A 121,896-nucleotide genomic window follows, 5' to 3' on the forward strand; every position below is an offset into this window, starting at 1 on the left:
TCAGGTGGTAATGTGAACAATGGGGAACAGCTCAAATACAGATGAAGCTTCACTCGCTCACCCATCCCTCACCTCCTGCTCTGCAGCCTGGTTCCTAACAGACCATGGATTGGTATTGGGGTTTGCAGACACCTGCTCTACAGGAAAAGTATCATTTCCCTATATTTAGTGAAAGAAAAGTGAGACTTAAACTCAGACCCTGGTTCTCTGACTCCATGTCTACTCTCTGACCATTAGAAGGATAGCTCACATACTAGAAAGGCTTTTAAAATAGAATTCTCAGGATGTATCATAGAACTTCTGATTCTAGCATTTCTGGGCCACCAAGAGATTCCAACAATGAGCCAGGCTTGGGAGTCAATTCATTGCACCTGTTGCCACCAGCCTACTGTAACCTCTATCTGTGGCGTGCTCCACCCTTGAAATGAACCTTAAATCATTTTTGAAATCGACAGTGTCTTACAGATTCATGAGGCATAATTTTGCTCGGAGGAGTTCCACGCATCAGTCTGCTTATATGATGAACATCTTACACATTCTGGACTGTGTGTTATTCTCATTCTCTCTTTTCCTCTGTCTTTTTACCCAGACCTCAAATCTGAACAGCAGCTGGTTAATACCAGTAGTCTTGGAATGAGAATTTTTCTCTATAGGCTTGGAAGACCTACATAAGGACAAGAATCATTACCATAAAGTCATAACCCTATGGACATCAAGTTTCCATTAATGTGTTGGGGAAAAAATATTAATAAGATGCAAGCATGTTCTTCTATAGTCACTAGCACAAAAATATAAGTAATTGTATTGCACAAATAGATCAAACTTTAAACTAGTTATTCTAAGATGAATCTTTCTACTAAAATTAACCATGAATATTTTCCATAACTTTAAAATAAACTTTTTTTGTCATTATATTCCAACTGAAAACAAGAAGCAAACAAAATCATTAATTCTTTCCACTGAAACCTTCTAGGTGCTTAGCAGTTTGAAGTCAAGTGTCAATTTGTTTTCATGAAGATTGAGATACATAAGATAGCTTCAATTAGTTTTGCTTCTGGTACACTACATCAAATGTAGTTTTAAAACTTTCAGAAGTTTTAGAGGAATAGTGAGTAAATCTTCAAATGATGAATTTTTTAAAAGGAGAATAAAACAACTAGATAGCTATTTTACCAAACATGGTAGGGACCATAATTTTTTCCTCACCCATACAAGGGATAGAAATGAGGTATGAAGACAAGCCAGCAATCCTCTGAATCAATTAAGGATTTACTGGAAGACACAAAAGACCCAGGATGTGTGACCAGACACTGCACTGGACACAGAAGTGCCTCACGATGCTGAATTAATGCGCTTGCCATGCTTCCCCTTCTTAGTCAATGCTATCAGTTATGCTTTCCCTACAAGTCAGTAAAATAATTTAAAAACTGATGCTTTAAAGTCCAAAGTAAAGGAGATCCAAAGAAGGAATCTTGCTTCTGTCTGGTTATGTTATCTGTTAGAGCTAAACAGTAAATGGATCTGGTCCTTGGTTGATCAAGTCATCACAAAAAAGTCCTGAGCTGCATATAGTTGATACTGGAGTAAGTCCAAAGAAGGAAGAGAGGTCTGCTTCTGAGATGGCACCCCAAGAAGGCACTAGTTCAGGAAAGAACTTTAAAAGCCAGGAAATGAATCAGAATGGTTTCAAATGGTGGCAGTCCATAACACATCACAAATCAGGAGGACCAGGCAGATGGGAAACCAGAAGAATACACTCCACTTTGGAAAATGCCCATTATAAATTTGATTTAGGCCAGATAGGCTGCTGGGGCAGGTTAATTTCCATAAAGTAAGACATACTTTACTCTCTTTATTTTGTTGTGTTTCTTTAACAGAGAAATCGTGTTTTTCTAAATTCTGATCTACTGTCTGGTATTGTGCCCCTTGTAAACTTCAAAATACTGGCTAAGAGGAAGATATCAAGGTGTAACATAAACTATATCTTTTTTTAAGGATGGAAATTCAGCATATGAGCCAATATTGAATTTCTGACAATTTTCATTCACATAGTCAACTAATGCATTTTTAATTAAGACAAAGCAGGAAGGTGCTAGTGCTAAAACTTTGAGCATTTTAGCAAATGGCTACAGCTCTGACATTTAGTAATACGAATTTAAAAGGAATAAGACATTTTCTAGTTCTCCATTGATCATATTACCCAGAGAAAAGTATGAGATGAAAATCTCAGAAATAAAAGACCAGTTACCTGTTTATTCCTTAGAGAGTCAAACAAAATGAGAATGCTTCTAATTTGTTTTGCCTTGACAAAATCCATGGACTTTGTTGTTTAGTCACTAAGTTGTGTCTGACTCTTTGTGACCCCATGGACTGCAGCACACTAGGCTTCCCTGTCCTTCACTATCTTCCTGAGTTTGCTCAAACTCATGGCCACTGAGACAGTGAAGCCACCAACTATGTCATCCTCTGTCATCCCTTTCTCCTCCTGCCCTCAATCTTTCCCAGCATCAGGGTCTTCTCCAATGAGTTGGCTCTTCCCATCAGGTGGCCAGTTGGGCTTTATACCTTGTCAAAAGATTGTCCTCTTTAGACAATCTAGAGGTAGATTGTCCTCTACCAAGTTGACAACTTGGTAGATGGTTTTATAAATCCTCTGTTTATAATTTGAAATTGGAATAAGGCATTTCAGAATTCTCAACTTATTTTATAGATCATAAAATTAGTATCTAGTGACCTGCTTAAGTTTTATCTGCAAATTAGTAGTTAGAATAATCAAATCCTCAACTTAAATAGTATCTCCTTACACCATAAATTTTCTTAGTTAAAAAGATACATTTATTACTTTATCTGTTGCAGTTTCTCTCCTGCAGGGTACACGCTTTCAAACTTTCACTGGTGTTGGGGGAGTGGGGACAGAGGATGCCCAACTTTGCTTCATAGAGCCTTCGGAAGGGGCATTTGTACATAGAAAAACATTCCATTGAGATATATATGAAAAACAAACCAAATCAAGTCATGACATTGAGAAGTTTATTATGTTTCTCTTTGCTTAACATTTATAGTCACTGATAAAATAATATTTCTAAAATATACGTTTGAAAGCCAAAAATGTGTTTACTTCTCCTATAACAAAAAGATGGGGAAACCTGGAAAGTTGCTTTCTGTGTGTGTTTGGGATGTGTTTAATTTCTAACTCCTTTAGTTTTCCTTTATAGTTTAATTTTGCTGTTTAATACTGAGTTATATAAAGCTGTCAGAATAGGCATATATCTTCACAAACAACTATCCTTATTTTATGGATTAAGACACTGAAGCTCCCAAAACACAAATAACTTGCCATGAACATCATTACCTTAAATTCAACAGTGCCACTGATATTCATTGTTCAAATATTATAAGTAAACTACTTATTGAAGGGTTTTCATGTAATATAAAATAAACAGCAAAGGAAAATTCTGTCTCCAATTAATGATTTTTTTAAGTTAAAATACAATTCCTGATTTAATATATTCTGTTTCCTTGAGGTTGAAAACAATGTGCCTATGTGTTCAGGGTCAAACCCAAATCTCCATTAGAAATTAATAAATTTTCATATAAATCATAAAGAAAACTTGAAAACTTTTCACCTCCCATATATAAATAGCAAAGATTTTTGTATGAAGTAAAAAAGATACAGGTATCTTTCTTCTCTTTTCTCTCTAGTCATTAACTTTTCCTTTTTCCAAATATAAGTACTTTTAAAATTATATTTATTACTTTACTTTTTTTGTATAGAATCCAAAAAATATTGAATCAGTACCTGCGAATGCTGGTGCAACAGCAACTTCTTATTAGAGTGATCATTCTTAACAACAATTACACAATCGGATATGGTCTAGGCAAGTCTTTCGATTGTCAGTTTTAATATAACACACTCTTACTCAGGAAGTTAGCAAGAATGGATATTTCCATCCAGGTGTGAGGTGTACAGCACGATCACTTCCTGAGAGAGGGCTTAAAGCCCATCCTTTCCAGGTGTTTAGTATATTTTTGGCAGTCTTTTCTATTTACTTCTTCCACAGGGGACAGCAGAATTCCAAGCTCTTCAGTTACAATATTCAAAATAGATCTTCTCATTGTTTGGGGAAAAATATTGTGATTTTTAAAAAAACTACTTCCAAAAGTTAGAATGTTTATTCAGAGCCCAGTGTGAATCACAGGGAAGCTTTCTGTGGACAAAGTGATTCTAACAATCTAACTTGGTTAGTAGGTCACTGAGACTATTTTTCCCTTCCTTTAAGCTAATATTTCCAGGGGGTGAGAGGGCTGGGGAATACTCTAACCAAATATCAACAGGGCTTCCCTGGTGGCTCAGATGGTAAAAAATATGCCTGCAATGTGGGAGACCTGGGTTCAATCCAGGATCGGGAAGATCCCTTGGAAAAGGAACCGGCAACCCACTCGAGTACACTTGCCTACAGAATCCAATGGACAGTGGAACCTGGTGGGCAGCAGTCCATGGGGTCTCAGAGAGTGGGACGTGACTGAGCAACTGACACACATACACACACACACACACACAAATATCAACATGATCAGTTTTTCTAAAGTTTTTGAGAACTAACTAGAAAAAAGTGAAAAGTCTGTGATACTACATTTTACAGCTTAAAAAGAAGTTGTGGCTTTGCCCATCTCTCTCAGGTGTGCTGGCAATGGTAGTGTGACTGTGCTTTTTCTCCAGTCCTGTGTCCTTTAACTTACTTTCTATACTGTGCCCACTTATAATAATATACACATTTAGTCCCTGCTTTTAATATTTTTACTTTTTTGGGTGCGGAATATGAAATAAAAAAAGGATAGCTTTATTGCTTTGCCAGGCAAAGGGAAACACACTGGACTTCTATGTCTATAGTCTCCTCTTTTATTTTATCATAATAATGGTAAAATAATTCATTTTTCCCTATTGTTCCATGTTTCTCTGTACTTTATAGCACTGAGACTTGTGTGCAGTAAGGTTTTCTATTTACAAACTCCATTATGAACAACTCACCTTGTTTTTCCATTTCAGTGATTATCACCTTCCACTTTAAGAACTCACTATGAATTAAAACTCCCGTGCTTCTCTCACTTTCAATTAAAAGATAAAACTATTTATTTAACAAGGGAGGAAAAGGCAGGTAAACGTGGTAGAAATCGCACTGGACCTGACAAGCGACCAGGATCATGAGTTGGTACAATAATTCCTGAGTCCAGGATCCAACTCATTCATTCAGATACTATTCATAAAAGTGTTTCTAGATCTCAGATTCTGTGCCCAATACTGAAATAATATAGAGCACAAAACATTCATTTTCTCAGTCCTAACACAATCTGGTGAGGAAGATAAGAAGTAACCAAATAATCACACAAATTAAAAATATTATTACAAATGTAGGCAAAACTTGACTGCATCTGAAAGGTTAATATGTGCATCAGATATACTAGAGGAAGTGATATCTGACCCAAGATATGAATAGGTTGGACACGCAGAGCAGAGAACACTGGTCTGGGCAGAGTAAAGTCTTTAAAGAAAGGCCCTGAAGTTATGGTTTTTCCTGTGGTCATGTATGGATGTGAGAGTTGGACTGTGAAGAAAGCTAAGTGCCAAAGAATTAACGCTTTTGAACTGTGGTGTTGGAGAAGACTCTTGAGAGTCTCTTGGACTGCAAGGAGATCCAACCAGTCCATCCTAAATGAAATCAGTCCCGAATATCCCCTGAAAGGACTGATGCTGAAGCTGAAACTCTGATACTTTGGCCATCTGATGTGAAGAACTGACTCATTGGAAAAGACCCTGATGCTGGGAAAGATTGAGAGTGGGAGGAGAAGTGGACGACAGAGGATGAGATGGTTGGATGGCATCACTGATTCAATCAACATGAGTTTGAGTAAACTCTGGGAGTTGGTGATGGACAGGGAAGCCTGGCATACTGCAGTCTATGGGGTCGCAAAGAGTAGGACATGACTGGGTGACTGAACTGAACTGAAGCAGCAGAGTACTTTAAAATGGAACTTTAGGTCCTTAGGTAAGGAGAAGACAGTATCAGATATGATAGAAAGAGGCCAGATCCTGCAGAATCTAGGAGGACTCGTTAGAAATTTTGGTCTCAAAGTTAATAGCAATGTTAAAAAATAAATAAATAGGATTGATGGTATTGGATTTGCATTAAAAAAATTATTGTACCAAATCTGTGGAGTATGGATTCAGTTCAGTTCAGTCGCTCAGTTGTGTCCGACTCTTTGCAACCCCATGAATCGCAGCATGCCTGGCCTCCTTGTCCATCACCAACTCCCGGAGTACACTCAGACTCACGTCCATCGAGTTGGTGATGCCATCCAGCCATCTCATCCTCTGTCATCCCCTCCTCCTCCTGCCTCCAATCCCTCCCAGCATCAGAGTCTTTTCCAATGAGTCAACTCTTCACATGAGGTGGCCAAAGTACTGGAATTTCAGCTTTAGCATCAGACCTTCCAAAGAACACCCAGGACTGGTCTCCTTTAAGATGGACTGGTTGGATCTCCTTGCAGTCCAAGGGACTCTCAAGAGTCTTCTCCAACACCACAGTTCAAAAGCATCAATTCTTCAGTGCTCAGCTTTCTTCACAGTCCAACTCTCACATCCATACATGACTACTGGAAAAACCATAGCCTTGACTAGATGGACCTTTGTTGGCAAAGTAATGTCTCTGCTTGTCAATATGCTATCTGGGTTGGGCATAACTTTCCTTCCAAAGAGTAAGTGTGTTTTAATTTCATGGCTGCAATCACCATCTGCGGTGATTTTGGAGCCAAAAAAAAATAAAGTCTGACATTGTTTCCACTGTTTCCCCATCTATTTCCCATGAAGTGATGGGACCAGATGCCATGATCTTCGTTTTCTGAATGTTGAGCTTTAAGCAAACTTTTTCACTCTCCTCTTTCACTTTCATCAAGAGGCTTTTTAGTTCCTCTTCACTTTCTGCCATAAGGGTGGTGTCATCTGCATATCTGAGGTTATTGATATTTCTCCCGGCAATCCTGATTCCAGCTTGTGTTTCTTCCAGTCCAGCGTTTCTCATGATGTACTCTGCATATAAGTTAAATAAGCAGGGTGACAATATACAGCCTTGACGTACTCCTTTTCCTATTTGGAACCAGTCTGTTGTTCCATGCCCAGTTCTAACTGTTGCTAGATTAGAAAGGTATAAAAGCACAACCAGGGAAGAGAACTTTACAGGAATCTGGAATGTAGATTATGGTCATTTGGACCAGAGTGATGTTTAGTAGGAGAGAGAAAAGTAAATGGATTCAAATACACTTTATTTGAGGAGTGAAATGAACCAAATTTTATGATGAATTGGATACAGCAGATGAGAGTATCCTCAGGGACCTACAGGTTCAGGGCTTGCAGACACCATTGACTGAAATGGGCCATGTCTGCAGGGAGGGTGAGGAGTCTGGTTTTACATTACTATGTTTGGTGTATCTTTGATCAACAGCTTGGAAACTGAGGTTTATACTGCTCACTTTCCATACCTTTAAAATGAGAGACTGAGTAAATCACTTCTAAGATTCTCTTTCAACTATATACTTTGATTTTATTCTGTCACCTTTAAATGTTTTTTAATACTGATTTTTATTTGCTTTTTAATTTATTTTTCCTTATTTTTTACTTGTATTTATATTTATTTTTATGTTACTTTTCTTTTGTTTTTGTTGTTATTTATGAATTCACTGGATCTCTTCCCATGGACTAGGGCTGGGGATGTTGGGATGATTCTAGCACATTAAATTTATTGTGCACTTTACTGCTATTATTATTACATCAGCTCCACCTCAGGTCATCAGGCACTAGATCCTGGAGGTTGGGGACCCCTGTTTTAGAAGGAAAGATCTTTGGTGTTCAAATTGTCAACTTATAATTTATTGCTTTTGGCCCTAAACTGAATACAGTATCCAATCCCCTATTCAGTTCCTCTGTCAGTTGTTCTTAAACATTTTTACAGCTCTCTTTTCCATCAGGGGAGGATGGTGCAGCGGTAACAAAGGACTGGTAAGAACAAAATGCCATTAGAAATGTAGAAAAACAGTAAATACACAAAAAAGATCATAAAAGGGAATTCTATGGTCAAGTCTGCAAATGTATTAAATAGAGCATACATTTCAGCAAGTGTAAAGTGCAATTAGCTCAAGGCAATATTACATATGCTGTGATAACACAGGGTCCTTCCTGACAACGGCAGTAATTCCAACTACCTTCATGGGCTTGTTAAAAGTAGGATTTGGTTTCTGGGGGATCTTCCCTGGTGGCTCAGACAGTAAAGCGTCTGCCTATAATGTGGGTAGACCCGGGCTCAATCCCTGGGTTGGGAAGATCCCTGGAGACAGAAATGACAACCCACTCCAGTGCTCTTACCTGGAAAATCCCATGGATGGAGGAGCCTGGCAGGCTACAGTCCATGGGGTCACAAAGAGTCAGACACAACTGAGCAACTTCACTTTCCTTCTTTCCTGGTTATTGCGGAAGGCAGCCTCTAAGATACCCCAATGATCTCCATCTCTTGGCATTCACATCCTGGATTGAAAGCTGGTCTTTCTGGATTGCACTCCATCCTTAACCCCACACCTAACTAAAAGCCAGAAGTACATCAGAAAACTATTACTTACAGCATATGCAAACCAGACCTTTCACTCTGCAGTTGTTCTCTGTCTGAAAGATTCAACTGTCAGTAGGAATGCAAACTTCAGTTATGAACCCAAACTTTTGAATTTCCTACACAAGAAAAATTGTATGCTGTAAATATACCTCCATTTTTTTTTTCATGAGATTATCATTCACCCCCACATCAACTATGTATCACCACTTGATCTCTGAAAAAATCTTAGGAAGATAGAAATGACACATTAACATGGAAATCACACTTTGACGCTCCTGTGACATGCCAATTGTTTCATATAACCCTCACAATAAAAAAACTTTATAAAGGACACTAGCCCACTCATGTAGAAACTAGGCTATTTAGAGAAGCTAAACACATTACTAAAGGTCTTATCTAGAGTCAAGCTTCAGTACATCTGATTCTGATCCTGCCCTTTTTCCATGGTCCTTATTCCCATGTCTTAGAGACATGATTGAAGAAGCAGTCCCCAACCTCCCCAAGAGACGATACTCAATATCATCAGCTATCATAAATGCTGTTTCCTCACAGGGCCAGTAGCAGATTTCCTTGCAGCTTTCAGAGCTGGGGATGTTTCTTGTTTTGGAATTCTTCAAAAAATAAATAAATAAAAGAGATCCTTCAAAGAATGTCTCCAGGGGTACAGAATGGCATTTCTGTGTGCCCTTGTCAATTTCTTCTCTCTGCCTCTCCTTCACATTCACTCTTTCTCGTTCTTCCTTCCCCTTTTCTCCTCTTCCTTTCTGCTTCTCCTATTGCCAGATGTGCATTCCTCTCATATTACTGAAATCTTCACATTCTGTTCTCTTTTATTCTCACTTCCTCCATTAACTCCAGCAACTCTTCTATCTCTAGACTTCTATAGTGTGTGGAGAAACACTCCTTAAGCCCTTTCTCCTTCTCAAGCATGCCATATGATCTCTTTATGATGCTGGTGTTCACCTTCAGTGTGAAGGAGGAACTCTCCCAGCAGTCACCCAAATAGACTTTCAGCTTCCATCCTCTTAGTTAACGATGGCATTCCTAGTGGAAATCTTGTCTCCTGGGGCACAGCTGTTAACAACTTGTTTGGCTAACTGTGCACTAGAAAATCAAATACATCCATTGCCTTCTATTTAAGCTGATCTGAACAGGACTTCATCTTAATCTTCCACAAGGAGATGGAGGGGTGGGGTTGATACGGTTATTTTTCAATTTAGGCTCCATATTCCTAAAGAGGAAAGAACCCCTGCTCAGCCTGTTAAGCTGCATATTAATTCTTCAACTCATCCCTTCTGAGAAAATAACACAGTCCTCTCAGGTGAGTGACTCTCAAGCAAGGAAACTGGCCTGTGAGCCGATGTGCCATTGCTTTCTGCTGCCATACTATCGATTGTAAAAGCAGACCTGGCTACATAGTCAAAAATTCTTTACCCTTTATTCTAGGGTTCGCTGTAACACGCGCACGCATGCTCAGCCACTTCAGTCGTGTCTGACTCTTTGTGACCCCATGGACCGCAGCCCACCAGGCTCCTCTGTCCATAGGACTCTCTAGGCAAGAATACTGGAGTGGGTTGCCATACCCTCCTCCAGAGGATCTTCCCAACCCAGGGATTAAATCCAAGTCTCCTACATTGCAGGGGGATTCTTTACCACTGAGCCACTAGGAAAACCCTTTCGTTGTAGCATACTTCTTAAATATTTGTTAAGCGAAGAAATAATAAAAGAGAAAATTAATAAATGTGAGTTATCTCAATGTACCCATGAAAGATAAAAGCAATTTTTTTCAGCCAAACATTTGATGGACTTTAGGAGTCCCCATAACTTCCCAATCAATCTCTCACTTCCAAAGGGGCAAGGGGAGGGGGTGGGAGAGGGTGTTGGAGAAGTAGAGTTAACTAAGACATTTTTCAAAGTTAAGAAGCAATATCAAAGATCCCAGAAACTTAATATTCACTGAGATAATTAACACAATGTAGAAAGGACCCTGATTCCGTGCAACATCAATATCCATGCACACTCTTCCTTCAGCTGATATTCATTAAGCGTTGCTATAGAACAGACATTGTGCTAAGCCCTAGGTCTAGCAAAGCCTGACCTACTCACTACTGCAGTGGGGTTGGGGAGGCAGGCATTAATCAAATGCACCATCGTTATAAGCTAAAATAAGCATTCTGGACAAAGGCACTTAATGTCCTAGAGGGACAAACACAAAAGAAACAGGTCTGTTCCTTGTTTTGTTTTTTTTTTTTTCAATATAATTGCTGAATGTAGAAAATCAATTGGAGGAAACCCAAGTAATTCATCATTGTGCAAGGTAACTGACTTTTTAATATTAGATTAATAAAAATATACACAGAAGAAACCTCATCTTGTGTGCACTTATCTGGAACTTTGAAAAATAAATTTTATATTCTATATAAGAAAACATATAAGCTGGGTAACACCCAGGCAGTTACTCTACACTCAAGGTACTTTTGATGTTTCACTGTGTATTTATTTTCGTGCATGTTTTAACTGGAGTGGGGGCTGAGTGGGTGGGAGGCAAGTACCCCTTGTTAAACCTGCTATAGTCGTGTGCTCTATAAAACTTCAGGATATGGTAACAGTGGAACTACATTCAGCTGCTTGTTATGTCAGAATCAATGTATTAGTTCAACAACATGGATCTCTAATAGGAACCACAACACAAAATATACTTTTTTATAACAGATTCCTCTAGTTATTTCCAGAAAATAACACTGATTTAAGAAATTCAACTAATAGACATGACATCAACATGTTAAAATTAGAATAGTATGGGGAAAAGATACCTTTTTATTGAAAGTGACTTCTTTCCATGTTTATATATTTTTTCTTTTTTTAAATTTATTTATTTTAGTTGGAGGCTAATTACTTTACAATATTGTAGTGGGTTTTGCCATTATATATTTTTATTTTCTCTAAATATTTAATTATCCTTTCATTATTCTGCTACAATCTTTTCTCAAATTATTTGAAACACCACTATTTGCTTACCACTCCCTATACAGTCTACCGTTTCTAGCATTATAGTATTTACTTCTTTCCCTTACATTTTGACTTTTTCTACTTCACAAAATGAGAACTAGAAAGTCTCTCACTACAAATGTCATTAAAGTTTATAGCAGTGAGAGAAAGAATGCTTAATCAAATCATAATTATTTTCCACCTATCAAATTATAAATTTGAAAAGCTCCTATTAGACTAACCGTACACCTATAAGTATGCATTATTCTATGTTGAATTCAGAGACACATAAGTTCATTGGATAGTTTCACAAAAAAGATACTATATGATTTAATGTATATTCACATGTAAGTTTTTTGCTCAAACTATTAACATATCAAAAAGGAACTGTCGGCTCCTTAAATTCATTCACACCCAAAGAAATTCATGAACACTACAAAACTAGTTTCCATGCAGTACTAAACTAAAAGAGACAGAATACATTCTACTTCCAAAAGCTTTTAAGGTGGATATTTTCTATAAACTAGAATCAGACTGTAGTTCATAAGCAGACTTTATGGCTCAGAATTCTCAATATGCTATGAGAAACATCTGCAGAAAACCTTTTTTTTTTTTTTTAATTGTGGCAAGTAAACAGAAAACAGCCACAAGGGAAAACATGCCCTATAAAACCTTATTTTTATTAGCTGAATCTTTGGTATCAAAAGGAAATTACATCAATTACTATAATATTTAAAGCAATGAAATGCCTTTCCCGTAGTATTATTTTCATATGGAAATCTGGAAAACAACATTTTAAAATATGGAATGCAATTTTGAAAGATATTTTAAAACACTTATCAGCAAAACTAGTGTCCACCATTTTGGATTAAGAATAATGTAAAACATCTGCATATGTTTTAGTATCACCCAACATTGTTAGTTAGTGTTGCTACAGCCGACCCAGCAACTTAGGAATCAAACGCTTCCTAAGAGACTGGAGTGGGGGCAGTGTGGGGCTAAGCATTATATTATATTCCATCTAAATATTATAGCATAGTCATTGCCAACTCCACTTATTTTCCACTTTCTGAAAATTAAATTCCTTCTGAATAACTGAGTATAAGAACTGACTTCATTAATATTTTTACAGAGGGCTATGCTTTTTTAACTTTTTCTAAATTAAAATCTTCCAGTATTTAATTTATAAAGAAGAAGGAAGGCCTCTACTTTAAAAAGCATAGGGAGCATGATGTCATGAAAGAAAGGAAAGCTTGAAAGCAGAGGCAAGAGGCACCCCTCGCTTTCCATTGCCAATTGTTTCTCGGATCTGCTATGTGACCTTGAGAAGTCAACTAACAACTCAAAGCCTCCCTTGTCTGTGAAGCAAATACAAAGTTACAGTTACCAGCTGTTTCCAGGGTCCATGAGTCTGGGTGGGATCTTCCCATGTCACACGCATGCACGTCAGCTGGGCTTGGCTGAGCCTGTATGGGACCAAAAGGCATGCGCTCTGTTACAAAGCCTCCGCCGTGGCCAACACCACACAGGCGGCACCAGGCTGCAGAAGGTCCAGGGAGGCATCGTTCCTCTTACCGACACACCAAGTCTGCAACTACATATGGAGCAAGGCCTCCGTTAGAGGCCTGAAACTAGCTGAACAGCTAGCTCCTTCATGTGAGGAAATAAGAAAAGCGGCACATCCGCAGATAGGTAGGAGCGGCTGAGACAGTCTCGCGATAAACATGCTCCATAGGAGACCCACAATCGCGGAGAATCTCAGAAACTCTCCATCTTGAAATATCCTAATGGAAAAATATCCATTGAATTTACTTCTTTTCCACAAATACTGCCAGAAATATGTCGAAACTCTGTATGTATAATATTGAAGGAACTTCTTTCACAAAAGGCTTATTATATGACAAAAGTTAAGGTCAGAACAGACTTCCTACCATGTCCATCAGATCCATGACTTGTATTCCCAGGTGCCTTTTGCCCTCTAGTTTGGCATCTCCTTTCTAAGAAGCCATTCAACTCGTTTTTCTCCTCACTCTGGTACCTGGAATCAGTCCTTGTTGGTCTTTCCATTCTCAGTTCAGCATGCTTCTTTTTTAGGAAAAACAGGCTTCAATCCTGACCTTTTGCTGTCCGGCCTTAAATCATGGCCTGGGTACAGGCAGAGCCAAATTTCCCACAGGGTGGTTTGGCAACACGATGCTGCTGTATGGTAAGCAACACCCAAACTGAGTAGTTTAAAATAATAGTCACTTTATTTGCTCAAGATTTCTTGAGTAAGCTGGGCAATTCTTCTGGTCTGTGCAAGCTTGACTGATCCCTGTGGTCACTCAGTTGTGTCCGACCCTTTGTGACCCTATGAACTGTAGCCCGCCAGTCTCCTCTGTCCATGGGATTCTCCAGGTAGGAATACTGGAGTGGGTTGCCATGCCCTTCTCCAGGGGATCTTCCAACACAGGGACTAAACCTGGGTCTCCTGCATTGCAGGCAGATTCTTTACCATATGAGACACCAGAGAAGCCCTAGAAGGTAGCTCACCTGGGGCTAATGATCTTGGATGGCCTCCTTCATAACTAGTTAGGCCTAGTGGGCTTCATTTCTGGGAGGACAGACAACTAATCTCTGCTTCATGTAGTTTCCTATCCTCCAGGAGGCTAGTTCTGGTTTCTCGAGTTTCTGACAAATGGAAACAGAACAGGCAAGTCCCCAAGTACAAGCCCTTTTTAAACCTCCATTTATATTAATTGTGCTTAGGCCCCTTTGAACATAGCAAGTCACATAGTGAAGCCCAGATTCAAGGAGGGGAATAGTGATTCCTTCTCCTGATGGGAGGACCTTTGCAAAGAGCAGCATACAGAGAGATAGGAAGAATTTATAACCAGTTTGCACAAAAGGCTGAGCCTAAAAATAGAAGCCAATATATCACAAATATTAGAGGGAAGGTGAAATTTTTGATACTGGAAATTTCAAAAAGGCATTAAAGTTATTATTATGGAAAAATCAGTACTAAGTTGGATTTTCTTATGATGATATAGGATCCTGATGTCTTAAATTATATGTGGAACAAAAGCGGGCACTTCTTCTCCTTACTTAGAGTCTTAATCCATTTGGGCTGCTATAGCAAAATACCACAGACTGGGCAGCTTCATTTCTCACAGTTTTGGAGGCTAGGAATTCAAGATCGAAGTGCCAGCATAGTTGTGTTCTCCTGAAGACCTTCTTCTTAGTTCCTATCAAAGACAAAAAATATGCGCCGTCTAAATGTTGAGAGTTATATTTTATTCAGTGGGAATTTTTAGGACTTCAAGTCTGGGAGACAGCATCTTAAGTAACCCTAAAAGAACTGCTACCAGGAGTCAAGGGGAGGAGCCAGGTTATATAGAAGTTTTCAACAAGGGGCAGGTAGTATGAACATTGATTATTATTGATTAGAGAAAACCAAATATCACAAGTTAAGGAATTCAGCACTTTTCTATGTGTGGGAAGATGCAAGCGTTTGGGTTCACAGAAAGCATTCCTTCGATATGCATCTCTGCTCTCTGGGTCCAGTATCCTGTGTTTGTCACATCCTGAGTTTCCCCTGCTGCTGCTGCTGCTGCTGCTAAGTCACTTCAGTTGTGTCCAACTCTGTGTGACCCCATAGGTGGCAGCCCACCAGGCTTCCCAGTCCCTGGGATTCTCCAGGCAAGAACACTGGAGTGGGTTGCCATTTCCTTCTCCAATGCATGAAAGTGAAAAGTGAAAGTGAAGTTGCTCAGTTGTGTCCGACTCTCAGTGACCTCAAGGATTGCAGCCTTCCAGGCTCCTCCATCCATGGGATTTTCCGGGCAACAGTACTGGAGTGGGGTGCCATTGCCTTCTCTGTGAGTTTCCCCAGGACTCACCATAGTGAGTGACTGCAGTCTGATGGCTGCTAGATGGCAGATATTCTTTCTTTCCTGAATTCCCTTCAGTTCAGTTCAGTTGCTCAGTCGTGTCTGACTCTTTGAGACCCCAAGAATCACAGCACGCCAGGCCTCCCTGTCCATCACCATCTCCTGGAGTTTACCCAAACTCAGATCCATCGAGTTAGTGATGCCATCCAGCCATCTCATCCTCTGTCATCCCCTTCTCCTCCTGCCCCCAGTCCCTCCCAGCATCAAGGTCTTTTCCAATGAGTCAACTCTTCGCATGAGGTGGCCAAAGTACTGGAGTTTCAGCCTCAGCATCAGTCCTTCGACAGAACACCCAGGACTGGTCTCCTTTAGGATGGACTGGTTAGATCTCCTTGCAGTCCAAGGGATTCTCAAGAGTCTTCTCCAACACCACAGTTCAAAAACATCAATTCTTCGGTGCTCAGCTTTCTTCACAGTCCAACTCTCACATCCATACCTGACTACTGGAAAAACCATACTTGACTAGATGGACCTTTGTTGGCAAAGCAATGTCTCTGCTTTTTAATATGCTATCTATGTTGGTCATAACTTTCCTTCAAAGGAGTGAGCATCTTTTAATTTCATGGCTGAATTCCCTTAGGACTCACCAACTCACCATCCATGGTGGTTGCAACTGCTGATGGTTGTGGCATCCTTTGTTTACTGATGTGACAGGAAATATTCCATTTCTTACTATCCAGTGCCTCTTCGCTGTGTCCTTACATAGTGGAAACAGGGATCTCTCTGGAAACTCTTTTATAAGACATTGCTCCCCACGAAGTTTCCACCTTCATGACTTAAGCACCTCCCAAAAGCCCCACCTACTAATACCATCACCTTTGACAGGTTAGGATTTCAACAAATACATTTTGCGGAGATACATTCAGATCATAGCACTTAGAAACTCTAGGGATCTACTTTCAGACCTCCTTTTCTTTGTTTGCATCCATAGTTGATACAGTTTTAGAAGAAGCAGTTTCAGAGATAAACCTGAAACTAAACAGCACATCCTCATTTTACGATGCCAGTAATATTGATATAGATTTAAGATATAGTCTCATCATGCTAGATTCAGAAACCCTAGCTCTGCTGTATTATTTCATCCAAATGTGAGCAGATTAGCAATTTATGTGTTATTTACACTAACCAAAGCTATCAGAAAATGACTAAAAACTCAAAAATACTAGTTTATTTTTTGAATGTATTATTATAGTTTCAGTAGCCAAACGGGCTGCATTTGCTAGTGAAGGTAACTGCTTTCTAATTCCTTATAGTTTAAATAGTAATAAAAGGTCAAACAGTAAGAAATCAATCAAGGCAAATAGATACGATGATTCTTAGGAGATATTGCATCCAGACATAGATAGAAGCTGAGAGTGTCTAGGCTTTAAAATGAAGGGGAAACCTACATCTCTCATGTTTTCACTATTAAATTTGGCTTTATCCTTCTGGCGTGAGCTTATCACATGTAGATGACAATTACATCAGAGCCTGCTTTACACTGATTGCATTTTAGACTTGAGAAAGGTACGGAAGAGGAGCTTCAAAATCATTAAAAGAATTACTAAACAGCAGAAAATCTCTGCTGAGACTGAATAGCATAAAATCAAACAATACTCAACAGCATGGAAACCAAAGTAAATAAAATAATGCTGAATTTACCTAAGTTGGGATATGTTTGCTCCCATATAAAGTCTCTGTGTGTGTGTGTGTGTGTGTGTGTGTGTGTGTGCGAGCGCGCGCGCACAGGGCCCCTGTTTTAGACTCTCATAGGACTATACATATCATCTTCAAAGCACTCATTACAATTGTAACTAATTCAGTTAAGTTCAGTCGCTCAGTCGTGTCCAACTCTTTGCGACCCCATGAATTGCAGCACGCCAGGCCTCCCTGTCCATCACCAACTCCCGGAGTTCACTCAAACTCACGTCCATTGAGTCGGTGATGCCATCCAGCCATCTCATCCTCTGTCGTCCCCTTCTCCTCCTGCCCCTAATCCCTCCCAGCATCAGAGTCTTTTCCAATGAGTCAACTCTTCGCGTGAGGTGGCCAAAGTATTGGAGTTTCAGCTTTAGCTTCATTCCTTCCAAAGAACGCCCAGAACTGACCTCCTTTAGGATGGACTGGTTGGATCTCCTTGCAGTCCAAGGGACTCTCAAGAGTCTTCTCCAACACCACAGTTCAAAAGCATCAACTCTTTGGCACTCAGCTTTCTTGACAGTCCAACTCTCACATCCATACATAACTACTGGAAAAACCATAGCCTTGACTAGACGGACCTTTGTTGGCAAAGTAATGTCTCTGCTTTTCTATATGCTATCTAGGTTGGTCGGAGAAGGCAATGGCACCCCACTCCAGTACTCTTGCCTGGCAAATCCCATGAATGGAGGAGCCTGGTAGGCTGCAGTCCATGGGGTCGCTAGGAGTCGGACATGACTGAGTGACTTCACTTTCACTTTTCACTTTCATGCATTGGAGAAGGAAATAGCAACCCACTCCAGTGTTCTTGCCTGGAGAATCCCAGGGACGGGGGAGCCTGGTGGGCTGCCCTCTCTGGGGTAGAACAGAGTCAGACACAACTGAAGCTACTTAGCAGCAGTTAGGCTGGTCATAACCCTCCTTCCAAGGAGTAAGCGTCTTTTAATTTCATGGCTGCAATCACCATCTGCAGTGATTTGGGAGCCCCAAAAAATAAAGTCTGACACTGTTTCCACTGTTTCCCCGTCTATTTCCCATGAAGTGATGGGACCAGATGCCATGATCTTCGTTTTCTGAATGTTGAGCTTTAAGCCAACTTTTTCACTCTCCACTTTCACTTTCATCAAGAGGCTTTTTAGTTCGTCTTCACTTTCTGCCATAAGGGTGGTGTCATCTGCATATCTGAGGTTATTGATATTTCTCCCGGCAATCTTGATTCCAGCTTGTGCTTCTTCCAGCCCAGTGTTTCTCATGATGTACTCTGCATATAAGTTAAATAAACAGGGTGGCAATATACAGCCTTGATGCACTCCTTTTCTTATTTGGAACCAGTCTGTTATTCCATGTCCAGTTCTAACTGTTGCTTCCTGTCTTGCATATAGGTTTCTCAAGAGGCAGGTCAGGTGGTCTGGTATTCCCATCTCTTTCAGAGTTTTCCACAGTTTATTGTGATCCAAAGTAAAAGGCTTTGGCATAGTCAATAAAGCAGAAATAGATCTTTTTCTGGAACTCTCTTGCTTTTTCCATGATCCAGTGGATGTTGGCAATTTGGTCTCTGGTTCCTCTGCCTTTTCTAAAACCAGCTTGAACATCTGTAAGTTCACGGTTCACATATTGCTGAAGCCTGGCTTGCAGAATTTTGAGCATTACTTTACTAGCGTGTGAGATGAATGCAATTGTACGGTAGTTTGAGCACTCTTAGTTACCCATTATCAATTCTCCCAGTAAACTGCAATCTCCATGAAAGCATGGACAATACGTGTCTTATGCCCTGTTGTATATATTTCCAATGACTGAGCAATACAGGACCCTCGACAGGGGATAGTTGAAGGAATTGAAAGGCAGGAGGAAGGACAAAACAAAGATGTAAAACAAGCACCTTAAAAATTGATTAACAAGATGTGAGCGGAGTGAAGGAATACATAGTAGAGGAGCCTGGTCACACATGTTAAGAAAGGAAATGATCATCCACTGAAATAATTATAACAAAAATATATTGGGTAGGAATAAGAGTAGAAGTAGGGCATGACCAAAGACTTCTCATTTTGAGGGATTAGGGGACCCAAAGTGAAAGTAAGCCTAAGGGTGGTTATCGTGGAGGCAGGAAACAGATTGGGCAGTTGAAGTGTCTGATAAATTAAAAAGCCAGAAACAGTACTGTAGACCTAACAAGAGGGGCACCACCCCAGCTCCCACCCTGTAAAGAACCTGCTCTCTGGCTCTCTTCCAGTTCCGTTCCTTCCCAGAAGGCAGGAAATCTACTCAGAGTCCACACCCTCTTTTAGATCACATGTGGAATATACAGGACCACAAAATTCCATGCAAAGATCCCTCTACAGATCTGTTATCCTGAGAGTGGGCAGCACAACAAGAGTATGCTTCCTGGATCAAGGTGGGAATAAGACAATTTAGCAGGATACAGTTTGGTCCTGTGTGGTCTGGAGGGTCTGCACACCAAGTATCTAAGGCCTTCTGGTGCAGGAGCTGGGACAGAAAGAGAAAGACATGAGCAAGAACTTGGGACCCCTGAACCACCAACTAATGATAGGGAACTCTGACAAGTTCAGGAATTCTAAATAGGCTTCCAGATCATTCTGAGGTAAATATACATTCCAGCTCTCAAGTGATATCTTTGAGACTTCCCTGGTGGCCCAGTGGTTAAGACATTGTGCTTTCAATGCAGAGGGAAGAGGTTCCATACCTGGTTGGGGAACTAAGATCCTACATGCCATGTGGCATGGCCGAAAAAAAAGGAATCAAATGATATCTCTGTTTCCCAGGTACATTCTCTTTTCTTCCTATAATAAGAGAATGCAGGATTTCTAGGGCACAAGCAAGTTAGACACCAGCTAAACTGAAGAAGTCAGAGATTTCAAGCCAAAGGAATTCATTGTATAGAGGAGAGTAGAAGCTATTTTATTTAATATTCTATTAGCATGAGATATGGAGAAGAAAATGGCAACCCACGCCAGTATTCTTGCCTGGAGAATCCCATGGACAGAGGAGCCTGGTGGGCTACAGTCCATGGGGTCACAAAGAGTTGGACATGACAGAGCACACAGCTAGAACTGGACATGGAACGACAGACTGGTTCCAAATAGGAAAAGGAGTCCGTCAAGGCTGTGTATTGTCACCCTGCCGATTTAACTTATATGCAGAGTACATCATAAGAAACACTGGACTGGAAGAAGCATAAGCTGGAATCAAGATTGCCGGGAGAAATGTTAATAACCTCAGATATGCAGATGACACCACCCTTATGACAGAAAGTGAAGAAGAACTAAAAAGCCCCTTGATGAAAGTGAAAGAGGAGAGTGACAAAGTCTGCTTAAAGCTCAACATTCAGAAAACGAAGATCACGGCATCTGGTCCCATCACTTCATGAAAAATAGATGGGGAAACAGTGGAAACAGTGTCAGACTTTATTTTTCTGGGCTCCAAAATCACTGCAGATGGTGACTGCAGCCATGAAATTAAAAGACGCTTACTCCTTTTTCATTCCAATCCCAAAGAAAGGCAATGCCAAAGAATGCTCAAACTACCGCACAATTGCACTCATCTCACACGCTAGTAAAGTTATGCTCAAAATTCTCCAAGCCAGGCTTCAGCAATACGTGAACCGTGAACTTCCTGATGTTCAAGCTGGTTTTAGAAAAGGCAGAGGAACCAGAGATCAAATTGCCAACATCCGCTGGATCATGGAAAAGGCAAGAAAGTTCCAGAAAAAGATCTATTTCTGCTTTATTGACTATGCCAAAGCCTTTTACTTTGGATCACAATAAACTGTGGAAAATTCTGAAAGAGATGGGAATACCAGACCACCTGACCTGCCTCTTGAGAAATCTGTATGCAGGCCAGGAAGCAACAGTTAGAACTGGACATGGAACAACAGACTGGTTCCAAATAGGAAAAGGAGTACGTCAAGGCTATATATTGTCACCCTGTTTATTTAACTTCTATGCAGAGTACATCATGAGAAACGCTGGACTGAAAGAAACACAAGCTGGAATCAAGATTGCCGGGAGAAATATCAATAACCTCAGATATGCAGATGACACCACACTTATGGCAGAAAGTGAAGAGGAACTAAAAAGCCTCTTGATGAAAGTGAAAGAGGAGAGTGAAAAAGTTGGCTTAAAGCTCAACATTCAGAAAATGAAGATCATGGCATCTGGTGCCATCACTTCATGGGAAATAGATGGGGAAACAATAGAAACAGACTTTCTTTTTTTGGGCTCCAGAATCACCACAGATGGTGACTGCAGCCGTGAAATTAAAAGACGCTTATTCCTTGGAAGAAAAGTTATGAGCAACCTAGACAGTATATTCAAAAGCAGAGACATTACTTTGCCGACTAAGGTCCATCTAGTCAAGGCTATGGTTTTTTCAGTGGTCATGTATGGATGTGAGGGTTGGACTGTGAAGAACGCTGAGTGTCGAAGAATTGATGCTTTTGAACTGTGGTGTTGGAGAAGACTCTTGAGAGTCACTTGGACTGCAAGGAGATCCAACCAGTCCATTCTGAAGGAGATAACCCTGGGATTTCTTTGGAAGGACTGATGCTAAAGCTGAATCTCCAGTACTTTGGCCACCTGATGGGAAGAGTTGACTCATTGGAAAAGATTCTGATGCTGGGAGGGATTGGGGGCAGGAGGAGAAGGGGACGACAGAGGATGAGATGGCTGGATGGCATCACCAACATGAGTTTGAGTGAACTCTGGGAGTTGGTGATGGACAGGGAGGCCTGGCGTGCTGCAATTTTTGAGTCGCAAAGAGTCGGACACGACTGAGCGACTGAAATGAACTGAACTGAGCACACAGCACCGCATGACATAAATATTGAATATTCAGGTATGACACACAGATATCCAGTTTCAGTCTTGAGACCAGCTGTGTAATGTTAGGGGTGAGCTTAGCCAAGATGCTTACCTTATGCTAGAAGGCTATGATTTTGCAATGATCTTTCACTACGGGTTGATCTTGGCTCGTTGTGGATTTGTTAGTATCCATATCTACTCTTACTTTTACGTGGAAAGTTAACCAGATTGTTCCGCAACCACTCCCTTAGGCTTAGAGTTCCACCCACTTTTTTCAGATGAATACCGAGTCATTCCTTTTTCAGGAGTCTACAGAGACAAAGGGTTTTTCTGAAGTCAGAAAAGTAAAGAAAACTGGGGCGAGATGAAGGACCTATATGGTGCTTGAAGCTTTTAAAACACTTTTATGTTTTATCATCTCAATTTTGTTTTTAGAACCACACTGTACAAGTATATGTGTGAGTGCTCAGTAACTCTGTCATTTCTGACTCTTTTGTGACTCTGTGGACTGTAGCTTGCCAGGCTCCTCTGTCCATGGGACTTCTCAGGCAAAATACTGTACCAGGTGTCCATTTCCTCCTCCAGGGGACCTTTCCAACCCATGTCTCCTGCCCAGGCAGGCAGATTCTTTACCACTGAGCCACCTGGGAAGCCATGTGCAAGTAGATGGGAAGGTATTCTTTTCTTTCTTGACTGCTGAAAAAATTGAGAGCTTGCGCCATGGTGGATAGCAGACCTAGAACTTGAATCTAGTCTTCAAGTAAGGAATCTATTTTTCAATTAAGTAAAGAAGTAACATATTTACAAATGTTGAGGATATATTTTAATGACATAAGATATGAAAACCTACAACGAATAACTATATATAAATTCACTGTGAGAAGATGACGTAGAATTTTGAAAAGACAAATTCTACTCTTCAGCTTCTGTTTCGAAATCTTTTTGACTTCATCAGTTTAGCTGGTTCTAACAGATGAAGGCCTAGAAATCCTATATGTTTATTAAGGAGAGAGAAAAGGAATATAAAGATGAAATATAGGATGTCATTTTAAGGCTAGAATTCTTCTTACTCTTAATTTTTACTTGATGTCACTGAAGCTCAGAAAAGTTAAATGAATTACCCTTAATCACAGAGAGACGGAAGAATTTGACCCTGAAACCCCATCTGATTCAGAACTCTGAGGCTTCCCTTCTCTCTCCATCCTTTGGATTATAAATAGTGGTCACATGACTCTTTCATCACAAGGGAAGTGGGCTTCCCCTGTAGCTCAGTCGGTAAAGAATCTGCCTGCAGTGCAGGAAACCCGGATTCAATCCCTGGGTTGAGAAGATCCCCTGGAGAAGGAAATGGCAACCCACTCCAGTATCCGTGCCTGGAAAATCTCATGGACTGAGGACAGAGGAGCCTGGTGGGCTGCAGTCCTTTGGGTCACAAAGATTCAGGCACAACTGAGTGACTAACACTTACTGACTCTTTCATCAGTAAACCTTTTTTATTCTACTGAATTATTTTCTTAAGATAAATGTCAAAGAATGCTATTACTAATCTAATGGGTCGTGATATTTGTATGGCTTGTGATACAGTATTGCAGTATCTATTGTCATACTGTTTTTTAGGGATATGTTAGACCAATGCTCTCAGCAGAGTACCTATTCCACTCCAATCTTAATTAATATTACATATCATATGTGATTCTTTTTACTAATAGGTATGAAAATGTATAATAATTTGGTTTACTTTATATTTCCTTCATTGCAAAAAAGATTATTAATTTTGCATTTTTTTGATTTCTACTTGCATTAATTGTTTGCCCAAATTCTTACATACTTATTATTGGTGGTCAAGATATTTTTCTTATAAATTCAAATAAACTCTTTATATGAAAGGCACTTGATCTCTTTTCTTACTATCATGCTCAGTCACTTCAGTCATGTCTGACTCTTTGCAACCCCATGGACTGTAGCCCCTCCACCAGGCTCCTTTGTCCATGGGATTATCCTGGCAAGAATACTGCAATGGGTTGCCATTTCCTTCTCCAGGGGATCTTTTCAACCCGGGGATCTTTTCAACCCAGGGATCAAACCTGTATCTTCTGAGGCTCAAGCCTGCATTGGCAAGCAGATTCTTTACCACATGAGCCACCTGGGAAGCCCCATTTCTTACTATCGTACTAGAAATATTTTACCAGTTTATCTTCATTTCAAGGTTTAGCCTTAGTAACTAATTTTCATACAGTTAAAATTTATATATGTTACATTGAACAAGCGTAACAAAGTTCTTATGACTTTATTTCTAAGTGTTTCTTTAAATTCTATGAGCCTGATGTCTCTTGCACACAGATTTCCTCACTCCCAAATAACAAATAATCTTGTGGTCACTGTATATCACAAAAGTGAGTGAAGTCGCTCAGTCGTGTCCAACTCTTTGCGACTCCCATGGATTATAGCCTACAAGACTCCTCTGTCCATGTGATTTTCCAGGCAAAAGTACTGGATTGGGTTGCCATTTCCTTCTGCAGGGGATCTTCCCAACCCAGGGGTCGAACCCAGGTCTCCAGCATTGCAGGCAGACACTTTGCCATCTGAGCCACTTGGGAAGCCAATATATCACAAAAGCTGATCTTAATTCAGAATTAGGATGCTCAATCATATATAATTAGGAAAACTCTGAACTTCATCATATAACAAATATTTTGTCCCTTCCCCAGATCAGTCTTACTTCAGTCTAGAAACCTAGAGTGTTTTCTAGTTCTCTGTTCCCTGCCTAGTCTTTCCACTTCTCCCACCCTAGCTTGTTAACTTCAGATTCTACTCCTCTAGGATCAGTGTGCAGGAAGGAAGAACAGAGAAGGGAGTCAGGTAAGTTCTAGAATGAACCCTGTGCTGCATCTAGGCTTAACAGGTGTTCAGGGTGACTTTTCCTCATATGGACCCCCTACAGTGTCTTCTCTGCATTTCTCTTGACATAGGAACAGGCATCTATTCTAAACAGGCCTATTCTAAAGAGGCACCCTCTCAGAATGGACAGCTACCATTTGATTCTCTTTATGGTGGTCTGCCTGAGCTTGCAGGAGACCTTTCTGAACACAACTGAGATAATTCCAGGCCTGCTTCTTTTCACAGGTAGCCCACATCTGGTTCCCGGGGAACTCGCAAGCATCCTTTGCCCCAACAATCTCTGGGAGAACTGGCCAGAGTTTTTTCTTCCTTTGCTATTCATTGACAGCCAGTCCTGATGCTTTCTGAAGCAACATCTAAATAGCAGACCACAGAACCTCAGAGTCAGTATGTCCCACCTTAGAACCATGTAGGCAGGTTAGGTGTTTTCAGGGCACACCAACTACTTTATGAAAATATGTCTTCACAAATCCTCTTCAATCTCCATACACTCTGACCCTTTATTGCCTTGGCATGGGTAAGAATTTTCAGAGTTGCCAAACTGGTTTTTAATAATCTCCTTTGAGAACTGGTATCTTGTTCTGGCATACCTCTTTGGAAAATCACAGCTTGAATCTTGGCACCTCTATTAAAACTTCTGATTTAATACTCTGTTAAAAGTATTTCATAATCAATCATTTACCACTGAAATTTTTGTATCAATTAAATACGAAAAATAGAATAGTTCCCCCATATATCTGATATATAGTTAATTAAATTTTCTGTTGGAGTTCCTTTCACTTAAATTTTTAAGCTCTCCAACTTCAACTGGATGTGTTTTTCCCTTGGTGTGTGCTAATTATTCTTTTTTTTTTTTTTACTATGGTTATGTAATTATCCAGGTATGTTTATCTCTCTGTGCTTAATCCTTTCTTCCATTTTGAAAAGTTTATTTTCATATATGTATCCATTTTTGGCCTCTCCTTGCTTTCATTAATCGGCATTTAATATTTATTGTATAATAATATGTGCTATTATCTGGTTAGTCTGGGTCTTCCCATTACTCTTCTTTTTGAGATTATCTCATGTTGAGGTTTTGATTGAATGACATTAAATTTAGAAATAATTTATAATTTAGGAATACTTATCATAGTAAGAGCAAATTAAAACAAATATTAAAATGCTTACAATTGTCACATTGTTCTATGTGCTTTTCAAATATTAACTCATTTAATGCTCAGAATAACTTTGATCTATTTAATTATTGGCCTTATTTCTTTAACTCTTCCTATATCATCGCAGCTTCATCATGGCCTAATCCTGGGATTAGGATTAGGATTGACTCTGGACTTGGTGATAAGATTTGCATTGGTGAGTAGGATGTGAAGAGATAAGCTGAGTATAGAAATACGCTTGCCCAGCTTGGCTTGCTCTCTTGTGCTCCAGTCATGGCCTTAAGAAGAATATGCGTCTATCCCACTGAACCAGGAGGGCCAGGAAACACTTAGAGCAAAGCTCGTCCAATAGATGCACAGATTATAAGACTAAATTATTGTTGCTTTTAACCATTGACTTTTGGAGTAGTTTGTTAAGCAGTATTGTTTGGCAACAGCTAAGTGATAACCCACAATACTCAATAGGCACTATTATTACCATTTTACAAATGCGAAAAAATGAGGCAAAGAGAGGTTAAGTAACTTATTAGCTAGCAAATGGGCAGAATGGCTCCAGAGTACATGCTTTTAACTGTCTTTACAATATTTGAGCCTTCGTTAAGAAGGAAGTTTTGTCAAAACCATATATTCTATTTTTTTCATCTTCTAATATAAATATGTACTTTTCTTTATAAGGATGCCACACTTCTCATCTAGTTTATTCTGAAATATATATTTTTTGATCATTATCAGGGTTTATCTTTATAGATTTTGGACTAAAACTTTGTTTTATTTTTCAACCTACTTTGTTATCAATACTTTAAAACTTTAGAGCTCTGTCATTGTCAATGTTGGTAAACACATGAAAAAAAAGCTTTAGTAAGCTATTCACAGAGAGTGTATCCCAATGAACTAGCACCCACTGTGTTCTTGATTTCACTATCCTCTTTACTCTTGACTCTATTGACCACTCCCTGGCTCTTCGCTATCTGATATCCTAATCTCTTTGATGTCCTTCCGTTGCTTCCCATTTTGTTATAAAATTATAGCACTTATTTGCACAATTAAAGGTTTGGTTGTGAAGAACACTGAGCCAATTCATGAAAAACCACTTCATATGGTGCTGGCACCATTCCATTATTAGGTAATGTCCAATAAATTTCGCCTTCTTTGCAATTGTATTTCTCTCGCTATTTCTCGGTCTCCTTGTGAACCCCTATTCATCTTCCCTGTCCTTAAATAGTTCTGTATGGTTCTGTCCTTCTGAAGGAGGGCATGGCAACCCACTCCAGTATTCTTGCCTAGAGAATCCCCATGGACAGAGGGGAGGGCTACAGTCCATGGCGTTGCAAGGGGTTGGACACAACTGAGCCACTAAGCATAGTTCTGTCCTAGACCCTTTCTCACTCCCACTTTCTACCTTTCCCTGGGAAATTTTACCCACTCTAGATGTGGATGAAGTTTTCTGGTCTGCCCTGTTCCCTGAGGTACAGGCCCATGTATGTGTGTGGGTGTGTGGGCTAAGTAGTTTCAGTCTGATTCTCTGTGACCATATGGACTGGAGGAGCGCCATGCCCTCCTCCAGGGGACCTTCCTAACCAGGGATGGGACCCATCTTATGTCTCCTGCACTGGCAGCTGGGTTCTTCACCGTTAGTGCTACCTGGGAAGCACCCAGACACAAATATTCACCTACCTGCTGCACACCTCCATTGAGATCCTCACAGACCTCAAATTCAACAGCACTGAAGTAATTTTTTGCCATCTACTCCCCAAACCTGCTAGTTTTTTCACGACTCTTGTCCTTATAAATGGCACCACCATTCATTCAACTTCTCCAAAAACCAGAAACTAGGTATAATCCTTCATTCTTCCATCATTCTTTTTCTCAAGTCAACATCTATTGATTTTACTACTGAATATCACATAAATTCATACAATTTTTAGTCTTCATTTCAATCAATTCTTACATTTTTAAATTCATATGATTACTATAGATTCATAAAGCTAATAATCAGGAAGATGCTGCTTCTTAGATATCCAATCAGGAAGTTACTCTTACTGATTAGCCTTGACTCTGTATTTCACATCTGTTTCACCCCATTGAGACCAGACACCAGACCACTTCAATCACAGGACGTCAGCACCCTTTACATTTGGCCTGGGAATCCACCAATGCCCGCACAGATGGTTGTCCCAGATAATCACCAACTTGGACGCTAATGCTTCTCTCTTCTTTTCTAGATCCTGGTGGTTTAGTCACATCCCAACTGTACTTTTTCCTGCCATATTACAAAAACTAGATGCTCAATCATAGGATGTTCTGACTCTAAGCTTATCCACCTATTTTTCAGCTGTGTCTCCCACTTTATATTAATATTTGGTAAACTTAACCAACCTTATCCATTAGGCAATCCCATTAAAACTTTTTTAATGCCTTCAATTCAAATCATTGGTGCTCAAAACTCAATACACATGAGAATCACCTGGAATGTTTCTTCTCATTTAAGTATTTTCAGACTTTGGGTATTTTGATTAGGTTTTGGGTGGAACTGGGAATTTCCTTTTAAAAAATCACTAGAGAATTCTAATGAGCAGCCAGGCTTAGGAACTGATTTTTCTAAAAAGAAAATTATATGTAAATAATATAGAAGTTTATTTACAATTTAAGCAATAAAAACTGATTTTAAAATTATAGAAATTACCATCTTTTCCCATAATAAGCAGCCTGTTTAAAAGTCTGCTTTCACATGGGGCTTCCCTGGTGGTTCAGCTGGTAAAAAAAATCCTCCTGCGACGCAGGAGACCTGGGTTCAATCCCTGGGTTGGGAAGATTTCCTGGAGAAGGGAACAGCTACTCACTCCATAATTCTTGGGCTTCCCTGGTGGCTCGGCTGGTAGAGAATCCTCCCGCAATGCAGGAGACCTGGGTTCAATCCCTGGATTGGGAAGATTCCCTGGAGAAGGGATAGGCTACCCACTCCAGTATTCTGGCCTGGAGAATTCCATGGACTGTATAGTCCATGGGGTCACAAAGTGTCGGACATGACTGGGCGACTTTCACTTCAATTCCTGCTTTCATGTAAAGATGTTTACAGAATGGAAGAAAGATCTTTTCTTTAAGAGTTCAGCTTTTCCGAGTTTCTAATGTCAAAAACCTTGCTACTTTGGGGCTGCCACAATTTTGTTGTTGTTTAGTTGCTAAGTCGTGTCAGACTCTTTTGCAACCTCGTGGACTATAGCCTCCCAGGCCGCTGTCCATGGAATTTCCCAGGCAAGAATACTGGAGTGGGTTGCCATTTCCTTCTCCAGAGGATCTTCCTGACCCAAGGATCGGATCAGCATCTCCTGCATTGGTAAATGCATTCTTTACCAATGAGCCACCAGGGAAGCCTAGCTACAGTTTTACTAAGTTGAAAATTTAGTGTCTCATCATTATAAATTATTACAGCTTATTTCAACAAAGACTTTCTCAAAGAAAGCAAATGATCTTAATTACTAAACCAGACATTTAATCACCCTACTTGGCCTTATTCAGAGAGCTTTTGTTTCTTGTGACATGACTCAAAGTAGGGGTTTCCCAGGTGGTTCAGTGGTAAAAGAACCCACCTGCCAATGCAGGAGATGCTTCCTGGGTCAGGAAGATCCCCGGGAGGAGGAAATGGCAACCCACTCCAGTATTCTTGCTTGGGAAATCTCATGGACAGAGGAGCATGGCAGGCTACAGTCCTCAGGATTGCAAAAGATTCAGACATGACTTAATGACTGAGCACAAACGACTCAAAGTAGCTTTAGATCCATGGCCTGCCTAATAAAGAGTTACTAATGATCAACAAGAAGTTTATTATATGGAAGCCATGTGAAGATGACTATATAGGACAACCATGTTTTAGACAATTTGTGTTCAAGTCTAAACCTAGTGATGTTCTTCATTTTTAAGAACTTAATATACTTATAAACCCAAACAAGCAGCAATTAGGATTTTAAATCTTGTAATAGTCTATAAACCCCTGGATTGACTATTTTCACATCTTTTAAAGACGCATTTAAAAATTAGCTGTATCTGTTAAGTATCTGAGTACATGTTTAGCTGAAAATAAATAACCTACAGAAGAAAAGAAAATAGCGTTAACAGGCATGCTATCTTACTAGGCAAAGACAAAACAAACCAAAATCTTGTTTAGGGGTATGTGGTTTGCAAGTTAGGGCAATTCTGTCCATCCATACTGGGGAGGCTACAGAAAATGTCACATTTATGATGAAAAGCAATATAAATATTTCAAGGATATCCTGGTGCAGCTCCCCATTTTTCTGCTCATCTGTGGCTTTCTTAGCTTCTCTATTTACAGATAGGCTTCTCATATCCACTCCTTCATTCCACCCTTCATTCCTGACCATCCAATATCCTTGGTATGTCCACTGAGGGGCTCCAGGCCACACTGTGGTACCTTATTCTGAGCTCCCCTCTCTGGTAGTGAGGATCCTGCCAGTTTACCCAGTTTACCCTGCCAGTAAACTTTTCCATTAACATTATCCAATTAAATGAAGTCATATCTGTGCCTCTTGTTCCTTTGTCCCTTTTGTTCCTCTTAGTTGATTTGCTTACTCTTTCTACACTTTGAATGAATGCTCTCTTCCATCAGATGACATAAGCATTTGTTGTTATTCAGTCACCTAGTCGTGTCCAACTCTTTGTGACCCCATATACTGCAGCATGCCAGGCCTCTCTGGACCTCCCCATCTCCCCAAATTTTGTTCAAGTTCATGTCCATTGCATCAGTGATACCATCCAGCCATCTCATCTTCCTCCTCAGAAGGAGAAAATGCTGTCAGAGGACATAGCCATAGCATAGTTCTTTATCATAAGGAATATATTACTGGAGAAATTTTACCCATTTTGACAGTTGTAAGACTCTAGTCTTTACTCCCTAAAATCTCTCCCTAAAAACATCCTGGGATTTCTTTTCCTGTATTTTTTTTTATCATGTCTTGCTCTAAAACAAAAATCTTCAAGAGACTCGGTACTCTCAGGGTGAAACTACAATTCTTCAAACTTTTATTGACTGAGGCAATTCATTTGTAGTTTAGCTCTATAAATCCCAGAAATAACCTTAATAAGATTTAACAGAATATATTATCGTGCTATGTCCTATTTAAAGGACCTTATCACTCCTGATGCCCCTGGAATCAAGTTCCAGCCCTTCATACCTTTCAAAGCTCTTTAATATCTGGTGTCACTTGAACTTTCTAACATTATTTCCCAAACTCCTCCAGTCCAAATGTGTCTCAGCCGGTTGGTATTCTCTGTTCTTTCACATGAAATGTCCTTCAACTTCTTCTTTTCCTTCCCAAATTTCCATCATACTTTAAGACATAGCTTTAGTCTCACCTCCTGATTGTTTTGCATGAATAATAAGTTCACACTAATTTCATCTCTAAACAATCCTGCTTTTCTCATTTTTTTAAACTGAGCCAAATAATACCTTTAGTTTTTATATAATCATTCTATAACTAGCGGAGTATATTTGCAATGAGACCACATCCAAGCCAAAATAAACCTAAGATGCGATTCCATAGGGAAGCTGATGCCTGAACACCAAAATACCAGCTCAGAAAAGAACTAGAAGTTACTGAGGGCCTTTAACTTTGGATTTCATGAGGATGTTAGAACTATTGCTTAGAGTGCATGAAACCCAATCCTATAATTAGAAATGTGATGTTTATGTAGTTAATATATCAGTAGAGGTACAATAAAGGCTAGACCAATCAACTGCCTCTGATTTTATTCTCAAGTCTTCCTTATGGATGTGGATATAACCCTTACCTATTCCCTACTATGGGTAGGGCACCCAGCTGATGGATTTTACCCTTCAAGTCACATCTCATTTGGTCTGCCATGGCATGACCATTCTTGTTCCTTGGCTCTTGCTACTAATTGTAAATAGTTCTCGGTCTCCTTTTGTGTTAGTCTTGTTTATTCTAGAAGTGGCTTTTTTAGGGCTGAGTTCTGCCTTTCCATCCTACGTGTGGATTGTCTGCATGCTTTGTGTGGGAATTAGAATTCTCCAACTCTAGCAGCTGTGTTCTGTGCTGTGTGGCTGGAAAACATCTTAAAGCCACTTATGGGAAGAATATCTTTTGAAAAACATGGGTCTTGAAGTCAGACAGATTTCTAAGTCTAAATTTCCTGCATAACGGGGATAACAAGCAAAATAACATTGCCTTCAATTTGAAGGTCATTTCTTGTACCACCCCACTCACTAACCACACCCAGTCTAAGGCAACTTTCTTTCTTTTAAAATTTCTTTGAATTGTTTCTTCACTTTTGAATACTTATCTGAATAGCTATACAGAATACCACAGAATAATAGGTATTAGAGTTTGGTGATGATTAGTTTATCATCAGTATATTTCTTCCCCACCACAATTTAAGTTCCACTAGAGCAGAGGCCTGCTGGGCTGCAGTCCAGTCCACCAGGTTGCAAAGAGTTAGATAGGAGTGCCTAAAACTTTCACGTGGGGCTCCCTGGTGACTCAAATGGTAAAGAATCTGCCTGCAAATGCAGAAGACCTGGGTTTGATCCCTGGGTTGGGAATATTCCTGGAGAAGGGATTGGTTACCCACTCCAATATTCTTGACTGAGAATTCCACGGACAGAGGAGCCTGGTGTGCTACAGTCCATGGGGCTGCAAAGAGTCAGACATGACTGGCTAACGCTTTTCAGAACAAAAGCTATGCCAAACTTAGTTCACCATTATGTTTCCAGCCTGTAGCACTGGCCCAACTCCTCAAATATTTGTTGAATTGGTAAATTCCTTATAAGGTTGGTGGAGAAGGAGAGGAGGTAGAGTGTAAAACACTATATAAATATTTAGAGCATATGTGTGCGTGTGTTTATCAGTACACAGAGTACTACAGTTAGTACATGGTATTTGGTAAAAGGTCTGTCTAGTCAAAGCTATGGTTTTTCCACTGGTGATGTATGGATATGAGAGCTGGACAATAAAGAAAGCTGAGCGCCAAGGAATTGATGCTTTTGAACTGTGGTGTTGGAGAAGACTCTTAGAGTCCCTTGGACTGCAAGGAGTTCCAACCAGTCCATCCTAAAGGAGAGAGTCCTGGGTGTTCATGGAAGGACTTATGTTGAAGCTGAAACTCCAATACTTTGGCCACCTGATGCAAAGAGCTAACTCATTTGAAAAGACCCTGATGCTGGGAAAGATTGAGGACAGGAGGAGAAGGGGACGACAGAGGATGAGATGGTTGGATAGCATCACTGACTCAATGGACATGAGTTTGGGTAGGCTCCAGGAGTTGGTGATGGACAGGGAGGCCTGGCTTGCTGCGGTTCATGGGGTCTCAAAGAGTCAGACACGACTGAGCGACTGAACTGAACTGAACTGAACATTTATTTTTTTATTCTTGCTTGAAATCTGAACTGAAAATAGCCCTCCCTCTTGCAGTAGCAACAGAGACACTTCTTGTGTTATATCACTGCTGCAGCTGCTAAGTCGCTGCAATCGTGTCCGACTCTGTGCGACCCCATAGATGGCAGCCCACCAGGCTCCCTTGTCCCTGGGATTCTCCAGGCAAGAACACTGGAGTGGGTTGCCATTTCCTTCTCCAATGCATGAAAGTAAAAAGTGAAAGTGGAGTCATTCAGTCGTGTCCCACTCCTAGTGACCCCATGGACTGCAGCCTACCAGACTCCTCCGTCCCTGGGATTTTCCAGGCAAGAGTACTGGAGTGGGCTGCCATTGCCTTCTACTCTCCCCAACTAAAAGTAGTGGATTGATCTGAATGTTCATTTGCCTCTTTTCTATGGAAGCACCTGATCAGGCCCAGAGCTGGGAGCATTACCTCACAGTGCTTTCAGTCTCCCAATACTCAGTTCTCTCATTACATATTTGGGTGATTTAACTCACAGACTTACTAAGATCACATTCCCAAGCAGCCTTCTAAAACTGCCCATCTCTCCACAGACTAACCAGAATGGCCTCAGAGAAGAAAACAGCCTAATGGAAGACTACACATGTTAGCAAAATTAACTGCATGGAGCGCATAGAAAGTTTCAAAGGTGTTAAGTTTCCATTTTACATATTTTGCCTAGGAACGTTAGCAACATGATGGAATATGACACTGTAAACCAAGTATACTTCAATAAAATAAATAAGTAAATAAATACATAAAGATAAATAGCTAAGTAAAACTTAAGATTTATATCTAGGCAACAAACAGAATCTGTCATTTTATGTGCCAGCACATAGTAGTGCCCAATAAATAACTGCTGAATAACTTTGTGGAGGGGGAAAGTATGTCTCAGTGGTTCCTGGCGTTGATTGCCTCCCCATCAGATACTTTAAACCCCCTTCCTGTCTTGGAGCAGGGCTTTAAAAACACGACTCTAGTAAAAGCAGGCGTATCTTCACAATCAAGACAAGCTTTTGTTTTACTCCACAGTTCTAAAAAAGGGGAGGGGGGGCGGACAGAGTTCCCCGAATTTCTAGATGGGAAATGGAGGTTTCTTTTCTGCGGGAGTGTAGACCGGCCTCGTGGTTCCTGGGGGTGGAACGTGCAGCTCTCCTTCCTCTCCATGTTCTTGGCTGGAGACAGCTGTGGGTAAGTGTGGGGAGATGGAAAGAAAAGGCGATTTCAGTATCTTCACGTAGAGAGACGCTAATCAGGAAGTCAGACTGTAAAGGCCAGCAATAGCCAAAGGAAATTCAACTTGTAGTCGCGACTGTTTGGGGCGGGGTGGGGGGGGGGGGGGGGTAAAGAGGCGGGGATAAAAGAAGTAGGAAAAATTGGGGGAGGGGGAGGCTAGTAAAAGAAAACCAGAAAAGAGAGTGTGTCTGCGTACTCTGTTGTTTCTCCTGCGCTTCCTTTCTCACTCCCTCCAGAAGCTAGAAAAAGTTTGCAGGCGCAGCTCTCGGGATGGGTGAGCGGGATGTTGATTTGCAGACCCTGGAGGTAAAGCGCCCGCTTCCCTCTTCCCCACTCCCGCAGCCGTCTTCCCATCTCGGAAGGACGGAAGGCAGTCCTCCTGGAGACCCAGGGAAGCTGTAGCCCACGATCCCGCAGGGCTCAAACAGCGAGCAGCACTGCCTCTGCAAAGCCTCTCTTACCTCTTCCATCCTCCTCCCGGAAGGGAAAAAGGCACGATCGAACCTCTAAACCGACTTTACCCCTCCCACTCTTCCTGGGGGAGCTGAAGCAGAAAGTACGGTTCTGTGATTCACTGGAGAGAAAAGAGGGTGGAGGCAGCGAAGAACTCCGAGTGCCAAAACTAAGTTGGTTAGCTGACAAAACGCACGCAGCTTGCAGCGCTCCAACCCCGCGAAGACCAAGTGGGCTTGGCGCGGAGTAGGCACGGGGTCAGGGACCGATTTGCGTCCCCGTGCGCTCCAGGGACGAGGAGAAGTTCCTACAAAGAAGGGGTGGTCAACGGTGGAGGGAGATCGGTTAAGCGGGGTGCTTTTTACTCATTTGGCCGCCTGGTGAGTGTCGGGGAGATTGGCAAACGCCTGGGAGAGGAAAGAGAAACAGAGAGCCCTGAAAGAGTGGAGAAAGTGACCCGGAAGCCGGTTCACTGCCTGCAGCTCTTTATCTGCCTGGGTTAGAGCTTTTTATCGGCGGCTCAGCTTCCCAGTACTTTCCAGCTGAGGGGACTGCTGGACGGTCGATCCCACATCCCTCAGTGCGCGCGCCTCCCGACTCCTCCTCAAGACCCTCCTCAGCTCCTCAACCTCGAGGGCGAAAAGCTCTGGCCACGAGGAGTTCCTGCCCAAGGTGATTCTCAGTTCCTTACTTGATTTTTTTTGTTTTCCTCTTGGGAACTTTTGGGTGGAGGCTTTGACTTTTTGCGTGGAAGCTACTTTGGGGAGCGAGGAGGGGGGGAAAGTGCAATTTGGTGGAGAAAAGCGACTCCTTGTTTTCTCACACGTCCCATCCCTTAAGCCACCACTTCTAGAAGATAAAGTTGTTGGACGTGGGGACAGCTGAGAGGAGAACAGGACTTCTTTCCAGGTGGAGCCCCTCCACCGCCTGTTGAGTCTGTCCCTCCCGCGTGCATGCGTGCGCCAGCGGCGGCGCGGGGTGCGCTGCTCTGCTTTGGAGTCTCAGCTGGGACCAGAGCGAATGGCCCCCAGGGGCTGCGCGGGGCCTCTGCCTCCGCCACCTTCTCCACAGACCTGGGTCTGGCCCAGAAAGATGCTAGCCATGGGGGCGCTGGCAGGCTTCTGGGTTCTCAGCCTCCTCACTTACGGTTACCTGTCCTGGGGCCAGGGCTTGGAGGAGGAGGAAGAAGGGGCTTTGCGAGCTCAAACTGGAGAGAGACTGGAGCCCAGCGTAACTGCCGTGTCCCAGCCCCATCTCATTTTCATCCTAGCGGATGATCAGGGGTTTAGAGATGTGGGTTACCACGGATCAGAGATAAAGACTCCCACTCTTGACAAGCTTGCTGCCGAAGGAGTTAAACTGGAGAACTACTATGTCCAGCCTATTTGCACACCGTCCAGGAGTCAGTTTATTACTGGAAAGTAAGTGTTACTTTATTCTTTGCAGATATCTTAAGCATTTAATTAGAGATGCAGCTCCTAACTTAATGGAATTGCAGTAAATATGGGAAACTAAATGAATGAATGAGGGAATGAATGGATGGATAAAATGCATTTAGCTGTGGTGGGTATTAAAATGGTTGTCCTGTTGACGATCTTGAAAGTCTCCTCACTAGATTAGTCTCATTTTCCTTACTCTCAGAGCCTGCTGTGACGTGTGTTCAGAGTTTTAAAATGAGATCAGAACTTATAAACTCCCACCTACCAACCAGAGATCTCCAGAAGTGTTCTTTTCAAAATGGATTTTGGCTTTTGAGCTTGCTCAGATGTTGTTTCAGGTGTCAGAATTCCTAGTCACCATCACTGATAAGAGACACAGACCGAAATTTTTCTGGATTATTGGTTTATTTGTAAATCTAGAATTGAATAATCAAAGCCACAGGTAATCACAGAGAGAAGGGCAAAGAAACATGGAAGGCAGTGTAAAATCTGGCCAGTGTACATGGGACTCTGTCTGGGTCTTTGATAGGTAATTTTCTCTTACAAGATCGTTAGGAAAGGCAATATGTAATCACCAAGGCAGTTCTCAAAATGGGAGAAAATACAGTGGTAAATGCTCAATATGAGTTAAAATTCATCCAAAGTTTTCCACTGTACCTCACAAGTCTGGGGATTTTCTGATTAACTCTAAGAAAAATCAGATTATTTGGATCCTTAAGAAAGTATTTTTAATATTATTGTTACTTTGCTAAATAGCTGAATCTCTTACTCAAGGCGTTCACTCATATTCATATTTTTACTCTGTCTTGTCCGAATGTAGGTTACTATAACTAGTTTGCTTGTCCAAATTCAGCCTGTGGAATGGAGATAAACTAGGAGACCCAGAGGTTTAGTCATTGGACAGAGGTAGAAGAAAAGCCTTAGAGGTTTCAGTGAATGAGTCTTGTGATTTCAGTTTCAGGGGAGGCTTGCTTCAGTGAAGTTGTTCTTGGAATTGGTTCCTAGAAGAGTAGCCAGTATCCATTGGAAAAATAAAGACTATTTTGTAGGAATCTCTGTCTTGCAGAGACTTTTGCTTACTACCTGATTTCCACTGCTTAGCAAACTGTCAGAAGTTAGCATCACTGCCAGAAAAAAAAAGTCCAATCATTTCCTGTGAGAGTAAAGAAGACTCACTGTACTTCAGAGTCATTCTAAAGGTTAACTGTGGCATCAGAAAGTCAGGGGCATTTGGTATTTATAAAGTAGCAGACTGTTGGCTAGAAAATAAGTCCATCTGATGGCCTGGGGGTCAAGTTCTTTATATCTAATCCAAACATCCTCATATTTGGTTTTTGAAATAAATTTGTCGTAAATGCTTCCCTGAAACTCTTCGGCTAAATTTATAGAATTTGGACTTATTCAGATAGCCAAGAGTAATTGAAAAACATATACCTAAATGGTATTAATTTATCTTTCACAATAGAGCATTTAAGACTTTTTTTTCACCAAAGAACATATAGTTCCTAAGCATTATCTTGCACTGATAAAATATCCAGGTTTTTATCTTTTAATCTTGATGTTTAATTAATGACATGAAGCAGAAGTCAAGGTGGAAATAAATTCTCATTTTTCTTTGTTGTCAAAGGTTGACTCTCCTGTCTTTTCAATGCAAACATCTCAGAAAAAGATTGATTCTCCTTATTAAATTTTTCTGTTCAGTGTAACAAGTTGTGTAACTTTTATAGAAAGGAAAGTTCAAATAACTATTGTGATTTGACTTAAATTTCTGTTTGAATTAAACAGTTGAAGACTTTTGCACTTTCAGTTCTCCTTTTAGACAAATTGCTGGAACCTTCCTTAAATGAACACAGATGTAAGAAAGAAAGTGGTTATAGAAGCCTAGTTCTGGGCCTAATATTCATAATGCAAGCCCAGAAAATATGGTCATTTGTCCTCTCTCTACATGGGTACTTTTCTACGATTTCTGGATCCTCTAAGGTTAATAGAAAACCTAAATTAATGAATTATATTAAGGGAAAGAACAGGTTATGTGGAATATGATGGAATTCAACAACTGTCACATTTATGAAGGAAGAATTTAAGTGATTAAAGCTGAAGCTACTTTTGATACTATTAACAAAACAATCCTTGCTTTATATTTTGCTCGAGTCAAAATGTAAAAGTTATTCCCTTATACTGCACATAGCTATGATAAATTCCAACTTCTTTAACAAATTACATCATATCAGTTTGGCAATATTGAGCATAAGCCAGCCTGTCAATAAGCATTCACACCGTGTACAGATCCCTATATTGGAACTGTGAGGAGCAAAGAAGTAAGCCCTAATCTCTGGACAGTGACTCTCAAGTTTGTGCAAAAGAATCAGCCCAACTGCTAGTAGCTGAAGTATAGTCTTCCAGCTTCAGTGGTCTGGGGTTGAGCCCAGAAATTAATAGTAATTTAACAAATATATCCATCCAGTTATTCTAATAATGATACTATATAAACTGAGTGTTAATATTAAACACTAGCATCTACTGAGCAGTTACTGTGTTCCGAGATAATGCATTTTTGTCTCATTGAATCTTTACAACAGTTCGATGAGGTGATTATTATTGTTATCCCCACTTTGAGTAGATGTGGCAGTCGATTCCAGGAGAGAGAGGAATGCAGACATTCTGTGTACTGGGCTTTGAGAAACAACACTGTAAGTGTTCAGAGTTAGACTACAGATAGAAAGGTTGATTGAGAAAGCAGCTGCCTACATTTGATTTATTTCAAAGTAATTTTCCCACCTTTTAAAAAAATAGTTTTCCAAATAAAGACATATAGCAATGACATCATTTCTTCTTAAGAGAATATAATGAAGGCCTCAGAAGAGAGTTATAAATTTTGCAAAATTTAGATGTGTTTCATGCAGACTTTAGAGCTGAAAAAACTGGCAGTCTGAGCTGAGCATATATCTTTGGCAATACTTTTGTGTTCTGACTATTTTGTTATTCATTTTTTCCCACTTGAAATACCATGATGATCATTTAACAAATGCAAAGATAAACCAAATAATGTGTATTTGTAATAGGATATTTGATTTGATAAATTAATTTTTAAAAAAAAACAACCCCTGCGACTCGCCAAGGGTAATCACGACCCAGCTTCTAACACTTTATTTTGCCTGTTTTTGAACTTCATATAAATAGAATTGTAGAAAAGGTATTTTTTCATGCCTGGCTTCTTTCTCTTAACATTTTGTTGTAAAATTCACCCATATTGTTAGCTGGAATTATAATCCACTTATTCTCATCAGTGAATAGTGTTCTTTTGTATGAATATACTATATTTATTCTTCCATTCTGTTGAATGACATGTGGGTTGTTTTGGTGTTGGGCCATTATTAATAGTGCTGCCATAAACATACTTGCATATATTTTTGGTGAATATATTTGTATATGTCTAGGGTATCTATAAAAAGCAGGATTACTGGGTAATTGGAATATATATATATACAGTTTTTGTAGGTACTTCCCAGCACTTACCCAAAGTGGCTCAGCCATCATATACTCTCCTTAGCGATGGAAAGTTTGTTTGCTTCACGTTATTGCTAACATTGGTGGGTATCTCTTTCATTTTAGTCATTTTGGTTATTATGCACTGGTATACCATTATGGTTTGGTTTGTATCTCCCTCGTGACTGAAGAAATTGAGCATATTTCATATTTTTATGGACTGGATATTTACTTGTATCTGATTTTTGCCTGAGTTTTCATTAGGTGATTGCTTTTCCTTATTGATTTGTGGTAGTTATTTTTATATTCTATTCCTTTGTCAGATATTTGAATTGCAAATGACTTCTCCCATTCTGTGACTTGTTTTTTTCATTTTCTTAATGTTTTTTGATGAACAGAGGGCTTTAAATTTATTGTTGGCTTATTTATGATCTTTTTCTTGATGTTCTATTTAAGATATCTTTGACTAAATCAAGATCATTACAATGGTCTTTTAAAAATTTTTTATAGTTTTCTTTTTGTTTACATCTGTAATTCATCTGGAATTAATTTCTAATATGGTATAAATCGGGATTCAAACAAACTGTTTTCCATATGTAAACTCACTTAATCTACACTATTTATTAAAAAAATATACTTTCTCCACTTTGAAAAAGTGTCATCTTTTTCATAAACCAGAAAAGGTATGTGTTTGGGTTTGTTTCTGGATTCTATTCAACACCACTGACCTCTGTCCATTCTTCTGCCAACCCTACATTCCCTTAACTATTGTAGCTCTATAATAAATATTGATATTTGGAATGTAAGTCCTTTGACTTGTTCTTCTTCCAAATTGCTGAAGCTATTCTTTACTAGTTCATTCATTTTAATATGAAAGAAGGGAGGGTATGGATGTACAGATTCACAGGAGTTGAAGGATTTGGTTTTAGAGAATATGAGGTAGTTTTCTTCTGATTATTCTACTTTCTAAGTGAAATAGTAAATGAGGTCATTAGATGAGAACAAAAATCTTAAGGTTTAAAAAGACAGATAGAAAATATTCCAGGAGAGTGAGAAAGTGAATTAAGTAGAGGAGTGCTGTAAAAATACTGGGCAGCGATGAGAACCCATTTGAGATCTGTGGTCATAAATTTAAACAGAGACCAGTCCTCGCTTGTTTTTCTTGCACCGTGTTCAGTTGTGTGAGTGCAGCAGCACCGTTGCAGAGGTGGAGTTCACTAGATTTGGAGCTTTGCCAAGTGAACAGAGTGGGTCTTTAGACTCTAAACTTGGCAAGCGAAAGAGGAAGACTATAAGCAGTTTATATTCTCTAAAAAAGTGTCAGGTCAATGGATTGTCTGTCTAGGGTTGAAGTGAGGATACTGCAGTCAACTTGGAAAACTGGAAAGGTAGATAATGATAGTTGAAGAAATGCATGCCGAAGCAAAATTTTATTAGTGCAGTTTTTAGAAATGATAGGAGAATTGTGAGATGGAGGATAAAGCTTTAGAAATGAAGGCACAGTGTGAGACAGACATGGAGTTGATGGATCACTTGGGTGCATATTTGAACCATTAAGGACAATGGGCGAAATTGTATTAAAGAGTGCAGTAAGCCAGTTGCTGGAATCTCACAGCAGTGAGAGGGCAGGGCCTGGATTTGGAGGACTCTAACAGGAAAGATTGGTGGTGGTGTTTAGTTCTCTTAAGCTGTATCTGACTCTTTGTGACCCCCATCAACTGGAGCCCCTCAGAATCCTCTGTCCATGGAATCCTCCAGGCAAGAATACTATAGTGGGTCGCCGTTTCCTTCTCCAGGGGGATCAAACCCATATCTCCTGCATTGGCAGGCAGATTCTTTACCACTGAACCATCGGGGAAGCCCATAGCAGGAAAGATGATGAGCCTCTGATCTGTTGCCTGACGTTTCAAAAAAGTTGAGCCTTTAAAAAGAAATAGGAGCCAAACCATGTAGAAGTGCTACTAGGAAGATACCCAATCCCTGCTTTGGAATCCTTGATAATTGGCCTATGGGTAGAAGAACCGTGCTAAGTTGAGAGGATAACCAGCAATCAGCCAGAGCAAAAAGATGGAAGGAATGTCCAGGAAACAGATGAGGTCATAGAGGATTTTGCTAATGACAGATTTTCAGTAACAGAAGGCTCTTTGGAAAGAAGGAGTTAAGAGGGGAGAAGGATATAATCAGACCAGAGAATATACAGTGATACATAGAGAGAGATTAGACTCTGAGTGAAAGATACACTGGGAAGATTGGAGAAAGACTGCAGTTCTTGTGAAGATTGAAATAAAAGAAGCTGAAAAGCATGGTGGGAATTTTTCCAGACGATCTCTTAGGAAATGTAAGTGTCAAATTGTAATTACAGCTTCTTTCTAGAGATTGACAGAGTGGGGCCTCCTCCCTATCCGTAGCCAACTACTGCAGCCACACTGTAGTGTCAGGCACACAGTCAGGAGATCTGGGGGTTTTGTCCAGGAAGACAGGATCTGTGTTGGCTTTTTGCAGTGGGCTGTAGCAGCAAGGGAATGTGTCTTCCAGTAGTTTAGAAACTATCATTTTCAGATACGAAATTGTCAGCTAACAATTACCTCAGTATTGAAAACCTTGAAAGAGTAATTGAATTCTTTTGTTATCAGCCAGAGTCTTGGCCTTCTCCAGTCAATAGAAATTGACTAAAGGCCAGATAAGAAATTCAGGCAAGGCTTTACTGGGGCTCCTGTGCTGGCTGCAGGATGGAGCAAAATAAGTAACAAGTTCATTGCTCCTCCCCCAAGGAGAAGGGACAGGCTTATTCCTTAAATGGATTGAAGGTAGGGGTGTGTCCAGGGGTCAGACTGGAGGAGTGGCTTAGGTGGTTTGCCCATCCCTTTGTGGTATTGCAAGTGCAGGGCACATGCGCAGTACCCTGTTTTTGCTCCTGGATCTTCAGAAATGGCAGTTTTGGTGGGGATTTTTTTGTCTTTTTGTATCTTTTTGTGCAGAATTTGCCCCAGGTGCCCAGGCACACAGTTATTTTTAGTCCTATATTGTTTCTTTGTATTTTGTAGCTTGAAGAGAGCTGTGTCCAGGTACAAACATTGCAGCAGGGCAGTAAAGAGTCCAAGGACCCTGCCTGGGAGAAAGATTCAAGAAAGCAGAGGTTTCGTGATTGTTCCATTTCACAGACATGTGATACATACACACAACATCCACCCCCCCCACACACACACACACATACACTTAGACTGTAAACATCAAGGATCATGCATGCTTCTTCCATCCATTTCTTTTATCCAAGACCTAGTTTTAAGTAGTGTTACACACCCTAAAAGTACACAATAAATACCAGTTACTAAGAGTTCACTTATTGCATTCATAAATATTTAAATAATACATAAACATTTAGAAAAATGTTTGTAGTTGGAGAAGTTTGGAAGAAACACTTTGGCTTTGGAAAATGAATGTAACAGCAAATGGACAGGGCGGCTTTAAAAACCTCACATATCCATTTCAAAAAGAATGGCTCAATAGATGACACATTTCAACAAATAGCTGTCTCTTCTTGTTTTACCATATGGATTTTCCTGATAGTAGAATCAGAGTCAAGTAAGCTATCCGCGGCGCACCCTTATGATCAAAGACCCTACTTGAGTCTTTTTAAAAGACACCCTTTGAAATTAATTCCTTTTCAGGTAAATCTGATGAGTTTCCTGAATAGCTGTCCTGTAAGGTATAAATTTATCCAGGTGCTGAAGTTCAGATCATTTTGTTTCATCCTTATGACCTCTCCCAGAGATCAAAGACAAGGGAGGAACCAAAAAGGCTTGGAACTCCTGCTTCTAACAGGAGCTCAGCATGGAAACTTTTTATTTCAAAGTTTAGTTTCGTTTAGGCTTTTTACTATAGCAATATTATGGAATTCATTTTTATGTAGTCTTTTTCTGTATTTTACTTTGATATAATTAGAGTGTGTAGCAATGTTCTTTTCTCATTCCACATATTAAATATTCCAAAGAGTGTAACTACATTGAGACATTCATTTCCCTGTGTGCGTTATTGCAAAAAAGACTTTTTGTCCCTCCTGCTTTTCCTCCTCTCTCTCCCTAATTCACCCACCACATTTACTTTACTTGGACATGGCTCATTATATCATCAGCCTCAGCAAACTAGGGAGTCTCTGGTTCCCAATGACTACCGCAGAATGGGGAAGGAAAGTGATTTTTACTGAGGGCTTCCTTGTGCCAGTTGCTTTTTAAACATCCTGTCATTTGACCTTCACATCACCCTGAGGGTAAAATATTTTTATAATTTTGAAAAATATTTATCAAATATGTATATCCTCATTTCATAGGTATATGAATGTTTTAGAGAAATTAAGTAAGTTTTTGGTGTTTCAGCTTCTAAGCAGCAGAACATGTATTGGAATCTAAACTCGTGTGGCTTCAACAATATCCTGGCTGTTTTCATGACTCCATTCCTTCTGCCATGAAATTTGTAAATACCTTAGTCTAGTCTTCGAAAACCATTTTAGCCTTATCTTTCTTTATCTTTAAACTCTGTACTCCAGCGAAAAGAATGATTCAGTGTTTCTCGAGCCTGTCTCATACTTGACTTTCTCCCTCCTTCTGCGCAGACTGTTTCCACTCCTTGGAATTCACACCCTATCTCACTTGGCCCTAATGCCAGTCGCTCATTAAGACTCAGCTAAAATGCCACCTTTCCTATATAGGTTTCCATGATTCCTTAGCCAGAAATATTTATTCCAGTGATGACCTTACATAATTCTTTCTGTTACTGTCTTATTAGGCATGATTTTCCACCTCGTTCACACGCTGGTCCCCTGAGTAGCAAGGCTGATTTATTACCTCCGTAAATTTCACAGCAGCCAATCCAGTGCTTTGTACTAACAGGCATGAAGAATGAATGAATGAAAAATGAGTAAACACGTATTTATTTCCCTCCGGCAGACCATGTGACAGAGCAGAAATAACAGACTATAGTGAGGAAATCTGAATTACAGTTCTGATTTAGGAAAGTCCAGACTATGACCTTGAATGAGTAATTTAATCTTTTGGAGACTCCATGATTTTATCTACAGAATAGGAGTAATGACAGTCTCAAAGGTTGTAGCACTTAACTGAGATAACATATAAGGAAAATAATTGGAAAACTTTCAGGTACTATATAATTTTTAAGTAAAAATTCCTCTATATTTAGAACTATATCTCCTTAATGTTTAATCACATACTGACTTTAAAAGAACTACTTGTTCTTTTAAAAGCTGTGTGTGTACTCACATCTCTTTTCCAATTTCAATCTATAAGTACAAAAATTTACAAGTAAATCCCTTATATTTCAACTTTAATCTATGTTATCCATCACGGTTTTTCATATGATATTTTTAGTTCTGAAATGTCCAAGAAGGGGATTAGGGCTCTATTTTTCTTTTAATTTTCTGCACTTGGAGGTTGTATGTGTTGCTGTTGGTTGTCACGCTTGGCGTGTTGCTCTCATCATGCTTGGCAGAATCTGTTGGAACCCTGCTAAGCCTGTGACAAGCAAAAGCCAGATGTATGTTTAAACAGTAACCTTAAGAGTACCACACTAAATGAGAATTAAAAGTTGGGTAGTGGAAAGGCCAGTGATTAGTTACTTCAAATTCCTTCAATCAACAGTAATTAAAAAACATTTTACTGAATATAATTTCTGTAACTTATTTATGTTTGCATGCTAGCTTAGCTTGACCCAGGGACGACCACTCAGTAGGTGTGCAATAAAGAGTTTTGAATTAAGATTTTGTTCTAGGCTTCGTGGTGATTGGAATTTCGTGTGCTTTATGATCACTATTTCATTACCTCTTAAATGATTATACTGCCTGCAGCATTTGAATCCACAGTGCACACCAAGACCTGAGTGAAATCTCTCTCGAAATCATACAGTCAAAATTATGCCACTCGCTGCATAAAATCTTTTAGAAGCTGCCATTGCCTATAGACTAAAGCCCAATTCCTAACCATTTCATATAAGGACCTTCAAAATCTGGCCTCTGACAAGATTCTGGTACAGTCTCCTAACACTTTCCCATTATTCCCTCTTTTCATTATCACTGCCAGAATACCAAGGCTATTCCCCTTAAAGCCCTGTTCCCTTCTAAGCAGAATTCGCTTTTCTAGAATGTTCTTCCTTGTCTTCTGGAAAAATACCATTGCATCCTTCCCGACTGTCTACGTCCCCCAGCTCCCCTCCACTACTACTTGTTTACACCTTTATACACAGGTACGCGTTTTTTGACCTATATAAGAGGCAGCGGTCAGTATACAAATGATAGGATTCTTAGAATTCAAAGGCATGTTGCACACAACTTTTTCCAACAAAGAACATTGTTGATCATTTTAAAGCAATGAGTGGGACTCTTCTCTCCACTGACCAGACTGAATCAATATCACATCTCTATCATATGGTGAGTATCAGTCTACCAAGTACCTGGGCTTGGTGGAGAGAAAAGCCAGAAAATAATTACTAAGTCGTTGTCCTCTTGCTGAGGAGATACATTGATTTCTTTCTCAATATTTGGTTGTTCTCGACTTGTTGGAGGAGGTAAGGAAGTAGCCCTGGATGAGAAAAAGGCTGGGGAAACTGATAAGATCCTGTGAGAGTACTGGATTGTTCCATGCAGTGTCCAGACAAACTGGATAAGCATAATTTGGCAACATTCAGTGTCTGAGAAGGTCCAGTGAGTAGGCGGACATCTGAGTGACAGCCAGGATTTGATTATATTAAATTCATGATCACAGATCCAAAATAGGCACACAAGAATGCCCAGTGACCCTTTAATCACTGGGCATTTTTGTGTTCAGTGTGTCCAATTCTTCAGAACTACTATTTCAAGATTTCAAGTGTGTGTCCAGTTCTTCAGAATTGTGTCCTCTAGGATGTGTCCAATTCTTCAAAACTACTACTTCAAGATTTCTGATCTCAAGCTGCCAATATGCCCTCATCAGCTCACTACTTTACTTCAAAATTCCATTGAGAGAAAAGAAGCAATAGTGAATTATCGCTTTCTCTTACCGATACAAAATTTCCGAACCCAGGGGCATCAGTAGCCACGTTGTCTGCTTTCCTTCCTCCAATAGGCACTGAAGCACTTGCGTCTGTCAGACACACACCTCCCAGAGCTCCTTCCCTCCTCAGACGCTTGATTCTTAAATTTTACCCTTTTTCTCATTTATTATTAATTTTTTAAATCTCTACAAAATCATTTTCATCTGCATGTGAATGAATTTTAGTTCCTTGCATCTACAAACAAAAACATGAAAAAAAGTTAATTGACCCAATTTCTCTGCTTTCCTACCTAGCAAAAATTCATGAGTTATCTATACTTGGAAATTCCATTCTAAATTATTAATTTATACTACATTAATCTATAGTTATATCTATCAATCTATATTTATCAATAATTATCTATCTATATTATACTATAGTTATCAATATATTGCAGTATTATAATTATCAATGTATATTACAGTTCTGATAATATAATCTAATACTATATTAATTGTATTCATGTATGCCATAATAATGTATACTATAATATTAATGTATACTATAGATGATCAAAATTTTAAGATTTTCACTAAATCTGTAATTTATTAGAAATTTACAGAAAGATTATGCCATAATCTTGGATCTGAAAACCTCAAGAAGTTTTTAATTGCTTTATTAGACTTAAAGATTATCTTTGAGATTGAATATCATGAGGTTAAAGACCAAGTTATATCTTTGGAACACATCAAGTTCTTACAGAAGATAAAGCCATAATAAATGCATAATAAGTTTATGTGAACTGAGTAATTCATATTCATCAATTAAAGTTTAATTTAGATTTTTTGAACAATCTTTAAATCAGTTCAAATACCTAAACTCAGTTTTTTACTTTGAGTCTTGTTTGGATGTCTTTGTAATGCTATAAAATTAATTTAATTATACATTTTTCTATCTAAAAGATTTAGTTGAAGATAAAATCTTCGAAGTAGAGATGTAACATTTATTTGGCACTTAAGTATTAAGTATTATTTGGCACATATTTTATATGCATGTAGTAATATATAATACATATTTTCTAAACTATATATTCTCTAAGCCTCATAATTTGTGTATAAATATTAATATCCACATTTTACATAAGAAGAAAATCAAGCTCTCAGAAGTAAAATGCCTTTGCCAAAGTCCTATGGTAAGTAATGAGACTAGAATTCCAACCCCAAAACTATGATTTTCCACTACATTACACAGATGGTTGACAGGATGGATTTGGTATAGCTAGCTGTACAGCTTATCTTTAGAGTAGAAATAAATGAATATCCTGTTCAACAACAAAGAGTTAAATATAGTTGTTCTAAGAACCAGAACTCATTTCAAAGTGGCTTCCCCATTCAGTCTGAGAACACTGGGGTGCATTCTTGGTTTTCATTTGTTTTATATATAAATTAAGGATAGTGTTATAAGTTTACTTTTCAGAATTTTTAATACGTAAATTATTAATCAAAATATTAACCACTGGAGAATTTGCTAAAGCCTTCATTCCTTTCGTTCCTCTGGGCTCTTCCTCAGAAGTTTTTTTCATAAGGTCTAGAATGGGGCCTGAGATGCCATATCTCTGTCACTCTGTCTGGTAATGCTGAAGTTGTGCATCTGCGAACTACATTGATAACATTGATAATACATTGATTGATAACAGTGCAGTTTGGGCATTTAATGTTCCATGACTGTTTATTACCATCTTTATCTCTCTTTACTTTTTTAACCATTTATGTAGCACTCACTCTATGCATCCTGAAATTAAAGGTGCTAGGAAATGTAGGCATTTGACACGTTGCTTTTTTCTTTTAGAACCATTCTACTACAAGGCCAACCTAAAGAAAGTGGACATTTATTTTGGGGTCTTGTTTAACTCAAACTATGAATTTGATCAAGTTGGCATCAGTTCCATATACATGTATATCCTAATTTTCTACAGGGGTGTACATAGCCTAGCATAGCTGAGGAATTCATTGTCATCACTTACCTTCAAAAGAAAACTGAGGCATTGGGATTAGGAGTCTGAGATTTGCTAAACTAATTTAATGACTTGGTTCTAACATCAACATTTTTCCGATCGCTTTTCTTTCTTTCCTTCTTTGGCTTTGTAGGGGCTTAGTTGTGGCACACAGGTTTCTGTAGCCTCTCTAGCCTCTGGCTTCTCTCTGGTTGTGGCATGGAGGCTCTAAAGCACATTGGAAGGCGGATTCTTAACCCCTGGACCACCAAGGAAGTTCCGCAGACCTCCTTTCTGGTGTGGCTCTGAATGATCTCAGATTTCAAAATAACAACAAAAACAAAAATAGGTAATTTATAGTTTTTGAAGGAAGTGTTTATACTGCCACTCAATCTACATCACAAATGTGTGAGGTAGGTGAATGTTAATGTTAAATATTGAACATTAACCTCAACATTAATGTTTAACATTGAGGTTAATGTTAAAAATATTTCTCAGTCTTGTAAAGGAAATCCCCAAAGTTAAACGCAAATCCTTAGACATTCTTTAGGGGAGAAACTATGCATTGACTAATTTGTCAAACTTGGTGTAAGTCTTCCTAAAACTTCCCATTACCAGTTAATAGTTCAGGAGGTAACGATCCTTGATGTGGTTGGGCTTCTTGTTTTTATTTCCTTGAAATTCATTTATTCATTCATTCAATACTAAGCACCTACTTTTTGCTAGATACTGTTCTAGGCACTGGGAAACATTTCAGTCAACACAACCTCCGAAACTCTCTTTTCTCGTGGTGTTCCTATTCTGTTCCTAGGAGACACTTCTAGATCAGATATATAGTGTGCTGGGGCAGAATGGGCTTCCCAGGTAGTGCAGCGGTAAAGAACCCACCTACCAGTGCAGGAGACTTAAGAGATGTGGGTTTGATGCCTGGGTCGGGAAGATCCCCTGGAGGAGGGCATGACAACCCACTCCAACATTCATGCCTGGAGAATCCCATGGACAGAGGAGCCTGGCAGGCTACAGTCCATGGGGTCGCAGAGTGGGACACGACTCAAACGTGCGCACGACATAGGACGCACAGGAGGCAGTATGCCCTGTGAAGGAAAACATACCAGGAAACAGGGCAGAAATTAAGAGATTAAGGGTTAAGGGTGAAGAGGGCAAAATCATAGAGGTCAGGGAATGCTTCACTAAGAAGGAGGTGAAGGAGGGAGCCTCCTACATCACTGCTCCAGGCAGACTGAAGAGTAACTGCACTGGCCCCATGCCAGGAGCACTCCTGGTCTGCTCACTTACTGTCCAGAGGCCAGTCCAGCTTGACTGGGTCAGACAGGGGCAGGGGAGAGTAAGGGGAGGGGAGGTCAAGGTGGTCAAGGGACCCAGGTCCTGTAGTGCATTGCTGACCAAGCCAGGGACTCTGACTTCCACTCTAAGTGAAGAGCAGAGGGGTGGCACGACCCAACTTGGGTGTTAACAGAATTGCTTCGGCAGATGTGTTGAGGGTAGATCCTAGAGATAAGCTTTACAGCAGGAAGACCTGGAGACCTAGTAAAGAGACCAAAGCACTAACCTGTTTGAGAGATGATGGGCTGTGGAGAGGGGGGACAGAGAAGGTTAACTCTGAGTACATTTCACAGGCAGAGCAGACAGAATTTTGGGGTAAACTACAAGTGGGTTGTATGATTGGAAAGAAAAATGAATTAAGTACAACTTTAAGGTCATTCATCCTGCTGTTAGCAAAAACACAAAGACAGAAACAAAGAAGGACTCACTCAGGCAGATTAAGTCATGATTTAGAGAAACCTCTTTGACAATTGCCTTGTACATTTCAAAGCCCACTGATGAAAAATAGCCTCTGTTTCTCCATTCTCCTTCCTTTGCTGACTCCTTGATGTTTGAAGGATTGTAGTAATATGTATATTTTCATTATATACATGTGTATATATATATATATATATTTCATTTTATGGTTAATTGAAGAGAAGAGTGGTCAGAAGATCTGCATTTGAGTTCTAGTTTAGCCACTTCCTAATACTTCAAATGAAAGACCTTTAAAAACAGCATAGGTAAATGTGGAAGAGGGGGCTTTTTAGAGCAAGGATGGCTGTCCAGCCCCAAGGCTGTCCCAGGATGGTATTGACTGGGTGAATTCATCATTCCTGTCACTTAACCACACAAACCCTGCACATCTAGAGTGTCTTAAATGGTTGATTAAAAAAAAAAAAAAGGAACCAACAGGAAACCTGGTGTATGAATTCAACATTCCTCTCGATTTCTATCATGCTGAAAATGTGGCTACTTCAGACTAGGTGTCAAGTGTATGCAAACAAGCATACACACAGTCACACGTTTCTCCCTTTCTCCGGGATTACTGTCAAGACCATAGAGTCTGGACAATGCTTTGTGCTTAGCTCTGCACCTGTAATGTTAGAGTTATGATGTTAAGGCTTTGCTCCTTGTGATACAGTGTTTTTCATTTATATCCATTTTGGGTCTCAGTTTAAAATGGCTAATAGTAGAATACCTGCTTTTATTTTTAGAAAAATAGTCATTTAGGAAAACTTTCCACTTTAATGATCTCTTCTTTTTGCTCTTCACGGTAGTAAAACACTTCCTGAATAGCTTATAAACCACCTCAGTAAGTTGTATTACTGCTGACTTCTGCTGTTGTTTTTCTGGACCAAAGAGTCAGTCAGTAGCTGTGCAGACACTGAGAAAAGCTATGCTGAGAGGAATGTTTGTTGCCATGCATTCGCCTTAGTTAACCCGCTACAACTGAGATCAAAAGGTTATACCAGAGGATGTGTCCCTTTCTTGGATTTTAAGGACAAGCACTGCAAAAAAATCTCCTACTGATGGGAAAGAAAATTTTCAATGATTTATTTCTTAAAGAATGCTGAATAGAAAGAATCTTTCCAGTCCCTCCTCTAAGTCTCTTAATTTTAAATCTTTGTGTGAAACTGTAGCCAAGCCACATTGTCCTGTCACGTAAGTGTTATTCCACTTCCCAAGTGCTGGAGGCCTTCTCCTGGTCTCAGAAGCGGGGTCTGAGCACACATCCCAGCCTGTCTGCACAGGAATTGCACTGCTGTCTCTTTCTCCATTACTTACTTTTGACCTCAAGGAGCTGGCCAGTTCATGCATGTTTGTCTGCCATACGTAAATTGGTTTATTTCCTTGTTGGACTTAAGACTTGTTCTGTAATTTACAGACTTTTTTTTTTTTTAACCGTGGAACTTTTTATTCAAGTGAATTCTTTGATGGAATAGCCCCATATACAAAACAGACGAAAGCAGGACTGCTGGAGGGAGTTCCCGGCCTCAACCCCTTCCTTCTAATGCAGGCTCAGAGCCCCTCTGTTCAGTTTCCAGGGCTCCTGGGCCATTGTTTGAGATACTCAGACCTATTTAATCTACTCTGGGAGTAATTTTCCAACATGTCAAGGAAGATGAATTACTGACTGAGTTCTACAAATAGTACCTTTTCAGTAATACAGTCATTCTCTCATGAATATAGGATACAGGCATTGGTGTATAAAATGTAAAAATAATGACACAGCAGCAGCAACAGAGTCACCAGTCTCTTAAACACATTTTTTAAATGTCTTAAACACATTTTTTTTCTTCAAAAAGTGCTTTGATTACAGTGGGGCTTTTTTTCTCTTACAAATAATGATGTCATTTTAATGCTTTTAAAGATGAAGCAGTTAATAATCTTGAGGTATTGTAATACTTCCCTGGTGGCTCAGCTGGTAAAAAAAAAATATGCCTGCAATGCAGGAGACCTAGGTTCTCTCCCTGGGTTGGGAAGATCCCCTGGAGGAGGGCATGGCAACCCACTCCAGCATTCTTGCCTGGAGAATCCCATGGACAGAGGAGCCTGGCGAGGTACAGTCCATGGGATCACAAACAGTCAGATACAACTGAGCAACTGACATTTTCACTTTTCATTGTAATACTGCAGTGGAGAGGGCATGAAAGACTGACATCCAAAGGAGGAGACATGGAGGCAATGTAGAAAATAATGATGAAACAACAGTGTCAAAATAGCAGAGAAGCCTTTTCATGCGTTAGGACTTTCAAGTTTTTCTCCTGTCATCAAATACCATTTCAGTATCCCAGTACAGAGAAAAGAGTAGAAGGGAAATATTACTCAATAACTCTTTGCGACCCCCTGGAATTCTCCAGGCCAGTGCTGGAGTAGGTAGTGGGTCCCCTCTCCAGGAGATCTTCCCCACCCAGGGATCGAACCCAGGTCTCCCGCATTGCAGGGGGATTCTTGACCAGCTGAGCCACCAGGTAACCCCATTCAATACCTAGGTTGTATCATTTCTTTTTAGATTCTTCAAGTAAGGGGTATCATATGATGTTTCTCTTTGCTGATTCACTTCTGCTCAGTGTGGTAATGTCTGGGTTCATCCATGTTGCTGCAGTGGCAACCTGGATGGGGTGGAGTTTGAAGGAAATTGGATACACGCATATGTATGGCTGAGTCAGGGCTGTGTGTCTGAAACTATCACAACATTGTTCATTGGCTGTACTCCAATATAAAATAAAAGTTATAAAACATAACTAGTTTGTAGGTAAGCTCATTGCAGAACAGTTTTTGGGAACTAACACTGAAAATTTGTTCTCCTTTGTATGTTCTATAAAATGCCTGATCTAAGGCAACTGCCTCATAATTATTTCCCTAATTCTGTAGCAGGGGAATCAGCTGTTCAGATGAGAAATGCGAAATTGAAAAGTCATAATATTAAGAAAGGGAAAGAAGACAAAAATTTAAGAGACAGTTATTGATAGAATGGACATGACTTAGTACCTGAATGAACATAGCTTGAAACTAGAGGATTTTCAGAAAAGTTCTGTTCAGGGGACTGGGACATCATAGTAACATTAACCAAAATAAGAATTAATCAGAATTCAAGGTGGGGAATATTCTAACTTTAAACCATGCCTTTTGGCTTTATATTTGGACTCCATTTTCAGAAACCAAATACCATTTGCTACTCTGCAACCATATACAATCTTCTGGTGAGTTAACCCTATGTTAATTAGAGTTGCCAAATGGTCTGAAAGAATCAAACTAAATGAATAGAAAGTGAAATATAGCGTCTGCAAAGTTTGTATTTAAATGTACACATGATCATTGTACCTACATAAATTAAAAAAGCAAATTGAGGTTCCTCTGATGTTGAAATTCAGAAAAGATAGGACCTGAAAAAATTGTGAATCACTTTATTGTACACCTGTAACATATATAATATATACATCAACTATACTTCAGTTTTTAAAAAGGACATGAAACAAATTTATTGTGATTTCTCTCTTACCCTGGCCATTCATAAAAGCTAAACACTCTGCCTCCCTTGAGACTGAAATTGTTCACAGGTTCACATATGTGCCTGATGTTCTAATGGCTGAGTGTCCTGAGGAACTTTATTACTCTGACTCACGTTTGGCCAGAATGATTCAACATTAGGAAATTTATTCGCTGGGTCAGGACTGTTCTGTGCATTTGAAACGTTAAACAGAAGACTTTTTAAAGGAAATGTCATGCATATTTAGAGGTAAAGCTGTTAATGTGACGGAGCACTGGACTGAGGATAAACAGAAATCATTTCTCCGTTTCCCAGCCCCACACTGTGCACTGTTGGCTTATGAGGCGTATATTCTAGATAAGCCATTCAAAAATATGTCTGCAGCAATTTGAGGCAGATTTCTTAATAACATTTGCCTGAAGAGAATGTTCTTTTCAGATAGTTCTAGTTATTATTACAATATTTATGGTCCCTTAAAATCATTATTTAAAGAAGAAAGACATTTTATCTGCCCCTCCAAACTCAAAAAAACTTTGATTTTGGAGAGGTTATTAAAAGGGTCAGTGGAATAGAAATAAAAAGAGTGTGTGTAACCTGTATAAGGGCTTTGGCCTTGAAACAAAAGCAAGAGAGAAATATGTGGTGATTTAAAAAGTAGCAGGTTCAAAGAGAGGGCATTTTCAAGATAGCGACAAATGCTTGAAGAGGTGGGTGAAGGCACAGCAGAAAATAGAGGGGGGTTTAGTGGGAAGTAAGTGATTAAACACGCGAGAGAGGTAAAATTGTGCCGCAATCATCCTCTTCTCAGCCTATTTGAAATCTTTCTTATTCTTAAGGATCCAGATCAGTGTCCTCCAAATATACTATGCATTAAGCCTTGGTGTATAGACGTGTGTGTGTGTATGTGTGGGTGTGTATTTATAAGAGCTAAAGACAAAATATTCAGGTTACTATATAAGGAGAAAAATAGCAAGTCTATAATGCATAGGCTTGATATTTATTAACACTAATGATTTACAGACCCTCTTTAATTATGATAGGTGTCTGGTTTGAGAGATATAGTACAAACAGAAAATAATTAATGCATTCCTTAATCTCTCTACACATAGTGAAACGTTAGACTGCCTTCTGTCTCTAATCATAACCTTGATGACACTGTTCTTGCTCCTGGTTAAGCATGCAGGTTTTTCTTTGACACTAATGTTGCTTCTGTAGCTCTCTCCAGTTCGGCTGGATTTTCACATTGCAGTGCTTTATGCACAGGGACACTGAGTAAGTTGGCTGATTCTTCACCTCGTTTTTTACTGGGCAGCCTCACTCAGTTCAAGCTGCATAAGGAGAACTGCTGTTCAGCTTTCATTTCCATGGCAGTTTGGAAGGAGAGAGTAAGAGGAAACAGAGGCTACAGGCACTAGCAACAGCTGGAAGGCATCTCTAATTAAATTCCAGGCAGACTTGGGCCACATTTGTAACTTTTCCATATGCTGGCTTACAGTTTCTTTTAAAAAGGTTCCCCAAACAACATGCACATTTTAAACGATCTTATGCGCTTGGATATGTCACTCAGTACAAAATGGTTTTCTCGAGCACCTTAGCATGGAGAATAGAAGGGTAATCCGTCGTATCCGACTCTTTGCGACCCCCTGGACTATGCAGTCCATGGAACTCTCCAGGCCAAAATACTGGACTGGGTAGCCTTTCCCTTTTTCCAGAATGGTAATCACTGACTCCTGATTTAGGGGATGATATCCAAAGAGATGTTTTAGAAGGTCTGTGTGCTTGACCAATTTGTTGTTTCTTCATAAAAGTTTTATGACTGTGATTACATCATAAGATTAAAAGATGTATTTAAGCCATGTAGATGAAATTCTATCTGACTATTAAGGTTTTTCCTCACATAGGCAATTTGGAGTCTTTCTTACAAGTTAATGTTACTTTTAAAAAAAAGGAAACATTAAAGAAACAAACCATTGTGTTCAATATACAAACAAATCAGTGGCCATGAGCTATGAGAGGATATGTTATGCATTTGTAACTATGGCTTTGTACTCAGTAATAGAAAGAGAACTTTGGAGTTGTTACGTTTTGTCTTTCAATGTTATATCCTGGAAAGATTGATTTGAAATTTTCCTATTTGATGGAATTAAAAGTCACATTGTTGCAGAAGAACTGTAAAAGACCCATTGCCATTCTTAAATAGTTGATTTAACTTTACGTTTTATTTTCCAATAAAATGTATTGCTTAGCTTTGCAGTCATACAAGATTTATTTTTGTGTTCCCTTTTCTCAGGAGGGGACTCTGAAATTAACTTTTAAAAATAAGATGCTTAAAGAAGTCTTAATGCTATTAACTTACTATGTAATGAGTCCGCTTCAAGACTTGCCTCCCCAAGCCTGGCCCTGCCTAAAAACATTTCATAATTATGATCTACTCATAGTTCTTAAAAACATTAATTATTCTAAAGTAAAATGTATTATCTGTGTGATAACCCACATAGTTATGCAGGTTCATCTCTTACCTGTACGACTGCAGCAGCTTGTGAAATGTCCACGGGCACCCTTCTCTTTTTCCACCACTTTTTCCCCTTAAGCCAGTGAAATTAGCTCACTCAGTTGCATATTGGATGGTGCTCTTTCTTGACAACAGGGAGTCTACATCATGACACAGAAGACCCCTCGAAAACTAGTCCCTTGCTGTCTTTCCAGAATTCTTTCTCATCTCTTCTCCAAGTACCCTGTTAATCTACTTATATGTCTGATCATGTCGCCATTTCATGAACTTACCTCTTTCTCATACTTTTATGCCTTTTCATGCTGTTGCTCTTGAAGAGCCTTTTACCCCTTTCTCATCCTGTGTATGTGATTTATCCTTAAAAAACTCAAGTCAAATTTTACTTCTTAGGCTTCTTTCCGCAGATGGGTTTCTCCTTTTCAATTCATGTATTTTATGTACTAAGCTTTCATCACCGTATTCTCCATTGTACTTTGAGCTCTTCAAAGGCATAGGCCTTGTCTTTAAAAATTTAAATTTGCTCTATATGTGACACTGCTTGGCATGTAGTAAATAGTCACTGAATATCTATTAAGTGAATATATGTCTTAATGATTTTTAGTGTATTTGTAATATTTCTTAATATTTTTGCTTTTATTAGCTTAGATCCCTGTCTCCTATTTTTCTTAATTCTTTGTGTTCTAAGGGAACAATATGTATTAACTACACCTTATAAAGAGAGGAGGTTCCTTTGGATCCCAGTTATTTTGTTCTAGGTGTTTTTTTATACAGTAGGCTTTATCTCACTCTCTTTCAAAATCACTATATTCCCCAATAGTATTCTCATATTTTCGGACAAGGACATTTTAAAAGTTTTTTTTTTTAATTTTTTAGCTTAGCTCAGTGACTATTCAACTTTTCCAATGCTGACTTGAGAAAATATTCAATACATGTCTGTTTTAACCTTTTCCATCTATCCAATCTTGGTTAAGAGATGGGGTTCAATGCATATTTGGTTATAGTTTAAATTATATCTCATTCCAGATAATTAGAGAGAAACCTAAGTCAGTTGGAAATATAAAGGCAAAAAAAAGAAAAGAGTAAAAAAGGGAAATTGTCATCAGACTATATGCCAAATAGCTACCATTTGGGCATAGCTGGCAAAGAAGCCTAAATATATGTTGTTCATTTTTCCAAATATTTTGTGTCCATTTGGATTTCTCACGTTCTATGGAATAACAGTTATATCTCTATTATAACTTTCTAACCAGAATTTTTAAAGTTATAAAACTTTTATCCTTACAGAATAATTTAATTTTACTTAATATAAGTGGAAAGATATTTTTCTTTTATGCGTTTCCTTAATCTATTAATTTCTGATTAAAATCAGGATATAATAGGGAGAGGCTGAATTATGTACTTTGTCTTCTCATAAGTAGAATGATGTATTATTATCTAGAAAACTCTGGGAATGAGTTTCATTCCTTCTGTAGCAGCTTTGGACAATCTTTGCTTTATGTTAAGTTGGAGCTGCATGATAGCTGAAGAATTTCCCAAAGTTAATTTTTACTGAAAAAAATAATGAAGAGAACATCCAAAGCATTCTCTGACTTGAAAAAGTCATGGTTATTTTCAACTGCATAAGCAGCAAGTTTCCCCTGCTTAACCAGTTTTAAATTCCAGTTAAGCTTCTTCACAGTCAGTGGGATTTAGAATACTTCCCATAAGCTACCATTTTCATAAGTTATAAATACCTTTATTCATTCTTTAGCCTTACTTCCTGAAGCTTTTGTTTTGGTGGAGTGTTTTTCTGTTTCCTCATGACTGCATTATACATGTAATAAGAACTCGACGTGAAGTAAATGTTAGCAAAGCACTTGGTTTTCATAAGCTAGATAATGGTATATATAGATATATTTATACTCTCGTTTATATATAATAAGTATATGTGATTCAGAAAGAACATTTTTGTGACTAGCTAATCTCCAACAAAATAAAACTTATAAAATAAACTAATATAAACTGGATAAAATAAAATACAATAATTCAACGAACATTGCATTCTTCCTAATAGAACTGATTTACATGAAATTTTTTCACATAAAAAAAGCATCAGTGAAGATAAACAGATTGCATGTTATCTACTAGGTGGTATCATTTAAATTTCTCATATTAGGACTTTTTAATGGTGCTTTTATACCGAATATATATATATGTATAAACAAAAAGACAATACAGTGCTAAGATGATAAATAATATTTTTTAAAAAAGCAACTTACGGAAAAAGAGAATAAAAGGAATTGCCCTATTTCTATAGGGCATTCAGGGAAGTTGTCTGTGACAAAGAAACATTTGCAACTTGAATGAAATGAGAGACAAAGTAATCTCAGAATTGATCCAAGCTGATGGGACAACAGTGGCAAAGGGAGTCAGCTCAGCGTGGGTGAGGAATGGCCAGGACTCTGGTGTGGATAACAACATGGTGGGAGTTGAAAGCAGAGGCAAAGGCAGATGCCAGACATAATAAGGACCTTGAGACTTAACCCAAGAGCAATGAGATGACACAGAAAAGTTTTGAGCAGATGTGCCATGATCTAATTTATGTTTTGGAATGATGCATTTTGTCTTGAGTTTCTCAGTTGGACTATATGAGGCAGAGGACTCCAGATTCACAAAGTAAGGATGATGTGTCTCCCAGGATAGAGGAGGATTTGCTGTCTCTACTCATAGCCTCTTGAATACTGAGCTAGGCCCAGGGAAGCTGGTCCACAGAAGCAAATATTGACCCCAAAAGAAGCCTCTACTGCAAAATCCAGGCTCATGCACGTGCACGAATGTAGTCCGACTCCCCGTGCTTCCAAGGCAGGCTTCCCCAGTCCTACCCTAAACCCAGCCCAGTGTTCAGAAGCAGAGAACACCACCACTCCTCACTGTAGCTGCCTCCACAGCTTGTTTATAAAGGCCCCATCTGGCTAGTGCAGGGACCTTGTCCCTCAACCCAGTTCACCAGTGGAAGCATTTGGTGGAGGTAGAGCATCTTCAAAAGTGGACACAGCTCCTGGACCATGTCTAGTGCTTCACTGAGGCTGCCTTGAGGGGGTCAGTGGGACCAAAGAGCCCCTGTTTATTTTGGCCTCTGGACAAGATCAAAATCTCCAAGAAAGAGGTCAGTTCATTGTCTTCTTTGTTTCTGTTAAAATTACAAAATTGTCGTTTGTGATTAAAATAACAAGCAGTCTTAGTTTAGCTACTCAGAACTTCTTAAGCTATTCCTTGTTTAAATATTCGCATGTGTTGCTCCAAGCAAGAGTATTGCTTTTAACTTTTTTGGACTATTTCTGCTATAGAGATGATACAGGCCTGTTTATAAAAAGTGTGAGCTCCAACAGGCTTCATGTGAAAGCACATTAACTACTCTTAGAGATTACATTGTCTTATCTAATTAAAGACATGGTTATCTATTTTTCCCTCACTGAAATGAATATGTATCTTTTGGTTCAGAAACCTTTATAATTGTAACAGCACTTTAATCAAAGGTAATCAAAATTAGTATGCTTTGAAACTTTATTTTCTTAGCAGATTTTGTTTAAATCAGTGATCTTTATTCTGAGGCATAACATTATTCTTGAGTTGTTGGCACTTTTGTGTAGAGTACTTGTCAATGACCGTGACATTGACCCCTGGATGAGGTTTTAGATTGGCTAGGGCTATAATCTACCCAAACTGCAAGTTTCAGTACATAGAAAAAAAGTTCAGATAGAATAAAATAAAGTGGAACAAAACAAAACATTTAAGTTGACTTCAATAACATAGCCAAAGTTTCAGTTAAAAAAGACTCAGTTTCTATACTACAGATGGCTCAAAAACATTATGTTCGTGAAATATTAAACCATATTGCTGGAAGATATTAAAAGGAAATATTTTCTTAAAAATACATTAAAAAGTATAATCACAACATTATTTTACCTCCAGTGTAGAATTTGTTCATGTATTTTGAAAAGGGGCAGCACAACATTGTATAAAGAACACTAGAACTGGAATCAGAAAGTCTCATTTTGGAATTTGAAAGTTATGGTTTAAAACATTGTCTTTTACTTTGTGATATTACTATTTATTTTTTAGTTTACTTTTAATTGGGGGAAAATTGCCTTACAGTGCTGTGTTAGTTTCTATACACAACAATGCAAATCAGCTGTGTGTGTGTGTGTGTGTGTGTGTGCACGCCCTCAGTCATGTCCAACTCTTTGAGAACCCATGGACTGCAGCCCTCCAGGCTCATCTTCCATGGAATCTTCCAGACCAGAATACTGGAACGAGTTGCCTTTTCCTACTCCAGGGGATCTTCCCAACCCAGGGGTCAAACCTGTGACTCCTGAGGTTCCTGAATTGGCAGACAGATTCTTTACCGCTAGTGCCATTAGCCATGGTTAATCATATCTCACCTCCCCCTCCAGCCTCCTCCTCCCCCCTTCCCGCCCCTCTAGGTCATCACAGAGCGCCAGGCTGGGCTCTCTACGGTATATGTCCATAGCAAATCCTCACCAGCTACCTGTTTCACACTTTGCAGTGTGTCCATGGTGATGCTCCTTTCTCCATTCATCCCATTCTCTCCTTTCCCGACTGAGCCCACGAGTCCATTCTCTAGAGCTGAGTTTCCATTCCTTCCCTGCAACTGGCTCATCAAGTCCATTTTTCCAGATCCCATATATATGCATTATTACATGGTATTGTTTTTCTCTTTCTGACTTGACTCTGTTTAACAGGCTCTGGGTTCATCCACCTCATTAGAACTGAGTCACATTCAGTCTTTTTAATGATCGGGTAATATTCCATTGTATATTTACTATGTGATCTTAACTAGTGCATTTTACTTCCATACGATTCAGTCCCCTTATATATAAATGAGGATTATAACAATTATAAAAGTTAAACAAAGCCATGTGTAGACTAGAAAGCACTCTGCACATGTTAATCATTATTATTTTCATGATATTTATTGAGCTTTACTCCTGTGAGCTTGGCGCTTGGAGAAAATTAATAGGCTACATCCTAGTAGGTTCTCTTATAATAAAAACTCTGGCACAGCCCCTGCAGGATAGTGTGAAACCTGGGCTTCTGAGTATTTCAGTTGATTCGCTTTACCAGACTGCTTATTTAGTTATATAATCATTCAGATTACCATGAGTCCCTGTAGATTTAGGACCTGAAAGAAGTTAGCTAATCGGTTGAGTTAACATCCGAATAATAACCAGTCTGTCCACTTACTTTGATAGATTTTAACAATAATTTCGGGGGTAGGGGCAAGTAAGTGTAATATATCTGCCATGACGGCTCAAGGACTTCCTCGCACTGGACTTAAGTGCCCTGGCTCTAATAAGACCCTGAAAGGGGCATTAGTGTGTTCCCAATAATGGGTGTTTCCAGTTATCCCTCGCCTGTGATCTCTCTTTCCTCAGATTTCTCCAACAATTAATTTCATCCATCTGTCATAGACTCAAAAACAGATGCTGTGTGCTCACATATGCTAAAGAAAACAGTCAAGAAACTGAGAGAAGAATAGAAAAGAATATAGCTTTGTTTGTAGGAGAAAAGGAGGAAGCCAAAATAATTCAAGACAGATAAGTGCATAGAAAATAACAAAGCAGAAGCATTACTGCATTAGAACAAATCAGCAATTATTTCTAAAGGCTTCCATCTGGCTCCCAGTGTATAGGTGTTGAATGTTTATGGACGTTGCAGAAAGAGCACAAATTTAAAAGGCGTGGCTCTATTTTCAGCAAGTGGGCCATTAGAAGATTGCTGCCTGGTATGCTGCTGCTGCTGTTGCTAAGTCACTTCAGTCGTGTCCGACTCTGTGCAACCCCATAGACGGCAGCCCACCAGGCTCCCCCATCCCTGGGATTCTCCAGGCAAGAACACTGGAGTGGGTTGCCATTGCCTTTTCCAATGCAGGAAAGTGAAAGTGCAAGTCGCTCAGCAGTGTCCCACTGCTAGTGACCCCATGGACTGCAGCCTACCAGGCTCCTCCGTCCATTGGATTTTCCAGGCAAGAGTACTGGAGGGGGTTGCCATTGCCTTCTTCAGCTGCCCAGTGTGAGCTGGCTTCATCTCTCTCGCTGCTGTGAGATAAATTCCCACCTATCAGTAATACCTGTACATCAAAAAATGCCTATAGTAACTGGAAGTCTTTGTTCTTGAAACAGTTAGTGTGGTATGAATTAAAAGAGATAGATATGGACTTCTAAAGTACAGTCTATGTTTAACTTTCAATGAGATGAAGATATTTCAGTTTTTTGAAACAGATGTTTCTACTTGGAGCAAAATTTGAAATAAACATTTTATTTTTTTTCTTTTATAAGCATTTGAAATCTGTATCCTCATTAAGGATGAAAACACGCAAATAATATGAATTACAGATTTGTGTTACATGAACTTGAAATTTTGTTCTATTTCATACCAGTTGCAGATAGTATTTCTTTAAAATCAGAGAAAGCTACTATGGAAACACACATTAATATCAAGGAAAAATCTTTCTTGATTGCAAGGAATATTTTTTATGTGCTGGGAAGAGAAGGAAGACCCCACTATTAACAGAGTTCCGTGTATTCAGATAAGTAATAGGTATATTCAGCTATCTAATGAGATGTCAGTGACTCTAGGAAACCAGAAGACATCCTTTCAGAAAATCTAAAAGAGATTTTGGTTTTAATATATTGTTTTAATTACTTCTCTGTTTAGAAAGTCATTAGAAACTCAGAACAGTAAAGTTATGAAGAACCACACTCATTTACTTAGTCCTAAATCTGGTTCTAGAATGCTTTCAATACACTTAAAAACACTGGTGTTTTGAATCTCACATTCTTGAAACAATTTTATTCAAACTGTGTCGCACATCTTTGACATCAGTGACCTTATCATCACTTCTGCTCCTTTTTGAATCTTTTTCCTTCCCCAGAACTTTATCTTCACTTCATCTAAGTTATTTAACACTCAGTTCAGTTCCGTTTAGTTCAGTCGCTCAGTCGTGTCCGACTCTTTGCAACCCCATGAATCGCAGCACGCCAGGCCTCCCTGTCCATCACCAACTCCTGGAGTTCACTCAAACTCACGTCCATCGAGTCAGTGATGCCATCCAGCCATCTCATCCTCTGTCATCCCCTTCTCCTCCTGCCCCCAGTCCCTCCCAGCATCAGAGTCTTTTCTAATGAGTCAACTCTTCACATGAGGTGGCCAGAGTACTGGAGTTTCAGCTTTAGCATCATTCCTTCCAAAGAAATCCCAGGGCTGATCTTCAGAATGGACTGGTTGGATCTCCTTGGAGTCCAAGGGACTCTCAAGAGTCTTCTCCAACACCACAGTTTAAAAGCATCAATTCTTCAGTGCTCAGCCTTCTTCACAGTCCAACTCTCACATCCAAACATGACCACAGGAAAAACCATAGCCTTGGCTAGACAGATCTTAGTCACCAAAGTAATGTCTCTGCTTTTGAATATGCTATCTAGGTTGGTCATAACTTTTCTTCCAAGGAATTTAACACTCAGCAGTTTTAAAATCCTTTTCTATGCTACCACTAATCATGGTGGGTTTTTGTTTTGTTTGCTTTACACATACTAAGATTATAAACCCTTTTTTACCTCTTTAAATATTTCCTCCATTAATTCATTAGTATGCATTTTCACTAAGTTGATCTGGTGCTAAATTTTGTGGCCAATATCTGGGGTCAGAAGGTGCAGATCCTATTTGAAATTCAAACTGTTAGAATATTTATTGCATAAAGTTTGTATTAAATCCATAGAACTAAAAAAAAATGATTTATTTACAAAGTATGCATTACTTTAAGACTTTAAAGAAAATAGAATGTATTTTGTTTATACCCTCCTTAAAAAAAGCACAATGAGCTTCAAACTGTAAAGAATTAATGAAATATGATTACGATTACTAGCAAATAGAAGCCCAAGATAAATGTGTTCACTCTTCACAGGTTCTAAGAGAGAAGGCCAGGACCTTGAAGTCAGTTGTCACAGGTTTTGCCATGCTCTTTTCCCAGAGTTCTAATTATTGAGTTAAGATGCTGTATAATCTTTCAGCATTGAGAATACATGCTTTGGTGCTCCACAGACCTCTTTTCAGATCCCAGTTTTGCACATAATTTCCTTTTTATGAAATAAGGATGTTGTTACTTTCCAAAGGTGGTTCCAAGAATGGGAGATGGTGTTGCTTTATTGCTAGACATATGTAGTAAACCCTCAGTAAATTGTATGTATCATTACTGACTCTGTGCCATTTTTTATCTTCGCTTTGAATACAGACCTCAGCCATACACCAAGACTCCAGTTGTTGAGGATATTTCTGATGTTGATATCACACTTCCTAGAAATCTGTGTCCTTGCTGTGTCCTCCATCTGAGTGCTGACTGGCAGATCCATTCTTGGTCATCCCAATTGTACCCCAGTTATGTGAACCGTGTATATAAACTGGAATTTTTAGATAAGCCTAAAAGTTTGGCTTCTCCTACAGAGGACTGGCCTTCAGCCCATAGGTATCTTGCTCCTGCCAGTCACCCAGTACACTCCCTATTTCTCAGCCCTGTATTGCCCTCTAGTGACTGCTTTCAGCACTACCTCATCCAAGGGTTTATCCTTGTACTGAGGCACTTGGTTACCTGGATTAAGAAATTGTAAGAACAGCTGGTTGAATTGAGACTCCACAGTGGATTAAATTACTTGCCATATTTTGAACAGTAACGTGTGTGAAAAAATTGGAAAGCAGCCATTCCATTGAGAACTGAGAAGTAAATGCATCAGAAATTGAAGGTATGTAGCATCCCAGTGGGAGAAGGCAATGGCACCCCACTCCAGTACTCTTGCCTGGAAAATCCCATGGATGGAGGAGCCTGGTAGGCTGCAGTCCATGCTAAGGGTCAGACACGACTGAGCGACTTCTCTTTCACTTTTCACTTTCATGCATTGGAGAAGAAAATGACAACCCACTCCAGTGTTCTTGCCTGGAGAATCCCAGGGACGGGAGAGCCTGGTGAGCTGCCATCTATGGGGTCGCACAGAGTCGGACACGACTGAAGTGACTTAGCAGCAGCATCCCAGTGTCAAAAATAGAAAAGTCTGGGTTTTAGGAGCAAGACTGCTGAATTAATTATGGTGCCCTGATTAAAAATTCTGCTTGACTAGGCAGTTAATTGTTATTGAGTAAAATTCAATCATGAGAATCTATCCCACATTTATTGAGAATACATCCCTCATTTAATTTTCTTCGGGCATGCCAACATCAGGGAAGTTACAGGTATGCAATATCTCAGTTTCAACAAATTTTATGGAAAAGCCAATCCTTTTAAATAAAAAATAGACTTAATGATAAGTAAAACATTGAGTGAGCCATTCAAAGTGAACTGTGAAATCAATCAAAGTTAATTGGAGGGCAGGTCTCCAATAACATTTTATAAGCCTTTGCTCTGAGTTAATGCTGTCCCCTCAAAGTCTTTAACACATGAATCGGGTGAAGACACATATTTACCAAAATTGACAGGGATGGAGTAGCTAACATACTGGACAACAGAATCAAGTATCTTCTGGATCATCAAGTGGCAAGAAGAATGAGATTTTTTAAAAAATCAGGAAATGGGAAATTCTCTGTGTAGATTCACCAACTAAACCGTTCTACAAGATGCAGGAAATCTGGCTTAAGAAAATCAAACATGAGAAAAATAACAAGGTTTTAGCTGCCTGTGAAATCATGTGCCAGCCATGTGAACTGCCAGTACATTGATGTGACTTCTCACGAAAGTGTAGACTGCACACCAAGGAAGGTCATGGTCCTGCTGAACTTTGCACTGTTGAGACCACATCTGGAGCATCACGTTCACTTCACAGAGCCCGACTTACAGAAGGACACCGATGAGCTGGCCTGTGTGCCAGGGAGGAGATCTGGCAACTGCTGCGCTTGAGCACTGGCTGGAAGAGCTGACACCGCTCTGCAGCATGGCGACCGTCTTCACATATTGGAAGAACTGTAATGTAGAAGAGAGTCTGCATTTATTAAGATTCCAGACAAGTAGAGCCTGGATCAGTCCAAATAAGAACCTTCTATTAGCAGACTCCTCAGAAATAAAATGAGCTGTCGTGAGAAACTGAAATTCCCATCTCTGGAGGCTTTCTAGAACAGACAGTGAGACTAGGAAACAGGTATGGCTCTTTACAACTTTGCTCTTGGGGCCTTTACATGCCTTTCCTGTATAACGTTTAACTTCTGTGATTCTGATTCCTTTCCCTCTTTTCTATTTGTTTCTTTAAACATGGAAACCTTCATTTAGTTTCTTTTACTCCCCAATTTGTGCTCCCAGATTTGTGCAGTTGGATGAGAAAGTGCTGTAAACAGAATTACATAGTATCCTGGCCAAGCCTGTATGCCAGTGTTTCAATTGTATTCACTTTTCTTTAAGAATAGAATGCTGTCTCACAACAGACTCCAGAGAAAACAATTCCTGTTTCTATGCCTAGTTACGGTATAATCAGAAAAGCATAGCCTCTTAATATGCAAGCCTTTATATTTAGTGACTATAAAAATAAAGAGAACACAGACACTTTAGCATAAGCCCAAGGATCTGGTGAGCAGTATTTTGATATTCATGTTACAGAACCAAATAGAATTTGCAGGCCCTTTGAAATAAAGTCAGTCTCTCTTTCTCTCTCTCTCCCCCGCCCCTTGCTCTCTTTCTCTTCCTTTTATTCCCTCCTACCTCTGCTCCCTCTATTTTTCCTCTTTCATTCAAGATTTTCTCACAGCTGTTGCAAAATGGTTCAGTGCCGCATCCCTATGTTTCTCTTGAGCTGTTTCCTTATCACCAAACCAAGCCAACTGCCGGGTCCAGGGCTCATCTGGCTGGTACTTCGTACATCTGCTGTGCTAGGAAGAGCTTTCCCTTCACCAGCTGGCGGTAAAGTAAGCATGAGGTGCAGGGGGAGGCAGGTTTAGGGGGAGCATAAAAGGAACGAGGAGGGTGTAGAAGAGGAATCTCCTTTCTTCTATGCAGTGGATTTCCTTCAGGACAGCGCTGGACAGCTGAAATTGCTTCGAAGGGAGGGAAATAGAGAAGCTGTTCTTTCAGAAGCAGGTTCCTCCTTTCAGACAACCCCATCTTACGAGTCAGTACATTTTATTAGAACTTCTTTTTATTTCCTGAGAAACCATGAAGTTTGCATCTGTGTAGCATGCATTTCTGTGGACCCCTAGAGTCCTGGCATTTACAGCGTCTGACTCCATTCCCAGATTAAACATAGGAAAAACCTAGGAAAGAAAGTTCCCCTTAACTTTTTTTTTTCCTCCAGAGAGCCTTTAAAAGTCAAGTGGAGAAGAGGCTTTGAGCCATAATAACAGTGATTTTCATCTGCTTTGCAGGGGTGGTGGGAGGCACGAGGAACCAATATGTTATATATGGGGTAGGGTAACTCTACACATTTCAAAAGTGCTTTAAGTCATGAGACCATTGGCTTAAACTCTTTATGCCTTCATGTTTTCATATGTAAAATGACACCGGTGGACTTCCTGACAGTCCAGTGGTTAAGATTCTGTGCTTCCACTGCAGAGAGCATGGGTTGAATCGTTGGTTGGGGTAATAAGATCCCACATGCTATGCAGCATGGCAATAAATAAATATAACACTAGTGTATATAACCCATGGGGTCATTATGAGAAATATATAGGAAGAAGGAAAGTAATACCCTTAGCACAGGGACAGCCTGAAATCAAACCTCACTAACATTCGGCTGTTAGCATCATTCTTGTCTGTTTTTAAGCTAGACACGGAAGGGGGCATCACTAAATATTGGTCCAATGAGAGCGGGTCTTTGAATACCCGTCCTAGTTCACTGTGTGCAGATTATGAACTTTGTTGAGAGATGGCAGATTCTAATGATAACTTTCATCCACATCCCTTTTCCTCCTTTGATGAAAGTCAAACATACAGGAAAGATGATTTCTGGTTTTCACCATATCTTCACTTCCAGCCAGGAAAAAAAAAAAAAAGTGCCATAGATGAGATTGCATGTTTCTTAAAGATGGACTTCAAGAAACTCCTTGAACATCTGTTGCAATGAAGACATAACAGAAAAATGAAGAGCAAAGCCAAATGAAGACATACAGAAATGAAGAGATCCAAGAAGCCTGGAAGATGCAGAACAGCACGGGGCTGTACACATCTCCTCCTGTGCAGCGCTGTATAATTCATACCAATAGATTGCTATGTTTCCCAGAATAAGCTTTGGAATTGGGGTCTAAAATATGATTGCCTAGACGTCAATAGATAAACTCAGTAAAGCACAGTAAAATTCAAGGCTATGAGGATGACATTAACAATATGCTTGGAAAAAACGCTAGAGTACAGCATGCTTGCAACTAGTATCAGGGCATAAAAAAGCTTACATGGTTCGTTTTAAAATAAGTGAAGCTGTGCAGATATTACAAAATATGGCAGTTTGCATAGTTTTAAGGTTCCAGGGACAGGGAATGTTCAAATCTACAACTATTAATTGTAAAGAAGATTCTGAAGTAAAGAGTAATAATTTTCCATTTTTTTCCTGGTTCAAATTTCTTGGTGATTATGAACCATTTGAGTTTACTGATCTGTATGAAAGAATAGACATTTCATCAAGTAATTCCCCACTCAGACTCCTGTAGGTAAGATAGTAGAATGAAGTCATAAATAATTCACAAGCATATTTCTCCCGTAGAGAAGGAAAAATTCTACCCTTTTTGGGTCTCTGGCTGGGCCTAAGAATGGATGTAAGACAGATGAACAGGAGAAAAGTACAAAATTTGCTGAATGTTTACATGTACATGGGACCCTTCACAAGAGAACGGAGATTGGAAATAACCAGAGCAAGAAGCTTTTATACCTTTGGGTCAAAAACAAATTTGTGAAAAATTGACAAACAAAGGGATTTGGGCTGTGGATAGTAAATGGTGAAGAAGTAACAACCAGATGCTTATACAACCTTCTCTAAATTTCCCTTCTCTGGTGATAAGAATGCCTCCCTACCTCCTGGCAGAGGGGGCACCCTTTCACAGGGGAGGCTTATCTCCTGCTTTCAGGGAAGAAGCAGGAATTTCAGAGTGACCTTTCTGCTTCTGCTGGTTCCTCGAACTCTTTCAAGCTTAAGCTTAAAGTATTCAATCTACTAAATTGCCATATTTTGGGGTAATGTTTCCTGAACCCCATCATTCATAATATAATAATACAAAATTCTATATTTTAATATATTTTTGTTAGATAAAAAGCTTTAAAACTTGCTTTCCAAAAGCTATAATTGAGGAAAATACTTTGTATCCGGTAAATTTAGTGATATGTTTTACATGTTATAGTTATCCAAAGAAAGTATAAGGTTTCCCAAGCTAAATGATCAAAAATGGAAAGCAAAATTTAAGTAACTTGTAAAATGCAGTTTATATAATTTATTTATTTAATTAAGGCAGTTTGTTTTCTATTTAATAAAGATACAGCTATTTTTTCACTTTTAAATCACAATTAAAGTACCTAAACATAACAGTTTGAAAATTTTGACTATATGTGTCAAATGGTGCATGAAATGTTCAGGATGGGGAACACATCTATACCTGTGGCGGATTCATGTTGATGTATGGCAAAACCAACGCAATATTGTAAAGTAATTAACCTCCAATTAAAATAAATAAATTTATATTAAAAAAAATAAATAAACTTTGGATGTTTTCCACTTAGTTCGTGGAATCAATAGGTGACATTCATCAGAGTGTTTTAGTGAATCACCAAATATTGAATACCACTTCATTCTGTTGACGATAGATAAAGACTTGATTATATTAAATTTTAAATTACACAAATAACCTGTCACTATTATTACAGTATCCTTAAAATTTGTAAAATTAAGAAGTAGTAAATGTGTTTAGGAAGAGAAAATAAAAACCTAGAACCACTGCATGTGAAAACAAAACAGTTATAATTCAGATTATCAAAATGATTTTAATACTGCATCGGCTTCCTCATGACTGCCCACTGAACTCAACTGTAATAATGTGTGTGAAAATGCATAGTGTAATTTATGCACATACAAAATGTTATAGATGGAGTGTTACTGCTATTATTGAGGTCAAGGAGAAATGTAAATTTATGAACACGAAGAGTTTGGCGTGTTAACTATATAAATCGTAGTTACATGTTTGTGTGCCCATACGTGTGTGTGCCTGTGTGTGTGTGCCTGTGTGTGTGTGCTTGTGTGTATATATTACATTTCTTGATTTGTTGTTTACTCTGAACTGTTCATGTGCAAAGCTTGGTATACTGATCCACTGTAAAATATGGCATTTGTAAGCTACCGTCAACATCTCAACATTTTACTCTTTTCAGTACATTTTTTTATCCTCTTAAAATGCTACTTGCTATGAAAAGTCTCTGTGCCTGCATTGTACTGTTGTATTTAGGCTTAGTGGTTTGTGAGTCATTCTAACATGGTGGTTTCAACATTTAGGATTTATTTGCACTTTAATTTTGTAGAGCAAGCACAATCCCTGTGGTTTCCAGTTCTAGGAAAGCATGAAGGAAGCAGATAAGAAGTGGTGAGAAATACATCTAGGAGAATGGAGGAGTAAATTCCTGCTCACTTTTTACTTCTCTAACTTGGGGAATGTAGTTACAAGAGACTCATACCTCCCTTATTTTAGGCTACCCAGTAACCACAAGACACATTATTTTATACCAAGAGCTGATTCTTAGTGGGAGGAATTAAAGAGTAGAAGAAAGCACTTTGTGAGAAATTGCTTTCCTAGATCACTCTACCTGCATCTTGTGAACAGATTGCTGTTTCTAAGCCCCAAAGATCCGCTCCCAACAACCAAGATTGTTGGTTCAAATCAGAAAAGAAGCTGTGTGAAAACTGGGAAAATTATTTTTCTTTTCATAAGGAAGAAGGTAAAAAGGAATCAAAGAACAGGCAAACTGTAAATAGATAGGGTACTTATAAACAATGGTTACATCTATTTATATAAACGTCAAATACATAAAGGTAAACTGTGTTAAGGATTTTAATATGGAAATGTGTCAGTGGTCCAGACTTACAATGGCAGTGAAGCTACTTTTCTCATACTTGCTCACAATGCCTTTTTTTGAAAGATGATTAAAAAAAAAAAACGAAAACCCAAAATCCTTTAGAATATGAGTATCTTAGGAACCGTTCCATGTGTACTCAATCAAAATACCGGTATCATTCATGTCTCTACCAGTAAGTTATAATACTAACTATTCTGCTGCTGCTGCTAAGTTGCTTCAGTCGTGTCTGAGTCTGTGCGACCCCATAGACGGCAGCCCACCAGGCTGCCCTGCCCTTGGGATTCTCCAGGCAAGAACACTGGAGTGGGTTGCCATTTCCTTCTCCAATGCATGAAAGTGAAAAGTGAAAGAGAAGTCGCTCAGTCGTGTCTGACCCTTAGCATGGACTGCAGCCTCCATTCTAAAGGAGACAAGTCCTGGGTGTTCATTGGATGGACTGATCCTGAGGCTGAAACTCCAATACTTTGGCCACCTCATGTGAGGAGTTGACTCACTGGAAAAGACCCTGATGCTGGGAGGGATTGGGGGCAGAAGGAGAAGGAAACGACAGAGGATGAGATGGCTGGCTGGCATCACTGACTTGATGGACATGAGCTTGGGTGAACTCTGGGAGTTGGTGATGGACAGGGAAGCCTGGTGTGCTGTGATTCAGGGGTCGCAAAGAGTCAGACAACTGAGCAACTGAACTGAACTGAACTCTGCATGAAAGTTAAATAAGCAGGGTGACAATATACAGCCTTGAAATATTCCTTTCCCGATTTGAAACCAGTCTGTTGTTCCATGTCACTTCTAACCGTTGCTTCTTGACCTGCATACACATTTCTCAGGAGGCAGGTAAGGTGGTCTGGAATTCCCATCTGTTTAAGAATTTTCCACAGTTTGTTGTGATCCACATAGTCAAAGGCTTTGGCACAGTCAGTAAAGCAGAAGTAGATGTTTCTCTAGAACTCTCTTGTTTTCTCAATGATCCAATGGATGTTGCAATTTGATCTCTGGTTCCCTTGCCTTTTCTTAACCCAGCTTGAACATCTGGAAGTTCGTGGTTCACATACTGTTGAAGCATCGCTTGGAGAATGTTGAGCATTACTTTGCTAGTGTGTAAAATAAGTGCAGTTGTGCGGTAGTTTGAACATTCTTTGGCATTGCTTTCTTTGGGATTGGAATGAAAACTGACCAGTCCTTAGTCCGCTGCCGAGTTTTCCAAATTTGCTGGCATATTGAGTGCAGCACTTTCACAGCATCATCTTTCAGGATTTGAAATAGCTCAACTGGAATTCCATCACCTCCACTAGCTTTGTTGGTACTGATGCTTCCTAAGGCCCACTTGACTTTACATTCCAGGATGTCTGGCTCTAGGTGAGTGATCACACCATCGTGATTATCTGGGTCATAAAGATCTTTTTTGTACAGTTCTTCTGTGTATTCTTGCCACCTCTTCTTAATTTCTTCTGCTTCTGTTAGGTCCATACCATTTCTGTCCTTTATTGGGCCCATCTTTGCATGAAATGTTCCATTGGTATCTCTAATTTTCTTGAAGAGCTCTCTAGTCTTCCCCATTCTGTTGTTTTCCTCTATTTCTTTGCATTGATCACTGAGGAAGGCTTTCTTATCTCTCCTTGCTATTCTTTGGAACTCTGCATTCAGATGACTGTATCTTTCCTGTTCTCCTTTGCCTTTAGCTTCTCTTCTTTTCTCAGCTATTTGTAAGGCCTTTTCAGACAAACATTTTGCCTTCTTGCATTTCTTTTCTTGGGGATGGTTTTGATCACTGCCTCCTGTATAGTGTCACACACCTCCATCCACGGTTCTTCAGGCACTCTGTCTATCAGATCTAATCCCTTGAATCTATATAATCTTAAGGGATTTGATTTAGGTCATACATGAATGGTTTGTGGTTTTCCTTCCTTTCTTCAGTTTCAGTCTGAATTTGGCAATAAGAAATTCATGATCTGAGCCACAGTAAGCTCTCTGTCTCGTTTTTGCTGACTATATAGAGGTTTTCCATCTTTGGCTGCAAAGAATATAATCAGTCTGATTTTGGTATTGACCTTATGGTGATGTTCATGTGTAGAGTCGTCTCTCGTGTTGTTGGAAGAGGGTATTTGCTATGACCAGTGTGTTCTCTTGGCAAAACTCTGTTAGCATTTGCCCTACTTCATTTTGTACTCCCAAGGCCAATTTGTTACTCCAGGTATCTCTTGACTTCCACATTTTGCATTCCAGATGAAAAGCACATCTTTTTGGGGGTCTTAGTTCTATTATTTCCACCAAAGAGTTGGTTATTCAAAGGCTATGATAAACATATGACTTGGGTGCTATTTACATAAACATGTGGGAAATATTTTTCATATTTTAGGACTTCTTCATTATAGAATACGTTCTGCAGTTCTAGCAGCACTGCCCACTATGTATGCCAACTTAAAATGAAGATCTGAAAAGATCACTCATATCCACTCCTTGCCAAATCTAAGAGCATTCCCTAGTCATTTTTATTGTGTTCTACTTTGTGCTTGACGCAGAGAGAAAAGATCCATGGCAGAGGTGGCAATTGAATTAGGCCTTTAAATATGAAAAAAAAAATATATGGAAGTGGTTCCAGAACAAGGATTCATTTTGAATCAAGTCACAGGAGTGATGTTGTTTGCGATTTATTTGGAACAGTAACAAGATGAGTCCTTGTTATTTGGGTCTCTGAAAATTTGCAGCTATTATTTCAAGTGCCTCATGTTCAACAATGTCACTATATTTTGTGTACTTTGTAGGTTATTGTTTTTTTAGCAACAACTTTATATCATTGGGCTTTATTTTGTAATATATTACTCCTGAAGCTTCTTAATAAATTGAGTAGAACAACAGAGAAAGTGAGAAGGGGTATAAACATGAATTCAGAGGCGGTGACCATCATTTGACTAGGTCTTTTAGTCACCCCAGGATCTAATCTTTCTTTACCTTTTTGCTCACTGCTTGTCTCGCATTTACACAAGATTCCTTGTAATTGGTATCCAGTCTTCTTCCTTCAGCATCTCAACAGTTTAATCATATTTCAGGAAAGTCAGATCCCTGACACTTTCTCCAACCTGTTCCCACTATCATCCCTACAAATCCACAGTGTGGAAAAATGATCTCTTATCCTTGTCTTACCTCTCTAAACCTCTGATTTCTAATCTATAATAACAATAAATCTGAGAATTGTGCCACAGTAGATAGTGAATAAAAATATTTTGAGCATTCTTAGTTTTGAATTGCTGTACTTTTAATTTGGCAATATTTAACATTTTGTCTTGCTTACAGTATTCATGTACACGAATACTGTACATGAATAATTCATATACATGAATTATTTGCTTCATCTAGATTGTAATTTAAAGTGTAAATTGTATATATATATATATTTTTGTTTCCACCACAGAGTTTCTTATATTGCCTTATACATTAGGTATTAAATTCATGTTTTGTTTTGAATTAAGTGACAACTAACAGTTTTTAACAGCACATTTGTCTTGGATTGTGATTATTTGGGGGCTTCTGGGGAATTAGCTATATCCGATACTTTATTTCATTGTAAGTCATCTGAGGGCAGTTAGGCATACCTTCCCAGCTTTTAAACTCCTAGGATTTCTTCCATATGGTGTGAAACAAATAAATATTTGATGAACCGAACATGAACACAGAAGCAACTCTTGTGTTATTTGAAGTTCTCTGAGATGCCAAAGAACTGCACATTGGCTTGCTTATTTATGTCACTGAAAAGTGGGGGGTTTTGTTATACAACTTTTGAAGGCTTTAGGAACTCTGACTAGTGTATCTTATTTTCAGAATATAGAGGCTGTTCTGATGTCCCTGTGTATCTCACATTTGCATCTGGAAAGATGGCATTTTGTTCTTTCAGGAAATATTTATGAGCCTCTACAATGTTCCTAACTCTGTGAAGAGCACAGTTCAGATGGAGAACCAAATAGAAAGAGCTATTTGCTCTCTGTTAATAGACTTTCAAAGGCTACTCAGCTGAAAGGCTATCTCCATTTTTTTCTGAAATCCAGAGGTTTACTTTAGGAGGGCCTTGTAGAAACTGGAAAAGAAAAAGGAAATCAGTTGTGCAAGGGAATCGTAAGAACCTTACCCCAAGAGTAGGGTTTTTTTTATGGCCTGTCATAATACTTGGATTTAACTGGAAAAAATGTTTCTCTCATTTTAAATTTGTATTTCATTTTGAATTTACTCTTTAATGTAATTTTTCTTAGAGCCAATTCTAGATGAAGTTTTAAGGTGGATAAAAATCCGTCTTTGGTAACTCCACCTCCTTCTCTGAGTTCTCTGTCCTTATCCTCATTTTCTAGGCATTCAGCATTATCCTGTCGCTTAATCCAGAAGGACCTTATCTCACTAAGGTTTTCATATTTTACAGAGGCATTAGTGTTCCTGTGTTAACAGACTTCAGTGCAATATAACTAAAAATAGAGATATGAACCTATGAACAGAGGATACTAAACGCACATTAATATTTCATTGAAATAGCCAAATACTTACTTCATTCTTACAGATGTTTTTAAAGTTATTTTGCTTCATTATTATTATTCTTTTATGAGCTCCAAAACAAAAATTCAAGCTGTAATAAAATATCTTCACCTCTGTGATCAATGACAGCACCCTTCCAATTATTTTTAGATTTAAAAAAACCTACAGTGAATCTCAGTCTGGTTGTAAAAGAATATGTACTAGTTTCTTTTTTTAATGATTAATTTTGTGGTTAATTTCAGTGTAGTATAAAAAGTAGAAACTAAGTTTTTTTAAAATTAGTACATTATTTTTAATTTTAGCTATTAGTTTTCTCTTCTTTATATAGTAATCCTTTAAGCAATTCTCTTTGTCTAATGAAAGATACATTTTTCTGTGTGGGTTATGATGAGGAAGATCAGATTATTGTCTTCATCTTATGCAAGAGGTAAAGGACACTATAATTATTATATTCCTTGCTTTTTAGTGTGTAAATCCTAGATAGCATCCTCCCCAATGTCAAATAAACGGTGAATATTCACAAAGTATCAGTCGTTAGCAATGTGCCCATTTTTCCAAGCAGCTTTCGTCATTTGTAATAGTTAACTTTATTCTTATTTCTTAGTCTTCATTCTGCCACAGGCCTGTAGTGAATTTCATACTCTGCCCCTGTCGCGTACATGCGTGCACTTATGCATACTGTTTCATCCTAGGCACTTTGTAGTGCGCCATAAAGGTAGTGATGAAGAAGTCAGACGAGGCCCTCGCCTCATGGAACTACATTCTAGTTCCCGTGCACAATGACAGGGAAAAAATAACCCCATGAGTAAGGTAACTTCAGATTATGCTAGGCAGAAAATATACAGGTTGCGTTGACAGAGAATACCATTTAAAGTTCAACCTTCACGTGTGTGTGTGTTCATTCAATATATTTATTTCTTAAGCAGGAATTATGTGTGCCAGAAATTACAAACTCACGTGCCTGTATGTAAAGTGTGAAAAGCAGCTACCTAATGAAAGTTGTGCTTTTCAAATGTTCTTCAATTTATTTTTTTTTTAATTTTTGCTGACCAAACCGTATTACCCTTCGGAATACATCGGTCTAATCTATCTACCTCTGCCTGGAAACGTCCTCTTTTTCAGAAAGTTCAGTTCAGTTGTTCAGTCTGACTCTTTGTGACCCCATGGACTGCAGCATGCCAGGATTTCCTGCCCATCACCAACTCCCGGAGCTTGCTCAGACTCATGTCTATCCAGTTGGTGATGCCATCCAACCATCTCATCCTCTGTTGTCCCATTCTCTTCCTGCCTTCAGTCTTTACCAGAATCAGGGTCTTTTCCAATGAGTTGGTTTTTTGCGTCAGGTGGCTGAAATATTACAGCTTCAGCTTCGGTCCTTCCAATGAATGTTCAGGGTTGATCGGATTGACTGGTTTGATCTCCTTGCAGTCCAAGGGACTCTCAAGAGTCTTCTCCAACACCACAATTCAAAAACATCAATTCTTCAGCACTCAGCTCTTTATAGTCCAATTCTCACATCCCATGAATGACTACTGGAAAAACCATAGGTTTGCCTAGACGGACCTTTGTCAGCAAAGTAATGTCTCTACTTTTTAATATACTGTCTAGTTAGTCATCATGTACAGTGATTTTGGAGCCCAAGAAAATAAAGTCTGTCACTGTTTCCATTGTTTCCACATCTATTTGCCATGAAGTGATGGGACCAGGTCCCATGATCTTCATTTTGTGAATGTTGAGTTCAAAAACACAGACTCTACTCTCTAGTAAATTATAAACCATGTGACATCCTTTCTGTTTGTCCAAGCAAAATTAGTTCCTCCTCTTCAGGGCAGACAAATAATTTTCTGTCTTGCATGTATTTCTGTTTATGTCTTGTTCTCCTTACTTAGCCCTTTATTATATATCTTGGCATTCATCATGGCATCTAAAGTTGTGCCTTACCCACAGAAATTGATCAATATGTGTCTATTACATGAATGAGGAGAAGGTCAGACTAAGTCAAAATTATTACCCATATGATCATTATGTGTTTTCTAGCTTAAAGCATCATATTTTGTATTTATTTACATTGTGAATTATGGTGAGGATATAATGGACAACACATTGCCTAATTATTTGATTTTGTTGTTGTTCAGTTGCTAAGTCATGTCCAACTCTTTATGACCCCATGGACTGCAACACACCAGGCTCCTCTGTCACTGTCTCCCAGAGCTTGATCAAATTTATGTCCATCGAGTCAATGATACCATCCAACCATCTCATTCTCTGTCACCCCCTTCTCTTCATGCTCTCAATCTCTCCCAACATCAGGGTCTTTTCCAGTGAGTTGGCTCTTTGCACCAGGTGACCTAAGTACTGGAGCTACCTAGAGAAGCCTTGAATCAGGTTTACACCAGAAAACTGGTTTTGTTTGCTCTTGCTTTCTTGGATCAGTTCATATTCCAGTGAGACAAAAGAGAAACTCCACGGTTTAGAATATACAATTTTAAATTGTCCATTGTTTTGAACTTATGCTTATTGTTTTGAATTTATAACTTTTGAGGAGGGAGGTAAATAAAAAGTTTTATTTGAGCCTTGTTATGTATGAGGCAAGTATTAGATGTTAAAGTGGAGTTGTCATGTAAGCAATTAAATACAAGAAGCTGGGGTCTGGAAAAGAGATTATATATCTGAAGATATAAATGAAAGACATTGAAAGCCATAAGGTTATATGGGATCCAAAGCTGAACCTGAGCACTCCAGAGTTAAGAGTAGTAGATGGAGGGAGTCAAAATGATACTAAAAAGAAGCAGGCAGTGAATTAGGAGGAAAACCAAGAGAGAGTGTTCTGGAAGCCAAGAGAACAAAGAATGTAAAAGAGAACTGATCAACTTGCTGAAAGTTACTGATGGAATCAAGAGAGAGGAGGACTGATTATTGACCTTTGAACTTAACAACATGGAGGTCAATGGTGCTCTTTTAGTGGAGTAGTGGGTAGAAAAACCTACTAGAAATATGTTCAAGAGAGAATGGGAGAAAACTAGGTGGAAATAAGTGTCAACAAATATTTCAAGGGGCGGAACCTGGAAAGGGAAGTAGAGTCAAGAAAAGACATTCTGTAACATGGAAAAAATAACAGCAGCAGTGTTACGTAAGTTGGTGGGGTTGGCTCAATAGAAAGGAAGAGTGTGCTGATGCTGAAGATAGGGTGGCAGGATTTTTGAAAAGATGTTCCCGGGGAGATGACAGAGGTCACGAGATCTAAGGTGCCAGGTGGAGGACTGGCTTTATCCGTGAATGAGGAAGGAACATGCAGTATATGAGCACAGAAGCAAGGAGCTGGTAGATTGGGATGAGTACTCTGTGGAAATCAGAATAGAACCTGAGTGGTTCTGCTTCGTCTTGTGGATCACGAAGTAACTTTACGAGCTGAGAGTGAGGCTGCAGGGGGAGCTGTTAGAGAATTGAGTGGAGGAGTGTAAATATTTTATCTAGGGGATTGAGAGAGGTGATGAACATGGAAAATATAGTAGGAATTGATGGCTATCACTAAGGGCCCAATTGCAATTCATAATAATAACTCTCAAGTGAGACTAGCACACATCATTTTAGTTCCCCCCCCCCCACCCAGGAAATGGCTTAGGCAGAAAATTGGATTTAGATTTAGAATTGAAGTTTACTAAAAGAATGTGATAAAGTTAGAAAGAAGAGTTTCACACATGTACAAAAAGGTAATTACAGGGAGTTCACATGGGATTCATACTAGGCAATGGTATAAGGATAGTGAAACGGTAGTAGAATGAATTGATTGTTGGTCTCAGTGAGCACAGAATTTAAAAAAAAATTAAGTGCTAGAAGGAATGAGCTGGAAAAAACTAATTCAGTGCTTAGATCATGAAGTGCTTGAAATTGTGACTTGAGTGGGGTCCCCATGAGTGGTAATGATATGATTTAAAACATGATCTCAGGAGTTGGTAGCTGCAGGGACAAGATCATGGGAATAGAAGATGCAAAGGAACTGAGTACAGGACATTGGAGAATCATTCATGTGGATATTGAAATTGAGTTGAAGAGTGTTTTGCAGTAAACCAAGAGCCAAAAATCTGTAAACCTGAAGGAGAAGAGAAACTGAAGTTTGGTATCTTACCCAGTCTGATAACATGGGATTCGATGTTCAGGTTTATGGGGAGGAGGAGGATTGTTTGGAAGTAGTAATGAAGTACAGGTGGGGCATTTCTCCTGCTTTCAGCCTGAGTGTTAAGAGCAGATGGAAGAAAGGGCCGCCGCTGGAGGGAGCCCCAGGGAATGGAGTGCTGTCAGAGGAGAGCCAGTTGTCAGTGGCAGCAAGAAGATAAAGATCACATTCAAGAAAAGACTGAAGATTAAATTAACTTCACTTATGCCCGCTCCAGAGGACATGTGGTGTTGGGGAGAAGTTGGAAATGGGAGCAAAGGAAGGAATGAATATACAGAGCCTTCATGAAATTGGAGACAGTGATGTGAGGAAACTCAGGTTTCACCTGGCTTGTGACTTAAATAGGAATAAAGGACCAAATAGGAGAGGAGCTGAGCCGGAGCGTGGTGGGCATCTGTCAGTGTTGTGGGGAAGGGTCTTGCCAGGGGTCTGCAGAACTAAGAATATACTATCAGAAAGCAAACATGCTTGACACAGATTGTAGTCTTGATGTTCATGAGTAGAAAGGTAGAATGTGAATAGAGAGTCTTAATTTTTGCTACAAAACTCTGCTTTGATCATTTACAATTGATGATATTCAATAAAATAGTCTATGATGTTTCTTACCTTATAAAAGAAAAAGCTTGTTTAGGGAATGATTTTTATGAGTTTTGCCAGAATTAGGCTGATATTGTGGTTCCAGAAATTCATATATGTTTTGTCATTAACTTCTTGGGAAAATCTGGATTTTCACATAACACAATTTATAGATAGTATCCTCTCCCCATTATTTCCCTTCAGTTTCCCAGAGTCTAAGATTCACTGTGAATATTTTACTTTATTGTAGTTATGATGAGGACTGAGTATGCTGAGTGAACGAATTTCTTGGCCCATGCATCAGTTTTAATTATTTAAAAATACATTTATACTCTTAAATTTCCTGCTTAAGAATGAAAATTAGGAATCGCTACCAGTCTAAGTAATAGCAAATTGTTGAAGTCTCTGAACTAGTTTCTTTTTCTCTCATTTCTTGCATCTTTCCCTTCTGGCCTTTTAGTGGATTTTCCTTGTTGCCACTTTTGAGGCTGTGATGTTCAGTTCCTGTCTTGGTTTCTTTGTTGGTTTGTTACTAATTCTCATCATTCTTTTCCGGTTGGGATTAATAATTTCATTGTCCCTTTGTTTACCTTTCAGTTTACTTTGATTCAGCATATTAAATTTCATTTTAGTTTCTCCTAGATCAAGATGTTTCCTGTTCTTCAATTCAGTTCTAATTTTTATTTATTTGTTCTTAAAATTATTACTTCTTTCTTACAAATATTCTGAACACCTTGACATGAGTTCTTGCTTACATGTAAAACTTCCTCAGAGGAGAAAGATATTAGCTTCTCCCATCCTAAAATAATCCAAGAATTATTTTTGAACCATAACCAGGGGGAAATAGCTGGTTTGTTAACATTTATTTAAATAAATTTGGTAACAAAAAAGAACCTGCCTGCCAGTGCAGGAGACATAAGAGACATGAGTTCCATCCTTGGGTTGGGAAGATCCCCTGGAGGAGGGCATGGCAACCCCCTCCAGCATTCCTGCCTGGAGAATCCCATGGACAGAGGAGCGCGGCAGTCTACAATCCATGGTGGCGCAGAGAGTCGGTCACGACTGACGCGGCTTAGCATGCACGCAGTAACAAAATGAGGAGTGGAGTAGAGAGGAGGACGACTGTCCTTTCTTTAGCTGGCTTTCCTCCCTCAGTTGTTCTTCTTTACCCTGTGTAGCTTTGGCTATCTCATTAATTGCTTTTGCTCTTTCCTTCCATTTAATTTTGAATCGTGCTAGGTTCCAGGGGAGAGTAAAGTTGTTAAAGAATAGGAAGACTTCACTCTTATTTTTCCTCTTGTTCAAAATATTGAATTTGGGCCAAAGCAAAGGCAGCTAAGCCACTGACAGTCTTTCCTTCTATGCATCTTTATTTATACTTCTGTTGGCTTCATCTCAGAAACATGTGTGAACCATATTGAAAAATCACACTAAAAAGCAGTATTTAATTATTGGTACTTAACTGGTTGATATTTAACTCAAGTTTTCATGGTTCAGAGTGTAGTATTTGAGGTTTCAGCCACTGCATTGAAAACAGATCTTTTTCCTACAAATAGATGCTTAGTAGCTGGCATCATAAGCACATAGACCAAGTAATTATTTATTATCCTAAAATGCAAATTTTCATATGGTATAGAATGCTATTGTGTTGACATAACCACTGCATTCATTCTCTGCTTGAATGGAAGCCAAATTATAAGCAGAAAATGGTTAGTGAGCCTAGAACTGGTGGACATGCTTATGATTCTAATGTTTTATGGCTTTCAAGTTTTATTTTTTGATTGAAAACAACTTGGAATTAAAAGATTAGCAGGTTCCCCCAACATACACATATATATTTAATCATGTATTACACATACAAATACTATTTAATATGTATTATAAGAAATAGTACCTCCCAAATCAGAAATTTTCTAAGAATTTTAAAATATACACAGTATTTCTAATCTTTTCTTTATGCCTCGTACCTCCCCCATGGAGGACACGTTAGCTTGGAAACCACTGACCAAGTGCTTACATCTTTGCTGTGGAGATAAACTTATCACAGTTACCTGACAATAGAAGAGTTGAACATCCAAGGCACTTAAATAGCAGAGCAGCCTTGGAGACACAAGAATAAAGACTGCCCCTCTCACCTCTTTTTCTGGGCGGCTTGCAGGCCAGTGGTCCTCATTCTGAGTTGCACAGTCCTCTTTATGTAGGTGTGAGTGTCACTGGTAGTTGTGTCAGAGCATCAGATGTCAGTGAGCGTCTCCACCAAATGACTTTCATCACCTCACTGCCCAGTCCTGCCCTTTGAGGACAGCTCCTGGGCTTTATGCCCGTGTCCCCCACTTCCAATATTTTGAAACTTGATGTTTCCCCATTCCTCAGTAGAGGGATTTTCTTATGCTATCCCGTGAAAGCTAACCTATCTTGAAGACGATCGAGTTCTGTTGGCAAAGTCCTATCATCAGACACTCCAGTTAGCTAGTTTTACGTGTCTTTGACCACTCGAAACCCTCCCCAACATCCTCAACCCTGGCTCTTGCCTACCAGATTGAGCAACTTAAAATTCCACCATCGTGCCTGTTCATGTCATGAAGCCTTTGCTTGAAAGGCTTATTCCTACCCTCTTCACTTTTGTGTTCTATATGCAAGACTCAGCTTAAATATTTCCCCAGGGAATATTTCTTTCAACTTTCTTGAAATGCCAACATTTGAGTTTCCATATCACACTGCCATCACCCCTATTGAAGCACTTAACTGGCTGAATTGAAATTACCTGGATGTTTACCTTATCTTTTATTATTTGGCTGTAAACTCCTTGAGATAAGCCACTAGGTCTTATTCACCTTTGTCTAAGCAGCACATTGTTTGGGAAGAAAGAGAGGGAGGGAGGGAGGGAGGAGGGAAGAGAACGAGGAAGTTAACTATAAAACTGAAGAAAACTAGAGAATGCTATCGTCTATCTTTAAACAGATAAGTAAATATTCGCTGGAAATCTTTCATAATATGAAGAGTAGGACATAAATTTGAAGTTTTATTGTTACGATATAAAATTTAAAAAATTATCTTTGTTCCAAGCTCTTCATCTCAGTATTCCTGCCTAATTTACATCTTATGATGCTTTTAGAATTTTATACCACTTTGATATGCAAATTTCAAACACATACATTGCTCTGGAAAGATATTTCATATTTTATTGATGATAAGATGCCATTAATAGTAGAGAACCCAATATATTAAATAAAATCATGTTAAATATGTAAGTTAATTATAAAATACTTAATTTTGAAATAGTTAAGTAATGAAAAATTAGTATTTTAGAATTAGGGACTATGGTAATATTACTAACAGTAAAATCTAAGAATTACTGAATGCTTACAAAAAATAAGTACTTCACATAAATTATAAAATTTATTTCCCAAAACAACCTTAGGTGATAAATTCTACTACTATTATATTGCATAAGAGGAAACTAAATGCACAAAGTTCACATTGGTAATAAGCCCTCAAAATGTATATCTGGGTACTTTCATGCTAAAGAAATGTGGTCCAATGGAACTTGTATTCAATGATAAAAATATTCAATATCTGTGTTATTCAGTATGGTAGCAACTTAGCAGCAGCAGCAGCCGCCACTGGCCACATGTGACTATTGAAACCTTGAAAATGTGGCTATAAATAAGAAACTGAATTTTAGTTTAGCTTAATTACCTTTAATAAAAATAGCTGCAGAGAGATTTATTTTACATAATTGGCTCACATGATTTTGAAAGTTGGCATGTCCAAAAATCTTCAGGATAAGCCACCAGGCTATAAACCCTGCAGCTGAGTATGAAGGCACTATACTGGGAGAATTCCCCTTTCTTCAGAAGACTTCAGTCTTTTTCTATTAAAGCCTTCAAGTGCTTGGAGTTTGCCTACCCACTTTTTGGAGGATAATCTGTTTCACTCAATCTGCTGATTTAAATGTTACTCTCATCTAAAAATATTTTCACAGAAACATCTAGAATGTTTGACCAAATATCAAGGTACCATGGCCTAGCCGAGTTGACACAAAACTTAATTAATCATCACATAGTTCACTCAGCACTCCTGTATGCAATACACAACAAACAACATTGTTCCGTAGAGTACACTAGAAAGAAATTTGGTAATACATTGATTTCATAAACTCAAAACCTTCAGGCTTAATAAATCATCAGATAAAGCATTCTAACATAATGCTGTTTGTTTCCGAATATTCTAAAATTCTTTCACGCTTTCTAATTGCTATCAGATACTACTTTCTTGTTTCCTATAGTATATGAGTAAAAGGGTGAGGAGGAGGAGGAGTCCTCAGTCGTGTCCGACTCTTTGCGACCCTATGGACTGTAGCCCTCCAGGCTCCTCTGTCCATGGAATTTTTCCAGGCAAAAATACTGGAGCAGGTTGCCATTTCCTTCTCCAGAGGATCTTCCTGACCCAGGGATTGAACCCACGTCTCCTGCATTGACAGGTGGGTTCTTTACCACTGAGCCAGCTGGGAAGCCCAAAAATATAAGGTAAATATTATTATCATTTTCCCATATTGAAAATAGCATAGTGATTGATGGGAGTTGAATCTGCCATTACTTTCATAAAACAACTACAGAACACAACTAATATATTTGGGAAAAAGCATAATGATAGAGCTGATGGGATATTATGTCACACGTGACATAATTAAACATGGAACAATTAGCAGATCATAAAAGAATAATTAGAATATTTGTTAATAATCCTCCTTATAAACACTTATAAAACACATAAAATACTTGTAAAACTTAAGTGTTAAGTTATACTTCTTCATTGACTGCAAACTGTTAGTAACTGGAATTAATAAAATGAATAACAATACTTGATTTGGGCTTATTTTTAATTTCATGCCAAGGATTTTGGCTCAGTACTTTTCTAACAGAACATCTTTGACTAAAGCATGAAGTTTTACTTAAGCAAAGGGCTGCCTTGGAAAGAAAAGTAGACAGATATTTCCTGCAGTTTTGAGTGTTTTTCTCTGTGGTAGACATTACTTCCTTCACAAACGCTGATGTTGACATTGCTGTCTTTCATATTTGAATGAGGAAGATGGATCACAGGGAAGAAAACCTATGTCCTGTTCATGTTGTACAAGCATAGTGATTGTTATTAGTTTTTTCTTCTTAGAATTATTTGAGAATTCACTGATATTTAGATATTTAGACTCACTGTCTGCCTGAAGTTTTCACCCAGACTCCTTATTCCTGGTTGTTGTCCATCAGGCTGTCTGTATGTGGCTGTTGTGAAGGATGAAATTTTATGTTACATTTGGATTAGAAATGGCTAGAGGCAGCTATTATTTTAGTAATTTGCAAAATGGAAAGCTGAACTCAAGTAACTGTAGCTTTCTGACTAAGAACAGAAGCTATGCCATGTTTTGAGTTTAATTAACACAAGGCTGGTGAGATTATTCCTAGAATGATGGGTTAATAATCACTAAGTTGGTGGCTTCATTTACAGTCTAGGTGAGCAAGCCTTTTTAATCAGCTTTGTGGTTAACCTAGTCTCTTGGTTAAAAGTTACATTCCTGGTAGATGAAACAAATTTTATAGTTGCAGGTAAATAACTCTGAGAACCTCTTGTCCCCTCTCAATAAACATTAAACATAGGAGCTGTCATTCAAGATACTAAGAAAGAGTGTGTGTAAGCTAGAAGAATCTTCTCTAAATCCTTTGCACACACCTCTCAATTCCCAGTCTCTTCACAGCCTGGTTCTTTGTGTTCTGCCTTCTGTTACTGGAATGAGTAATACTCAACACTGTTTATGGAAGTTGCAAAGCACTTGTGTCAACAAGATTCTTTTCACTCAGGGCTTGTCATCAAATACCATGGATTTCTATCCTTTCTTTTCATTTTAACCAACGATGACTCAAAAGTTTAAAACTTACAGTTTTTCTTTCTACACTTGGGTTTCCCAGTGGTTTCACAGTTATGGTTACTTAAAAATGTGTATCTGTACATCCTGTTTCAGAGAATTTTAAACAATATTCTGCTGTCTTTGTTTGGTGAGTTGAATTCAACTCCATAGAATGCCCACACAGTTCAGCCATCCCCTTCATGCAGCAACCCCAGCTTTAATGCTCCAGGATATCATGACTGGTGCTATTGCTTTTTATCAAATACCTTCCTTAAGCTTGGCAGTGGCCCAGATTAAATTGTTCAAGAATGAGAATGTGACATTTCTGGTTATTCTGGACCTCAAAGCTATTCAAAAAATGCTACAGTTCATTCTTATTCTAAAAGGTGATAAGGTACATTGAGTGCAGATTGACTTTCTCACAGTAGGCATTCAAAACAGGTCATGGTGATAACTCATGCCCCATGGGGACTTCCATTTGGTGTGGACTGTGATTCTAAGTCTGTGCCACTCCAGACTCTTTATGATTTCTCTCCTTAAAGTTTTCATTTTAGGAGAATTCAGCCCATCTTCCAGCTTCTAATGGCTAGTAAAAGTTACTGATTCATAGACTGTTAGAACAGAAAGGCCCTGGAGACTTCCTAATTCCTTCTTTATTTTATATAAGAAGTCTTACAGTTTTGTGAAAGGAGTTTCCTGATGTTAGCTAGTGTATTTCTTTAGATGTATCACCTATAGTTATCCTAACCCATTTCTGCAAATGTACCAGTAGTCTGTAGTGCACAGTGATTTTGCAAGTGATCCTGAGTAATTTTCATGTTTGCTGCCTTGTTTCATAAATGTGTACTTTGCTTGCTCACCTGTGTCCAGGACTCCCCTTGTGGCTCAAACGATAAAGAATCTGCCTCCAATGCAGGAGATCTGGGTTCAATCCCTGGGTCAGGAAGATCCCCTGGAGAAGGAAATGGCAACCCACTCCAGTATTCTTGCCTGAAAATTCCATGGACAGAGGATCCTGGTGGGTTACAGTCCATAGATTCGCAAAGAGTCTTGACACGACTGACCGACTTTTTTTTTTCTTTTGTGTGCTCACCTGTGTCCAATGGCTCCTGAACACTTTTCTAAAGAATATTTTATGAAATTTGAACATTTATGTAAACATTAACATTCTATAGGGCTTCCGTGGTGGCTCAGAGGTTAAAGCGTCTGCCTCCAATGAGGGAGACCTGGGTTCGATCCCTGGGTCGGGAAGATCCCCTGGAGGAGGGCATGGCAATCCACTCCAGTATTCTTGCCAGGAGAATCCCAGGGACGGAGAGGCCTAGTAGGTTACAGTCCACGGGGTCACAAAGAGTCAGACACGACTGAGCGACTTCACCTCACCTCACCTCTAACATTCTATAGAAGCCTTACCATTCATACTGAAACTGCCCTGTTACAAGATCTAGAGAATAATTTTGATCTTTGGCAGAATGGTAGCATCATTTTTTTCTAACTCCCAGAAACTAGCTGTTGGCTTTTATACAAGGGAATATCAAGTTACTTTCTCTATTAAAATGCGAAGGGGTATAGAACAAAGTGTTCAGTATACAGAAGGAAGTGCTTCCTTTCCACAGAACTGTATGTTTCTAGTTGCTACTAGAAATCTTTAATAAAACATGACAATACTCACTTTAGATCCTGTTAGATGCAAAGCTATTTCAATTCCCAGATTGTCTCTATGAGAGGTATCTGCAGGATTCTGTAAGCGATCTTATTCTTTCAGAATAAGGATGCACCTTAATATTTTTTCAACAGGACTCTGTTTTCTTCTTATACTACTTAATAATGATTACTAAAATTGTAGGGCTTCCCTGGTGGCTCAGACAGTAAAGAATCCGCCTGCAATGTGGGAGACCTGGGTTCTATCCCTGGGTTGGAAAGATCCCCTGGAGGAGGGCATGGCAACCCACTCTAGTATTCTTGTCTAGAGAATCCCCATGGACTACAGTCCATGAATTCACACAGAATCAGACACGACTGAGCAACTAAGCACAGCACAGCAGCACTAAAATTGTATAATATTTCATTCTTTATTAAAGGGCCTCTCTATATATTATCTTATGTAACTTTCACAGCAACCTCAAGAGAAAGACGTGTTACAACTCTGATCATATTAAATGAATGTCAGATGTCATTTGGAGCAGTCATTTAGGTAACCATAATCCACACCCTCTTTCATAATCAGGGCTGGCCAAGGCCCTTCCCATCATTTCTCTGCCTTTCCTAGGCTGTGTTCCTGCATCTGTCCATCTTCCAGCTTCCTCTTGTTGTCACTGACCCATGAACTTCTGCCCTCTCCTTTCTCCGTAAGATTCCCAATACTTTTCTGAGGCCTTACTAACTTTTCTGAAAACGTGGGGTCGTGTTGCATAGCAACAGTTTTCTGCCATCTCTGTGGCTCGCCACCTCACTAACTACCCCTGCTCCTCACACAGGAGGGGAAACTTAGGTAGAGGAAGAGAAAGCAATGGATCCAAGTGATGGAGCATGACCTGAAAGCCATGTGCTCCGAGGACAGATCCAGAGCTCCACTTGTTACTTTAAAGATATCAATTTATTTGGCACATTATAGTTTACATAGACATTTTACTTATGTAAACTCATTTTAATGTCTTATTTTTCCATTTTGAAGAAGCGGATGTGGACACGTGGAGAGCTGACTTCCTTTAGCCAATGCCTGTTTGTTACTGCTCAATTTTACCCTTTTCTTTGAGATTTCATTTGCCTAAAACTGATTTCATCTCTTTGTGAGAAGTCCCAGTATTGGTGTTCCAATAATTTCTGTTAATTTCTAGGGGTTCCCGCAGTCTCGTGGTCATCTCTTCCTAGAGCTGAGCCCTGATCTCAGCTAAATTTAATCTTCTTCCTAGGACAATATACCCTTCAGTTTCAGTGCAACCCAGATATGAAAAATAGTCTTTTCTTTCTTTACTTATTTTGCTTTTTTTGGAAAAACTAAAGCCAGCTACTCCAGAAGCTGAAGAAAGCAATAGAGAAAATTTTCACCACTGAATTTTACCAGAACTGGCATACTGTTTTGGCTTTAAAAAATCATTTTTTTCACTTTACTAGAGAGTTAACAGTGGAATCAGTGTTAGAATCTCTACTCCTAATCTTTTGTTCTTTTTACCACAAAATACTATTTCATAGACGTATTTGTTAGTTAGGTTTGGTAATGATTGATATATCTATTCAGAAAATTTTAATCATAGAATAATTAAAAGAATATTTAGACATCAGTGGTTCTCAAACTTTTTAGGCCTCAGGGCCCTTTTGCAGTCCTAAAAATCACAGGAGACTCCAAAGTCTTTTGCTTATTTGAGTTAATACTGTTGATTTTTGCCATAATAGAAATTAAAACTGAGAATATCTTAAAATATTTATTTATTTTAAAATGACAAACCAATTACATATTAACATAAATAAGATAGTTTTATGACTATAACTATGCTCTTCTAAAAAGAAGTGAGAAACGTAGCATTATTTTTAATTTTACTGTTCTCTTTAATGCCTGACTTAATAGAAGATAATTGGATTTTCATTGTTGTTATATTTGAAGTATGTGAAGAAAACTTAGCTTCTTAAAGGTATATAGCTGAAAAGGGGAGATGTATTCAAATCATATTTTTAGATACTTTTGATCCTCTTCTTGATTACTACACCAAAATTTGACAAGTGGTAATTATTGGAGACCACACAACAATCAAAGGTTGGGAAATGAGTGAAGTCTGCCAAAACTCTAGTAACCCCATGGAACCCTTTGATTTTTTTTCAGTTGTGTTTCTCTGTGCTAGGCACCGTTTAAAGCACTTTGCATGGTGGGGTTGGGGGGTGGTGGTTTAGTCACTAAGTTGTGTCCAACTCTTTGTGATCCCAAGGACTATAGCCTGCCAGGCTCCTCTGTCCATGGGGTTTCCCAGGCAAGAATGCTGGAGTGGGTTGCCATTTCCTTCTCCATGCACTTTGTATTTGTTAGCTTTTTTAATCCTCATAATAACTCAATGAGAAATGTGCTAATATTAACCTCATTTTCAGGTTACTGAAGCAACTGAGTAAACTGAGGCATAAAAATGGAAATGAGGAAACTGGTGAGTAGAGATTCTCTGCAGTGAATTTGCCATTTTAATCCTCAGCTCTGTTGTTTTACAGGATAGTAAATTTAAAGTAAAATAACCTTTGATGACAAGGGCAAGTAATAGAATCACAGAGTTATTGATAAGCATACTGAACATTCTAATAACATAATAGAGTGAGAAATATCAATAACCTCAGTTATGGAGATGATACCACCATTATAGCAGAAAGCAAAAAGGAACTAAAAAGCCTCTTGATGAGGGTAAAAGAGAAGAGTGAAAAAGCTGGCTTAAAACTCAACATTCATAAAACAAATAAAGGGGAGGTGAGAATAGAAAGAGTGAGACTTTATTTTCTTGGGCTCCAAAATCACTGTGGATGGTGACTGCAGCCATGAAATTAAAAGACACCTCCTCCTTGGGAGAAAAGCTATGACAAACCCAGACAGCATATTGAAAAGCAGAGACATTACTTTGCAGACAAAGGTCTGTCTAGTCAAAGCTATGGTTTTTCCAGTAATCATATATGAATGTGAAAGTTGGACTGTAAAGAATGCTGAGCACTGAAGAATTGATACTTTTGAACTGTGGTGTTGGAGAAGACTCTTGAGAGTCCCTTGGACTGCAGGGAGATCAAACCACTTAATCTTAAAGGAAATCAATCCTGAATATTCATTGGAAGCTCTGATGCTGAAGCTGAAGTGCCAGTACTTTGGCCACCTAATGTGAAGAGCTGACTCACTGGAAAAGACCTTGATTCTAGGAAAGATTGAAGGCGGGAGAAGATGACAGGATGGGATGGCTGGATGGCATCACTGACTCAATGGACATGAGTTTGAGCAGGCTCTGGGAGATGGTGAAGGACAGGGAAGCCTGGCTCTTTGCAGTCCATGGAGTCACAAAGAGTCAGACACTACTGAGCAACTGAACAACAACAAATTCTTCTTCTTACAAAACTGTCTCTATTCAGAACATTTTTTTTGTAAAACTGAGTACTTGGCACATGGGTTTCCTTGTAGATCAGTGTGAATTATTTCTTTGCATTCCTCTATAGACATTTAAAGGAATTGACAAATTAGTCAAGTAAGGTTGAAAATAAGCAACCACGTGGGGTAAACTTCAGCTTGACAATTGAAATTTCCAATCTGACTGTCAGGAAGAAAGACAGTGGGCAAGACAATAATTCCCTTGTCCCAAATGCTGACATTATCTTTTGCTTTGCTTGGTTTCATCATTTGCACACAACAAAGCAGTGGGAGAAGGATGTGGAGGAGTTGGTGGACAGGAAATGCATAGACAAGAGAAGACACAACAATAGTTACAACTAACGTGTGTGCTTATTCTCAGTTGTGTCCAACCCTTTTCAACCCCATGGATGAGCCCACCGGGCTCCTCTGTCCATGGGATTTCCCAGACAAGAATACTGGAATGGGTTGCCATTTCTTACTTCAGGGGATCTTCCCAACCCAGGGATCGAACCTGCCTCTTCTGTGGCTCCTGCATTGCAGGCAGATTTTTTACCACTGAGCCACCTGGGAAGCCCAACACTTGTGTAACATTTTACAGTTTACTGTATGTTTTCTGTATTGTATTTTCTATAATCTTAACCAAAAAAGAAAAACAAAACAAAAACATGTGTAGGGGGTCTTCAGGGCATGTTTATTTTTCTTTTTTATTTCCAATTTTTAGAATTATTATTACTATGAAGTTTTTCAAGGATACTAGAACTTCTTAAGAATAATTTAGCAAATACTCTGGGTATTTTTCTACACAAAGGAAAAAGCTGAATCAAAGGAATTATTATATAAAATTAAGTCAGTTGTAACCTTATTCTTATACATGGGGTAGAAGAAAGATGATATATAAGAATGATTAGGGCAAGGGAGTCTGTTTAAATTTGCTAAATTTCTTTCATTTAACTACTTACAAAGTTCAAAACCTCAGAATATAAAATACCAATTCCACTTTTTTATCTGCCAGCACTAATTGCTTGTTAATACTGCCACTTTAATAATAAATCCTAAGCTATTTAAAATAGTTCAATATCTGTATTTGGGACAGAATCAATAGTCGTCACTGTTAGAAAAGACACCAATAAAAGGGCAAAGCCACAGATAGATTAGAAGTCCATAAATTTATCTTTTAGAAAAGAAAACATTTAATACATGTTTTTAATACATGTCAGTTGGTGTCTGAGTTCTATTTCTAATGATGGCTACATGAAAATGCACAGCTCTAGCCTTGAGAATTTAGTCATACCAATTAATAGAATTTTTACTCAGTAATTGACTTTACCTTCAGTTGCAACTGCTTTACAACAGAATTACAAGCTTCCTTTACAAATAATGCTAATTTATTGAAAGTGCATAAACCAACTGCCTCGAGGAATTATCGAGTATATTCTTTCCTAAGCTTCCCTAAAACATAAAAATCATTTTCTACTTTTGATACTTAGTATATCATAAATGCCCCATAGAGTTATTTATCATAAGTTCTCACTATCTGTCCCCTGCACTGTTCAGTGCCTGGAATGTTGCAAATTCTTAATAAACATTGTTCTCATTAAACTGAATTTGTGAATTTTTCTAAAGACTGCTGTCATTTTCTCTACTGAGCCACTGTAAGCCATGGCTTGCAGCTAAAACACTGATGTCTTCCACATGAGTTTATCATGAAGTACTTTAACCTCAGTTCAGTTCAGTCGCTCAGTCGTGTCTGACTCTTTGCGACCCCATGAACCGCAGCGCGCCAGGCCTCCCTGTCCGTCACCAACTCCCGGAGTCCACCCACACCCATGTCCATGGAGTCGGCGATGCCATCCAACCAACACTGTGTGGCTGATTTCAGGTGCAAAGACACTCAGTTATTTGAAAAAGAATTCCAAACCATGGATGGGAGGAGGTAATCTTGCTCAAAGATGCAAGAATGTTACCACAGTTTTGTTGGTCCAGTTTCTACAGAAGACACTTGGTGAACAGATACATCAAGTTCTAATTTTTTTTTTCCAAAGTCAGAACCATAAAGAAAATGTTGAACTTTACCAACATTTGAAAGTATGGCAGTCCTATCTTCAAGGGAATTAACTAAATGATGCACTGATAAATACAGAGAAAAGTGTATTCATATTTTCAAAAAATATTTAAAAGGTTTTTTACAAGGAAGCTGTATTTATATTGAAAAATTTCAGCAAAATATTAGCTAAAGATATTTTCTTTAACACATCCTGTCTCTGGGGCAAAACTGGTTACATGAAATGTGGTTTAATATTTAAGCTACTCTCTGTTTTACACCTCTAAGCACATTTTCTGTTTAGAACAGAGGAGATAAATCACATTTTTCCACATTGATTTAATAATACTCTATGGTAGTAGTGAAAATAGCAAGAAAAATAGAAATTTTATTTTGACAGTATGGGTACACTTTGCTTTATGGAATACATGTGTCCTTGAAAAAGTCTCTGTAAGTTAAATTATTTTAAATGTACTCTGGATTCCTTGTTAAATTTTACTCTGTAAATAATTTTGCAGATAAGGAATCAATTAACTATATAAGTGAATGTTCATTTAGTTAGATGTTTGATAGTCTTTATGTTTTAAACTTTATTTTTTTTAATAATGAAGTATAGAAAGTCCAGTATTTCGTTAAAAGGAATACATCCAAGAGATAATACAGGAAAAAGGGGTCATGGCAAAGTCTCTTTAGTTAGGCACGAAGCTTATTTTTTTATGGACACTAACAAGAATTTACGCACATTGTAGATGAGAGTAAAAAGAATGTTTTCAGAAGGAAACCACTTACCATGTGACTTGCAGCCTTGTGTTTTAGGAGACCAGGAAAACTGTAATCAGTGTAGCAATTGCCTTTCAAGGATAAACAGCAGGCTCTGACGACCAGCAAAGACATTCACAGGCGTGAGTTTTTAAAATTATGTGATGTTACCCTTTTCCTTGTTGGGTAAAAGGAGACACTGGCGGTGTAGTGGTAAAGAAGCTGCCTGCCAGTGCAGTAGAGAGGGTTCAGTCCCTGGGTCTGGAAGATTCTCTGCAGAAGGAAATGGCAACCCATCCAGTATTCTTGCTTGGGAAATCTCATGGACGGAGGAGCCTGGTGGGCTATAGTCTATGGGGTCGCTATGAGCACAGAATTCATTTAGCACATACCATCCTCTTTCTTCTATTCTAAAGGTAATCTCCCAAGTAGACGTCCTTACTGAGAAGAAAATTCCTTGATAAAATGAATGAGTGTTTCCATTCAGCTGGCATTTAGATTTCTTTTTTAATTTACCAAGGCTAACTAATGCCTTGGTAAAATTAGTCCCATATTAATTATTAGTCCTAGTAGAATAAGCTAGTTATTTTGAGACTGATTCATCTGGATTTCATCTATATATAAATTTATGTAACAGAAAGTGACAGCTTCTTCTTCTCCCACAATTATTATCCTCTGGAAATAATCATGTCTGAGGGTTTGGTGTGTATCTTTACATTTTCTTTCTCTCTCTCAGTGAATACATACACACTGACATTTATTCGTTTGTTCATTCAAAAAAAAATACTTATTGAGATGCTATTATGAACCAAGTATTATTTTAGGTGGTGCAGATGCAGCAATGAATAGTCCCTGCCCTCATGGAACTTAAATACTTTTAAGAGATAATGATGCAGTTAAGATGTTCTGTAGGCAGATACGCTTGCACTCACTCAGCAGTACATCATATGCATGTACCCACGTCAGTGCTTTGAGCCACACGTGTTCTTTTCTTTTTTCTTTTTCATTTATAGTCTTGAAGTAGTCTGTGCTCACCATCTAGACATTTTCACTTTTCCAGTCATGTCTCAGCTTACAAAAGTCTGGCCTTCTTCCCACACCACTCTACTAAAATATTATTTAACAGGTCACACATGCTCGTGAAATCCAGTGACCCTGCTCAGTTCTCACCTTCTTTGGCTCTTTCACAGTCTGGAATGCTATGGCCCTGTTAAACAGGTGACTCTAATTCCCCTCTACTACTCTAGCTCACACAGTAGCTGTCTCGTCTCAGACTTTCCCTGGTGCTCCTTGCTTTAATCCTAAATGTTGGCATTTCCGTGGCTCTCAGTCTCTCTTCTGTCTTTAGATGGTGTCATGTGCTGTGGCGAATTCACATATGACCTATACGCTGCTGCTGCTGCTGCTAAGTTGCTTCAGTCGTGTCCAACTCTGTGCAACCCCAGAGATGGCAGCCCACCAGGCTCCCCCGTCCCTGGGCTTCTCCAGGCAAGAACACTGGAGTGGGTTGCCATTTCCTTCAATGCATGAAAGTGAAAAGTGAAAGTGAAGTTGCTCAGTCATGTCCCACTCCTAGCGACCACATGGCCTGCAGCCCACCAGGCTCCTCCATCCATGGGATTTTCCAGGCAAGAGTACTGGAGTGGGGTGCCATTGCCTTCTCTGACCTATATGCTAATGAGTCTCAAATCTTTGTTGTTTCATCCTGTAAACTCCCAGAGGATATCTTACACGTGGCTCCAATGTGATGCAGAGCTGGATTCACCGTCTTCCCACTCATTCTTGCTCCTCTTCCAGGATTTCTTAGTGCAAGAAGCTTCTTTTCCCTCAGCCACCCTGACCAGACGTCCTGGACTCATTCTCAACATTTCTCTCTCCCATGCTTCTCACATATGGCCTGTAACCCTATTAAACGTCCCTCTTTATAGTCTCTAATCTTCTCTCATTCTTTCTGTTACCCATCTTCGTTCTGACTATCAACATTTATCTCTTAGATTAGCACAAATCCCCTTGCTTAAATCCTGTTCCATCCCAATGCATTCTTCACACTACAACCAGAGTGCTTTTTATAATGCAAAACTCATGTTATTCTCTTTTCAGAAACATTTCTCTGGATTCCCGTGAGCACTCCATTAAGTACAAAAGCCTTAGCAGAGCTGGAGGCTGTAGAACCACTCTCTGGAATTCGGAACCTACTTGTCTATATGCTCTCATCTCCTGCCAATTTGTCTGAATCTGTGTACTCAGAGGGCCAAACTCTCTCTCCCTTTTTGTATCTGAACGTCATACTTCTCCTGCTGAAACTCTCTCTTTGCCTTCCTTTCAGCCCTTTACCTGGATGGCTCCTCCACCCTCAAGAATCATCTCAGAGTCATGGTCCTTTGTGAAACTGCTTTTGTCCATGTTGTTGCATTTTAAATATCTGTCCTTTTCCCAAATTCACTCAGATACTCCTATGATTACACTCAGATCTAACATGGTCCCTCCTAGGAGCATTCCGTGACCCTGCTGTGAGTACCCAGGGAATGCTGTGGCTGTCTTTGTTGTAGCTTTTACTCCAGTCGTGATCATTGTTATCTGTATCTTAGGTAGACTGAGTTCCTTGAGAGCAGGACCCATCTTATTCAACTTCAGTTCAGTTCAGTCGCTCAGCCATGTCCGACTCTTTGCGACCCCATGAATTGCAGCACGCCAGGCCTCCCTGTCCATCACCAACTCCTGGAGTTCACACAGACTCACGTCCATCAAGTCAGTGATGCCATCCAGCCATCTCATCCTCTGTCGTCCCCTTCTCCTCCTGCCCCCAATCCGCTTCTCCTCCTGCCCCCAATCCCTCCCAGCATCAGAGTCTTTTCCAATGAGTCAACTCTTCACATGAGGTGGCCAAAGTACTGGAGTTTCAGCTTTAGCATCATTCCTTCCAAAGAAATCCCAGGACTGATCTCCTTCAGAATGGACTGGTTGGATCTCCTTGCAGCCCAAGGGACTCTCAAGAGTCTTCTCCAACACCACAGTTCAAAAGCATCAACTCTTCGGCGCTCAGCTTTCTTCACAGTCCAACTCTCACATCCATACATGACTACTGGAAAAACCATAGCCTTGACTAGACGGACCTTAGTCGGCAAAGTAATGTCTCTGCTTTTGAATATGCTATCTAGGTTGGTCATAACTTTTCTTCCAAGGAGTAAGCTTTTAGTTTCATGGCTGCAATCACCATCTGCAGTGATTTTGGAGCCCAAAAAATAAAGTCTGACACTGTTTCTACTGTTTCCCCATCTATTTCCCATGAAGTGATGGGACCGGATGCCATGATCTTCGTTTTCTGAATGTTGAGCTTTAAGCCAACTTTTTCACTCTCCTCTTTTACTTTCATCAAGAGGCTTTTTAGTTCCTCTTCACTTTCTGCCATAAGGGTGGTGTCATCTGCATATCTGAGGTTATTGATATTTAACTTGGTCATCTCCAAAACTAGCAGTGTCTGACTCATGGTGGGTAGAAGAGTGGTAAATAAGTAATTCATCTGAACTATGCCGCGTTTTCATCTCATAAACCGAGTGGATGTTTGTTCGTGAGATGAAAGGCAAGGCACAGACTTGGTGTGACACCCCTCCCTCACCCTCACCCTCCACCTAAACAATCAAATTAATGCCTATAAATAGTTATACGCTTTGAGACAAAAAAAAAGATGCCACTTGGAGGGAAGTAATAAAGGAACACCTTTCAGAATATGGAAAATAAGTTGCATATTTCTAACATACATGTCTGTGTGACATTTGATTCGTAAACTGTGATCATTTGTACTTGTCTCCTTCCCTTCAATTTCTTACTGCACTATTGGCTGCTTTTGTACCCTATAACCATCCTCGACTTTAGAATCTGCGTGAAACTATTAGGATTCATTTCTTTCATCATTGTATTTATAAGGTTAAATTAAATGTGTAACTGGATTAAAATAATAATACTGAATTATTATTATTATTAGACTTTTTTTAAAAAGAGAATTCAAAAATTACTGCCACTGCCAGCACTCAATAATATAAATTAACATCTTAAAAAATTACAAAACTCTTCATGTGTTCTAATGCCACGCTGAAAGGTCCACTTAGCTCTTTTCTTTTAAGTTGGTGGCAAGTGAGAATGGTGGTTGTAGATTTAAGGAGATTTGGCATCAACTGTAGTTTTACTATTGTTCATATGAAATTTTCTTCACATGGTAGCCAGATGGAGACAAAAAAAGCCCACTAAATTTCAAAATTAATTTTCACAAATATGATTACAGTGTGTATTCAGAACACATTGTGTGAAAAACCTATCTTTTAATCTAACTTTATATTGTTCAAAAGAAGTTAAATATATATTGACACATTGTGGAAACTTCTTTGTCAGTTGTCTGTACATAATATAAACTTGGTTTTGTAAAGCTGCTTTGAGCTTATATGGAATTCTTTATGGAAACACTAAGCTGTAGTCCTTGACCCATGGATTCTTCTAGAAGGAACCTTAAGTGTCATTTAGTACTTCTTTTCCAGTTCAGGTGTGCCTGTTATAGTATCTTTGGTAGATTTTTTTGGTGTTTCTTTCTTTTCTTTCCTATAACTTTTTTTTTCCCCTGCTTTGAGTTGAAATCTGCCTCCTTGCACTGTTACCCATTGCTGCTACTACTGCTAAGTCGCTTCAGTCGTGTCTGACTCTGTGTGACTCCATAGACGGCCTCCCACCAGGCTCCTCTGTCCCTGGGATTCTCCAGGCAAGAATACTGGAGTGGGTTGCCATTTCCTTCTCCAACTGTTACCCATTAGTCCCAGTTATATACTTTAGAAACAGAGACCAGATGGTCCATCTACCATTCACCAAGTTCTGAAAGCCACAAATCCAGAAGTCATTCTTGGTTTTTCTTCCTTTGTCCTTCCATCATCCTTGCCTCACTGATTTAGCCCTAAAAGTTCTAAGTCCAAAGCATGCATTTGATCTGTCCACTTCCATTTTCCATTTTACTGCCACTAGATGGTAGTCCAAGCTACCATCGTCTTTGACCCAAACTACTTCACTAGCCTTAAAAAAAAAAAATTATGTGTTTTTGCTTTTCATCTGTCTACAATCTCCTTTCTAAACCAGTGATCTGCAAATGTAGTCCTGATCCCCTAGAGCAATGCAGGATAATTCATTAGAAGGCAAGAAGAAATGCCAGAAATTCTATTTATATTTATTTTTACCTCATCTAATTTAATTTCTATTTTGTATACATTTCTATAATTATTATAATTAATAAAATAGTATAGTGTATATACTTGAGCTCTTATTTTTCGTTTTTGCTTTCTATTAAATTCATAGTCTGATAGATACAACTGTCCCCAGTTATTTACATGGTCGTATGTAACTAACGTGGGCAATTGATTTTTTTTAATTAATATGTAATGCCTTTTGTTTAGATTTTCTTTTTAAAAATTTTGAAACCGTCTTGTACTTACAGGACATCTTCAAGTAGAGCACAACATAAATCACTTTTTTTTCCTGACCCATTTGAGAGTTAATTGCCGACCTGATGCCCCATCATTATCCAGTAGTTTTTTATGTATGTCCTACAAAGATAGTTACCCACATTATCCAAAACACAGCAGTCGAGAACATGAAAACACTATTGTTCACATTTAGTTTTCAGCCTGCATTTAGGTTTTGCCGGTTCTCCTCACGCTCTTATTGTAACCATTCCAGCTCAGAATCACATGTTTCATTTATTCATCATGACTCCTCTGTCTCTTTCGAACTGGAAGTTTCTTAGTCCTTGTTGGCCTTATATAATCTTGATACTTTTTTTGTAGAATGTCCCTCAGTTTGGTTTTACCTGATGTTTACTGAGGATTGGATTCAGATTATGTACTTTCGAGTAGAACACTGTAGAATCAATCCTATGTTCTTATTGCATTTTATCTGGTAGCGCATGATGTTGGTTTATCCCAATTACTGATGATGTTAATTTTGATCATTTGATTAATGTGTTAATTGAGCACCTCCACTGTGTGGTTACTCTTTTCCGTATATACAGTTAATAAGTGTTTTGTGGGGAGGTACTTTTATATCACATTACATATCAAACTTTTCCTATTTACTTATTCATGTTAGTATGAATTCAAGGTTTCCTGTTCTATTCAGTGGGTATAATTTACTACTATCACTGTTTATTTTGATGCTTGCATTGTCCCAGAGTAGGCCCATTCAGACGCCCTTAATTTAGTATTCTACATTTTTTTCATATATTCCCTTTCAGTCTTTAGGTTCGTCCTTAATTTCCTATGTATATTTCATTGTATTTGTTTCAACAACAATTCAGGTCACTTAGATTTCTTCGAGTTTTCATTATCCACTTTTAACTATTCCTCCTAGATGATAAACATGTCTTCTATTTCTTTATTCAAATCGTAGATAATAATAATCTATGAGCTGAAGCCAAAGGAAGGCCCCAGTTGTGCTGTTTCAGAAACTACCTTCCAGACTGGGAATTCTCAACCAGCTTCTTGGCTTTTTGGCTAAGATCAAGTGGTGGCTCAGACGACGGAAAGCGTCTGTCTACAATATGGGAGACCTGGGTTCGATCCCTGGGTCGGGAAGTTCCCTGGAGAAGGAAACGGCAACCCTCTCCAGTACTCTTGCCTAGAAAATCCCATGGACGGAGGAGCCTAGTGTCCATGGGGTCTCAAAGAATTGAACATGACTGAGCGACTTCACTTTCACTTCACTAGTTAATGTTAATCAATGTGCTATTTTGTAATTTTTTTTTTAAGAATTATCTGATTGGCCTTCCAGTTGGTTGTTGCTAAGTCAGTGTCACTGACAAGCCGAAAACTCTTATCAAGAACTTCCCTAGATCCCAACCATCTCCTTCCTGAAAAAAGAAAAGTCGTTAACATTCAGTGCTGTTCTCCATGACTGATAGTGCTGACTCCACCCAATCCCAGGGTTCAGAGAACTCATATCTTCATTGTTGATACGATCGTTACTTACAACCGACTCAACGGCTCTGGGAGTAGGGGGAGAAACAAAACAAAACAAAAACTTAATTCTTGGCACACATCATACATTCAATAATATTGCTTAACTAAGGAAATGGATAAATACTGAAGATTAATGCAGATAAATTAATCCAAACTTTCAGTTCGGTTCAGTTCAGTCGCTCAGTTGTGTCCCACTGTTTGCGACCCCATGAATCGCAGCACACCAGGCTTCCCTGTCCATCACCAACTCCCGGAGTTCACTCAGACTCACGTCCATTGAGTCGGCGATGCCATCTAGCCATCTCATCCTCTGTCGTCCCCTTCTCCTCCTGCTCCCAATCCCTCCCAGCATCAGAGATTTTTCCAATGAGTCAACTCTTCGCATGAGGGGGCCAAAGTACTGGAGCTTCAGCTTTAGCATCATTCCCTCCAAAGAAATCCCAGGGTTGATCTCCTTCAGAATGGACTGGTTGGATCTCCTTGCAGTCCAAGGGACTCTCAAGAGTCTTCTCCAACACCACAGTTAAAAAGCATCAATTCTTCGGCACTCAGCTTTCTTCACAGTCCAACTCTCACATCCATACATGACCACTGGAAAAACCATAGCCTTGACTAGATGGACCTTAGTTGGCAAAGTAATGTCTCTGCTTTTGAATATGCTATCTAGGTTGGTCATAACTTTCCTTCCAAGGAGTAAGCATCTTTTAATTTCATGGTTGCAGTCACCATCTGCAGTGATTTTAGAGCACCAAAAAATAAGGTCTGACACTTTTTCCACTGTTTCCCCATATATTTGCCATGAAGTGATGGGACCAGATGCCATGATCTTCGTTTTCTGAATGTTGAGCTTTAAGCCAACTTTTTCACTCTCCACTTTCACTTTCATCAAGAGGCTTTTTAGTTCCTCTTCACTTTCTGCCGTAAGGGTGGTGTCATCTGCATATCTGAGGTACTTTACGTGGGTCTAACTATAGCTGTAAGTATACACTAGAAAGTTTCCAAAGCCCAAAGTCTGGATTCTAGTGTATAAGTCAAAACTTACAGCTATAAAACTTAGGAAAGCCTCTAAATTACTCTGAGTTTCAGTGTTCTTTTATTGTTGTTATTGTTGTTAGATGGAATTAATAAATGGATCCCCCTTGCCTGTCCCATACAGTTCTGGAAACCAGAGAAGATCATGTTAATGAAAATTTTCTCTTTGCAATTAACTAATATGAAAGAATAAGATCATTCTTATTGTGTACATGCAGGGCTGTCATCCAGTTGATTTTTCATTATTTTATAAAGAAAAAATCAAAGGCAGATTTTTCAAATGCTTATCATTTTCCTGGGGCTTCCCAGGTGGCTCAGTGGTAAAGAATTCACCTGCCAAGCAGGAGATGCAGGTTTGATCTTAGGTCGGGAAGGTCCCCTGTAGAAGGAAAGGGCAACCCACTCCAGTATTCTTGCCTGGGAAATCCCATGGACAGAGGAGCCTGGTGGGCTTCAGTCTAGGGGGTTGCAAAAGAGTCAGACACAACTTAGCGACTTAACAACAACAAAATCATTTTCCTAAGCTATTTTCTTAATTCTCCTCCTTTTTAGAAAGAAAATGAAGCTAACTTTGCAGGACTTTTCTTTTTGATCCTATCTAATATTCTTTAAAAGAAGAATGCTCAAAAATTATCTACTTAAAAGTACGTTCTCAAATTTTTCTAGAATCAGCATAAGCCTCATTATTTGGTTTATAAATTCTTCCTATCTTTAATTAGAAAGTTAGATTAACTTCTCAAGACTGACAGTATCTTTCCTCTGCTCCTTGATTTTTTAAGAAGTGCTGGACTTAACTCTTGAGGAGACAGGAAAAGTATCCAGTTTACCCTGTGTTGTTCAGGAGCCCATATCACAGCCTGGTAAAGCAGGTTGGAGGAGGTGGGGGGATATCTCTGTATCTCTATTCTCCCACCTATAAAATGAATGTAAATAATCCTACTTCTCACTGTTGTAATGAGGACTAAACACAGAAAGCATACGAAAGGTCTGTCAGTTATAAAACTTTCAAGACATATGTTAGTAACATGACTCAGAACTCTGGGATAACAATAGTAAAGCCTATCAATTATTGAATGCACTCTCCCCGTCAGAATCTGTGCCCTCTTTCAGAGCTGCAGCAATCCAGTATATATTATTATCCCTCTTTTACAGATGAAGAAATGGAGGATCAGGGGGTTACGTACTGCTAAAAGTCACACAGCTAATAAGCAGTCAAACAAATTCAAACCCTGATTTCTCTGACTCCCAAAACAAAACGTACCCTTAACCTCTGCCTCTAATGCTGCATCAAACATTATTTGGTTCCAGAGTCTTGAACTCATTTAAGCAGGAGCTTCCCTGAAAGCTCTCTTCTGTTAGGAGCTGCTGTCAAGCCTTTATATTGTTGATTCTAAATTGTCCAATATGAAAAACATTCTGCACTGGAGAAGACAGAGACCACACAGTTGATTAATTGTTCTGTACTCTCTTCTGTGTCTGCCAACACTGAACAGTTTCTGTATTTTACACTTTTCAAAAGCCTCAATTCTCTTTGCCCTTAGTACTATGTGCAAAAGTGCCCAGTTTTAATTAGAAAGACTTCGGTTGGTTAGCTGTTCAATGAATTTAATAGATACTCTGGCCAACTGCGTTTCTACATAAGACAATTAGAAACCCATGTCCACAAATCCTTCCCCACAGTCTCACAATATACAGATTTCTCCTTTTTAAATATCCTCAATGTTTACATAGATAGGTGTTATCAATTTGTCTTGTGCTTATACGAATATTAGTGGTTTTAGACGTTAATGTTTGAGACCTTGAACTGGATCAGAAACTCGCGAGCAATAATACTTTTTATGAATTTATGACTAAATTATATTTCTTAAAACCTTGTTTCTTTGGAGTTCTTTATTCATTGTGAACTTCAACAGCTAAATGATAAGCAGAGTAGATGGGGCCTATATGAATACTGCCTGGACATTACTACAGCTTCTATAAACCTTCAGCCTGTTACTGCAATTGACACTTTGAAAGAACTCACAGTTGCATTATACTATCATTTGAACATTTAAAAATAAACTAGTCAATCCAAGGCATACATAACATGTTGGACTTTATTCAATTGATTTAATTATTTTTTATCTCAATATAACTCTTTGTAATTTGATTCCAGGAATATTTTGATTTTTACACTAACCCTTTTTGCAAACTTCATTTTCTCAGAATGCCTATATTTCCTATTCAAAAATTGTTTTGAACTTATATAATAAAACTATAGAATTAATCATTTTTAAGATGGCATGAACTAGTGGGCATATCTTGACCCAGTTGAAAATTCATATACTTATGTGATAATAACCATTCTCTGGGGGGAGGGCAGATAAAAGCTCTTGGCAAATATCCTTGGGAAGAGAACAATGCCAGAAATCAGCATATATTTAATTTTAATGTATAGAAAGTTTACCTCAATTTCTTATACTAAATTGTAAGTGAGTGTGATTTTCTTAAAAAGAGACAGTGGGAAACATATGAAAGGATTCATTTCCTACTGTTCTTAGAAAAATGTAATCTTTCCTTAGCACTAGCTAAAACACTTTCTAAAATGGCTTTTCAACAACAATATATTGTGATTCAGAGATTTTCTGTTTCTCCCTACAGAGATTTAACAGGTTTTGACAATCAAACAGGAGATTTTTATATAATTTTTATATGTATTTTTAGTACTTTCAGATCAGCTTGAAATAAATTATTCAGAAAAATGATTTAGGAGCTAATGTGAGGTCTTTCGGAGAAGGCAGTGGCACCCCACTCCAGTACTCTTGCCTGGAAAATCCCAGGGATGGAGGAGCCTGGTAGGCTGCAGTCGATGGGGTTGCTAAGAGTCAGACACGACTGAGCGACTTCACTTTCACTTTTCACTTTCATGCATTGGAGAAGGAAATGGCAACCCACTCCAATGTTCTTGCCTGGAGAATCCCAGGGACAGGGAAGCCTGGTGGGCTGCCGTCTGTGGGGTCACACAGAGTTGGACACGACTGAAGCGACTTAGCAGCAGCAGCAGCAGCATCAGTGAGGTCTTTAGACCAAAAACAACAGTAACAACAACAGCATATTACCAGACCAAACTTAAGTCCCCTCACCTGGGTTCAGTAAAGCCAATCTACTGATACTGGGTTGTGGTGAAGGAAAAAGTGTTTATTGCAGGGCCCCAAGCAAGGAGTCCAGGCAACAAATGCTCAAAAGACTCAAATTCCAAGATGAATATTCTTCTGATTGGTTTAGGTGATGTAATCAGGAATCAACATCTTCAACCTTCTGATTCCAACTGGTCTGGGTTCTTTGTGCTTGCGGTCAGCATATAGTTAACTTCTTCCACCTGGTGGGGGATTTCAGAATCTACAAAATAGCTAAAAGATAAAGCTCAGAATATTGTTTATGGCCACTGAGGAGAGACTGAAGTTCTTTGACTTTGTTTAATGGCTAAGTTATTATTATTTTTTCATACTTGAATGTTTTCCTTTGTTTCTGCATTTTCTCACCTCTTTGATTAAATATATTCTTTGGAATTTGGGAAGCAGGAGAGGACATGGAAGTGTGGGAGTGGTGGGGAGGGGGAGCGTGGTCTGTCCTGAGAAGGCCCCATAGGATCCTTGTTGTTATTTTTGAGTCACTAAGTCATGTCTGACAGCATATCAGGGCCTTTTCCAGCAAATGGCCTCTTCACAGCAGGTGGCCAAAGTATTGAAGCTTCAGCTTCAGCACCAGTCTTTCCAGTGATATTCAGGGCTGATTTCCTTTAGGATTGACTGGTCTGATCTCTTTGCTGTCCAAGGCAATCTCAAGAGTCTTCCCCAGCACCACAGTTGGAAAGCATCAGTTCTTTGGCACTCAGCCTTCTTGATGATCCAGCTCTCACATTCATACATGACTACTAGAAAAACCATAGCTTTGACTATATGGACCTTTGTTGGAAAAGTGATGTCTCTGCTTTCTAATAAGCTGTCTGGATTTGTCATAGCTTTCCTTTCAAGGAGCAAGCATGTTTTAATTTCATGGCTGCAGTCACTGTCCACAGTGATTTTGGAGCCCAAGAAAATAAAGTCTGTAACTGTTTCCATTGCTTCCCCATCTATTAGCCATGAAGTGATGGGACCAGATGCCATGATCTTAGATTATTGAATGTTGTGTTTTAAGCCAGCTTTCATCCTCATCAAAAGGTTCTCAGTGCCTCTTTGCCTTCTGCCATTAGAATGGCATTATTTGTATATGAGATTGTTGATATTTCTCTCTGCAGTCTTGATTCCAGCTTGTAATTCATCCAGCCCAGCATTTTGCATGACACACTCTGCACATACGTTACATAAGCAGGGTGACAAGCCTTGTCATACTACTTTCCCAATTTTGAACCAGTCCATTGTTCTATGTTCGTGTCTAATTGTTGCTTCTTGATCTGCACACAGGTTTCTTAAGAGACAGGTAAGAGGGTCTGGTATTCTCATCTCTTTAAGAATTTTCTACAGTTTGTTCTGATGCACACAATCAAAGGCTTTAGTGTAGTCAATGAATCAGATTTTTTTCTGAAATTCTCTTGCTTTTTCTATGATCCAAAGGATGTTGGCAATTTAATCTCTGGTTCCTCTGCCTTTTCTAAATCCACCTTGTACATCTAGTTCTCCATTCATGTACTGCTGAAGCCTAGTTTGAAAAATTTTGAGCATTGCCTTACTAGCATGTGAAATGAGCACAACTGTATGGTAGGATCCACAGAATCCTGCTTGGTTACAAACACTGAAACTTATACTCTTTCCTTGATCATGTTAGTTTGGTGCATCATATAATTAATTGAATGATTAAAGTTTATTCAAATTACTTTTGTTATAAGAACTTTAAAAAGACTTTGAAATAAGCAATGGAATCCTAGTTTCAAAAGTACTTATTTGAAGTGAAAATGCATTTCAGATGTTAAATGTGTAGCTAATGATGGCAGGACTTTTGGGTCAACAGGAGAAATGCTGAATTGATCATATTTTATTTGGGGTAGCATTTATCTTCATAGAAACATTATTTAATAGAAGAATCATTGTTTTCTGTGGAATCTCTCTTTTATCCTGCACTGACACATTTTTTACTCTTTTGTTAGGTATCAGATACACACCGGACTTCAACATTCTATCATAAGACCTACCCAGCCCAACTGCTTACCTCTGGACAATGCAACCCTACCTCAGAAGCTGAAGGAGGTTGGGTATTCAACACATATGGTTGGAAAATGGCACTTGGGTTTTTATAGAAAAGAATGTATGCCCACCAAGAGAGGATTTGATACCTTTTTCGGCTCCCTCTTGGGAAGTGGCGATTACTATACACACTACAAATGTGACAGTCCTGGGATGTGCGGCTATGACTTGTACGAAAATGACAATGCTGCCTGGGACTACGACAACGGCATCTACTCCACACAGATGTACACTCAGAGAGTGCAGCAAATCTTAGCTTCCCATGACCCCAGAAAGCCTATATTTTTATACATTGCCTACCAAGCTGTGCACTCCCCACTGCAAGCCCCTGGCAGGTATTTTGAACACTACAGATCCATTGTCAACATAAACAGACGCAGGTATGCTGCCATGCTCTCCTGCTTAGACGAAGCAATTAATAATGTGACCCTGGCTCTAAAGATGTACGGTTTCTACAACAACAGCATTATCATATACTCTTCAGATAACGGGGGTCAGCCCACAGCAGGAGGAAGCAACTGGCCCCTGAGAGGTAGCAAAGGAACCTACTGGGAAGGGGGGATCCGGGCTGTTGGCTTCGTGCACAGCCCACTCCTGAAAAACAAGGGCACCGTGTGTAAGGAGCTCGTGCACATCACTGACTGGTACCCCACTCTGATTTCACTGGCTGAAGGGCAGATTGATGAGAACATTCAACTGGATGGCTATGATGTCTGGGAGACCATAAGCGAAGGCCTTCGTTCTCCCCGTGTGGACATTTTGCACAACATTGACCCCATTTATACCAAGGCGAAAAACGGCTCTTGGGCTGCAGGCTACGGGATCTGGAACACTGCCATTCAGTCTGCTATCAGGGTGCAACACTGGAAACTGCTCACAGGGAACCCAGGATACAGCGACTGGGTGCCCCCTCAGTCTTTCAGCAACCTGGGGCCAAACCGGTGGCACAATGAGCGGATTACCTTGTCAACAGGCAAAAGCGTGTGGCTGTTCAACATTACAGCCGACCCCTACGAGAGAGTGGACCTTTCCCACAGGTATCCCGGGATCGTAAAGCAGCTCCTCCGGAGGCTCTCCCAGTTCAACAAAACCGCAGTGCCTGTCAGGTACCCCCCCAAAGACCCCAGAAGTAACCCTCGGCTCAACGGAGGAGTCTGGGGGCCATGGTATAAAGAGGAAAGCAAGAAACAGAAGCCAAGCAAAAAGAAGGCTGAGAAAAAGCAGAAGAAAGGTAAGACGAGGAAGAAACAGAAGAAAGAGCGCTCGTTTCCAAACTGCCATTCAGGGATTTCTCGTGGATAAGTACACATTTTTTTCCTGTCTTCAGTTCAGTTCAGTTCAATCGCTTAGTTGTGTCTGACTCTTTGTGATCCCATGGACTGCAGCACACCAGGCTTCCCTGTCCATCACCAACTCCTGGTGCCTACTCAAACTCATGTCCATTGAGTCGGTGATGCCATCTCATCCTCTGTCGTCCCCTTCTCCTCCTGCCTTCAATTTTGCCCAACATCAGGGTCTTTTCAAATGAGTCAGTTCTTTGCATCAGGTGGCCAAAGTATTGGAGTTTCAGCTTCAGCATCAGGCCTTCCAGTGAATATTCAGGACTGATTTCCTTTAGGATGGACTGGTTGGATCTCTTTGCTGTCCAAGGGACTCTCGAGAGTTTTCTCCAACACCACAGTCGAAAAGCATCCATTCTTCAGCACTCAGCTTTCTTTATAGTCCCAACTCACATTCATCCATACATGACTACTGGAAAAACCATAGCTTTGACTAGACAGATCTTTGTTGGACCCGTTGGACTTTTGTTGGATCTTTGTCGTATTTTTCCTTTCTGGTTAAATTTAAATCAGTGCCAAGTTTTCCACCAGTTTCTAGGTGAACCAGCAAATTTGGCTCAATAGGATCCCTGCCATCAGCATTAGACAGTTTTCATATTGTGCCACTCCAGAGACTTCTGCCGGCTGGAAAACTTCTGCTCAGTGATAAAGGTGCTACTCTTGGGAGCCACGCTTAAAGCAGAATGGAGATGTTTGTTTCTCTTGCTCCTTTATGAAAGGTGGTCAGTGATCAGTTCAACTGCCATGCTTCCGTCAGTTGACCAAACACTGTGTTTTAAATTATAACATTGAACTTTAACCAGCAACTGATGGACATGCTAATTTAATGGAAGTTACGGGGTAGCATGATTAAAAACCACCTTTGATAAGTCTAGTCAAAAGTTGCATCACCTCAAAGGCCTTGAAAAATGCTTTTTTCTTAGTGAATTTTTGTATTTCTATCACAGGTCACTTGGGTTTTTTATGAATTCTATTTCATACGTCATTTCCTTTCCTGTGAAAACAAGCTGTTTTTCTCACATGTGAACAGCTTGCACCTCACTTTATCATGCATGAGGGGATGGCAAATAAGAATGTTTCAGCACACTGCCAAAACGTGAATGTAACTATTTTCTAAACACTTTAATAGAATGATGTTTCAACACAAAGTACATAATTTATTTTTACAGAAAAAATATTATTTTGTTTTCATAAAAGTTATACAAATGAATTTTAATTATTTTATTTTCTATATACCATTAGAAGAATTTTATTTCATATTGTCAAGATTATCAAGCACTGTAATACTATAAATTAATAGTGTGTGAATTTGTAGAATATAAAAATTTAAAAGTGATAAACATCATTGTTCAACCATTATTGTGAATGTAAGAAGATGAATATATTCCTTACAAATTGCTTGGAAAGTCAGTGTTTGTATAGAATTGAGAGACAACTTTATTGTTTCTATCATAAACACTTTATTTATATATCTTAATTATTAAAATGACATGTTTTTTAGCACCAGAAAATTGTGTGGCTTTTCTGATTTAATGTCTCTATAGAACTACATTGGGGCTTCCCTGGTGGCTCAGAGGTTAACGCATCTGCCTCTAATACAGGAGACCTGGGCTTGATCCCTGGGTCTGGAAGATAACAAACAAAAGTCTTTACAAATAGGCAGACGAAAGTATGATTTGCTAACAAACATAGTAACATAAAATGGATTTTGCAAATAGGCGGTGTTTACACCTGGCTACTGCATGGAGAAGAATATTCTCTTGTTAATAAATATGATTTATAATGACCTTACTCTCATACCAGGTGAACATGGTGGGAAGATACAAAGAAGTGAAAATATGGATCCCACCTAAAGGAGTTAAACATCTGGTTTGAAACTCACGCATGCAGGCATCATGAGGTGGGTTAAAGGAGCCTGATCTGTAGTGAAGTGTATCATGAGTGATCAGTGAGGACAAGTTGATGTGGTCCCTGTCAGCCCTGGAGTTGTCTTTAAGGTGCTTTCTCCTAATACTGCCTGTAAGTCTCAAAGTGTTTACACTCGAAAAATCTAGAGTTAGAACCATGATGTGTGATACTACAACTGTGATTAAAGAAATGTAAGCAAATTTTTTGTTTGTTTCTTGAGGTAACAATGGAATTTTACTCAGCCATAAAAAAATGAAATAATGCCATTTGCAATAACATGGACAAACCTAGAGATTGTCATGCTGAGTGAAGTGCATTAGACAGAGAAAGACAAATATCATATCATATTGCTTACAAATGGAATCTCAAAGCGTGGTACAGATGAACTTATTACAAAACAGAAATAGAGTCACAGATGTAGGAAAAAAAACTTAGGGTTACCAAGGGGGAAAGAGTGAGGGGAGGGGTAAATTGGAAGATTGGGATTGACAGATACACACTACTGTGTATGAAATAGATAACCAATGAGGAACAGTGAGCAGAGGGAACTCTGCTCAATACTTTGTAATGACCTATATGGCGAAAAAGATCTAAAAAAGAACAGATAAATGTGTATGTATAATTAATTCACTTTGCTGTAGAGCAGAAACTAACATAACTTTGTAAAACAATTGTACTCCAATAAAAATCAATTTAAAAAAAAGAAATGTATGAGGTGATATTGTTGTTTTAATGTCACTAAGTCATGTCTGACTCTTTGAGACCCCATGGACTGTAGCCTGCCAGGCTCCTCTGTCCATGGAATTTCCCAGGCAAGAATACTAGAGTTTCTTGCCATTCCTTCTCCATGGGATCTTCCCGACCCAGGGATGGAACCTGTGCCTCTTGCAACGCCTACATTGGCAGGCAGATTCTTTACCACTGAGCTGCCTGGAAAGCCCCTGAGTTAGTTTGGTCAGTTCAGTTCAGTCGCTCAGTCGTGTCCAACTCTTTGCAATCCTATGGACTGCAGCACGCCAAGCCTCCCTGTCCATCACCAACTCCTGGAGTTTACTCAAACTCATGTCCGTTGAGTCGGTGATGCCATCCAACCGTCTCATCCTCTGTTGTCCCCTTCTGCTCTCAATTTTTCCCAGCATCAGGGGCTTTTCAAATGAGTCAGTTCTTTGCATCAAGTGGCCAAAGTATCAGAGTTTCAGCTTCAGCATCAGTCCTTTCAGTGAATATTCAGGACTGATTTCCTTTAGGATGGACTGGTTGGATCTCCTTGCTGTCCAAGGGACTCTCAAGGGATTCTCAAGGTGGTATGATAACATACTATTAAATGTGTTTATATCACAATTCAAAGGACAGCCTCTGACAGTGTATGGAAATCTATAAAAGAATTGATAGACTTACCAAATTACTAAAATGGACAATAATACATCTTTTAAAATTTTTAATTTTTCATTACTAGAATATATATTTCCATTTCATTATGTAGAATAAAGTGCTATTTCTTGAGTTTGTGCTTTGTCAGCTGTATATTTAAATGAGTCTTAAAAATCAAAGGCATCCTGTCAGTGTTTTCCTTTCTTGGTGGGACATAAATTAATGAGTTGTCTTAAAATAGATGGTATCTTGTAACATCAAAGATAGAGTTATTATTACGTTAAAAAAGTTCTGAGAAAAAACAAGTTTTGGAAATGTGATGTTAAACAAGGTTAAAGGGGTCAATTTATGCAGACTTTCGTACAGTTTTTAAAATCCTAGCTTGCCTTGTAAACCTCTAACAGAAGGCAATTTTTATATAATGTTTTCTAATTTACTTCACCATAAAACCCTTGTCTATAGTGACTTACATAGGACTAGGCAAAGTGTGAAACAGACTTTGGAAATGTTTAGTGTAAGCATAGAATCTTCTAGAAGTCCCGAGCAAGACATAAAGGAGCAAAGAGGCAAATTAGGATCATAAAAATTGCTCACATTTGAGCCCAGTGCGTATTATGTAATATGGTGGGATTTAAAATTCTCTATAAATGACCATAACTTTCTGAATGGAGAATAACCCACAGTTTTCTACCTGGAAATGATTTCAAGGATGTTCACTCTTTTTTTAAACTAATTTTTACTGGAATGTAGTTGCTTTAAGATGTGGTAGTTTCTACTGTACAGCAAAGTGAGTCATACACACATAGACGTGTATCCCCTCCCTTTTGGACTTCCTGTTGGTTCAGATCGCCATAGTGCGCTAAATAGAATTCCCTGTGCGATACAGGATGTTCTCATTATATCTATTTTAACATAGTATCAATAGTGTTTGCGTGTCAATCCCAGCCCCCCAGTTCCTCCCACTCTGCCCTTTCCCCCTTGGTATCCATATATTTGTTCTTTATCATCTCTACCATTTTTCTGGATTGCACAAGTTCACTGTTTTTAAGAGAGTACCCATCCCCTACACGTGACGCTGGGCAGGCTGTGATTTAGAAGTCTATGTCTTGCCCTTAAGAAACTAAAATCTAATATAATAGTCATGTATAAGTAATGAACAGAAATGTTTCCAAAATGCTTGAACAAATCACTAGGTGTTTCAAGATATCCAGGGAGAAAAATATTGTGCGCTTGACTTCTGTGCCGTAAGCATTAAAACTATGTTCATATGGGGCATTTATTTGCAGGTGTCATTTTCCTGAACTCTGATCCTCAGGTTGTATTTCTAGAGTTGCCTGTGGCTTTTCCAGTGTAAATGGCACCTCTTTAAAACCTCTGATCCTTTTACTAGGATAACAAAGGAAACTTCTGGATTGAAATATAAGTATCCCCCTAGCTTTGTCAGAAAATAAATGGTGGATGTGCCTTATGTGTCTTGTATAAGAAAGGATCAAAATCATTTTATTCAAATGAAAAAACAAAACTCTGTGTTAAGTTTCAATCATTGAAAGAATCCACACCAGGACTGTCAAGTCATGTTTCATTTACACACTTTTCTCTCACTTTTCCCTTTTAAAAAATCTTAATAATAGAAGAGAAGCTGTCCCTTTGATAGCTGAATGAGTAGATAGTACATTGTGGCATTTGATATTCCAAGGTACATGAATTTGGCATCAGGATTAGTTTCTTAAGCATTTTATTCCTAGGATTCTTGGGTACATACATTGTGAATTTGTCAGTAGCCATCAGAATGTGTGTTATAGGCAGGAATAAACTGGCTTGCTAAAAGTAGCAAACAGAATTCTTGTGTCAGAAGTTAATAACCTCATTGTTTCCTTTTAGTGAAATCACTTACTAAAATTCATTCATGCAACAAGTTTTTATTAAATCCTACCGCCTGCTTGTTAGGCAGTAGTCTTGGTGCTTGAGATTCATCAGTGAACCAAATGGATAAAAATTCTTATTGCTTGTGCAGGTGACTGTCTAGCCCAGCAACACAGATAATAAATGATAAACATAAGTAATAAGTAAATGGCATTCTACATAAAGTAGTGTGAAAAAAAAAGAGTAGATCAGGATAGGCGGAGGAATTATTTAACACCGGGTGTATCCATCCATTTATTCAACACTTGGTAAGTGCCACATCTAATGGTACACACTGGGATATGGTGGCAAGCAACACAGGGAAGAGACCCTGTCTTCAGGTAGTGTATGTCTGTTCTGGGAGACGCAGCCATCAGTCAAATAAGCAAACACCTTCCTCTCCTCCACTCTCTTCCCCGACTTGCTCTTTCAGCATAGACTTACCACCCTTCAATATATTTCATACTTTACTCACATATTTTATTTCTTCTCTAGCTCCTCCCACTAGATTATAAGCTTCTTTAGAAAAGTAGTTGATGTCTACTCTCCATCTGTATGGCCAGCATGTAAAACAATGCCTGGCTCCTAGTCAACATTCAATATAGATCTATTTTTTTGAGTGAATTGACAAAATAATTACCAAAAAAACACATCAACTACATTTGTTTGGGTTTCCACTTCCATTGTTGTGTAGGAATTTCACTGTTGAAAAACAGAACTAATCATCCCTAATACCATTCCTCACAATAATAGCAATGATGTAAAATGCGAAAGTGTCTGTCTAACATTAGAGAAAACTAACTTGATAATGGATAGTTACAGAAAGAGAATGGTACAGCAAAAACCAAAAAATCACAAAAAGTTGAGAGTAAATTTTATCTTTATTATCTAACAGGGTAGAACATAATTATTGTGACACTACTTTGAAAATAACAGAACACAGTAGTTTAAATGAGAGTTTTCAGAAAGGAGAAGTGGAGACTTAAATTATGAATAATTTTTGTAGCAAGCCATAAAAGAGGAAATATAAATGGCAAATAAACCTTTGTTTCTTCATAGAATTATGAAGCAAAATGGACTATATCCTTGGGTATCTTAAGAAACTCTCCAGTTTGGCAAAGGAAGAATTGTGCTTCTTTAAAGCTAAGTTTTCCTGAAGTGTTTTATTGGTTGTAGCATCTCTGTGAAGTCCATTGATTGACTGATTAGATATGACAATATGAAACACAGGACAGCCAGTGTTGTCCTTGGGAGTTAGGCAAACTTGAACACATTTGCTTACCTTTCCATGTTATATCTATGATTAGAAATTTCCTTCCCCTCGCAAACTTGCTACAATCCTATACTATTCTTTTTCAACTGGGTTATGCAACTTTCAATAAAATCAATCTTAACAACTGAAAAGGTGTAAGAAAATAACAAATGCTCATTTAAAATATCTATATATTCACTCTTTGCAGAAATCCTTTAGATATTAATCCTTTAGCCTTCTCCACTTTTGAAAGTGTTAGTCGCTTAGTGGTTTCTGACTCTGCAGCCCCATGAACCATACCCACCAGGCTCCTCTATCCATGGAATTCTCCAAGCAAGAATACTGGAGTGGGTTGCCATTCCCTTCTCCAGGGGATCTTCCTGACCCAGGGATTGAACCCCAGTCTCCCACACTGCAGGGCAGATTCTTTACCGTCTGAGCCACAAGGGAAGCCTATAGTATCTTATCTAACGAACCAAATAGAAATCAAATTTATCTTTCAGAATAAACATCCAAAAACAATTTTCAACATGACATTAATTTCTCTGGAAACAATACTTTAAGACTTAAAGTCTCTTCCACCTTAAGAGTTGTGAATGACTGGGGAGTAATTTCAATTGAACATCTAAATTCTAAACAACTGTGGGAAAGAGTGTTTTTATAACCAAGATTAAAAAAGTAAAGCAAAACTTGAATTTTACTTAATTATCTGAAACTATATTCTTGTGTCACCACCACCAGAAATTCCAGAGGCTCCTTTTCAGCAAAAATGATGGTAAAACTCATTAGTCATAGAGTCATTTTGTCTCTAATATGTGTCCCACTAACATCCCTCTATTTTAAGGTTTTCCTGATTGGAATAATCAATCCTCTTTAGCACCTAGAAGGTAGGGAATTATCGCATATAACACCCACATTGTCTACTACTCGTTCAGACTTAACAGCAACAAATTGTAGCCGTTCAGACCAGGTCGTCCCAAAACATGCCTCATTGGAATGTTAGCTATTTCGACTTAAAGCCACTTTAAAAGCAGCAGATCAAGCAGGACACTTTGATCTTCCTTTTTCTTCTGGAAAGGAGACAAAAATCGCAGGTGAAAGGCACCTTCTCTGTATCAGGAGGTAAAAAGACATCACCAGAGATGGGAAGTTAAGGCTGAGAGAAAGCTGTACCAATGAGCTTGTTAAACTAACCCTCATCTTCCTCGTCACATTTCCAGAAATCACTGCACTAACTCAAACCCCTTGGCCTTGTCACGTCTTCACAGTTTACCATCCTTTGTCCAACCCAAGCCATAAGCTCTAATTGCTTCTCCTGGGAAGCTGCCCATGTATATGTAAAAATAAAATATAATCTTTTTATTAAATTTGTTTTTCTCTTCTTCAATTTTTGTTCAGAGCTGTATGAGTTAACTTAGCATTTCAAAGGTCGCAGTCACAGGTGTCACGAAGCTATGATCTCCCTGCAGGGAGGAGTTCGTAGTGACTGTGTAGGTGGGGAGGACGAGTGGAGAGGTTCTTCCCTCCTTTTTTCCCTGGACTCGGTGCTTGTACACTTCCCAGCACCTGGACTGTGGCTGGGCTGTTTCTTCCTGTCCTTTCACATAGAACCATGGCTCCACATGTTACATTCTTGGTACTTTTATTATCCATCTCTGAGTCCCACACCTTTTCCTGCCCTAGAACTAGGCACATAGATGCCTGTGTCCAAAAGACTGTTATTTGAATCCATCCCATCCTGAAGTTTCCTGGCATAAAGGGATGCATGTGTAGAGCTACCAGCCAGTTGCTGTTGATTAGTCGCTAAATCATGCCTGACTGTTTGCAATCCCATGGATTGTAGCCTTCTAGTCTCCTCCATCCATGGGATTTTTCAGGCAAGAATACTGGAGTGGCCTGCCATCTCCAGAGGATCTTCCTGACTCAGGGATCAACCCTGCATCTCCTGCATTGGCAGGCGGATTCTTTACCGCTGAGCCACCTGGGAAGCTCTCCCTTGCCTGGAAGAGAGAGTAAAATCCAAAAGCACCATTTAGACCGTTTGTTTCAATCCTACCTCCCAAGCCTTGGGCAGCAAATGTCTTTCAGTCCTTTCAACCTGTCAGCTACTGGTTTCTGTGACCTTCTCTCAAATCCTGTCAGCCTATGGGGATTTCCTCTGTCTCTCCCAGCAAATCATGTTTCAAACAGGAACCCATCCTTGTCAGCAAAACAGATACATTTTTACTTCCTATATTTCTTCATTGTTATCCAGGAAGCAACCATGAAGCTTCCAGAGCAGAGATCGGTCATCATTTTCATTACTGACTATAGTGACTGCCCCAGTTGCCCTGCCTCGGGTTACCAGATTCTGTGTCTCCCGAACTGCAGTTCTTAATGTTGCTAAGCCTGGACTTGGGTCCATTCATCATAAATGCAGCAAAGCCAACCTTCTGACACTGGGTTGTGGTAAAGAAAAGTATAGCTTATTTTTAGGGCCCCAAACTTATATGCAGAGTACATCATGAGAAACGCTGGGCTGGAAGAAGCACAAGTTGGACTCAAGATTGCCGGGAGAAATACCAATAACCTCAGATATGCAGATGACACCACCCTTATGGCAGAAAGTGAAGAGGAACTAAAAAGCCTCTTGATGAAAGTAAAAGAGGAGAGTGAAAAAGTTGGCTTAAAGCTCAACATTCAGAAAACTAAGATCATGGCATCCGGTCCCATCACTTCATGGGAAGTAGATGGGGGAACAGTGGAAACAATGTCAGACTTTATTTTGGGGGGCTCCAAAATCACTGCAGATGGTGACTGCAGCCATGAAATTAAAAGATGTTTATTCCTTGGAAGGAAAGTTATGACCAACCTAGATATTGTATTAAAAAGCAGAGACATTACTTTGCCGACTAAGGTCCATCTAGTCAAGGCTCTGGTTTTTTCAGTGGTCATGTATGGATGTGAGAGTTGGACTGTGAAGAAAGCTGAGTGCCAAAGAATTGATGCTTTTGAACTGTGGTGTTGGAGAAGACTCTTGAGAGTCCCTTGGACTGCAAGGAGATCCAACCAGTCCATTTTGAAGGAGATCAGTCCTGGGTGTTCTTTGGAAGGAGTGATGCTAAAGTTGAAACTCCAGTACTTTGGCCCCCTCATGCGAAGAGTTGACTCATTGGAAAAGACTCTGATGCTGGGAGGGATTGGGGGCAGGAGGAGAAGGGGACAACAGAGGGTGAGATGGCTGGATGGCATCACCTACTTGATGGACTTGAGTCTGAGTGAACTCCGGGAGTTGGTGATGGACAGGGAGGTGTGGAGTGCTGCAATTCATGGGGTTGCAAAGAGTGGGACATGACTGAGCAACTGAACTGAACTGCACTGAACTGAAGCAAGGAAAATGGGCAGTTCATGCTCAAAAGACCCAAACTCCCCACAGTGGTTTTCAGGGGAGGGTTTTCAAAGGCAGTGTGAGGGGGAGCTGTGGGGTGCCTAATCAGCTTGTGCTTGATTCTAGAATTAGTTGACATCAAGGTGAAATTTCTAGCATCGTCAGTCTTCTGGCTTTAACTGAACCAAATCTAAGTGATTTTGGTCAGCAGTTTTCATCTGGTGGGGATCTGGTTTCTGTAAAGACAACTTAGGAATGTGTGTGAGACCTTATCTATATCTTTGAGGGAAGTGGGAGTTTGGTAACTCTGGGATGGGGCTGATTTATAGTCCTACTTTTACCAGTTCCCCAGCCCAACAGCTCTTCTTTGTTTCTCCATGTTTACATTCCTAATTATTGACTCTTGAACCAGCTTTTGAGACTCAGGGGAGGCCCGGAGACACTAAAGCAAAAGTTGTTTCCTTCAAAAGATGGGGACTTAGGGGATTGTATACAATTTGGTTAGGACCCCAAATAAACCCTTTCCTTATCTGCAGCTTCTTGCATTGTTTTGTTTTGGTTGTCAGTAGGAGTGTCTACTATGCACTTATCCCGTGATGCAGCAACTCCACCCCCGGATATTTACCCCAAGCTAGTGATCAAACCAATGCATACCTAGCAAAGCGTTTTGAACACTGTAGTATTTACTTAACATTGAACACAAAATAAAAAAGGCCTAATATAATCATTTGTTATTTTAATCATTTTTCTACCATGTTAACCAACACGTGGAAATTAGTGGAACCTAAATAAACATCTTACCTGTTACATATTACTGAGGGCTGCCACCAAGTGTCATGCCAACAAGTTTCCTTCAACTGGTTGAAGCCATATGTAACTAATTTTTAGTTATTTGAGTCAAATCCTTTAAAACTGGGGCTTTCCTGGTGGCTCAGATGGTAAAGAATCTGCCTGCAATGCAAGAGACCTGGGTTTGATCCCTGGGTCAGGAAGATTCCCTGGAGAAGTAAAGCGACACAATGTGAATGATTTATTGAATGCTGAAAGTGTTCGTCATTCAGTTGTGTCCGACTCTTTGCAACCCTATGGACTGTAGCCCACCAGGCTCCTCCGTCCATGGCATTCTCCAGGCAAGAATACTGGAGTGGGTAGCCATTCCCTTCTCCAGAGGATCTTGCCAACCCAGCAATTGAACCCAGGTCTCCCGCATTGCTGGCAGATTCTTTACTTTATATTGAATGGTAACTACAATTAGATCTGTATATACATTTCACTCACAATTGATCCATGTCTAATCATCATGATTAAAATTCAATTCTGACCGAAATTGCTAATAAATATAAACGGAAATTAAAAGGCATGCAGATGTGCATATATGACTTTCTAATTGTAGGATGCACTGCTTAGGAAATGAGAATACTCCTCAGCTCTCTCCACGTCACTATCTCTGCAGTGACTACCCTTTTGTTTCTGTGCCCTGCCCCGCTCCACCACTGCCTCTTTTCTTGTGCCCATTTGTCTGTCTCCTATTTCTCTTAGGCTCTCGTCTTTCTGATACTTTGCTAACCTTACCCACCTTTCAATAAGTATAATATATTTAAAATCTCTAAAAAACTAAACAAACCCACTTGTTGAAATTTAATGTTAACTTCTGTTAGTTCTGAGCACCTATCTTTAAAGAAAGTCTTTGAGCAAACTTCCATGTTTAGGATAGTTTATTCCAAATTGCCATTTATGTGCCAACCTAATTTGAGAGTGAACAAGACTACTGATTGAAATTTGTATTTTTACCTACAATCAAGGTAGTGATAATATTTCAACAAAGATAACTTTATTTGCTAGTACCAGATTCACAACTATTTTTGTGTGTGGATTTCTATATTTAATTATAATCGTATAATGTTTGCTTGAATTATGGTTCCAGAACTAATTACAGCTATTACTGGCCATTAAATGAGGAAATGTGTTTGCAGCTCAAAAATTTGTCTTGTATTTCCTAGTGGAAAAGGGCATATGCTGACAGTTATATAAAATTATAACTAATTTTAAGTGGATTCATATCATTACCCTGCATAATAAAACAATAAGCAAGTCTCTGCTTTATAGATTATGAATTGTTAAATATTTGTATTATTTCTGCTTGCCTAAATTGCCAATATTTTTATATTTATGTTCAATTTTGCAAGTAAAATTAATGTAAGATTTAAATAGTTATGAACAAAAAGATGAATTACCATTTTTCTATTAAATTGCATGAATTCTTTCCATCATGAAGTAGTTTATTAAATTATCTCCCATTCACTTTCAGAATTGATGCATTTGTCAATTACCTAACAGGTTGTGTTAAAGTATAATTGCAGTAGAATATATTTTGAATTATTCTAAATTGTGACTGACACAATTTAAACAATTAACACAGTCT

The 121,896-nt window shown here is 39.1% G+C and overlaps 1 protein-coding gene and 1 long non-coding RNA gene across 2 annotated transcripts; one reads left to right on the forward strand and one right to left on the reverse strand.

The window, feature by feature from the left end:
* Positions 1-34,520: 34,520 nt before the first annotated feature.
* LOC138442296 (uncharacterized) lies at positions 34,521-35,599 on the reverse strand. The gene is made up of 2 exons (XR_011257625.1): positions 35,222-35,599; positions 34,521-34,709 (listed from the first exon to the last, which is right to left on the reverse strand). It is a non-coding gene; the product is annotated as an uncharacterized lncRNA (long non-coding RNA).
* A 499-nt stretch (positions 35,600-36,098) lies between these two features.
* ARSJ (arylsulfatase family member J) lies at positions 36,099-112,289 on the forward strand. The gene is made up of 2 exons (XM_069593409.1): positions 36,099-36,634; positions 108,238-112,289. Exons 1-2 carry the CDS (start codon positions 36,234-36,236, stop codon positions 109,634-109,636), a joined length of 1,800 nt encoding a protein of 599 aa, XP_069449510.1. The 5' UTR covers positions 36,099-36,233; the 3' UTR covers positions 109,637-112,289.
* Positions 112,290-121,896: the final 9,607 nt, after the last annotated feature.

The sequence above is a fragment of the Ovis canadensis genome, chromosome 6, assembly GCF_042477335.2.
Source record: "Ovis canadensis isolate MfBH-ARS-UI-01 breed Bighorn chromosome 6, ARS-UI_OviCan_v2, whole genome shotgun sequence".
Lineage (NCBI taxonomy): Eukaryota > Metazoa > Chordata > Mammalia > Artiodactyla > Bovidae > Ovis > Ovis canadensis.

What these genes read in the sequence shown, in the direction of transcription:
- ARSJ (XM_069593409.1), top strand. Translation starts at nt 36,234, where the DNA reads ATGGCCCCCAGGGGCTGCGCGGGGCCTCTGCCTCCGCCACCTTCTCCA. An exon ending in AGTCAGTTTATTACTGGAAA is followed by an intron (nt 36,635 to 108,237) that starts GTAAGTGTTACT and finishes CTCTTTTGTTAG; the next exon opens with GTATCAGATACACACCGGAC.